The 118,490-nt window shown below is 39.7% G+C and overlaps 5 protein-coding genes and 1 pseudogene across 9 annotated transcripts; 4 read left to right on the top strand and 2 right to left on the bottom strand.

The window, feature by feature from the left end:
- LOC121398006 overlaps window positions 1-6,950 on the top strand; it is a 15,802-nt pseudogene extending 8,852 nt beyond the window's left edge.
- A 3,247-nt stretch (window positions 6,951-10,197) lies between these two features.
- LOC121398361 (protein FAM135A-like) lies at window positions 10,198-11,641 on the top strand. Its single transcript, XM_041577552.1, has 4 exons — window positions 10,198-10,308; window positions 10,568-10,721; window positions 11,207-11,256; window positions 11,407-11,641. The coding sequence occupies exons 1-4, from the start codon at window positions 10,255-10,257 to the stop codon at window positions 11,566-11,568; spliced, it is 420 nt and encodes a 139-aa protein (XP_041433486.1). The 5' UTR covers window positions 10,198-10,254; the 3' UTR covers window positions 11,569-11,641.
- A 3,044-nt stretch (window positions 11,642-14,685) lies between these two features.
- On the top strand, window positions 14,686-16,987 carry LOC121398007 (protein FAM135A-like). Its single transcript, XM_041576331.1, has 5 exons — window positions 14,686-14,826; window positions 15,400-15,497; window positions 15,579-15,730; window positions 16,019-16,129; window positions 16,440-16,987. The coding sequence occupies exons 1-5, from the start codon at window positions 14,686-14,688 to the stop codon at window positions 16,613-16,615; spliced, it is 678 nt and encodes a 225-aa protein (XP_041432265.1). The 3' UTR covers window positions 16,616-16,987.
- Window positions 16,988-25,780: 8,793 nt separating this feature from the next.
- LOC121398354 (formin-like protein 20) lies at window positions 25,781-34,365 on the bottom strand. Of its 2 annotated transcripts, none has more exons than XR_005964274.1 (2): window positions 31,062-34,365; window positions 25,781-29,124 (listed from the first exon to the last, which is right to left on the bottom strand). XR_005964274.1 is itself a non-coding variant. In XM_041577544.1 (2 exons), exon 2 carries the CDS (start codon window positions 27,013-27,015, stop codon window positions 26,305-26,307), a length of 711 nt encoding a protein of 236 aa, XP_041433478.1. In that variant the 5' UTR covers window positions 27,016-29,124; window positions 29,672-29,842; the 3' UTR covers window positions 25,781-26,304. The 2 variants fall into 2 exon arrangements, 1 of the variants encoding a protein (XP_041433478.1); XM_041577544.1 differs by lacking the exon at window positions 31,062-34,365 and adding an exon at window positions 29,672-29,842.
- A 1,085-nt stretch (window positions 34,366-35,450) lies between these two features.
- On the bottom strand, window positions 35,451-57,055 carry LOC108703970 (guanylate-binding protein 6). Its single transcript, XM_041576332.1, has 7 exons — window positions 56,394-57,055; window positions 40,842-40,984; window positions 39,881-40,085; window positions 37,527-37,725; window positions 37,060-37,190; window positions 36,873-36,982; window positions 35,451-36,089 (listed from the first exon to the last, which is right to left on the bottom strand). The coding sequence occupies exons 4-7, from the start codon at window positions 37,717-37,719 to the stop codon at window positions 35,831-35,833; spliced, it is 693 nt and encodes a 230-aa protein (XP_041432266.1). The 5' UTR covers window positions 37,720-37,725; window positions 39,881-40,085; window positions 40,842-40,984; window positions 56,394-57,055; the 3' UTR covers window positions 35,451-35,830.
- Window positions 55,430-109,177, top strand: LOC121398348. Of its 4 annotated transcripts, none has more exons than XM_041577530.1 (14): window positions 55,540-55,646; window positions 62,975-63,268; window positions 63,836-64,069; window positions 68,017-68,310; window positions 68,878-69,111; window positions 71,840-72,133; window positions 72,701-72,934; window positions 92,131-92,424; window positions 92,982-93,215; window positions 97,084-97,377; window positions 97,945-98,178; window positions 105,276-105,298; window positions 106,005-106,040; window positions 107,822-109,177. In XM_041577530.1, the coding sequence occupies exons 2-14, from the start codon at window positions 62,998-63,000 to the stop codon at window positions 108,104-108,106; spliced, it is 2,961 nt and encodes a 986-aa protein (XP_041433464.1). In that variant the 5' UTR covers window positions 55,540-55,646; window positions 62,975-62,997; the 3' UTR covers window positions 108,107-109,177. The 4 variants fall into 4 exon arrangements, with proteins under 4 accessions (XP_041433466.1, XP_041433464.1, XP_041433467.1 ...); XM_041577531.1 differs by having other exon boundaries at window positions 55,554-55,646; window positions 62,978-63,268; XM_041577532.1 differs by lacking the exons at window positions 63,836-64,069; window positions 68,017-68,310 and having other exon boundaries at window positions 55,430-55,646.
- The last annotated feature ends 9,313 nt before the right edge of the window (window positions 109,178-118,490 follow it).

Genomic DNA, 118,490 nt, shown 5'->3' on the forward strand with positions numbered 1-118,490 from the left:
ATAGATGAATTCACCTTCCCAGGAACTTGAGGATGCAAAAGGAGTGCTAACATCTTACATATTATTTCATGATATCCTGTGGAAATCTACTAGATGAATAACTCATTATAATAAACAAGCCTATGTTACAGTAGTCTTAGCCAACTGTTAGGTCAGTAGACATAGCACTGTGCAACCTGAACAGTATCAATTTCCCATGAGCATCAGGCCATATGGACAACTGCCTCACGCAGGACCTCTCTGAGGACTCATTTACTATATAGCTAAATATACCCAACTGAGATGTATGGTTCCATTTGCTTTTGTTTTTCTATAATCCCTAAATAATCTAATAGTTTCTAAATAATCGCAGTACGATGGACATTATTCTTCCTCCAGCAATAAGAAAATTAACTTCCATAAAGTAATTTGTCAGTAACTTACTGAAGAAGAACAAGATTTTATGATTTCATGGAATTTACCCTGTTTTGATATAGTTCCATGGTCATAGAAATGTCAATGCCAACAGTAGTCATAAGTCGTTGGTACTGGTACCATGCTTTCCCTGGTGCATCCAAAGGATTACTGCAATACAGTCTGAATTTGAGAGGAAGCATATGAGATTATGAATATTTCCATTTAGTTGTAAATTATTATTTATTTTGTGAGCAATTTAAGATGCAGCCACTGAGCAGCAAGCCCATGGTTGGCATTCATGGCTCTTCCCTGTGTTACCAATAAGCATCATTTTTCATGGAACTCTCCATGCAGTAATAATAAATATTTGACTAATTCCTTAGCAGGTAGTAGGTTCTCCCTGTGATATGGATAAAAATATTGGTGCTAAGCTCTGCAATTCTGACATTTCTCTCCTTCAGCTTCTGTCTCCCCCACAGCTTCTGATGACCCAACCTCTACCCCACAGGCTTGTGGTTCCCCATTGGTCTCAAGTAGGATTGTGGGAGGTACTAATGCCACAGATGGGGCATGGCCCTGGCAGGTCAGTCTGACCTATCACGGGTCACACATTTGTGGGGGGTCTGTGATCGGCACTCAGTGGATTCTGACAGCTGCCCACTGCTTAGAGCTGTAAGTGGACTACAAGAGGTCCTCTGCACTCAACCCATTATCAATATATTTAAGACAGAGACATTTTGTGCATACTGCTACTAAAAAATGCCTTACCCTTTAAACAACACAGGGATTGTTTGTCCATATATTGCAATATATTTAAGCTGGCCAACTACGTCAAAGTCATCCCATATCTGGCCAGTCCTACGCTTAATTTTCATCTGATTCATTAAGAATTCAATTGCTTAATTATACATTTTACAAAGGGACTAAGTTTTACCTGCAACTTACTAGCTGCTTTCAAAGTAAAACTCCCAAACTTGGCTGCCCTTTTATTAGACACCAGTGGGATCACCTGACTATAGCTGGGAGGGGTGGGAGCTACAACATGGGGCTGGTCACTGCTCCTGTATAAACTATAACAAACAAGGGAAAGTTGTGCTCACCACTATTTTTTAAAACCATTAGGCGGGGGTGCAATGAGGGTGTGACCACAAAATACTTATAGACAAATACAAGAGTCCTCTGCACTCAACCCATTATCAATATATTTAAGACAGAGACATTTTGTGCATACTGCTACTAAAAAATGCCTTACCCTTTAAACAACACAGGGATTGTGTATAATTAAGCAATTGAATTCTTAATGAATCAGATGAAAATTAAGCGTAGGACTGGCCAGATATGGGATGACTTTGACGTAGTTGGCCAGCTTAAATATATTGCAATATATGGACAAACAATCCCTGTGTTGTTTAAAGGGTAAGGCATTTTTTAGTAGCAGTAGCACAAAATGTCTCTGTCTTAAATATATTGATAATGGGTTGAGTGCAGAGGACTCTTGTATTTGACTATATGTATTTTGTGGTCACAGCCTCATTGCACCCCCGCCTAATGGTTTTAAAAAATAGTGGTGAGCACAACTTTCCCTTGTTTGTTAGAGCTGTAAGTGGGTCATTTCCTTAATGGTATTTTTTCAGCAATGTGGAACCATGCCTTTCTCATATAACTTGGGATCCTCCCATATGGTGGAGCACCATCCTCCACATCACCACAGACAAATATTAAAAAGCTCAGACTTATCCAGTTGGAATAAGATGCATATCAGATCATCCTCTTAGTACTGACTCCAGCTGAAATGGATCTGCCTTACAGACCTGAATCACATAGTCAGATGACCACTACCAGTTGGGATGTAGTGCTAAGTAGACCAGGTAGTCTGATTATTATAATGATCATTTCCTGACAAAAGGCTCCATGTCTTGCATGTAGGTGGGCCTGGTCATGAAATATGGGTATTGCAAGGATAATGGTTTTTATATGTGAAGGCAATTTATACAAGGAAGCCGGTGTAGCTTGAAGAGCTTATGGGACCTCATGATCTACACCTCTGTTGGATTATTTGGGGGCAGATTCACTAAAATGCGAAGTGGCTAACGCTAGCGACATTTTGCCAGCGATGTCATCGGCAGCTTCATTGCCAATTCACAAACAGGAGAAGTCAACAATTTGATAGCAAACCATTGCTAGCGACTTTTCACTCTGACGAATGGTCGTAACTCCGCAAATTCACTAAGATGCGAATTTTACAGAATGTTACCTTTTTTGTCAGAGTTTATTTTGCCACCTCAGACCAGGCGAACTGCTAAATGAATCTTCATCTTCCTCAATCTTATGTCAGTGACATCCTATCCTGTAAGCCGGTAATGCATTGTAAAAAAAGAACGCTGGCGACTTTTCTTTATAGAGGAATTGCCTTCAAAAGTCCAAACTATTACAGATTTATGTGTGAACTAATTTGAGGGGCATGCCACATTTGTTTTAGGGTGGGCTCATGTCTAGGGCATTAGAGGATCTTCTATGTCTTTATTCAGGTTCCATGGACATGTGTAATAAAAAGTGGCCACTTTAACTATTTGCACCATCTCTAATAAAGGCATGTATACAACTTTAATGTAAAAAGTCATGTGAAAAGTCACCAGCGTTTGGCAGCTGAGGCGCAACTTCGCATTTTAGTGAATTAGCGCAGTGGCAACGAATTTGCGCCTGGCGAAGTGTAATTCGCCCTTTAGTGAATTTGCCCCCACATTTGTTGCTGCTTCTTCTTGTACAAAGTAAGTTTTGTAGATGGTATTTCCCCTTGGATCCCAGCATTACAGGGGCTCCTTGTTCTATAATAAAGTTTTCTTGAACTTAATGCCTCATGGTGCTTGTTATTTTCCCCCCAGCTCCCTGTCTCCATCAGACTATACGGTTCGGCTGGGGGCATACCAGTTGTCTCTGACTAGTCCACATGAGATCACATCCAGAGTCGATAGTATTAATGTGAACTCAATGTATGACGGCTCAACAAACAGAGTAGATATTGCCTTACTGAAACTAACAAGCCACATCACATACACCAGGTCTGCCTACCTTCAACATCTGACAACTTCACTGAAGGCATGGAATGCTGGGTAACTGGATGGGGCAGAATTAGCTCTGAATGTGAGTATCTAGTTAAACGGATTCTGTCATGGTTCAAGGGGACCTTGCAAGGGGACATGATTACTCTTTACAAGTACATTAGAGGGCATTATAGACAGACAGAGGGGGGTCTTTTTGAAATAACATGGAGCATCGCACCAGAGGCCACCCCTTTAGGCTAGAGGAGATAGTAACGTAGAAGGTTCTTCACATGAGGACGGTGAGAGTGGGGAATGCACTGCCGGGTGATGTTGTAATGTCGATTCAGTTAATGACTATAAGAGGGACTTGGATGATTTCTTGGACAAACATAATATCCAAGCATATTGTGATACTAAAATCTACAGTTAGTATAGATATTGGTGTATATATATATATAATTTATGTGAGTGTATGGAGGGGTAAGTTTGATATACTGTCCCCTTACATAGTCTACATCTGCAAGCGCACATCTCTGGATTTTCAGACAACTTTCCTATGCAGTAGATACACAAATAAATACACAATAAATATGTGGTATATAAGGAAAGCTGTCAGATTGGCATCATGCAAGGCTGTATCATTTGAGGAACATCTTCTATTCTTCTAACTGGATGTCTACCCTGTAGCCTGATCATCTCCAGTGACAATTTGATTAAGTACACAGGGACTTCCCAGTTCTGCAGAGTAATGTTAGTAGGTTCTGTACAAGGCCTAAAAACAAGCTTGGTCAGAAATTTACCATCTAGAAACTGAAATAAATGTCCTTTTTGTCTTACAGGGAGACTCCGGAGGACCACTTGGCTGTAAATTACATGGAGTCTGGTATCAAATTGGCATTGTGAGTTGGGGGGAAGGATGTGCCATCCCCAACCGACCTGGTGTTTATACCCTGGGACCTGCTTACCAGTCATGGCTCAACACAACAGAAGAGAAAATTATTGTAGATATTGTGGGCACAGCAAATAGTGTACCCACAACAACCGCCACTCTACAGGAGGCCAATACCATCTCCTCATGTTCCTTAACATCCCACAGTCACACTCCCTTCCCAGAGACTATTATCCACTGTTACTATAGGCACCATCTCTCCCTACTATACCTGCTATCCCACAGTCACACTCCCTTCCCAGAAACTATTATCCCACTGTTACTATAGGCACCATCTCTCCCTACTATACCTGCTATCCCACAGTCACACTCCCTTCCCAGAGACTATTATCCCACTGTTACTATAGGCACTATCTCTACCTACTATACCTGCTATCCCACAGTCACGCTCCCTTCCCAGAGACTATTATCCACTGTTACTATAGGCACCATCTCTCCCTACTATACCTGCTATCCCACAGTCACGCTCCCTTCCCAGAGACTATTATCCACTGTTACTATAGGCACCATCTCTCCTTACTATACCTGCTATCCCACAGTCACACTCCCTTCCCAGAGACTATTATCCACTGTTACTATAGGCACCATCTCTCCCTACTATACCTGCTATCCCACAGTCACACTCCCTTCCCAGAGACTATTATCCCACTGTTACTATAGGCACCATCTCTCCCTACTATACCTGCTATCCCACAGTCATACTCCCTTCCCAGAGACTATTATCCCACTGTTACTATAGACACATCTCTCCCTACTATACCTGCTATCCCACAGTCACACTCCCTTCCCAGAGACTATTATCCACTGTTACTATAGACACCATCTCTCCCTACTATACCTGCTATCCCACAGTCACACTCCCTTCCCAGAGACTATTATCCCACTGTTACTATAGGCACCATCTCTCCCTACTATACCTGCTATCCCACAGTCACACTCCCTTCCCAGAGACTATTATCCCACTGTTACTATAGGCACTATCTCTCCCTACTATACCTGCTATCCCACAGTCACGCTCCCTTCCCAGAGACTATTATCCACTGTTACTATAGGCACCATCTCTCCCTACTATACCTGCTATCCCACAGTCACACTCCCTTCCCAGAGACTATTATCCACTGTTACTATAGGCACCATCTCTCCCTACTATACCTGCTATTCCACAGTCACACTCCCTTCCCAGAGACTATTATATTCCTAGACTGTGAATAATAAATCTGTTACTTCAATTTTTAATTGCTTATACATTTTTTAGGATCTTTCTGGTATACGAGAAAGATTTATGTTTATACTGTGATGTCTATTCCAGGTCTCTTGGATCATTGGGCAATTCTCACCAGTAACATCAAATTTTTTTTGAAAAAAATTGCTAAGTCTTTATTAAGAAATAATAATTAATTAAATATTTAGTTGGGATCAAGTACAAGCTACTGTTTTATTATTACACAGAAAAAAGAAATAATTTTTTAAAAAAAATTTTTTATTCAATTATAAATGGAGTCTATGGGAGACGGCCTTTCCATAATTCGTAGCTTTCTGTATAATGGGTTTTTGGATAACGGATCCCATACCTGTACCTTATGGCTGATGTTAAACACAGGGACACACGGCAGGGTTACTCTGAGCTATTACTGTACATTTTGTACATCACACACAGTATAAATAAATATTGACAATAATTAGTGACTGACTCATAAAGTACATGATGATTATAACTGTTCAGATTAAACGTTGGATTTCCACTAAATAAAATACATTTTTTTCACTTCCTCTGTCTCTTGGATTTCTGTATTCCCTTTCTATCCCATTGACTTTTATGGCTTATCTTCTGGGCTTCCCCCTCTTAATGTCTTTAATGGGCTGGTTTACCTTTAATTTAACTTTTAGTATGTTATAGAATGGCTAGCTCTAAGCAATTTTCCAATTGGTCTTCATTATTCAATTTGTTATAGTTTTTTCATTATTTGCCTTTATCTTCTGATGCTTTACAGATTTCAAATGGGGGTCTCTTGTTCTAATCAATGCATGGTTGCTAGGGTAATTTGGACCCTAGCAACCAGATTGCTGAAATTGCAAACAGGAGTGCTGCTGAATAAAAAGCTAAATAACTCAAAAACCACAAAATAATAAAACATGAAAATGTATAAAAGTATAAAAAGCAGGGAATGAATTAAAAGTGTAAGTTAAAAGGCCAGATAAAGTCCTGTATAAGGGCAGAATAAACACGGGGAATGAGGACTGATATGGTCGTGATTAAACTGATCCGTTCCTCAAGCCTCACTTATTTTCTGCTGATATCGTCCGTTTGTGTAACAGTCAGTAAATATAGATATTTAATAAGAGAAAGACATTTGAGCTCATTACGAGCGTCAGGCTCATTTATATGATGTGCAGTTAAACAGCTGTTTGCAGCTCTGGGAGGCTGGACATCGGGTCACATGACGCACCATTATGACATCACCAGTTGCGTTCAGTCAACACTTCAACTTGCCTTACAGCTGCACCACTATGACATCATCGTCACCATGGCAACGGCATCAGTAAACAAGTCAATGCCATTATGACATCACAAGGCATCCTGTGATAAGTCAGTAAACACATATTAAGCATCAGTTTTCCTGCATCTTCGCATCGTGACGCATCGCAGAAAAACTTCCCCCGCTTTTACTTCGACTTTTCTCAATTCTCTTTCTATTCTCAATTTTCTCAATTTCTTTCTTTATTTCTTTCTTTCTTTCCTTCTCAATTTCATCTTTGTTACTAGGTAAGTGAAAAAAAAACCCTGAAATCTTGAATTTTATTACATTTGAACATATTTCAGTAAAGAGACAGATAAAAAAGTGCATTTTGCAATGTTCATTCGTTTCCAGCTTTGTAGATTTGGGTTTGGCCGGTAGGATGGTTTATTCCTCACATGTAACACAAACCTACACACACCAGGGAACACGTACAACACCTTTTACAGCCACATTATCAGATGATTTGAACCATTAACATGATTTTCCTCTTTGTTCTTTTGCTTTTTAGTAGATTAACCTGAAACAACAATAACTATGGAAAAAGTACAAGCTACACTTGAATTTTCATTACAACTAAAGCAATTCCAGAATACGATTTTTCTTCAAAGTGGGTAAGTGTGTCTTGATGCTTTAAGGAGTCCAATTTGGTTGAATCCAAATCTTCCAAAAACTTCCTAGGACTGAGTTGAATGTTAGATTTGGCGCATACTTCAATATGGCAGCTTGTAAGGCAATTGCTCTCACATACTCACAATGTCCTATGATCAGTGTTGAGTAAATAGTAAAACTGCAAGTTACTGGGCCCTGCAGTAAAATTATTTTAGGTCCTTAAGACATTGAGCAACATATTCCAATTGTTTTTGGATTGGCATCTCCTTCAATCAAATCTGCTCAAGTTTTTTGCGCTTATTTATTATTACATTTTCCTGAAAAAATTTTTGCGGGAATAAATCCGATTTTTTTTCTGATTTTTCTTCCAATCTTCCCGAAAACTTAGATTTTTGTCCAAAAACTCTGAAAACTTCGGGTATTGCATAAAACCTAGTGCCCATCAAGAAATCATTGGGACTTCTCCCATTGACTTATATGCAACATCGACAGGTCTGAGATGCCGGATTTTCCGATTCAGACTTTTCCATCGTCTGGGTTTAATAAATTCCCCAAACAAATTGTGTTTTTTTTTTAAAAAAGTCAGATTTTGTGATTTATTGCATTTGGAGTTGAGTAAATAACCCCCTATATATGGACAGCAGCAAAGGGCGGCTTGTGTAGCAGTGAAAGGAGCACATAGAAACATTCAGGCAAATGAACTTCCCCTTTAGCAGAACGTGTTCATGAGGAGCAGAGAGAGTTTGATTTTAATGTCACATTGTTTTTGCTTTTAGATGTTACCAAATTAAGACATCCTTTGAGATTCTGACGAGCATCCCTCACACAATCGAAGCAAGGATTTTCCATACTGAAGGTACGTGTTTTCCTAAAACAATGACCATCTCCGAGTGTTATTTACAGAAATATTGCGCTTTAAGGGACAGATTTATCAAGGGTCAAATTTCAAGTTTATGATATTTCCAAAAACTTCCATAAACTCAAAATTGGGGAAAAAAACTGAAAATTTATTACAGGATCGGCCTGCAAACTCGATTAAAATCGTATTAGATCGAATCTGATCCCAGTTTTTTTCACACAAAATTAAAAAAAAGTTTTTTTCCAAAAGTCTACAAAACAACTCCAAATTAATTGTAGGAGGTCACCCATAGCCTAAAACACCAATCCGGCAGGTTTTAGGTGGTGAATAGTCAAATTCGAATTCTTAAAATTCTTTAAAAAAAATTATTTTTTTAAACTCGGGTGAATAGGATCGGCCTGCAATCTCAAATCGAATCGTATTCGATTGAATCTGATTCGAGTTTTTTTCACACAAAAAAATGTTTTTTTTTTTTTTAAAAGTCTACCAAACAACTCCAAATTAATTGTAGGAGGTCACCCATAGCCTAAAACACCAATTGGGCAGATTTTAGATGGTGAAATTTGAATTCTTAAAGGGGCAGTACATTATAAACTTTAAAATTCGAATTTCTATTTTTTTTATTTCGAATTTGGATTATTCCCTAGTCAAATTACACTAAAATAGACCCTTGATAAATCTTCCCCTATTTGTTATTATTGCTGACAATCTTCTTTATTCACTCTGTTGTGTTATAGTTTGGTAAATTGATTAAAACTCTTCTGTTTTAGATAACGTGACGTATCCGGCTTCAGTTGAGGGCAGTGATTTTTTCAGCAGTGCGTTTACATTAAATATACCCGCACGTTCTGTTAGAATTGACGACGTTGTGATCTACACCGTTAATATCCTCCTGGATGAGAGTCAAGTAAGTGATAAAAAGTCTTTTAGATCAGCTTTGTGTTTGTGTGTTCCGTATACCGTATCTTATGTTTCTTCTATTCTCTCTACAATGGCAGATTGAAGAGACTCTGAATACCCTGGAGAGCAAGATGAACTTTGGCCTTTACTATGCAGAAAGCCATAAAGAGTAAGTAGAGAAATGATCAGAATTGAAGAATAGATTAAAACTCTGACTCTATATTTGTGCTGTAATTCCTTTCTTTCCCATTTCTCTAATGTTTTTGCTTTACTGGAAAATGTTTAGATTCCCCCAACCCCCCATGTATTGGCCAGTTAGACTTACATATAGAAACTGATTTTCTACCTGAGCAGTTTAAGGGGTGGTTCCCCTTTGTGTTAACTTTTCATATGTTATAGAATTGCTAATTAGAAGCAACTTTCCTATTAGTCTTCATTATTTATTTTTAATAGTTTTTTTTAATTTAATTTAAATTTAAAACCAATTGTCTCAGAATATCACTATCTACATCAGTTCTGTTCAATAAATCAGAATATAATTAATTCTAATACAATAAAGCTAACAAGACTGATGGGTTAGTGAAATCTGATTTGTGTTTAACACATCGATCTTCTGGTTTTATCTGAACAGATTAAGCAAATGTAAGCGTTCTGCACCAATGTGGAGAGAGGACATGAAATTGCACTTTAACCTGCATCGAGGGATTCACGGCCAGACGAATATAGTGTTTGAGTCATGTTCAAAGCTGTCGGTCATTGTTCATGGCCTGTTGGTTGTATTACAACCCCCACTGAAGACGTAAGTACACGGATTGTTATTGTCAGATAGAGATGATGACATTATTTTACTATTCCATTAAGAAATAATATCAATTTCAAGATAATACAATCATCTGTATTTGTTGTTTTTATAGCTTTTCCAAGAAAAAGTCAGTATTCCAAAGAATTCTTCCCAGCCGGTGGACAAAGGCTAAAAAACCGATGTTGGAAAGTGTCATATTTGGCAAAAACTTCAAAAAGAAATTGGCAGCAGACGTAAGTAACAAACATGAATTTGTATTTGAACCTTCCAGAGGGTAAAAACAGTTATGTGAGTGGAATTATAATTACAGACAACCCCAGGCCCCACTAACTGCCTCCCTCCCTCCTCCTGAACCCCAACGAGTCTCACCATTTCACCGATGTCTTTAACTGGCAAAAGAGTAGTGCTGTGGGGTAGTAGGGCGCCATCTTGTAATGATTTGTGTCCTCTTTGCTTTCTTTCTTGCTTCATGACTCTGTTTCTCTATTTTAGGGTAAAAGCTTTGTGATAGAAGAGAAATACTTGCAGCATGCCTACCGTTTCCTTTCAACACTACGATCCTGCTTGCTGCTTTCCTATGATGGACTGTACAGTTATTTCATCTCCGTATCAGAAACGCTGCCTTCCTCATGCAAGCTGGAGCTTGGTATGTGATTGCTTCTACTTTGTGACACCTAGTTGTCCTGTTCTTTAGGTTTTGTTCAAATTAGTTCATTTAGACATTGACCTTTCTCTGACCACCCAACATCCAAAATGAATAATAGATATTGATGAGTCAATGAAAACATTCTTTCCTCTTGGAAGTTGAAAGATTATCGCATGATCAAACAAAGTGCACATTTAGGTATCCCAAAGTGACCGTTAGTTTACACACTGGCCTTGATATCATCATAGAGTCAATATTAGGGCAGTGGCAAATGGTAAAACACCCGCTACTCATATTAGGTCACTCACCATCATTAGGAAGCACCGCGAGTAACTGGGCACCTACAATTATTGCCTACATGTCTAACAAGGCTCCTCTTATTCATTTTATTGAGATGTTTCCTGTGGTGGGTAACAGGTGGTTATGTTGCTGCTACAAGTAGTAAATTTGTTTCCTTTCTTACATGGTCTTTGTTTCCTCCACAGAAAAACTGGATCTGAAAGTCCGGCTCAGTGAGTTATCTGACAAAGTGACGGTAAGTTGGCTCATTGCTTATTCTGTAATCTGATACTAACCTGTAACCCCAAACTAGTTTCCTTATACTATTGGGGTATTAAAAAGTGCTTTACATACTGTATTCTCTGTGTTTACACAAATTGTTGATTATTTAATATTTTAACTATAGGAAATAGAAGACCCCAATGATCTGGCAGAAGCAATAAATAGCAGCCTAATATTGCTATCATCTCAACTTCTCAATCTGTGGGGAAAATTTCTTCAATCCTCTTTGAAGATTGAACAAGAGAAGAAGCAAATAAAGGTAAGAAGCGCATTGAATAGGCTTTAAGGCAGGGGAAGCTTAGTGCTCAATCTTCAGTGCGACTCCATTTATTGTTTTACACTGCCGTTATCTCTCAAGGTTGTGCTTATGAACTGTGTCTATTTTATTGTTTTATAGGAAGAAAAGTTCAAGAAATTATTTGTCTCTACTGACCATCCCCGACAAGAAGCTATTTTATATGATGAGAAGATGTGAGTACAATCTTGTTTCTTAAAGATGGGTGAATTTTTTTGCCATGTTTCGCCGAAAATGTGACGCCCATAGACTTGTATGGCGGTGTGCGACAAATCTTTTTTTAATTAAAAACTTTAATGGGCGTCTGCAACATTAGAGAATTTTTGGCGAAACGAAATTGGTCAAATTCGCCCATCCCTAGTGTTCCTTCAAATAATTATGTTTAGATACAGTCAGTTGTTATCTGATTGGGGAAAATTACATTTACACACTTTTATGGTCCTTTAGAGTTTTACTTCTAAGAGATGCTTTTCTATGAAAATGTCATACTGTTGTCATGTTAATGTAATACATGGTACACATTTACTACAAGTCTAGTATCCTTAGCAACCAAACAGCAGATATTATTGGTCTGATAATCAGGTGTTTAAACTCATAGGATTGGTTACTCCATCGGACACTGGATTTTTTATTCCTTCCCTCAGTTTTTAGTTTACTGATCTCTGGATGTGATTTATTTCTAAATATACCCGTTTCTCATTGCAGCACCCAAAGCCACAAAGAGATTTATAAAAAAGTCAAAAAAGCTCCAAAAGACGATTGTCTCGAGTGCCGGGACACGGACATGGTATCAAAATCTGCCCCCGTTGTCTTTGAAGACCGGTACTTAGAGCCTGAAGCAATAGGTACGTATGGAAAGAATCCACAGGTGCTGCTGCCTCAGTGTGTGACAGTTGTTCATCCAGAACTCCTTCCGTTCATTATTATCTATTAAATACGTATTTCTAAAGTACCAACGTATCCCACCGCTCTGTACAATAGAACCACTGAGATGACGTACTGAATGAAAGATAAGATCACTTTTCTATATATATGAGTGTGGATGGGAAGGCATTTTCCTGCTAACGTTAAAAATTTTGTTTTATAGATTGTTCAGAAGACTTTGTAGATTGTTCAGAAGACTTTATAGATTGTTCAGAAGACTTTATAGACTGTTCAGAAGACTTTATAGACTGTTCAGAAGAGTTTATAGACCGCTCAGAAGACTTTATAGACTGTTCAGAAGACTTTACAGACTGCTCAGAAAAGGTGAAATCTTCCCCTGTTGCTAGTACTAAAGAGAAGCACAGAACAGTACCTGGATGTGCCATAACATCTCATTTGAGGAAAGGGTAAGTTCTGATCCCTACCAAATATAAATATAATGCACAAAATATAATATAAAAAAATGTAAATAGTAAAATATAAAAAGTGCCATAACAATCCTAAATAAGTGTGAATCCCAGGATCACTAGTTATCTTGCAATATAGTCACCTGAGTTCAGCTACATAACATAACGTGCCTTGTACTGGATTTTTTTGTTGCTGTTTATAAGAATGTAACATCCCCCAAGTTCTTTTCATCATAAAGCCAGGCTAGCAGAGGCCGAGCCATTGGGTATGGCATTCAAGCACCTCATTGGGGACATTTGTTTTCTACAAATGATTTATATGTGAATCCGAGAGACACAGACTTCTCACGATGTTCTAAAGCAAATAAAGAATTATATATGTCCTTAAGTCTATATTTAGATCAGTCAATACCCTATTGTTAAATCAGGTTTATGTGTTTTTACCTAGAATTTTGGATTTCCCCCAGTGGTGTCAGTTAGTTTTATAGATATTAGCCTAAAAAAATTATCTTTTGTTTTTTTTTAGGTTGTGTGCCATTAAAAAAGAACTGAGGAAATGGATAAGTCAATTCTTCAACAACAACCCTTCCAAGGAGTTTACTCTGAGCATGGAACTAGACAACGGATCAAATGAAGGAATATCTGTGCATATCAGGATGAGACCTACTAATTGTAATTCCCTTTTTACTATATCTTCTCGTGTGAGAAATATGAATATAACATATATTTTACCTTGATTTGAACATTAACCATGGTCTTATTTTTACCCTAGATACAAAAGATCCGCAAGCAATAATTACCTTTGTATATGGATGTCTCGGTGGAAGAACTGCTGTCATCGGAAATCTAGGAAACAAGGTACAGTATGTAGCTGGGACTTGGAACAAGATCAATAACTGAGGGAGAAATGATTATGGAATATATTATTCGCTTGCCCCTTGTTATTTCCTGCATAGCTGGTTCTGACTATTGAAACAATATTGTAGCAGCCAAATGCTTATAGGAAATCTAATCTGGGGGAGAGCTGGCTGCTGCTTTTTTATCATGTCAGAGTCCTGAAAGAAAGTTTAAATTGTTTTATTAAATTCAGCCCCTATAAGTTGCTAGAGGAAAGGGGCTTTAAAAATATAGTCATTACAATGGCCAAGGCATTAAGTCTCTGTTGTTCTTCTGATTCTTTGGTTTTCAAGGCAAATGCTGCATTTATTTCAAATTACTAATACTATTTGTTTGTTTTGCTTGTAGGATCAAACTCTGGCTCAATATGATTCTTTGACTAATCGTCTATTCATGAAAATTGCAAGACTTGTAGAATCTAACAGTCTGATCATATCCAGGATCAGGTAAAGGATGTGATATTGTACATACAGAAATGCTATCTCTCTCTATCCATCCATCCATCTATCCATCTATCTATCTATCATCTATGTATCTATCATCATGAATTTCAATGGAGAGTTTTACTTGACCCAACATTGTGTGTTTTTATTGTGTAGATTATTCCATGAAACCAGCGAAAAGAAACTCATTTGGGAGCAACTTAGACCTACAAAAATGCAGCTGAACAGTTTTACTGGTAAGTTAAACATTGATTTTCCCATTAGATTTTAAAGGAAAGAGGACACTTTAATTCAATTTACTTATTTTATTGTAGGTTCCAAAAACGACTCCAGTATTGAAGACGGAACACATCTAATAGTCTGTGTGCACGGCTTGGGTGGTAAGTAAAATTTTAAAGATTTGATTCTGACACGAACACTTGCGTGTGTTTTATCATATGATTTACCATTGCCCTGCTAAAATTAATGGCTTTATTTCTACTCCAGGTTCCGCACTTGATCTTCTATTAGTAAGACCTCAGATCGAGTCTGGAGTGACACATGGGAAAATCAACTTCCTAATGTCTTGTTGCAACCAGGTACGTATATCTGTGTGTCTAGTTCTGAGGGGTCATCTCCATTCTTATATGAAACTGTTCAAACATTCTATCCATCTCAGCTCAATGGGAACTAATAGGCAATGATGATAAAATGTAACTATCCTGAGAAATCCTTTTATTATTAGTATTTTATTGGTTTACTGATGATTAATATGAAATGATCAGTTGTAGTGGGGCCCATAAAGATCATTCTGATATATAACTGTAACAACTGGTCTGTAACAAATTGACGCTATTATAGATCGACCAATGACAATTCCTTTTGAACACAAACGTCTTCTGTGGGGTTTGATATCTCAAAATATATAGAAAAAATGTATTAAATTGCATGAAAAATGTTTGAGCAACAAAACGGGACATGTATAGGTCTTATAGAAGATTATTGTTGCTGATTGTTAGCAGACAGGCCCTTTAATATTGCTATTTTATACACCGTTAAATAACTGTGGCAATTATAATGTTTTCATTAGTGTCGGTCTCTGTGCATGTCTTGCCTTAATTCTGATGCAATATTTATTGTGTTCTTTTTCACTTCTTGTATTTTCTTTACAGGGCTTCACCTTTGATGATATTAATATATTAAGCAGATATCTCCTAAAAGAAATATTACAGCACATAACCAGGAAGAAGCTCATTATTTCCAGGATCAGGTACAGTAATTAGCAAAAAATCTCTATACTTATTAATATATATATGAATTTTATAGTAATGTTACTTTTCTCTCCCGGCAGCTTTATCGGCTTTTCTTTGGGCAATCTAATAATACGCTCAGCCCTGTCGAGACCTGAATTTGAAGGCTACCGTGGAAACCTGCACACTTACCTCTCCTTCGGTGGACCACATATGGGCCTTCTGTACCCCAACACGTTTCTCTTTAAAACTGGTAGGGATTTACTGGCCATTGCTTTATTATTGACAAGATAAGAAACAACAAGTAATATATGTATATGGATTTAACCATGCTTCATTTACATCAAGTACAATTAATATATCATTATGATAGGACAAAAGTCAAAACATTTGAATTATGTTTGGGAAAGATCACGGCTGTATTTTGGGACTGTCAAGATGCAGTGATAATATAACCCTGTATCTTTACCTACATTTCAATGAACTTTAACATGCTTTTATATAATACAATGAATAAATCTGTGCATCTCTTTTGTTATAGGCCTGTGGATAGAGAAGCGGTTGCATATAGGTGTCTCCGTATCTCAGATGGCATTATCAGATCACAAAGACCCAAGACAAAGTTTCCTCTACAAACTCAGTCAGAAAAAAGGTAAGACATATGGCCCGTCTTTCGTATGGCTTTCATCTGTTTATTAAATCATATAAAACCCTAAAATAAAACTGCTGTGATCTGAAAGTTTAATTAGAAACTTTTGGGAACTATTTTAACCATAACCAGCAAGGTAGTATTTAAAAGAGATTTCCATGTCTTACCATTGACCTGACATGGACCCAATACTCTTCAGTAACTTACATTAGTGATTTGAAATTTATCTTATTGAAAGTATTATGCCCGTGATTTCATGAAAGATACGTCTATATTGTTCTGGAATCTCATGGTGAATATTATTGTATTACAGGCTTGGAGCACTTCAAGAATGTGATTCTCGTGAGCTCGTTACAAGATTACGTTGTTCCCTATCACTCCGCTCGTATTGAAATGTGCAAAGATGCTGTGAAGGGAGATGAGTTAGGTAAGGTCTCACTTTTAAACATACGTCTACTGAACAGAGTACATGTACCACTGAAGCAGTAGCCAGTTCTCCTCCAGCCAAGACTACAGCTCCCACAATGCCTTGCACACTGATGTGATTCTTTACAGGTTTGTTTATCACAGATCATGCAACAGATTAAGGAAAGTAGGACTCTTGGCTGGAGGAGAGTTGACCCCTGCTAAATAGTTCCAGGTAGATATTTTATTAAAAATGTTTCCTGCACATTAAGAAGATGCACAAGTCTTTGCTGGATAAATCCAAGGTCATTGTTTTTTGGTGGGATGGAAAGACTACTGTGTATTTATATAACAATGTAGTGCCGTTTCCTTTTCAGGAACTTTTTACAGTGAGATGCTCCGTAACATCCTTGAGCCTGTTCTACACAACGAGAACTGTAACTTTGTGAGATACAACGTTAGTTTTGACCTGCCCAAATCATACAGTATCGGCCACTGCGCTTTCATTTCATCTTGGCAATTTTTGGACAACTTCTTTCAAAACGCTGGCCTGAAATATTTTGAATAGAAGAAATGTGATTCCAGACGTGTTTAACACTATTGAAGTGCCAGAGACATTGAGTTGCAGAACCTTTTGTACCTTGTTGCACAATGGACTAATGGTGAGAGTTATATCTGTGTAGATTGTTCCATGTAGGTTTATATTTAGAATCTGTTTTATTCAACTGTGTTATATCTGATTAATATACTGACATAGTCTTATTCTTACCTACAGATTTACTGTGCAATGCCGACATTATAGACCTGGCCTATAAGCAAGAAGAAGAGAAATCTTAAGAGACCCTAAGTACTGTCGCTACAGACAAACAAGAAAATGCACTTTGTATATTTAGCGCTATAGTAAATTGTGTGTACTGTACACCACTATTGAGCTCCACTCCCAATAAATGTGCTCCGGATAAGACCTATAATCTTAGGGATTAAGCCCTCGCAACGGTGTGAAGGCAGGGTGTAGTGTAACTGTAACTGGATTCAGGGTATAATAATTGGGCGCCAGTGGTTCTTATAACTTAGCCATGAACTTATTTATTAACATACACAATCCTCAGTGGAGTATACAATAGAGCATGACAGGATTTAGCATCACATTGAATAGGCAATACTCACAGCACCATTTGGTCAGTATTAGTCCCCACAGGCAAGAGGACAAGCTCAGCAGCAATAAAGGTACACCCAGCTTTCAGCCTTTTCCCTAAGTGGAACCTGAGGGGAATCTATCTACCCTGTTCCTATACACTTAGTCCCTATTCTGGTCTATTAGTAGCCGGGATCTTAATCCCTCTGACTCTCCTCGTCAGAGCCTTGAGCTGCTCAGCTTAATAACCTGTCTGTCTGTCACTCCTAGAGTGACCTATAATGGTGAGTAGCCTATTCTGACTAGACCTGACCTGTCTAGGTTCCACAGAGCTCTACCTGCCTGTTCAGGTCAGAGCCAGCACAAAATGGACACTGAAAGCATGGCTTCAGAGCTTTTATATCCCAGCACAATGCCATCTGCTGGTCACTGTGAGAAACAGCAAGGGGCATAGCTTAGAGCAGTACCCCTCCCAACTGTATTTTAGGACCCAGTTAGGTGTCTATAACACTGAGGGACTGCTTGACAATAATACTAGGGGTAACTATTTTACACATCCCTACATATATATATACATATATATACATCTGTGAAATGTATTTCTTCTTTGTTACCTATTTACCAATAAAATAAACTTAAATAAACCTATTTGTTGATTCTGTTATCCTTTAGTAGAAAAGTGTCAGACGTGATACCCAGAAATTAAACAAGACAATAATTAGGACAATTTGTTTATATTTATTTTACCCTGTTAGTTGTGGGGTGGGACGTAGACGACCAAACATTGTAAAATCAGAGTTGAGGGGTGTTGGACACAGGAAATCTAAAAACTTCAGGTCTGTGTTGTTTGTAATGGAAGAAATTACCGCAAAGATTGTCTGTAGGACATTGATGTTAATTAGTGGGGATACTGAGTGATGTCTGTCCTTAGGTGCCACAAGCAGCACGTGGGGGACACTCATTCCTAATATAGGACATCATTACTAAGAAAGGAATGTCACTTTTCCTCCATGACTCAACACTGGATCAGAGACTACCCTTATATAGCACCAGTGTTATGTAGAATTAAAAGGGTAGTTTACCTTAATAAAAGCTTATTGTTTTTGAATGGTATACTTCAATGGGTTATTATTTATGTATTCGTTTTTACACGGTTTTGTTTTGCTGGCTCATGTTGGGCAGTAACAATGCAGGGTCTGGACTAAATCAGAACACTTAGGAGAATATTTACTAAAACTCGAATTAATTTCATTTCAACCTAACCCCCATTCACATATTTGACTCACAACAAAATCGTTTGTCAATTCAAATCATGCAACTTTTTCACTTTAATGCTCTGAAATCTCTACTTTATCAATTTGTTACCGCGAAAACTCAACTTTATCGGACGAAAACCAGCACGAATCACAGCGTCAAGAAACATCTTCAGGGACATTTTCCTTTGACTTCTACATGACCTCATCAAGATGCAGTATTTTGGGGTTTTTTGCAGCTTTTGGGTAGAATAAATCACAAAAAAAATCAAGGTTGTTTTCCCCCTGTATGTAAAATTTCTAGTTTTACCCTTTAAAAACTCAACCAGAAGAATTTGAGGTTTAATAAATGGGCCCCTTGGTTACATTTGTATTCTGTTCAGCCCATATGAAGCATCCAGCCAAAGCTTTACTATAACCATCTGTTAAAATGTAATATATTAGTTGCAGGCATTGTCCTAAATCTAATGGCCCAGTCCCATGTACCATGTCCATTAGCATGGAAAAGCTAACAATTCTGATAGAGGAAAAACAAACCAACTTTATTTGCTATGAGGATCAAGAATAAAGTTTTGAAACAATATCAACAAGAAAAAAAACTTCAGTGTTTTGCTACACATTCATAATTTGTAAAAAATGTTACTGAAATTCGATGTTTTCTTAATTTTTATATTTATTACATCAACAATGTCTTCCGCATCCTCCCAGCTTCAACTTTCTAAATAGGCTGAACCATAAGAGAAAACTAGCGAAGAAGTAAATGATTCTTCAAACCAAGTGAGACAACGTAATCCCTTCATACTGACACATTGTACTGACAAGTTCTACATTATCTGGAAGGAGATCTGTAAGAAACATTCCACCATCTCCATTAATAATCTGGCTGCTAGAGGGAAACATCTCAGTGTTGGTGGATGAGATGAGCTCATAAGAGCAAACATGGCTGCTCCCACTTACATGCATAAGCACCGATAGATCTCATATAACTGGGGTGTCCATTTACTGAATATGATATACATTAATAGGGAGGCGCAGACATGTCCTTAATACAATTTCCTAAACTGTAAGTCTGAACATCCTTGGGATATCTAAAGTAATCACACAGGGGCTTTAGAATAGTCTTGGTCAGAGCTTGAAGTTAAACTAGGGTGAGGTGTGGGATAAAACACATTTGCTGCCATTGATATCCTTGGGCCGTAAGGACATGCAAGGAGAGGTTTGAACTGAAAATATCTGATAACCGCTGATCTAATGTGATCAGTTAAATCAGGTGCGAATGATACCAATTCGATTTCAGACGCCATTTTCCCCCTTTTTGCAGATCACAGTAGCTGCAGCGACACTATTTTTGCAAGTTTATTAATGGACTTATCGGAAATCAAACTTGTGAAGTTTTAGAGGTTTTTTTTCTATTTCAGTAAACTCATAATTTAAAAAACAAAATTGGATACTTAGTAAAAAATCTGAATATAAAAAAGTTTGAATACCTCGCGCTTAGAAGCTCAAACAATTAGAACTTGTGCGTTTACAAGCGCAAAAATCTCAAGTAGTAAATGTTTGTTTTACAAAAATACATTTGTTCTTTTCTGAAACAAGTTCTTCTGAAGAGATCGTTCTTGATCATCAGTAGCTAAAATCCTGGACTAAATGGCCTCAACAGTTATTTATTATTAACACGTGCCGTCCAGTTTACATGTTCCAAAATGCCATAAATCTTATACTAAGTGGCTGATCTACCAAAAATTCAAGTTCACAGTTTTTTGTGTGATTGAAGATTTTCACGTTTATAAAACGTGTATTACAGTTTTTTTCCAAATTTGAGCCTTTTCAGTCTGTAGCAGTCGAAAAATCTCATCAAGTTTCTCAACGAGTCATTATTAAATCTTAAGTGTATTTTTTTACCATCAAGCTTTTTTATCTAAAGTTTTTAGAATTCTAGGTTTTACAGACCAGTTTACAATGAACTCTATAATCAGGGTCGGACTGGGGGCACAAGACCCACCGGGGCTGCTGTCCCAGGCCCCCCTCCGACCTCCCTTGCTGAGACGCGTGGCGTATGTACTCATGCGCGCTGATGTGCAGTGTCCCGTGTGTGCACGTGTGTGTGCGCTGTTGCGCTGCATCTGTGCTCATGTGTGCACTCGCAGTGTCTTTGCCGCGACCCCCGACAAAGGGAGGTCTCGCACGAAGAAGGTTCTGGGTGTGGATCTGGGCTAGCGGGGCCCACATGAGCTGGAGGCCCACCGGGTTTTTTCCCGTCGTCCCGCCGGCCCAGTCCGACCCTGGCTATAATGCAGTATTTATAAATGAAGGAATGAATGCTAATTTTTTTTTAAAAAAACTGAGTTAACTGTTGTTGTTTTTCCAAAAAAAATGTTCTACAATTTGCTAAGAATGCACCTACTGCACTTGTTTATATTAATGAAGCAATAAAGCAGCATGGATATGTGCAAGGAAACTCTGGATTTTATTTTTTTTGCCATTGACCAGCTCATTTAAAGCACTGACCCTGTGCTCATTTATTATACCTGTGCCAGTGAAATCATGTACAAGGTATGGGATCTGTTATCTGGAAACCCATTATCCAGAAACGCCCAAATTATAAGAAGGACTTCTCCAGATAGACTCCAATTTCATCCATATAATCCAATTTTTTAAAAATGATTTCCTTTTTCTCTGTAATAATAAAACAGTACCTTGGACTTGATCCAAAATAAGATATAATGAATCCTTACTGGATGAGAAACCAGTCTATTGGGTTTATTTATTGTTTTCATGATTTTCTCGTAGACATAAGGAAAGAAGATACAAATTTCAGAAAGATTTGTTACCCCGGAAAACCCCAGGTCCTGAGCATTCGGGGTAACAGGTCCAATACCTGTTCATTTTGTCTCCCTCTGGCTTTCCACCCAATAACTTCCATAAAGGTTTCACTGACTGAATGCGGCTTCAGACTTGTGTAAAATATCATTGACTGCTACATTAAATCCATTATTCAAGGAGAAGCCACTGGAGAAGTTTAATAGTGGACTGATTGGTGCATATTTCCTGGCTAAATATGTTACAAGTAATTTATTCTTTCATTCACTCTGCCCAGTTGCAGAGCATTGGTTTCTAAGTCTAATTCTCCCCCAGTCTAGTGATAGAAAAACATCTCCAACACTAACAACTTTTTCCAAAGACACAAGAGCATCCTTGAAGGGACTAGTTGGGGGAGCCACAACCACATGGAAGTTTGGATTTCCTACAGAATAAGAACTAAAAGTGAAAAGTACGGAAAAGAAAAGTTATGGATGCCCTCCAGGGCTGATTAACGTATATTTAGAATATAACAAAAAACATGGAGAAGCCAAGCAGGTAGATGTGAGATTATTATAAATAAGTCATAAATAAGACCACAGTGTAGGATTGACCTTGACGCGGCATTTTTATACTATTAACTTTGTGATCATAAATTTGTAACAGAAACCCCTGTTTTGCACTGAATTAGTAAGAATTTAGACTGAATTAGTAGGAAAACAAGGGAAATGTGAATAAAGCAATCCCCATTTTTGTATGGCAGTGGATGAAACAGGGTTTAATTTGCAATGTTAGTTGTAAGCCATAGGGGTAAATTTACTAAAGGAAAATTCGCCAGGGTGATGTAATTTCGTGACTTTGCCGATTTACTAACAGACGCCGACGTAAATTCACTAGCAAAGGAGATAGACTCTAATGCTACTTCTCACTCTAACGCCAGGCGTATTTTTGCTCTGAGCCCTGGACGCAACTTTGCATTTTAGTGAATTAGCATTGCCCTGGCAAATTTTCGCCTGGCGAAGTGTGGCGATGTGAGTGAAGAAGCCGCTGGCAAATTTCCAGAGGTTAGTGAATTTTCCCCATAGTTGTTTAGCAAGAGATACTAGGCGGCAAATTTACTAAAAGGCGAAGTGACTAACACTGGCGAATGTCATTTCAGTAATATGCCGATTTATTAACGGGAACTGGCGTAAATTCGCTAGCGAAGGAGATAGTCTCTAGCACTACTTCACACTCTAACGCTAGGTGAAGTTTCATTAGCGTTGTCCTGGCGAATCTACGCCTGGCGAAGTGTTGTGCTGTGAGCGAAGCCATTGCTGGCATATTTTCGGAGGTTAGAGAATTTGCCCCTAGGGATTAGTTCTAAACAAAGTGCATGTTTTTTGTTACCAAGAATCCATATTCCAGCTTAATTGTAGCTACTCTGTGAGTTGCATCTGCTGCTATTGCATCTGATGCTCAAAAACGGATAGAATTGTGCTTGTGTTCTGACACAAATCAGGTGCAAGTTGCATTTAAAATTTTGAAAGTGGGTGTTGCTTCATTTACTGAGCGCCCATTGAGAATGGTGCTTGTGTCCTTTTTTACTGGGCACTAGTCTGGTGCACCTATTGATACAACCTGCGGTGGGAACCCTGAAGCAACATCCAGGTCATGGTTGGTGGTAGCGCTAAGGTTTCTCAGTGTCACTTGTCTACAGTTGCTCACCGTTCATTGAAAGAGGTAGATAAATGTGGTGGCAACCATGCAGGAACATTTTTGGATGCAAGTACCTTAGTGAATGGTGACATTTTGGGTTCTCCTTTGCATCTATTTTAGAGCACCCGCACTTGGATGAATTTTTACAAGTGACCCCTACTCAGGGGCGATACTGGCCCCTCCATCGCCTGAGGCAGCAGCAGTTGCTGCCACCCCCCCTCCCCGTGCACTGAGGGGGTCTACGAGGGCGGCACAGAGGGCCAGTACGTTGGCGCTGAGAGCCTAACTGCACTCTCTGCGCTAGAAGAGCCGAATTTCCAGTTTGAAAACTGGAAATTCGGCTCTTAAAATACCAGGGGCTGCAATTTTTACTTAGTGGGGCGCTGCTGCCTGAATACGACCATATCTCAGTTCAGAATCAACTAAAACACTGATTCAGTCTCTCATCATCTCCCGCCTTGATTACTGCAACTTACTCCTCACAGGTATTCCAACAAGTCACCTTTCACAACTCCAATCTGTACTAAACGCGGCCGCTAGACTCATTCATCTGTCTCGCCGCTCAACATCAGCTGCTCTCATATGTATGTCCATTCACTGGCTCCCAATCCCCTCTAGAATCAAATTCAAATTACTTACACTCACATTCAAGGCCTTTAATAATGAAACCCCTCCCTATATTTCATCTCTAATCTCCAAATACACTCCTTCACGAAACTAACGCTCTGTTTCTGATCTTCGCCTCACTTTTCCTCTGGTCACTTCTGCCCATTCACATCTACAAGACTTCTCTCCGGCTTCTGCTTTTCTCTGGAACTCTCTGCCACAAGCTGTCAGACTTTCTCCTTCCTTCCAAACTTTCAAGCGCTCCTTAAAGACCCATCTGTTTAAAGAGGCCTTTTGAATCATTGCTGTATCAAAAATGATAAAGTGTTTATACAATCCTAATGTCTCAATTGTACCCTTACCTTTTAGTTTGTAAACCCTATTGTACTCTATAATCCTTGTCTGTTATCCACCATTTATTCCCTGTTTGCTATAACTGCAGTAAAGCACTGCGTATCTTGACAGCGCTATATAAATAAATGATGATGATGATGATGATGCCTGAGGTGACTGCCTCCACTCTCCTCATTGGTGAAGCGCCCCTGCCCCTACTGTGTCTGCCATATTGTTTTTTCAGCACCCACTCCTACGTTTCCAAAGTGAAAGTGCCCACCCATAAAGTTGATATAGTTAGCTATTGTTTATTGGTGCTCCTCCATACAGACTTTACTTTTAGTAGTAAGTTAGGTTGAAAAAAGACACACGTCTATTAAGTTCAAACTACTTTTTTTTACCTGCCTAACTGCCAGTTGATCCAGAAGGCGAAAAACCCATCTGAAGCCTCTCCAATTTGCCTCAGAGAGGGAAAAAAATATTTCCTGACTCCAAAATGGCAATGGGACCAGTCCCTGGATCAACTTGTACTATGAGCTATCTCCCATAACCCTGTATTCCCTCACTTGCTAAACACCATCCAACCCCTTCTTATACCTATCTAATGTATCAGCCTGTACCACTGATTCAGGGAGACAATTCCACATCTTCACAGCTCTCACTGTAACAAACCCCTTCCCAATATTTAGCTGGAACCTCTTTTCTTCTAATCGGAATGGGTGACCTTGTGTCAGCTGGAAAGACCTACTGGTAAATAAATCATTAGAGAGATTATTATATGAACCCCTTATGTATTTATACATAGTTATCATATCTCCCCTCAAGCGCCTCTTCTCATTTTAAATTTGCTTCCCTGGTCACACAAGGGACATAAAGAAAATGTAAAGATGACAGAGAAACTTGCAACATAACTTTCATAAGCAGATGTATGTTATTTGCTGCACGAGTCCTGTTATCAGTGTTTTGCCCTTCTAAAGTGATATATTTGGGCCCAAAAATTTCGAGAAACTTCGGGTGAATTTGCAAATGAGTTTTAACAATTGCTAATCACCTTGACGATACTCTGGTTTATTGTTTTTGTTTGCGTAAGGATAGAAAGTTAAAAAAAAAACTCAATTACCTGTTACATCTCTAGAAAGCCCTTATGTTATAATAAAAAAAAAAACAGGAAAAACACTTTGCTACAATTTATGGCCAGTTTTTAATGTTAGAAGGGAATTTACGTTCTGGATGGAATTAATTGGGCTGATAGTTTTGTGTCATCTGCAAACACTGATACATTACTTACAATACCCTCCCCTAAGTCATTAATGAACAAGTTAAATAAAAGTGGACCCAATACTGAGCCCTGAGGGACCCCACTAAGAACCTTACTCCAAGTAGAGAATGTCCAATTAACAACCACCCTCTGTACCCGATCCACGTGCAAACGACTTCATTAAGCCCAACAGACCTTAGTTTAGAAAGCAGAACGCTTTGGTGTTTAGATTTACTACTCCTACTGTCCAGCAACTTACTCATCCCTTCTACCTTTATTTCAGATCCTGTTTATCCTGCCTGGTATCAAGTCAACTCTGGTTTCTGTTTCCCCAGAAAATGCTCTGACACAAAGAAATGGAAATCTGCTCTTCTTTACGCAGAAAAATAAACAGTAAAGCACATGGTTAGTTTAATGATTAAAAAGCTTGGGAAACACAGAATAGAATAGCTTGACACATTGAAATCACAGAAAACTGGCAGCGGGTAGTGACAAGTAATGTTGCAAGATTTTTATATAAATTGCATTTTAAAGACAAAGATGATATTTGAATCGAAACAAAGCACCTACTTATATCTATAGTGTAAGAGATTTGCTTGAAATGATCATTGTTGAGTGTTGAACCTGGTAAACAGTTAATTCCAGGGAACATTTGTGTTGTTGCAGCAAGTAAGGTTTTTATTTTGCAGGGTTAGGAAAAACCAAATAGATGGGCCCCTGGAGAAAATGGAATAGCGCAGAGTGGGCCCTCCATTCCATACTCCATTGAGGGTTTTCTAGTTGCCCAGCTAGAGATAGCTGAGTGGCAAATAAAAGGCGTGGGTCTACACCTCAGTGTCCTTGGATCCCTTCTTGTGTTGGAGGGAGGTGTGAGGCACCTGGAGACCTTCTTGTTCTGTAGGAGGATGTGAGCCCTTGTGGACACCTCCTTGTGTTGGAGGAGGAGTGTGAGGTCCCTTGAGACCTCCTTGTTCTGTAGGAGGTGTGAGGCCCTGCGGACACCTCCTTGTATTGGAGGGGTAGTGTGAGGTCCCTGGAGACCTCCTTGTTCTGTAGGAGGGTGTGAGCCCCTGCGGACACCTCCTTGTGTTGGAGGGAGAGTGTGAGGTTCCTGGAGACCTCCTTGTTCTGTAGGAGGGTGTGAGCCCCTGTGGACACCTCCTTGTGTTGGAGGGAGAGTGCGAGGTTCCTGGAGACCTCCTTGTCCTGTAGGAGGGTGTGAGTCCCTGTGGACACCTCCTTGTGTTGGAGGGAGAGTGTAAGGTTCCTGGAGACCTCCTTGTTCTGTAGGAGGGTGCGAGGCCCTGCGGACACCTCCTTGTGTTCGAGGGAGGTGTGGTGCTGCCAGAAGGTGAGCCAGGCCAGAAGCTGGTGAATTTGTATCCCTAGACGGGAAAGTCATAAGGGCATTCCTGGTATCCCGGTGGGCCAGTCCGACACTGTCCGTGTGTTAGAGGGGAAGTGTGAGGTCCCTGGAGACCTCCTTGTTCTGTAGGAGGGTGTGAGGCCCCTTGGACACCTCCTTGTGTTGGAGGGGGAGTGTGAGGTCCCTGGAGACCTCCTTGTTCTGTAGGAGAGTGTGAGGCCCTGCAGACACCTTCTTGTGTTGGAGGGAGGTGTGGTGCTGCCAGAAGGTGAGCCAGGCCAGAAGCTGGTAAATTTGTATCCCTAGACGGGAAAGTCATAAGGGCTTAGTGGAAAGCCTGAATGTTCCAGAGTGTGAAAGCTGCTCTGAATGGTGAGAACCCCAGAGAGGGGGGGGGAAGTTTAAATGCATGACACATGTTTGAAGATTGCCACGTTTACAATCTGAACAGGGAGGAGGATTGGTTCAGAAGAGGGGTCAAATAAGCCATATATGTGAAAACAGAAAAACCAAGTTTGAACAGAGGCAGGGAGAGCAACACCCATTGTTGGCCATGTACAATGCTGTTTTAGAACCTTTCACCGGACGGTTTAACCTCATAGCCTCATAGCTTCAATCATACTGATACAATCAACATCTTGCCTCTTTGAGCTCTCTGACCCCATGCTGGTTTTACAGATTATGCTGATTGGAAAAAGATTCCAGGGTATATAACCACAAATATTTTTGTACAGGTCATTCTGACTTGAGAAAGCCAGTCAGAGGAATAGTGATACATCTTCAAGGAAAACAGGAATGGGGGAGGGGATACAGCAAGTCCAGTTGATTTGACTTTTTACTATAGATATACCATGACTTGAATGAATGAGAACCTTCACCAACAAACCTTTTTGACCAACGTCTCTTCAAGAATGTCAGGGAGAAAGACCTTGCAACCTGACATGGCATCAGACTGTCTAGTGGTACTAGGGTCAAATCCAGAGAACGGAGGTCTTCCTGCCAGATGCACAGTAGGAGGGGGATAGCCAATCACAACTTTGAATTTTGCAATATAAATGATCTCTTATAAATTTCTCATTATTAGTGGCGAGTAAAAATTTTCACCATGCTTCGCACAGAAAAATTGCCATGCGTCAAAAAATATTGTTTGCAAATTTTCAGGGAAGAGAAACAGGTCAGATTCGCCCATCACTACTCATAAAAAAAACATCCCATGGTTCATTGGTTGAGAACCAATTTTAATGAAATCAGCTCACATTAATTTATCCAGTCTTTCCATGATTCATTATCTCAGACCCCAAAAATAACCTGTGAAATCCCATAGAAGGCCATGATTTTTTTTTTTAATTTAATTTCATTTGGTTTTCCCGTTGATTTGATCAATAATCATAATCAACTAACCCTCTTAGACAATTGACCTTGATGAGATAGGTTCAGAACAATTGATTCTTTTTTAACCAAAACAAGAAATCCCAAAATAGTTTCAAATCGATACTATCAAATGCATAGAGGAAATAATGGGAAAGGTCAAGCACAGCAATGCTTATTTGTTTACATCAAATGGGAGTCAACACATTGTTCTACTTGTCGAACGCTTGTAAAGATATGAATAATTTTAGATAAAATTTTGAATATAACAGAACCTCACATCTTAAATATACAGTCAACTTTTACATTTTGTTATATAATATATACAGATCATTCATTTTTTGTGTTAAAAACCTTTAAAAAAGTTTATGTAAAGGGTCAAATAAGAGAAAGTCTAAAACTCTCTGTCTTCTTTCTCTCTTTTTTACTCCCTCTCTTTCAATTGTCTCTGTATCTCCTGCTCTTTCTTTCTCATTTCTATCTCCTCCTGTTTCTTTCTCATGTTTCTGTCAGATATGAATCTGAACATCTTTAGCTTCTGTTGCTCCCTTCTCATAACCGGATCCCCGATTTGCTCCAGGTGAAACCCAACATATTTAATCACTTCGCAGAAGAACCGTAGGACATCCTTGTGTCTTCCTCTTGTCTTTATATGGTCTTCAGGGGTGAAATTTTCGAGTGAAAATACCCACTCCACACCCATGTTTTTAAATGTTCTCTCCACATCATTCACGTCCCGTTGAATCTTATGGGTGAAGACAACGACAGGCCGTATTTCTGTGTATAAATAATTCATAATAATTATTTAAAATTTAAGCATGGCTCCCAAACTGGTGGTTGGCCAACATGGGGACAATTGGAATTTGTTCTTTTAAAAGCTAAAAGCCCAGCTTGATGGTCATTTAGATTAAAATATGAGGAATAAACTAATTTTCTTATTTCTGTAACCTGGTTATGAGCTAAGGTTGGACCAACAAAGTGAGTGTGAGCTCAAAAGGTCTGACAACCACTTGATTAAGATTTAAAGGATGGACTTTATGGTCGTAACAATTTGTCCTTAGGTGGTGCACCACCAGGAATAAATTGTGCGTGTTCATCAATGGCTTACATTCAAGTTTTTTTTTTTTTATCACAAAGAGTTCTATTCCAATGAGCTGTATGTCAAGGTTCCTGCACTTTACACCTGCCCTTGACCACATGGTAAGGACAGGGCTTCAGCCTATGACCAGCCAGAAAGGGCTGCTACAGTAGATATTTATTCACTTTGCTGGACAACATAGAGCTGGAAGATTGTATAGTGGGCCTAAGACATGAAAAATATTACCTGTGACATCTCTAGCAAATTCAAGCAACTACTTAATCTCTGGCACCACTGATAATTCTAGACCGGTCTTGACACTAGAAAGTAAATGAATAAAAGGTAATTTGTTGACAGTAAGAGGGTTATTTATTTAAGTCTGAATGCCAAAAAGGGTTTTTTTTTCTACAAAACTGAAATTTTTAGTGGAAACGTTTTTTTTTCGAGGTTTATTACACCCTGAGGATGGAAAAATCTGAATACAAAAAACCAGCATCTCAGACTTGCCAAGGTTGTATCTAGGTCAATGGGAGAGGTCCCTATCCTATTTGGAAGTTTCTGTGGTCTGTGCTAGAATAAGCCTAAAAATCTGACTATTTCTGACTTTTCGGCCAAAAATCCCAAAAGCTCGAACAAAATTGTATGAATCTGGAAAAAAAACAAACGATTCGGTAAAAAAAAACTCGTTTTTTTCTCTCGATTTTATTGAGTTTGTCCCTGATCCAATTAAATTGTGCTTTTTTAATAATAAATAAGGTCACATCATGGATTCTTGTTTGGTCGGACTTTTTTATTTTAAAAATTTTAAAAATCGGGTTTTGATAAATTACCCCCTAAGAGTTGGAGGAAAAGTCAGCTTAGTGTATGTGGTTCTGTCCCATCAGTACCTGCCTATCGCCTTGTATCTTCTGCAAGTTGGTTAGAATTACACTTTCATTAAGCAGAATTCATTTGTTTATTATTTGGGTGGATTTCTACTTGACTGGGGACAAGTCAGCAATTATATTGCATTTAGCTGAACTGTTCCATCCAAATACTATTACTGTCTCATATCAACTTAGATAAAAGTACAACATTTGAAAAACAATAATAGTAGGAAAGATTGTGTCTCCCTGTGGGCCCCTATGTCTGCAAGTAAAGAGACATGGGGCATGGCTTGGATTGCTATTGCATAATTCTGGCTGTCACTCACAGTTATAAGCTCCTCCCTTGGAAAAATGTATTGCCACCCCCAATCTTCATTTCAATCGGACTCCAAGCTGTCGCTCTGATTACACATCTGAAAACATTCTGTCTTCGGAAATATATATTATAAGGGGAGGCACATTATACTAAGAGATGAGGATGACACAATATGTCCCCTTTAAGGATTACTCTAGTTACATCAATGGAAATTCCCAAATGGCCCAGTTGTGAATCTTGTTTTCACCTGTACACAAAGATTGGGAAAATGACATCTGAGGCTTTCACTGATTTCTCAGCCATGATAAATCTCTCTTTGAGCCCAAATCCTTTGCTCCACTGTATCCAGTGGCAATAGATTTGCTGGGGGATATAATGGTTGTGGTAGAAGAAAGAAGTAAATATTTCATGGTACATATTAACTGAGACATTTTAACAGTTTTCCCACACTTACCCAGCTGGGCATAAATCTCTCCAGTTTCATAAGCGTTCATCACGGTGCAGCCACGGTTGTGCACCAGTCATGGTGTTGGTCAGCAGATACGTTATTCTGCCTTTAGTGTCACCACCCTGTGATACTTTTGAATTTGTGTAGTTGTGGTGGTACTCCCCATCTTCCAAGACAAACTTGCAGGTGTTGATGAAGGAGGATTTGCCGTGTCCTAAAAATACAAAGAGCTGGAGGAAGACTCAGTTGTGGCCCTGATTGCCTTTTGGACAGTCATTGAGGCTGAAGCCCTTCATGTAATTTGTCATTTCACTGATTCCGTTCATGTTTTGTTGTCCCTGATTCCGTTCATGTTTTGTTGTCTGCTCCTGCTGCAGCTGGTGGGAACAGGTCTGGATTGAGAGTCAAAACAGGCCCTGGCATTTCAGGTACACAGAGGCCCAGTCACCCCACACAGAGGCCCAAACAGTCCCGACCAGCCCACTAAATACTGACTTTCTATGGCACCATTTACTAGCCCCTCTGGCATTTGCCGGAACCCACAGATTGCCAGTCCGGGCCTGGGTGGGAATATAATAAGGGAGGCAAAGACCCTTACATGTATTTATGCTTTAGTCCCATGGAAGGTGAAAGTAAGATCCACTGCTGAGCTCATCCCTATGGAATCTCATCAGGCTCAAAGCTTTCTCTAAATGATTTAACTCTTATAAAGCAGGGCTATTGGTGATCTTTTATTTGGGGAGGGTATGAGGCTCCCTTATCATTTTTAGTTTCAGTAACTTGTAGACCAAGTAGGGATTGAGTAGTATTAATTACTGCTGGACATCAGTAATTTTATTCTTATTACTTTTTATTCTTCCTGTTGCTTTTACTGTTGTCTTCCTTTTCTCGTTATTTCTAGCACACTATAGAGACTTCAGAAGCCTCATTTATGAATGCAATAGAGTAAGCCTACCATACTGGTGGGGACACCTTTATGTACTTTAACCTATACTCGGTGGCAGGGACGTGCCTAGGGGTGTTATGGATATAAGTGAAGGCATGCTTCTTGTTGGACTCTACTCAAGGGAGGGAGATAGAGTCTTTTGGGAGTGTGAAGCTAGGAGCATCAGGATGGAGAAGCCTGGATCCTAAGGTAGGGGAGGAAAGAGACCTTGAATGATGGCTCATAGTAAGTGACCTAAGTGAACTAATGTCATAGCTTCCTCTAGGTGTGTGAGATAGACAGAGTTAGTTGGTAGACTGGGGTAATTCTGAGGAGACTTCAGTTGGTAGGACCCAGGGTAGAATGTGAGATCCCTTGGGGCAGACGGAGAGATCCTGGTATTTTGGGGGCTGGACATCTGGGGTGTGAATAATATCCATGTGAAATGGCCAAGTTATGATAAGTCTATGATCTAGTATGTATATCCAGTGTACTGACAGTGTAGTAACTTTTTTCCTTAAACAAGGAGAACCACTGGCACACAAGAGTTGCAGCTCATCTTGAAAACCCTTTACCTCCATTATTCCCATGAGGTCCCAGCTGAGAGAGTCCCATGAAGCAGTGCTCTGCCTGCTGAGCATCAAGAATTCCTTTATGAGAAAAGGCTATGAATTGGGTAACACTGATATTTTCTCTTTTTGTGAAGTAAAATGTAGCTAATGAGACCAAGCTTCTCCTTTTTAGAAGGATCCAGCCGGTAACTGGGGTAACTGCAGTGGCTGGAAGAGTTTATTTTAGAAGCTTCCCTTTTAATTGCAGTTCACATTAAATGTGCAATTGAAATGTACAATAAATATTTAGTAAAAGTTATTGGCTTTTGTGTCCCTGACGATCAAAGGTAGGAAGAGAAAATATTGTGTGTTTTTATACTTTATCTTTATAGCGCTGACATTTTAAGATGACTATACACAGGCAGATTACAGTATCTGAACATGTATGGTGTCCTCCGACAGGCCCACCCAATTTATATCTGGCTGTAAACTGACCAGATGTCAATCAAGCTTGTTTGATTTTCCCGTTGGATTGAGGACTGTATCTTCTAGGAAATGTGGTCCTTGTTTTAATGGCTCCTATTCCCATTGTAATATGAGTGTTTTACCCTAGAGTCAGTGATTGGATTGGATCGCCCACCTTAAATGGACATATCAGGGGGAAAGATCCACTCATTTTTGGTGACCTCACTCATAGTATTTGGCCAGCTTTACTCATAGAAAGTTTAATTATTAGTCATTGTCTCAATTGCTCAAAATCTAATTTCCCAACAGCACAAGAGGCGATTTCATTAAGGGGTTGGGGACTGTGGCTGGTGCAGTTCAGGAGTCAGATCTGGGCCTCTACATTGCCCCTGTGACATATAAAGCACTTTTCTAAGTGTTCAGTTGACTAGATGTGTAGGTGCAAGACACTGAGAAAGCCCTTAGAGGCAAGTGTCGATTCCACGACTCCCATGGACCTGTAGTCCAGGTACTTTGCACACAATACAACAAAGAATGATGTATAAATAACACTATTTATCAGATGACTAATCTCCGCTAGTAGTACTTTACTTATTCCTACTCAACCTGAGAGATTAGGCCAGTTGCAACTCCTGGTAGAGTGCATGTCGCTCAGGTGGGCCCTCACTGTAATGGTGGTTGAATGAGAATCACACACTGATCCCACAATAACTTTGGCACCGGTGCTTCTTGCAACAAAATGATAACTCTTTATTTCCTCGATACAATTATACACCAATGTGGTGGTACTGCTCGGATGATGCAGTCACTTAACAAATACCTTAGACAGTGTCATCCACACGGGCATAGCAGTTGCAGAGGTAGTAAGTACTCACTTATAGGTGAACTTGTCCCTAGCTCTCATAGTGGTGCCTTACTTCTAATTCTGAGCTTGACTACGTGTGTCCCTATAGTGGTGACACCCAGGGTACTAACCATTTCTGGTCTCCCTTCTGGAACCTCAGGCTGCTCAAATAACTACTCAAATCCTCCCTCACACTCCTTTAGTGAGATATTACAGAACTCTCCTAACTCTTAATGTTCTCCTACTGAGGCCTACCTCCACCTCAGGCTCTTCTAGCACCAACCACCCCTCCAGTATATAGGGTCCAAAGAAAGAGACTGGGCACATGGTGGCTTTCCCTTTTAAAGGTTAGTGAATCCTGACACCCTCGGGCCAACTACTGAAATACCTGGAATGGTAAACAGTTCCACCTCCCAACTGGAATAATATGAGCAACTCCTAACCCATGTGGTCAATACCTAAAGCAGTGATCCCAAAACAGTAGCTCTTGAGCAACATGTTGCTCTCCAACCCCTTGGATGTTGCCCCAGCGGCCTCAAAGCAGGAGCTTATTTTTGAATTCCAGGCTTGGAGGCAAGTTTTCGTTGCATAAAAACCAGGCGCACTGCCAAACAGAATCTCAATGTAGGTTGACAATCCACATAGGGGCTACCAAATGGCCTAATTTGGCACCCCAAGAACAATTTTAATGCTTGTGTTGCTCAACTAACTCCTTTTACTTGAGAATGTTGCTCATGAGTTCACAAGGTTGGGGATCCCTGATCTAAAGTAGAGGTGCCTGTGAGAATCGCATGTGTGTGTAAAATGTAACTTGCAATGCAGTGACTGACACTTGCACTTATGTTCATAAATACCCCTTATAATGAATTTTTATAGTTACAAATGGGTATAGACTAATATAGACTAGGCAGGTCACTGGGCCCCTCCTTAATTCTTTCCAGAATATTTAAATAGGAAATGTTGCTGAACACGCTGCTTTTCTGCGCTGCATTCAGGGGGTTGGGAGTTTATTTGCCTGAGTCAGTGAGTGAAACTGAAAGCTCCAGCGCATGGGAATGTTTTTCCTCTAAACTGTCCATTTGCTGCTGTCACTTATTCTTAGCATTAACACTGGCTACTGTTCAGTCTCCTATCAGGCATTAACAGTTCATGTTCTGCACTTAAACTTCCATTTGCTTCTATAACAAATGTAAATCAGCAGGAAACACAATGTTTAAAGGATAAGTAAACCTTAAAATTAAGTGAATATAAAACGAATGAGAATGCAATTCTAAGCACTTTAGCAATGTACATTCATTATTGAAAACCAGTTGCAAATTGTCAATTGTCTGCTTTCTACATCATACTAAAAGTTAATTTAAAGGTGAACAACCTCTTTAAAGAGGACATATACCATCATTTTTAAAATTGTATCCCCTTATAGTAAATATACAAAAATAAAAGAAATTGCTATGTTTATGAAACATGTCAGATCAAGTTATTTAAAAGGATTTTTCACCTTAGTATGATGTAGAAAGCAATATTTGCAATTGGTTTTCATTTTTTTTATTTGAAGTTTTTGAGTGTTTTAGCTTTTTATTCAGCAGCTCTCCAGTTTGCAATTTCAGCCATCTGGTTACTAGGGTCCAAATTACCCTAGCAACCATGCATCGATTTGGATTAGAGTCTGGAATATGAATAGGAGAGGCCTGAATAGAAATATGATTAATTATTTATTAGGTATGCTTACCCACGTTTTGTAAGCTCATGGAGTATGTCAATGCTCACTCTGTGATATTATGGTCTGCTGACTCATGCCATTGTCATGTTCCTGCAACACAATCAACATTCCCTCTATTTTTGAGTTAGTGCCCCAAAATTATCGTTTGTGGGTGCAAAGCAAAGAGTGACTCTGAGCAAGTATTTGATATGAACTTCACTTTTTTATGTTGGACCTTTTCCACATTTGTGCTTAGAGAGAAAACTTTGGTTGAGACCGTAATGTTAATATTTAATTTCCCTCCACAATCCCCCATATATATCTATTTAATAAATACAGGTTACCATGGTTGTACTTACAGGAGATCTCCTTAAGGCTGTTTTCCAAGTACTCATCTGAAGTGGCTGCCTGGCCTTCAAGCTCTATCTTGAGAGTGAAATTTCTCACAGCCCAAACAAAAAGGGGTGTAAATGGAGAATCCCCCAAGTTCTCTTCTTCAAGGGAAGATCTTCTCATAATACTCTCACTTAGTTCAGATGTTGCACTGTGAATTCATGTAAGGAATAAAACTGCACAATGAAGTCTTCAGATAGGGCGCATTTTGGTTATTAAAATGTTTTACCCCTGGAACCTACATCTGGTTCTTAAAAACTGTATAAAATTCTCCTGTTTGACCTTAGTCTTATTTGTCTGATTTAGATACAGTGTACCAAGGCAGGGATGGAACCTAACAAATTCCACTATATTGGAATACATGGAACGTCTTCCCCTTTATACACTGGCTCCTGATCTTTAGTTTTCCTGTGTTATGGTAACACCCAAGTCATCCGTATAAAGAAAATACTGAAGACAAAGAGTCCTGCAGAAGGTAAAGTAACTGGAGGGTGACTACAGTGCAATGTGTGTATTGTTCATATGCGAGTAGTTAAATATGGGTGGGGGGATGGTGCTAGCTTACTTACCTTGCAAGATGAGTGGTATCTGTTAGTCTATTTTTCCCTAAAGTGGTCCTTAACTAAAAGATGGCAAAACAGGTGTATCAAGCTTTGTTTTTTGCCTCCAGTGCCCCTTACCAGTCCCCAGTAACACATAGCACCCTTAGGCACAATTCTTTGAGCCCAGAATACTGTGTAAAGAGTTGCAATTCATCTGTATGCAGCACTGCCCACACCTGCCATTGTTGCATTCAGTTTGGGTGGCACTTGGACAGGACGTGGGCATCACCTGGCACAACCCTACCTTGAGCGCCACTGAAAACAGACAAGGAAGGAGTGTCATGGGACTTCAGCTACAAGGGAGCTCTAAACTTAGACCAATGAATAGAAAAGGATACGGCAATGTTTTCACGGCATCTTCATCTATGGTTCCTTTGCTGTTATATACCAGGGCACTGCTCAACAGCAATGAGAGTGAGAGGATAGCTCTCTCGTTCCTTGTATCACCCTATAAAGCTACACAAAATAATGTCACTAGAGAGGTCTCCATAAACGCCTACAGTAATATTTTGAACTTAGACTTACCTCGAGGACATCCCCCAGTCCTTCTGTGTCCAATAAAACCAAGGTGCGTGCTGATTTGTCAGGATGAGGGACACACCACATCCAGATGCCCTTTGTTTTAGCCTCCACCGTGTGTCCTAAAGGGAAACCACCTAACAGGGAGAGACATTCCATATGGACTCATCAGCTTTGGCCATATGGTGAGGTACATTTTCCTAAAAACCTAGAATAATTTCACCACCGAACCTACATTTTTACACTGATTTTAGTACAAATGTACAAAGGTCAGTAATTTACATTTAACAATATGATAGGTTAAATCATGTGCTTTCTGAGCCTAGGTCTTCCATGTCCTTGATTTGAAGATCTAAATAGCATAGAGCTTCAGCTCCATCCAGCCCATTATTGATCCTCAACTGCAGCTCTCAAAAGATGGAGGACCACATGTTGCAGGCAACTTTTAATCTGAGGGCTTCTTAGATACTAACCTTTCTTTACTCTGGCCAATTTGTTCATAAGATAAGACTTCCCTGAGCGATATGGTCCTACAATGGACACCACCACCAATGGCTGTGAGATCTTCTCCAGAATTTGCTTGGCTTCTTGATTCAAACAGATCTTTTTGTCTGGTTCATTCTCAATTAGACAGATGGGTTGGTTCATCTTTGGGATCGGAGCCATGTTTACCTAGACCGATTATTCCAGAAAGACATTTTATGTGTGACGGACAATGTGAATACATGTGTCTTTGTCTAGTTGAGAATTGAACAGGCAGGTTTGAAATGCTTGCCCATTATTATGACCAGGAGATCACAGAAGGGGAGGAGTCAAAGGGATTAAGCTACGGGGGCAGATTTGCTAGGCATTTATACAGCTGCCAGGTTTGTGTAAGTTTCTGTCAAATTTGTGGGTTTGTACCTCAGAAACAGCTGGCGGGCTGGGAGTTAAAAGAACAAAATATTTCCATTGGTAAACGTAACATCTAGGTTATGAAAGTATTACATGTCACATGATCTCAATAAGTCTACGCCCCGCCCCAATTAATTAGTAATGTGATTGATTTTGATGTGACTTTTTGTAGAGTTTTCTGGCATAAAAGTGACTTTTTTATCAGTGATAGAGGCAAACAGGAGCTGAGAGGATTGGCTTTCCCCCATTTCTATTATTTTGCCTCAAAAATGTATTATTTGCACTGGTGTTTCTCTCCTAAACCCTATAATCCTAACATGGCCTAGAAGCCTCCATTCTTCACTAAATGAAGGGCCTTGTTACATACCCCTACAGGCACCCCTCTGACATGGCCACTTGCCCGACACCTTACAGGCTCCACATACATCATGGACCACAGCCCAGAAGCTCCTGGACCACCCTCTACCGCATCTATAAACCTGACCTTCCATTGTAGGACAACTCGCTACTTCCCCATCTGTATGATCTACGTCAGGGCTGTCCAACTGGCGGCTCGTGACCCACCCCCCTCATGTGGCCCTCCAAATCAAAGTCTGCCTGCTGTGTCTGTTTACCATATGTAAGACTTAAAAGGTATCACTAGATACCCCCTGCATTGTCTAAACCACAAATTCAGACTAATCCCCTGCATTGTTCACACCTGTGATCCCCCTGTATTGTTCACACTTGTGACACCAATATTGTACACTCCCCTAAAGCATTTACTGTTCCACCTGAGACCCAGACTGAAACTGCCCACATTGTTCACCTGTTCACACTTTATTCAAAATGCTAATGGGGCCCCAGCCCTGTGTCACTGTATGTAGTACATATTATTTTTGCTCCTGATTCCTGTCTCCTGCTCTGTTCTGTCTTCCCTATGCTCCTGTGTGTGTCATACTTTGGTATTTGTTCTGGGGGTTTGTTAGCATTTGAAAATTATTGTTAGTGGCCCCTAAGGTGTTTAATCATATGCTGGGGTACTGTATTATACACAGGGGAGGAGGAGGCATATGGATTTATGGGTATGTCTTATATGACTTAGCTTTTTTCACATATGAGTGACATCCCTGCAGGTCAGACACAAGGTAGTTCGGCCCCTAGGCAAGAGCTTCACTCAGTGCCCCCTGTCCTGCATTACCATTTCCCTCCTTACCATGATGGTAAATATTTTAAAAAAAGAGAGCAAGAAACACTTTTTCATTTAAATTACTGCCCCCTGTACGTGTACCAGCAAGCTCAGCAGCCATCCATCATACAGCCCTCCAGCAGCCATCATATTGCCCCCAATCTTTACCTGTGTCAGCAGCAGCCAAAAATAAATCTCATCACATCATATTGCCCCCAAGTATTTATGTACCTGTGCCAGCGCCCAGCCCAGCAGCAACAGCAAATATATGGGCCCCAAATCTGTACCTGGCTGTGCCAGCAGGAAGCCCCTAGTTCTGGCCCTGATCCCTGCAGTGAGCACCAACCATTTGGTTTTTTGGTGTGCTATTTATGTGGGCATAGTCTTGCGGTAACATGGGTGTGGTTAAAAGTGGGTGTGGTCTAAAAACAGGGAGTGGCTAACACTGGCTTCCGTTATTGGCCCTCTACCATGTAGATTGGAAAAAGTCCAGCGCTCGGTACCATAGAAGTTGGACAGCACTGATCTATGTGATTTCATATACTGGTCACACCTAGGTTTTCGGAAACTTTTAGATCTTCTACCTAGTGCACAATTGCCTACATATCAAGACCTACAGGAAAGGGTACCAGAGCAACAGGTGCAATTCTATAGGTACCTCCAGCTCTTTCAGGAGCAGTTTCAACCCCTCAGCCACTGCTACCCTAGAGAGCAAAACTCTTATGCAAGTTTAATAAAGATATCATGGAGACAATCAAAGCCTACCACTGCTGTTGTATCTGTCTATACCGACTGTGCTTGCATTCTTCTTCTTCTCCTCTAGTCTCCTTCTATCACTTTGTCCTTCCAGCGGTCTCTCCTTGCTGGCTCTCCAACTCCTACTCTTTATACTTCTCTCTAAAACCGGCCAACTTCTCTCTTCTGTACAATACTTGTTATTTCCTGATGTTGAACTGCATTGCACTGGCAGCTGGAGTCAAATGGAAAGTGAAAGGACAGGCGCTGAATTACGTTCAGAGAGGAAAATGCTCTTATGCTCTAAAGTTCAACTCTATTTCTTTGAAATAATTGTCTCATATCTCACTGCGTTGTAGTGCTCCATCATCTCTTATCACAGGAGAACAAACATCAAATAAAGTATTTACACAAAATAGTCGCTCCCTTTTAAGTTAACTTTTAGTATGTTATAGAGTGGCCAGTTCTAAGCAACTTATCAATTATTTATTTTTTTATAGTTTTTGAATTATTTGCCTTTTTCTTCTGACTCTTTCCAGCTTTCAAATGGGGGTCACTGACCCCATCTAAAATCAAAAGCTCTGTAAGGCTACAAATGTATTGTTATTGCTACTTTTTATTACTCCTCTTTCTATTCAGGCCTCTCCTATTCATATTCCAATCTCTTATTCAAATCAATGCATGGTTGCTAGCAATTGCTGGAACCGCAAATTCGAGAGCTTCCGAATAAAAAGCTAAATAAGTCAAAAAACACAAATAATAAAAAATGAAAACCAATTGCAAATTGTCTCAGATATCACTCTCCACATCATATTAAGTGCATTGCATCTTTTCTTCTGTATATACAGTATATATATATATTTATTTCTAATTAGTGCTGGGGGATCAACCTCATCTGCCAGATAAAGGAAGAGCCGGCAATGTCCTTACACATCTCAAAAGAGAAAGAGAGAAAGTCGACATAAACACTGGATCTTTATTAAATACTCACTTTACTGAAGATAAAATGTGGGATGACATCACAAAAGTGCAAAGATGTCAGACATGTGGTTCGTTGGCACTTCCAGTTCTCCAGCTGCTGCTGAGTAGTGATGGGCGAATTTCTCCTGTTTCACTGGAAAATTTGCGAACTTCCTGCAAAATTTGCGAAAAAATTTGTGAAAGTCAAAAAGTAAAGCCCGAAAAGTCGCTCGCGTAGATTTTGACACTGGCGTTAGTCAATGGGTCTACGAATAGTGTTGACACGCGGCAATTTTGACTTTCCGAACATGCATCCAAAATTTTGCACGGAGATTCGCCAATTTATTTGCCGGCAGCGAAACTCAGACCAGGTGAATTTATTCACCCATTACTATTGCTGAGGTACAAATCCATATGTATATATACAAATATGAAATTCGTTATCTGGAAACCTGTTTTCCAAAAAGCTCCGAATTACGGAAAAGCCTTCTCCCATAGACTCCATTTTATCCAAATATTGTAATCCAAAATTTTAAAAATGATTTCCCATTTCTGTGTAATAATAAAACAGTAGCTTGTACTTGATCCCAACTAAGATATAATTAATCCTTATTGGAGGCAAAACCAGCCTATTGGGTTTATTTAATGTTTATATGATTTTCTAGTAGATTTAAGGTATGAAGATCCACATTACAGAAAGATCCATTATCCAGAAAACCCCAGGTCCTGAGCATTCTGGATAACAGGTACCTGTATATACGTGTATAGGGGCAATTAACGTCAGATTACCAGGTCCAGAGCTGCCACCTTAGGGACCCCCAGGCTCAGTTGTGAGGTGTTCCACCGACACCCCAACACCCCCTCGCTCACACCTATTCTCAGTTTTGGGTGCAATCAAGAGGGGAGCTCAGAGGGGGCGCCTATAGTTTCAGGCGGGTCTGGTTCAGCGGGTCCCCAACTGGCCAGTCTGACCCTGGGTGCAATAACAGCAATCCTCAGTGTTTGTGGCCCAAAAATAGAGGCTGAAATCTACCTGTGTGCTGAGTGAGAGGAGAACACCATTAAGTTATACATATATACCGTATATACTCGAGTAAAAGCCGAGTTTTTCAGCACCCAAAATATGCTGAAAAAGTCTACCTCGGCTTATACTCGAGCTGATCGATGCGACGTGCCTCTTCCCTGAAGCGGATGGCTGCGCTTCTGACCTGCACCTGCCGCTAGAACTCCTTTCTGTCCGGGATGCCATCTTTACTGTTGGTGACAGCAAGGAGTTCGAACACATTTGAATGATGTCACAGTCGTGGTTACCATTCCAGTGTGTCTAGCAACCACTTCCAGCAGTAAAGCAAGACTAAGGTAGCTGCTCGGCTGCTTAGGAGCCAAGCCCCGGTCGCAGGAGCTGCTGCATTTCTCATCCTAGGCTTATACTCGAGTCAATACGTTTTCCCAGTTTTTGTAGGTAAAATTAGGTACCTCGGCTTGGCTTATATTCGAGTATATTGGTATATTGGGCAGTATTGATATTTTCTTCACTGGCTGGAAGAGCTAAAAGAGCAAAACTGAGAGATGATATAAAACTGGTTAATAGATATAGTGCCATGCTCACACACATTAGAGTCCTGCAGCGGGTTGGGTACCCGCAAAAAAATCGGTCACCTTGCGGAATGAGGGTAGGATTTTCAGGTGCGGTCGGGTTCTGGGTCTCATCTAAATTTCTTATCCTATGTAATATTGTCTATATTTTACTACTTTACAAAACTTGTTTCTGCCCGCCCACTTTTCATGACGTCACTTCCGGTTTGCAGCAACATCACTTCCTGTTTGCGGATAAGGCAGTTGCGGGTCCTGGTCAGGTAGCGGATGAAAGTGGGTAAATATGCCGGTTGTGGTTAGGGTCGCGGGCTGTGGGGTCTGGGTCTTAGAAATTAGTTCCGCGCAGGACTCTAACACACACACACAGGCACACCCCACTGATACCTATAAACAGTTTATATTCCACCTCTGAGAGAGAACTAGTGTTTTCAGGTTACTTACAGGAGTAACAGGAGAGTCGTGTAGAGAAGAAGTGTCTGTCCCACACTCACAGCACCTTGTACAGCCCCCCTGCACTCAACTCCCAAGTGCTCCGTGATTGCCTTAAAGGACCAGTAACATCAAATTCATTTTTATAGATCTGGGAAAAAAAACACCAACACAAATGAAACTTTAAAATCGATAAGTCCACTTGCGCTCCTGTCCTGAAAAAGCGACGCGGCGGTGATCCATCTTGCGGAGCTTGATTTCTCCTCCCTGGCTATCGCCTATAAGGAAGGCAGGGAGGAGAAATCGAGCACCGCACAATGGATCGGCCAATCGCTTTCTGAAGAGGAGATTCGCTAAGTTATTTCTTAATAAAAACTGTGATTTTACAGTTTAATTTGTGTTGGTGTTTTTTTTTTCGATCTATACAGACAAATTATGTTTTGTTTTTTTTAATTAGCTTTTCTAAATGAGACCTGCCCTGTACTATAGTGTCCTACTGAAAATGATCATTATTGTCATAGATTCACGGGAGGAGGGGTCATTCTTCAACTGTATAGAGCACTGGTAAGGCCCCATCTAGAATATGCCGTACAGTTTTGGTCTCCATCACTCAAACAGGACATTATTGTATTAGAGAGGGTACAGAGAAGGGCAACTAAGCTGGTAAAGGGAAAATCTTAGCTATGAGGAAAGACTGGCCAAATTGGGGATGTTCACGCTGGAGAAGAGGCGCTTAAGGGGAGATATGATAACTATGTATAAATATATAAGGGGATCATATAATAATCTCTCTAATGATTTATTTACCAGTAGGTCTTTCCAGCTGACACAAGGTCACCCATTCCGATTAGAAGAAAAGAGGTTCCAGCTAAATATTGGGAAGGGGTTTGTTACAGTGAGAGCTGTGAAGATGTGGAATTGTCTCCCTGAATCAGTGGTACAGGCTGATACATTAGATAGGTATAAGAAGGGGTTGGATGGTGTTTAGCAAGTGAGGGAATACAGGGATATGACACAGATTTGAGAATAAGGGTAGGACTACACGGCCGACTTGGATGCGTTTCCGTCGGATCCGACGCTGGGCGACAAAACACCCGCGTCAAGTCGGATGCGACAGGAAACAAGGTAATTAACAGAAAAGTCGACTGTTGGACGAACGCTGGGACACCATGTGACTTTTCTGTTAATTACCTTGTTTCCAGATGCATCCGACTTGACGCAGCGTTTTTTCGCCCAGCATCGGATCCGACGGAAACACATCCAAGTCGGCCGTGTAGTCCTACCCTAAGACGTCAGTGAGAGCTGATTGTGCCTCCCCCGATCACATTGCAGGAGTCAGTGGCAGCTGCAGCCTCATACACTCAAACTTTGTTTCTTATTTTCAGCCTGGTCACATGATGCTCTGTTAGACTTTGCCTTGGGGGGTGGAGGGGAGAAGACAATTGTTTGTGTCTGTGACAGAGACTGGGATCTGGTGCATTTGTGTGTGACTGACCCAGGGATCCCCCAAATCCCTGTCTGACTCCTCCCTATTTAGTGGCTGCACCAAACTTCTTCTGAATCCGACCCTCCCACACAGCTCGGAACTGGGCTGGTACTGCACAGAAGTATTTCCCATGTACATGAATTCTTGCTCTATAATTAGTGATCAGCTATACTAAACTGGTGTTGTTAGACTACAACTCCCAGCATCCTCCTCACTATCCAGTTCTGACTCTACTCCACAGAAATTACTTTTTTTAAGATTGGGTTATAATTATTATTTTTTTCCAAATTTGGGTTCTCCAGGCAGTAGGGGTGATGGGAGTTGTAGGCCGTAAGGCAACAGGTTGGCTTTCCCTGCTGTGGTTTTACTGGTTTTCCAGCCAAATTGGGCTACTAATTTAAAGCCCAGGCTGGTTTTGAAAGTGCCAACTAGCCAAGGTACAGTTTTGGGCTACTTTTTCGGCCTTTGTACTTTGGAAACCAGCCAAAGTTTTTTCTTGCCCTAATGTGCGGAGTCTGCATCTCCCAGTGCATGTTGGGTAATGTTGTTTTTGTTTAACAATTTACCAACTGCCGAGTTGAATGTAAGACTACAATACCCAGCATGCAATGGGACCGACTTGTGTAGTCTGGAGTTACCATCGCATTTTCCTTTCACTTTCCTTGATTTAAGACATTTTTGGGGCAAAAATCTTTTGGCCACCAAAATGTCTAGCAGTTGACCTGTTTTACCAGTGTTTATTAAAATTGTCCTTATGGGGCCCCTATACCTTCTGGGTAGGGCTGCCACCTTTTCTGGAAAAAAATACCGGCCTTCCTATATATTTATCTTTTTTCCCAATTAATAACATTGAGATCAGCCGTCATCAAATACCGGCCAGTCCGATAAAATACTGGCCAGATGGCAACCCTACTCCTGGGCCCCCTCTGTAATTACTCCCCTGGTGATGAGCGAATCTGTCCCATTTGGCTTCATGGAAATTATGTGAATCAGTGAAAATTTGAAAAGAGGGGTATTTTCACATATATTAATTAAGTTTTTAGACTTTTGGGCTATTTGTGGGCTACTTTTGAAGTGCCTCTTGGCTAGTTTTAAGCTGGTTTTGACTATGACTTTGGCTGGTTTTGAAAATGAGACCTGGCAACCCTGCTGGCAGCCGAGCAACTGTCAGTTTCACATGGAAAAGAGAGGGGGTGGGATCAGGGCTGTAGAGAGAACAAAATGAAAGCAAAATAAATAGCAGTGTTTTCAGGCTGTGGGTGGATTTCATTAGTGTCTGATTTTAAGGGGATGGGGGGCAGGAGCTTAGTACAATACAGATAACACTACACAATAGTTTAGCCCTGCTCTCACCCTCTGTAACAAAACAGACAGTTGGTCCGTGGCCCAAATACTTTAGCAAGGGCCCTTTATGTACAATTTGCATGAGATGAATAAATGCCACAGGCTGGTTGGCTATGGAGGTTACGTTACCTATGGGTGACAAAGACGGGGCGTTTGCCTCCCCCTGGAGTGTTCCCCTCAAGCAGGACAAGAGCAAGTGGCCATATTTGAGAATAAGACGTGAGTGAGAGCTGATTGTGCCTCCCCCGATCACATTGCAGGAGTCAGTGGCAGCTGCAGCCTCATACACTCAAACTTTGTTTCTTATTTTCAGCCTGGTCACATGATGCTCTGTTAGACTTTGCCTTGGGGGGTGGAGGGGAGAAGACAATTGTTTGTGTCTGTGACAGAGACTGGGATCTGGTGCATTTGTGTGTGACTGACCCAGGGATCCCCCAAATCCCTGTCTGACTCCTCCCTATTTAGTGGCTGCACCAAACTTCTTCTGAATCCCACCCTCCCACACAGCTCGGAACTGGGCTGGTACTGCACAGAAGTATTTCCCATGTACATGAATTCTTGCTCTATAATTAGTGATCAGCTATACTAAACTGGTGTTGTCAGACTACAACTCCCAGCATCCTCCTCACTATCCAGTTCTGACTCTATTCCCCAGAAATTACTTTTTTTAAGATTGGGTTATAATTATTATTTTTTTCCAAATTTGGATTCTCCAGGCAGTAGGGGTGATGGGAGTTGTAAAGGCTCCAATATTGCATTGTGGGACTTGTAGTTCCTTAACAGCTGGAGAGCCAAGGTTCCTGATCCCTGCTGTAAGGCAACAGGTTGGCTTTCCCTGCTGTGGTTTTACTGGAAACTCTCTGCCAGTTGTTTCTTTAGCCGGGTGTCCAGATGTTGCAGTACTACAAATCCCAGCATGCCTCAGTAAATACGCCAGTTGGGAGTTGTAGTCTGGCTGCCCAATCAAAGACAAGATTGTATTAACCACTCCCCTTCAGGCATGGGTTGTACGGTGGGCGTGGCTCATGTTTTTGGAAGGAGGCTGGAGTGAGTCAGAGGCTAGGCAGCAGCGTGCCCATGGCAAGTTTGGCTCAGATGTGTTTCTGTAACTAACAACATATTGGGGGGGAAAGTAGAAAAGCTCAGCTCTCCCAGATTCAGCCTCAAATCTAATTTACTAGTTTTCCAGCCAAATTGGGCTACTAAGTCCAGGCGGGTTTTGAAAGTACCAACTAGCCAAGGTACAGATTTGGGCTACTTTTTGGGCCTTTGTACTTTGGAAACCAGACAAAGTTTTTTCTTGCCCTAATGTGCCGAGCCTGAGTCTCCCAGTGCATGTTGGGTAATGTAGTTTTTGTTTAATATTTTGCCAACTGCCGAGTTGTATGTTAGATTACAATACCCAGCATGCAATGGGACTGACTTGTGTAGTTGGGAATTACCAAATTTTGTGCTCCCGTCACTCTTAAGCATTCTCGCATTTTCTTGTGACTTTCCTTAATTTCAGACATTTTTGCAGCAAAAAATCTGTTGGCCACCAAAATGTCTAAAGATTGAGCTGTTTTTACCAGTATTTAATGAAAATGTACTTGATTTAGGGCTTTATGGGGCCCCTATACCTCCTGGGCCCCCTCCGTAGTTTCTCCCCTGGTGACGGGCGAATCTGTCCCATTTGGCTTCATGGAAAAACATGCGAGTCAGTGAAAATTAAAATTTTCACATATATTCATTTAATTTTTAGACTTTTTTTTCACTGCACATATTGGGCTATTTGTGGGCTGGTTTTGAAGTGTCTCTTGGCTAGTTTTGGGCTGGTTTTGACGATGACTTTGGCTGGTTTTGAAAATGAGACCTGGCAACCCTGCTGGCAGCCGAGCAACTGTCAGTTTCACATGGAAAAGAGAGGGGGTGGGATCAGGGCTGTAGAGACAACAAAATGAAAGCAAAATAAATGACAGTGTTTTCAGGCTCTGGGTGGATTTAATTTGTGCCTGATTTTAAGGGGATGTGGGGCAGGAGCTTGGGATACTTAAAGTCCAGGCGGGTTTTGAAAGTGCCAACTATCCAAGGTACAGATTTGGGCTACTTTTTGGGCCTTTGTACTTTGTAAACCAGCCAAAGATTTTTCTTGCCCTAATGTGCCGAGTCTTTATCTCCCAATGCATGTTGGGTAATGCCGTTTTTGTTTAACATTTTGCCAACTGTCGAGTTGAATGTAAGACTACAATACCCAGCATGCAATGGGACTGACTTGTGTAGTCCAGAGTTACCATTGCATTTTCCTTTGACTTTTCTTGATTTAAGACATTTTTGGGGCAAAAATCTATTGGCCACCAAAATGTCTAGCAGTTGACCTGTTTTACCAGTGTTTATTAAAATTGTCCTTATGGGGTCCCTATACATACATAACATTGGGATCAGCCATCATTTTTACCGGCCAGTCCGATCAAATACCGGCCAGGTGGCAACCCTACTCCTGGGCCCCCTCTGTAATTACTCCCCTGGTGACGGGCGAATCTGTCCCATTTGGCTTCATGGAAAAATATGAGAATGAGTGAAAATTTGAAAAGAGGTGTATTTTCACATATATTCATTACATTTTTAGACTTTTTTTCACTGCACATATTGGGCTATTTGTGGGCTACTTTTGAAGTGCCTCTTGGCTAGTTTTGGGCTGGTTTTGACGATGACTTTGGCTGGTTTTGAAAATGAGACCTGGCAACCCTGCTGGCAGCCGAGCAACTGTCAGTTTCACATGGAAAAGAGAGGGGGTGGGATCAGGGCTGTAGAGAGAACAAAATGAAAGCAAAATAAATAGCAGTGTTTTCAGGCTGTGGGTGGATTTCATTAGTGTCTGATTTTAAGGGGATGGGGGGCAGGAGCTTAGTACAATACAGAAAACACTACACAATAGTTTAGCCCTGCTCTCACCCTCTGTAACAAAACAGACAGTTGGTCCGTGGCCCAAATACTTTAGCAAGGGCCCTTTATGTACAATTTGCATGAGATGAATAAATGCCACAGGCTGGTTGGCTATGGAGGTTACGTTACCTATGGGTGACAAAGACGGGGCGTTTGCCTCCCCCTGGAGTGTTCCCCTCAAGCAGGACAAGAGCAAGTGGCCATATTTGAGAATAAGACGTGAGTGAGAGCTGATTGTGCCTCCCCCGATCACATTGCAGGAGTCAGTGGCAGCTGCAGCCTCATACACTCAAACTTTGTTTCTTATTTTCAGCCTGGTCACATGATGCTCTGTTAGACTTTGCCTTGGGGGGTGGAGGGGAGAAGACAATTGTTTGTGTCTGTGACAGAGACTGGGATCTGGTGCATTTGTGTGTGTGTATATATGTATGTGTATGTATGTATATACTGTATGTATGTATGTATGTGTGTGTGTGTATGTATGTATGTATGTGTGTATATACTGTATGTATGTGTGTATGTATGTATGTATGTGTATATGTATGTGTGTGTGTATGTGTTTATGCATGTACAGTATATACGTATGAATTTGACTTTCAAAGTGCCCCATAGGAGAAAGGGAAAAAGGCGAATTCCTCTGCGCTGAACCAGTCAGCTTTGCACGGATGACCTGAAGCACCGAAGCTTTTTTTCACCGTCTGCAGCTTAAATATACGCTCACATTTTTTAGAAATATAAATTTAAGCTGCAGACCGTGAAGAAAGCCGAGGTGATTTGGGTTATCCGTGTGAAGCCGACTTCTGGAATTCAAGCTGCCGTCGCCTTTATCCCGTGGGACACTTTGCATGTCAAATTCAAGCTTAATATTTGAAGTAAGCCTAACCTATCATTATAGCTATTTTTTGGGGGAAGGAATAAGTATTAAAAAAAATTGGTGTTACTTGTCCTTTAAATGTTCTCGACAAATAACATTTTATGCATTTCCCCTGTATGTTCTAAGTGACTTGTGGAAATGTTTTTTAGTAATTTCTGTTGCACCACAACTATTTGAGACAGCTCATTTTGTTCTTAGTTGCATTTCAAAAAGGCGTTTGAGTGCAGAAACTTTACCGCTTTTCTAAATGTTTTGTAAAAAGAAACCACTTTCATTAAGATCTTTTTCAAAATGTGAGCACTTTGGTGAGCAGAAAACAGTTGTTTTTATTAGCCGACAGGTCACATTTTTCACTTTAAGAAGGCTCTTTCTTACCAAAATGTTGCCAAAGCCCCTTGATTTTTCTTAATATTGCACAGTTACATTTTATTTTAACCTATGCGGTTAAATATTGTATAGAATTTCTTTAGCCTGATGTTGGCCAGCCCAATATAACAGTGCACTGGTTTCAACAAAAGCAAAATGTGTGAATTATTTTAGTTGTGTAGGAGATTTTTTAATGTATACAAATATATTCATTTGGAAACCTTGTAGGTTTCATATTCAAAACTTGGCACATTGGTTGTGGTCATGAATAGTGATTTTAGAGTTTTTTACTTGGTTTGGTGCCATGATGCAATATTTCGTTTCTTTTTATTGCTTCATTGTGATCACGTGATGTGCTCTGGCATAACACTGACTAAAATTGTGACACTATTTTGAGAAAACATTGTCTTACGCTTCAATACAGTCGATGCATCACTAAGCAGCACAGTGTAAACTCTCTTATTCTGCTTCTCTTTGAAGCAGACAAGACATTAGTGCACGAGAATAACAGCTCACTAAATGGCAAAAAAACTCTAAAATCACTATTCATGACCACAACCAATGGGCCAAGTTTTGAATATGAAACCTACAAGGTTTCCAAATGAATATATTTGTTTGGCACAAACATTAGGGTTTTTAATGCATACATTAAAAAATCTCCTACACAACTAAAATAATTCACACATTTTGCTTTTGTTGAAACCAGTGCACTGTTATATTGGGCTGGCCAACATCAGGCTAAAGAAATTCTATACAATATTTAACCGCATAGGTTAAAATAAAATGTAACTGTGCAATATTAAGAAAAATCAAGGGGCTTTGGCAACATTTTGGTAAGAAAGAGCCTTCTTAAAGTGAAAAATGTGACCTGTCGGCTAATAAAAACAACTGTTTTCTGCTCACCAAAGTGCTCACATTTTGAAAAAGATCTTAATGAAAATGGTTTCTTTTTACAAAACATTTAGGGGCCGATTCACTAAGGGTCGAATTTCGAAGTTAAAAATACTTCGAAATTCGACCCTCGAATTGAAATCCTTCGACTTCGAATATCGAAGTCGAAGGATTTAGCGCTAATCCTGCGATCGATCGATCGATTAAATCCTTCGAATCGAACGATTCGAAGGATTTTAATCCAACGATCGAAGGAAAATCCTTCGATCAAAAAAAGGTTAGCAAGCCTATGGGGACCTTCCCCGTAGGCTAACATTGTCTTCGGTAGGTTTTATCTGCCGAAGTAGGGGGTCGAAGTTTTTTTTAAAGGGAAAGTACTTCGACTATCGAATGGTCGAATAGTCGAACGATTTTTCGTTCGAATCGAAGTCGAAGGTCGTAGTCGAAGGTCGAAGTAGCCCATTCGATGGTCGAAGTACCCAAAAAATACTTCAAAATTCGAAGTATTTTTCATTCGAATCCTTCACTCGAGCTGAGTGAATCGGTCCCTAAGAAAAGCGGTAAAGTTTCTGCACTCAAACGCCTTTTTGAAATGCAACTAAGAACAAAATGAGCTGTCTCAAATAGTTGTGGTGCAACAGAAATGACTAAAAAACATTTCCAGAAGTCACTTAGAACATACAGGGGAAATGCATAAAATGTTATTTGTCGAGAACATTTAAAGGACAAGTAACACCAATTTTTTTTAATACTTATTCCTTCCCCCAAAAAATAGCTATAATGATAGGTTAGGCTTACTTCAAATATTAAGCTTGAATTTGACATGCAAAGTGTCCCACGGGATAAAGGCGACGGCAGCTTGAATTCCAGAAGTCGGCTTCACACGGATAACCCAAATCACCTCGGCTTTCTTCACGGTCTGCAGCTTAAATTTATATTTCTAAAAAATGTGAGCGTATATTTAAGCTGCAGACGGTGAAAAAAAGCTTCGGTGCTTCAGGTCATCCGTGCAAAGCTGACTGGTTCAGCGCAGAGGAATTCGCCTTTTCCCCTTTCTCCTATGGGGCACTTTGAAAGTCAAATTCATACGTATACATACATACACACATACATACACACATACTACATACATACACACACACACACACACACACACACACACACACACACACACACTGTTACAGTGAGAGCTGTGAAGATGTGGAATTGTCCCCCTGAATCAGTGGTACAGGCTGATACATTAGATAGGTATAAGAAGGGGTTGGATGGTGTTTAGCAAGTGAGGGAATACAGGGATATGACACAGATTTGAGAATAAGGGTAGGACTACACGGCCGACTTGGATGCATTTCCGTCGGATCCAATGCTGGGCGACAAAACGCCCGCGTCAAGTCAGATGCATCTGGAAACAAGGTAATTAACAGAAAAGTCGCATGGTGTCGCAGCGTTCGTCCGACAGTCGACTTTTCTGTTAATTACCTTGTTTCCTGTCGCATCCGACTTGACGCATCGTTTTGTCACCCAGCGTTGGATCCGACAGAAACGCATCCAAGTCGGCCGTGTAGTCCTACCCTTATTCTCAAATCTGTGTCATATCCCTGTATTCCCTCACTTGCTAAACACCATCCAACCCCTTCTTATACCTATCTAATGTATCAGCCTGTACCACTGATTCAGGGAGACAATTCCACATCTTCACAGCTCTCACTGTAACAAACCCCTTCCCAATATTTAGCTGGAACCTCTAAATCATTAGAGAGATTATTATATGATCCCCTTATATATTTATACATAGTTATCATATCACCCCTTAAGCGCCTCTTCTCCAGCGTGAACATCCCCAATTTGGCCAGTCTTTCCTCATAGCTAAGATTTTCCCTTTACCAGCTTAGTTGCCCTTCTCTGTACCCTCTCTAATACAATAATGTCCTGTTTGAGTGAAGGAGACCAAAACTGTACGGCATATTCTAGATGGGGCCTTACCAGTGCATACTGCTACTAAAAAATGCCTTACCCTTTAAACAAAACAGGAATTTAGATCATGGGCCCACACTCCAAACTATATTTCCTCTTCTTCCTCAACCCTCTTAATTCTCCAAGTCTTTTTTCTTTATATACTATAGTTTATTATTCTATCTGTTTAGCCTCTTTGTTCCCATACAGTAATTGGTAACCATGAAATAGGCAAAAAAGCAGGAGGACCCACTGACACCTGGGCCCACCGAGTGGGTCAGTCCGACACTGTCCAAGCAACACTATATCTATGGGCTCTTATGACCCGCATTTCCACCTTCTGAGCTTGGCCCTTCCAAGATATATCATATGTTCTTTACAACCCAGATAGTTTACATGAGAACCATTTATGAACACTTCTACAAATGCCACTGTTTATTTACATGCAATGTCTCTATTTTTGGGATAAGGATAATTCTGCCTCGGAAAAGCTGAGCTGCTGCAGGGTAAGTGACTAGTTGCTGCCTACAGAGCTTGCAGAAACACTGACTAATATAAACACACATGTCCTGCTTCATATATAGAGTAGCACCACATTGGTCTTCTCCTTGGCCAACTCTGCATCAAGGACCACTGCCTGTTAACACAACATAACATCACATAACACATACTTTACATTTACAGGCTGATCTCTCCAGGGCAAGGAAAGAGACAATGAGCTTCAGCTGGTAGGAAGTATAGGATGATATGGGTGAAAGTCAAGGCATCTCCTCTCAATTTAAATATTTGAGGGATTTAGGGGCAGCGAAATGTTTTCTCTTGGAAAAAAATAAAAGAATCATTGGTAAAATATGAAAAGCCAAGGGTTGGGGGTCTGTGGAGACAGGTTGAGTTTTGAATGGATGGTGGGCAGTAAGCTGCAGTTATGGAAAGGTCATCATCTCATGTTCCTAGGTCTGCTTCCTCTGAAGTTACACCCCTGGTTGCAATTGAGAAGTTATATCTGGCTATAAATATATACTGGAAGGAAAGCAATATGGGTACTATATACCGGCAATGTACTAACCAGTGGAAGAGATTGCTCATATGGTTGCTATGGGTTACCAGACCTATAGAAAAGGTTGGTCCTGTTATTGTATTGACCCTTTTTCATCATCATCAAATAAATTACTATCATGTCTCTGCCAGCTATAATCTGCCACTTCTCATTAACTCTAGCCAATTATAATGCTAATAAAAAAAATCTACTTTCCGCCATCACATTTCCATAATGTTTATCTTCCATTATCATAGAAATGTTAATTAAACACTGGAAATATGTTTACACTGAAATTACAGGTTTTGCAACTTGTCATGTGATTTATTGGGGGCCAATGTGCTGCCAGTGGGTGGGAAAATTGACAGTTAGGAGAGAATGCCTTTCTTAGTTGATCTGTAGGGTTCCATCAACTGTTTACACCACTGGAAGAGTATTTAACATAAATTTCCGTCTACTATAAAAAAAAAATTTAAACATGAATTAAACCCAATAGGCTTGTTTGGCTTCCAATAGGATTTTGCGGTATGTAAGACCAGAAGAAATTAGACCAAGGATTATTCAGTGATAATTCCTTCTCCAATTCCAATATTACATGTTGCGACCACCTTGCTTAGTTCTGAAAAAAACTCCAAAAATGGCAAGGAGGATTCCTAATGCAGGGTACTATCAGGTGTTACTTTTCCATGGAAGTTCTAGGCCCTCGACCACCATCCTTTGCCCAAATATATGACATGATTCTTTTTATCGTTCCAAGAGAAGGCACTGCATTCCATTTGTTCTCATTGTATTTGTTTGGGGCAATGTGAACACCTTGTATAACAGAATAACTGACAGTCGGGTAACTGTTACCTACTGGGTGCAGCCTGCATGTTTGTTGTAAAAACTAGGTGAGGTCAACAAGTTTGTATACAAAGAGCATTAAAGAGTGAGTAACTTGTAAATAACAAACTTCTATCAGTTAGTTAACAGACAGGAGTCAGGACTGCTACAGGTGAGGGTGCAGTGTTTTTTAGGGATGCGCCGAATCCACTATTTGGGATTCGGCCAAATCCTTTGTGAAAGATTCTGCCGAATATTGAGTCCAAATTTGCATATGCAAATTAGGAGAGGGAAAGGAAAAAGTGGGAAAAAATATTTTACTTCCTTTTTGTGAAGAAAGATCTTGCGATTAGGATTCAATTTGGTTCTGCAAGGCACAAGGATTTGGCCGAATCTGAATCCTGCTGAAAAAGACAGAATCCTGGCCTAATCCCGAACTGAATCCTGGATTCGGTACATCCCTATTGTTTTTAAGCCCGTGGATAACCTTGGTAGCAGCATAGGGGCCTTCAGAGCCTCCACTCTTAAACTGTGAAGACAATGTTTGGGCGGTGGTTGTAAAGGGACCCAATTCGTTTGTGAAAGCAAATTAGTTGTATGAGTCCCACATAGCTGCCCAACCTGTCAACTTATATAATACATTTTATATTCCATTTATTGCTATCTGTTAGAGCTTGTATTATCCTGCTGCCATGGGGTATCTACTTACTAATGGGTGCCATTATCCTTAGATAGGGGGACTGCTGACACCCCTGCCATGTGGTAAAATCATTCATCCCAACTGCAGCAGAAAAAGAGCCAATAATAGTCTGAAATAACATATGCAGCTCACACATAAATAAGAAAAGGCAACTGCACATATACATTTCATGACAATAACAATGTCAAATGGTTTCATATCAGCAATATTCCAGTGGTGTGATCAGATGGAATCTCAGGGTTAATCTCCCTTCTGGAGTTAAATTTATTTCTTATATGAACTGGAAGGAAGGGCTGTTACATTACAAAGCCAACCTGCTTTTACTTTCATTTTGAGTCAGTTGATGTTGCAGATGTGAGAGTGGACCAGGATCTCCTCTAACCGAGGCACCAAATCTCTCCCCAAAACACAGATAAGGTAAGTTGGGGAGGAAATATTTATATTTAGGTGGGTAATATTGCTATGTTATACTTATAATATCCCCATGTTACACGGCTGTTGCTGAAAAATTGGCGCTATGAATCTCTGATCTTCCCCCCCCCCCCATCTAAGTGTTTCTTTAGCCTGAATGAAGCACATTTCATGGTGACAATGGGTCCAAGCATTATGGGAGGCAACTAATATTTATCCAACTGGTCATTATTGCTTAACATCAAACACTGCAGAGTGATTTACAGAGCAAGAGAGTTGCAGTTGTGTAAGCTTCATTTCTATAGCCTGCTCAGTGACTTTCTGTAAGGAGATTGGGCGGGGGGGGGGGCAAAAGCTTTTGGAAACACCCCATATTTCATTGCCCTATGTTTCTTAAAGGAGACATATAGGATAAATGAAAAAACCCTAATTTTGTAGGCAATTATAAGTAATATATGATGTTGCTTTTACATGGTGTTAAAATTAATATTATCTTTAAAAATAGCCCCTTTATTGGAGCTCCCTATAGATGTTCTCTGGTCCCTGTCTGTGTTTCAAAGACAGATATATATATACACACATATGCATAGATAGTCATTGGATTCAAATTCCAGCCTAAAATACAGTACCTCTAAACTCGAGTACAAATGCCAGCTACAAGGTAAAATAATTAGAAATCATAAGAAAAACAATGCCCAGTTTCACATCCCAATAAAAAGTGTCAGTTTACTGACTGCCAGCTCTCAAACTGACCTTTGTACCGGTGTTCTGCTCCACATTTATTTGCTGTCACACCTCCAGGTGCACAATTTGCCTGTGACTTGTTATTCTCCCTTCTTCTACCACTCATACAGCCCAAAGCCGGGGTGCAATTATTCTGTTCCCTGTTACCCAATCTCTTGTGTCTAAATCTTAATGGCAATAAACAACTGCAACGCAGGGCATTTCTGCTGACTGCCAACATAGGAATGGAGCCAAGAAGATTTTCGGTTAACCTCACACCGATGCTTGACAAAGGGGCGTGACCCCGAAACGTTGCACCTGCACTGCATTAAAAAATTGCAAGGGCTTGCCCTGCAGCCTAAAATCCTGCGTGCCACCGAAATTCTTTTCTACAACATAGGAATGGAGACAAGTGTACAGCTTGTATCTTGGCAAATACAGCCTTAAAGGAATAGTTAACTTTTAGTATCTTATGGAATGGTTCATTCTAAGAAACTTCAATTGGCCTTATAGTAGTAGTATAGTTTTTTTTTAATTATTTGCCTTTTTCTTCTGACTTTACAGCTATCAAATAGCGGTCACAGAGCCTTCCTATGTCTGCAAAAAATCCGAAAATCTGGCATCTCAGACCTACCGTTTTTGTACATTAGGCCCATAAAATATCTTTGGACAGAGATTCTAATTTTGGTTCTGTACACGACCACAATGAATTTTAAATGAAACAACTCAGATGCAGTTGAACTGCAGCCTTTCAGCTTTACTTCAGTGGGTTGAAAAAAAAGATTGCATAAACATGTGAGGAACTAAAGCCTTTTTTTAACACAATCACTTCATTTCAGGGGCTCAAAAGTAATTGGACAAATTAAAAAACTGAAAATAAAACGTTCATCTCTAATAGTTGGTTGAAAACCCTTTGCTGACAATGACAGGCTGAAGTGTTGAACTCATGGACATCACCAGATTCTGGGTTTGCTCCTGTTTAATGCTCTGCCAGGTCTTTACTGCAGCGGCTTTCACTTGATGTTTGTTTGTGGCCTTTCTGTCCCAAGTTTAGTCTTCAACAAGTGAAATGCAGCTCAATTGGCTTCACATCAGGTGACTGACTTGGCCATTAAACAATATTCCACTTCTTTGCTTTAATAAACTCCTGGGTTGCTTTGGCTCTATGTTTTGGGTCATTATGAAATACCGCCCAATCAATGTGACTGCATTTAGCTGGATTTGAGCAGACAGTGTCTTTGAAGAGCTCACAATTCATTCTTGTGCTTCTGTCCTGTGTCACATGATGGATAAACACTAGTGTCCCAGTGCCACTGGTGTTAGGGACGTAATTCGTCCTGAGATTATCTATCCCCGTCCTAATTAGTTTGTGCAAAGGTCTAGACCGGAAGAATGACACTGACACAGACTGTTCAGTATACAAAATGCTTCTTCTGCTTTATTCTAAGGCACAGAGAATTATATGGGTTAAGTGGGGTGTAGGCTGGCAGCTCCGGATATCAGATTTTTAGCAGCATAACCAATAGTCATAACAGAAATCATAATATGTCCTTATTCGGAATGCTTCTGCAGTCATCTTCAGGAAACAGGTGCAGAGTGGCTTGCCCACAACGCCACCACTGTGACGCCTTCTTAGCATGAGCCTGTTTCTTTGAAGAGGTTCCTCTTTGTTGCTTCCTAGCTTATAGCGATATATGATATATGTTTTGCAAATAGCTGGGCAAGGAAATAAGTGATAACACACAGCATAACAGTAAAATAGACTTTTTATCTAGAAGATAATAAAGTAGCACAGACACCTGTCCTCCACACTGGCAGCCATGCACACCCAAGCCATCACACTGCCTCCCAAATGTTTTATACACAACTGTGCTATGCTTTGGATCATGAGCTGTTCCACACCTTCTCGAGACTTTTTTTCTTGCCATCATTCTGCTAGAGGTTGATCTTGGTTTCATCTGTCCAAAGAATGTTTTTCCAGAACTGTGCTTTTTTTAGATTTTTTTGTAAAGTCCAATGTAGCCTTTCTATTCTTGATGCTTATGAGTGGCTTGTACCTTGCAGTGCAGCTTCTGTATTTACTTTCATGCAGTCTTCTCTTTATGGTAGACTTGGATATGGAGACTCTACCTCCTGGAGAGTGGTGTTCACTTGTTTGGCTGTTGTGAAGGGGCTTCTCTTCACTATGGAAATGATCCTGAGATCATCCACCCCTGTTGTCTTCCGTGGTCTTTTTGCGTTGCTGAGTTCACCAGTGATTTCTTTCTTTCTCAGGATGCACCAAACTGTAGATTTTGCCACTCCTAATATTGTAGCAATTTCTCGGATGGATTTTTTTCTGTTTTTGAAGCTTAAGGATGACTTGTTTCACCTGCATGGAGAGCTCCTTTGTCCTCATGTTGTCTGTTCCACATACAAGCACCCCCCCCCCTCAAATCAACTCCAGGGCTTTTATCTGCTTTTGCCCCACACCTGCCCATGAAATAACCTTTGAGTCAATTGTCCAATTACTTTTGAGCCCCTTGTCCAATTACTTTTGAGCCCCTGAAATGAAGTGATTGTGTAAAAAAAAAGGCTTTAGTTCCTCACATTTTTATGCAATCTTTTTGTTCAACCCACTGAATTAAAGCTGAAAGTCTGCAGTTCAACTGCATCTGAGTTGTTTCATTTAAAATTCATTGTGGTCATGTACAGAACCAAAATTAGAAAAAAAGTTGTCTCTGTCCAAAGATTTATGGGCCTAACTGTATATGGGTCAATGGGAGAGGTCCCTATCCTATTTGGAAGTATCTGTGGTCTGCGATGGAATTTGTCCAAAGAGCTGACTTTTTAGGCAAAAATCCAAAACATTTGGATTTTTGGGGGGGAAATCCTGAAATATCATATGATTCTGGAAAAAAGTTATTATGTTCTTACCCAATGCAGCCAAACTTACACTAGCCTGTACATAACCTATCCTATCTTATAAATGACTTACACTAGCCTATACATAATCTACCCTAGCTAATACATGAGTTACACTAGCCTTTACGTAATCTACCCTAGCTAACACATGAGTTACACTAGCCTATACGTAATCTACCCTAGCTAATACATGACTTACACTAGCCTATACGTAATCTACCCTAGCTAATACATGACTTACACTAGGCTATACATAATCTATCCTAGCTAATACATGAGTTTCACTAGCCTATACGTAATCTACCCTAGCTAATACATGAGTTACACTAGCCTTTACGTAATCTACCCTAGCTAACACATGAGTTACACTAGCCTATACGTAATCTACCCTAGCTAATACATGATTTACACTAGCCTATACGTAATCTACCCTAGCTAATACATGACTTACACTAGGCTATACATAATCTATCCTAGCTAATACATGAGTTTCACTAGCCTATACGTAATCTATCCTAGCTAATACATGAGTTTCACTAGCCTATACGTAATCTACCCTAGCTAATACATGAGTTACACTAGCCTATACGTAATCTACCCTAGCTAATACATGATTTACACTAGCCTATACGTAATCTACCCTAGCTAATACATGACTTACACCTGCCTATACGTAATCTACCCTAGCTAATGCATGAGTTTCACTAGCCTATACGTAATTTACCCTAGCTAATACATGAGTTACACTAGCCTTTACGTAATCTACCCTAGCTAACACATGAGTTACACTAGCCTATACGTAATCTACCCTAGCTAATACATGACTTACACTAGCCTATACGTAATCTACCCTAGCTAATACATGACTTACACTAGGCTATACATAATCTATCCTAGCTAATACATGAGTTTCACTAGCCTATACGTAATCTATCCTAGCTAATACATGAGTTTCACTAGCCTATACGTAATCTACCCTAGCTAATACATGATTTACACTAGCCTATACATAATCTATCCTAGCTAATACATGAGTTACACTAGCCTATACGTAATCTACCCTAGCTAATACATGAGTTACACTAGCCTATACGTAATCTACCCTAGCTAATACATGATTTACACTAGCCTATACGTAATCTACCCTAGCTAATACATGATTTACACTAGGCTATACGTAATCTACCCTAGCTAATACATGACTTACACCTGCCTATACGTAATCTACCCTAGCTAATACATGATTTACACTAGCCTATACATAATCTATCCTAGCTAATACATGAGTTACACTAGCCTATACGTAATCTACCCTAGCTAATACATGACTTATGTTAGTTTAGACATGCAATAGATAGTAAATGAATTACACCCATCCATAAATGACTTCCACTAGCCTATACATGACCTACCCTAGCCCATACCTCCCTTTCCTAAATGCCTGGAGCACAGTGTTACCTGCAATGTTTGTGTATAATTTCTGTAGCTCTTTTTATTTCACTGCTAACCCCATATGATCTGATCATTCTCCTGATGGCTGAGTATTTGGTCATCTCAATTCAACCCACCCCAATGATGACTGGATCAGGACCTGCCCATTAGTGCCCTGGGGCTGCCTTATTGTGCATTTTTACCATAGCAAGCAAAAGACAAGCATTACTTGTATATACCCAGTGGGGTTGCTATAAGTATTGTGGTCTGTAAAGAAATATAATTGTCCGTCCAAATACAACCTCCCAAAATGGCAGCCTCCTCTCATATGAATGTTGACACACGGTATGTTTTGGCTTCATCCATTACTGCCTTCTTAAAGGGGTTGTTCACCTTCAATGTACAAATCTTATGCTCTCATTGTGTTAGAAAAACCATTTTCCATAACAAAAAGTAAAAATGCCATTGTAAAAGCTCATTTTATACCTGTTAAGCAGTCACATCATTTGAATTGTCATTGGTTGATTTCACAATTGTAAAGGCAAAGGTTAAAGGGATACTGTGATTGGAAAACATGTTTGTTTTTTTCCAAAACGCATCAGTTAATAGTGCTACTCCACCAGAATTCTGCACTGAAATCCATTTCTCAAAAGAGCAAACAGATCTTTTTATATTCAATTTTGAAATCTGACATGGGGCTAGACATTTTGTCAATTTCCCAGCTGCCCCTGGTCATGTGACTTGTGCCTGCACTTTAGGAGAGAAATGCTTTCTGGCAGGCTGGTGTTTTTCCTTCTCAATGTAACTGAATGTGTCTCAGTGGGACATGGGTTTTTACTATTGAGTGTAGTTCTTAGATCTGCCAGGCAGCTGTTATCTTGTGTTAGGGAGCTGTTATCTGGTTACCTTCCCATTGTTCTTTTGTTTGGCTGCTGGGGTGGGGGAGGGAGGGGTGATATCACTTCAACTTGCAGTACAGCAGTAAAGAGTGATTGAAGTTTATGAGAGTACAAGTCACATGACTTGGGGCAGCTGGGAAATTGACAATATGTCTAGCCCCATGTCAGATTTCAAAATTGAATATAACAAAATCTGTTTGCTCTTTTGAGAAATGGATTTCAGTGCAGAATTCTGCTGTAGCAGCACTAGTACTGAGGAGGGAGGGCTGAGAGCCGAGAAGGGAGGGCTGAGAGCCGAGGAGGGAGGGCTGAGAGCTGAGGAGGGAGGGCTGAAAGCTGAGGAGGGGGGCTGAGAGCTGAGGAGTGAGGGATGAGAGCTGAGGAGGGAGGGCTGAGAGCTGAGGAGGGAGGGATGAGAGCTGAGGAGGGAGGGATGAAAGCTGAGGAGGGGGTCTAAGAGCTGAGGAGGAAGGACTGAGGAGGGAGGGCTGAGGAATGAGCCACGAGGGGTAGCACGGAGGTGTGACTGCAGTTTTTTCGTATAAGTGAGTAGATAAGAGATGAGTCTACATTATTTTTCTTTACGAGAGCGCATGCAGGAGCATGTGTTCTCCTGATAGGGTTGCCACCTTTTCTGGAAATAAATAACGGCCTTCCTATATATTTGCCTTTTTCCCCTATTAATAACATTGGGATCAACCATAATTTTTACTGGCCAGGCCGGTAAAATACCAGCCAGATGGCAACCCTATCTCCTGATGATGTCCTAAAATGCGTTCTGCACATCTCACCCCCCTTTTTGTGAAAAAGTTGTCTCTTCCACCAGCATGCTTCCTGGCATCCCAAATATGTATGTTGAGCCTCTGTCCCTGTGCAGTAAACATTTCCCCAGCACATGGCAGGCACCCCTCCCCCTTCTGTACGGAACACATTTTAGGACATCCTGCAGCGAAATACCTGTCCTGGGCCAAAAAAGCTTGGGGGCCGCTGTTCTAAACTGTTTAACAGACATGGACAGTGAGTGTTGGGAGTTAGCAGATAAGGTGGTCAGAAGTGAGAATGGGTAAAAGTGGCATGGCAATGGGTTACATTGTAAATTGTATAGGGTAAAGGAGGTAATGGCTGGTTGGTATAAGAAAGTCTTTGCACCAAAACAATGAAACTAAGTACTGCAGTCACAATCTTGTTTATATATGTGGGAGTGGGGTTTATATGATGCATAAAACTCCCCCAAACAGTTATACAGCTGTATAAGCATGCAACGCATCGGATTTGGTTAAAAATGTTATATTCATGCATTCTACAGTATTAAGGAATTTTCGGAATATTTCCAATTGATGTTGTGACTGACACCTTGCAATGTTTGGTCTGATTCAGTAGCCCTTCCCTCCGGCAGAATAATGGTGGCAAAGAAGCATGTTGTCGGCATCTTTTCACGAGAAGCTCAGGATGCGTTTGGTTGGCTGATCAATTTCCTCCTGACCATACCTGGGGTGAAGGATGTCCGAACTGTACATATCTCCAACACCAACTATATAGACGTTATGGATGAGGCCTATAAGTGCACATTTGCCATCTTGTACCATTCCAAGAACAGGGGAAGGATAAATGTAACCGATGTGACAGACGCTCTCTATGACAGAGAACTGGCCGATTTGTCCAGATGTCTAGGTATTTGACATAATCTTCTTGATCATTGTGACTTTTGACAAAGATTAGAATAAAGATCCACCTTTTTAAATATCTTCATATTCCTGGGAAAACTCAGTAAAGTTCATGTCGATGGAGTTTCTCATTCATCCAGGTCATGATATAAAGTATCTAGTTGGGTTAAGTCTAAGGCAACTGGAGTTTTCTTGAAAACTCAAAAAGTTCAGTTGCCTTAGACATGACCCATTCAAGTCTTGTTGTAGTTGTCTTATACATCACTGGACTTGTACTGTTTACAGGACCACATCTTCCATCAGTGGAATTGGCCCAACAGCCTTTATCTAGTGCTAGTGTTCCATCAGAAACTTGCATGTTCTTTAAAGGTCCTATAAAAATGGGAAACTAAGGACCTTCTCGATATTTTAGTACACAAGGTGTAACCAATTTTCCAAAAATCAAGGGCAACATTATTACTCACTTTGCTACGTTAGAACACATTGTGCCTTCTGTTCCTTACTGGATAATAAATTGTGCTTGTTGTCAATTAAAAATGATACTATTTATAATAATTTGTGCTCTGATATGTAGGAAGAGATCGGTTCATTGTAGTGATAGATGATCTGAAGAACACTAGTTTGGAGGCCAAGAACAATATCCTGCTGAAGCAGCCGAGCATTGAGAGACTGGCCATAGATCTCTTCCTCTTCAGTCAGCAGGACAAGAGTTATCAAGGAGAAGCGTCGGACAATTTCACCGGAAACAAATGGTTTCAAATGACAAGCTTAATAAGTGGGAAAATTAACCGTCGTTCTGAAACCTCAGGTAGTAGATTTTACCACCTCTGCTTGGATACATAAGAAATGTGACTGCATCACACTATGACATCATCTTGTATTGTGTAGCCCCAGTCTAGCGACAGTATGTACTACAATAAATAGCTTGGATATTAGTAGGGGGTCTGCACAGTCCTCTTCCATGATTTAATTTTAGTGCCCCTAATGGGTATAAATAAGAAGACCTGTGTAAAGCACACAGTTGGTGTGAAAGAACAAATATTATAACCTAATCTGCAACCATCTGCGCATCCCATGGGACAGGACATAAGTATTAGCAAAATTACAAGAAGCAGAAGGATGATGTATGGTATAAAGTGATGTAGGCCTTCTCTCTGGGCCTCTTTTGTGACCATTAACTATAGTCTTGGCTTCCTCAACAAGGCTAACTTGCTACTAATCAAGTACTCAGTAAGGAGATATTCCACAGACACATGGCTTTTTATATCTAAGACTTGTTTAAAGGGGTTTGAAGGAATCAGTTTCAACTCTTTGCAACTAGACATTTATAAACTGTACAAGCTGCATGGCTCGTTCATTTTTTAAGGTAGACGTTTAAGGTAGACGTTTGCAAAATATCCACCCTGCATGGCAAGTTAGAATTCATTTCCATCATTGTAGCCGGGCATTTATAAAATATACAAGCTTACATCTTTGAAACTGGACAATCATAAAATATGCATGCTGCATGGTTAGTTGTTAATGATTTCTATCTTTGGAGCTGGACATTTATAAACTATACATGCTGCATGGTTAATCAGTAATGATTTCAATCTTCGAAGCTGGACATTTATTAAATATACATGCTGCATGGTTAGTCGGTAATGATTTCAATCTTCGAAGCTGGAAATTTATAAACTATACATGCTGCATGGTTAGTTGGTAATGATTTGGAGCTGGACATTTATAATTTATACATGCTGCATGGTTAGTCAGTTATGATTCCTATCTTTGGAGATGGACATTTATAAACTATACATGCTGCATGGTTAGTTGGTAATGATTTTAATCTTTGGAGCTGGACATGTATAAACTATACATGCTACATGTTAGTTGGTAATGATTTTAATCTTTGGAGCTGGAACATTTATAAACTGTACATGCTGCATGGTGATACCTCCCAACTGGCCCGTTTTTAGAGAGACAGATTTACACTAGGCTATACGTAATCTACCCTAGCTAATACATGATTTACACTAGCCTATACGTAATCTACCCTAGCTAATACATGATTTACACTAAAATATACGTAATCTACCCTAGCTAATACATGAGTTACACTAGGCTATACATAATCTACCCTAGCTAATACATGATTTACACTAGCCTATACGTAATCTACCCTAGCTAATACATGATTTACACTAGCCTATACATAATCTACCCTAGCTAATACATGATTTACACTAGCCTATATGTAATCTACCCTAGCTAATAGATGACTTACACCTGCCTATACGTAATCTACCCTAGCTAATACATGATTTACACTAGGCTATACATAATCTATCCTAGCTAATACATGAGTTACACTAGCCTATACGTAATCTACCCTAGCTAATACATGATTTACACTAGCCTATACATAATCTACCCTAGCTAATACATGATTTACACTAGCCTATACATAATCTACCCTAGCTAATACATGATTTACACTAGCCTATACGTAATCTACCCTAGCTAATACATGATTTACACCTGCCTATACGTAATTACCCTAGCTAATACATGATTTACACTAGGCTATACATAATCTACCCTAGCTAATACATGATTTACACCTGCCTATACGTAATCTACCCTAGCTAATACATGACTTACACTAGCCTATACGTAATCTACCCTAGCTAATACATGAGTTACACTAGCCTATACGTAATCTACCCTAGCTAATACATGATTTACACTAGCCTATACGTAATCTACCCTAGCTAATACATGATTTACACTAGGCTATACATAATCTATCCTAGCTAATACATGAGTTACACTAGCCTATACGTAATCTACCCTAGCTAATACATGATTTACACTAGCCTATACATAATCTACCCTAGCTAATACATGATTTACACCTGCCTATACGTAATTACCCTTGCTAATACATGATTTACACTAGGCTATACATAATCTACCCTAGCTAATACATGATTTACACCTGCCTATACGTAATCTACCCTAGCTAATACATGACTTACACTAGCCTATACGTAATCTACCCTAGCTAATACATGAGTTACACTAGCCTATACGTAATCTACCCTAGCTAATACATGATTTACACTAGCCTATACGTAATCTACCCTAGCTAATACATGATTTACACTAGGCTATACATAATCTACCCTAGCTAATACATGATTTACACTAGCCTATACGTAATCTACCCTAGCTAATACATGATTTACACTAGGCTATACATAATCTACCCTAGCTAATACAAGATTTACACTAGCCTATACGTAATCTACCCTAGCTAATATATGACTTACACTAGCCTATACGTAATCTACCCTAGCTAATACATGAGTTACACTAGCCTATATGTAATCTACCCTAGCTAATACATGATTTACACTAGCCTATACATAATCTACCCTAGCTAATACATGACTTACACTAGCCTATACATAATCTACCCTAGCTAATACATGAGTTACACTAGCCTATACGTAATCTACCCTAGCTAATACATGACTTACACTAGCCTATACGTAATCTACCCTAGCTAATACATGATTTACACTAGCCTATACGTAATCTACCCTAGCTAATACATGATTTACACTAGCCTATACATAATCTACCCTAGCTAATACATGACTTACACCTGCCTATACGTAATCTACCCTAGCTAATACATGATTTACAGTAGCCTATATGTAATCTACCCTAGCTAATACATGACTTACACTAGGCTATACATAATCTACCCTAGCTAATACATGAGTTACACTAGCCTATATGTAATCTACCCTAGCTAATACATGATTTACACTAGGCTATACATAATCTACCCTAGCTAATACATGATTTACACTAAAATATACGTAATCTACCCTAGCTAATACATGAGTTACACTAGGCTATACATAATCTACCCTAGCTAATACATGATTTACACTAGCCTATACGTAATCTACCCTAGCTAATACATGAGTTACACTAGCCTATACATAATCTATCCTAGCTAATACATGAGTTACACTAGCCTATATGTAATCTACCCTAGCTAATACATGATTTACACTAGGCTATATATAATCTACCCTAGCTAATACATGATTTACACTAGCCTATACATAATCTATCCTAGCTAATACATGAGTTACACTAGCCTATATGTAATCTACCCTAGCTAATACATGATTTACACTAGGCTATATATAATCTACCCTAGCTAATACATGATTTACACTAGCCTATACGTAATCTACCCCAGCACATGGCAGGCTCCCCTCCCCCTTCTGTACGGAACACATTTTAGGACATCCTGCAGCAAAAGACCTGTCCTGGGCCAAAAAAGCTTGGGGGCCGCTGTTCTAAACTGTTTAACAGACATGAAGAGTGAGTGTTGGGAGTTAGCAGATAAGGTGGTCAGAAGTGAGAATGGGTAAAAGTGGCATGGCAATGGGTTACATTGTAAATTGTATAGGGTAAAGGAGGTAATGGCTGGTTGGTATAAGAAAGTCTTTGCACCAAAACAATGAAACTAAGTACTGCAGTCACAATCTTGTTTATATATGTGGGAGTGGGGTTTATATGATGCATAAAACTCCCCCAAACAGTTATAGAGCTGTATAAGCATGCAACGCAACTGATTTGGTTAAAAATGTTATATTCATGCATTCTACAGTTCAAGTATTAAGGAATTTTCTGAACATTTCCAATTGATGTTGTGACTGACACCTTGCAATGTTTGGTCTGATTCAGTAGCCCTTCCCTCCGGCAGAATAATGGTGGCAAAGAAGCATGTGGTCGGCATCTTTTCACGAGACGCTCAGGATGCGTTTGGTTGGCTGATCAATTTCCTCCTGACCATACCTGGGGTGAAGGATGTCCGAACTGTACATATCTCCAACACCAACTATATAGACGTTATGGATGAGGCCTATAAGTGCACATTTGCCATCTTGCACCATTCCAAGAACAGGGGAAGGATAAATGTAACCAATGGGACAGACACTCTCTATGACAGAGAACTGGCCGATTTGTCCAGATGTCTAGGTATTTGACATACTCTTCTTGATCATTGTGACTTTTGACAAAGATTAGAATAAAGATCCACCTTTTTAAATATCTTCATATTCCTGGGAAAACTCAGTAAAGTTCATGTCGATGGAGTTTCTCATTCATCCAGGTCATGATATAAAGTATCTAGTTGGGTTAAGTCTAAGGCAACTGGAGTTTTCTTGAAAACTCAAAAAGTTCAGTTGCCTTAGACATGACCCATTCAAGTCTTGTTGTAGTTGTCTTATACATCACTGGACTTGTACTGTTTACAGGACCACATCTTCCATCAGTGGAATTGGCCCAACAGCCTTTATCTAGTGCTAGTGTTCCATCAGAAACTTGCATGTTCTTTAAAGGTCCTATAAAAATGGGAATCTAAGGACCTTCTCGATATTTTAGTACACAAGGTGTAACCAATTTTCCAAAAATCAAGGGCAACATTATTACTCACTTTGCTACGTTAGAACACATTGTGCCTTCTGTTCCATACTGTACAATAAATTGTGCTTGTTGTCAATTAAAAATGATACTATTAATAATAATTTGTGCTCTGATATGTAGGAAGAGATGGGATCATTGTAGTGATAGATGATCTGGAGAACACTAGTTTGGAGGCCAAGAACAATATCCTGCTGAAGCAGCCGAGCATTGAGAGACTGGCCATAGATCTCTTCCTCTTCAGTGAGCAGGACAAGAGTTATCAAGGAGAAGCGTCGGACAATTTCACCGGAAACAAATGGTTTCAAATGACAAACTTAATAAGTGGGAAAATTAACCGTCGTTCTGAAACCTCAGGTAGTAGATTTTACCACCTCTGCTTGGATACATAAGAAATGTGACTGCATCACACTATGACATCATCTTGTATTGTGTAGCCCCAGTCTAGCGACAGTATGTACTACAATAAATAGCTTGGATATTAGTAGGGGGTCTGCACAGTCCTCTTCCATGATTTAATTTTAGTGCCCCTAATGGGTATAAATAAGAAGACCTGTGTAAAGCACACAGTTGGTGTGAAAGAACAAATATTATAACCTAATCTGCAACCATCTGCGCATCCCATGGGACAGGACATAAGTATTGGCAAAATTACAAGAAGCAGAAGGATGATGTATGGTATAAAGTGATGTAGGCCTTCTCTCTGGGCCTCTTTTGTGACCATTAACTATAGTCTTGGCTTCCTCAACAAGGCTAACTTGCTACTAATCAAGTACTCAGTAAGGAGATATTCCACAGACACATGGCTTTTTATATCTAAGACTTGTTTAAAGGGGTTTGAAGGAATCAGTTTCAACTCTTTGCAACTAGACATTTATAAACTGTACAAGCTGCATGGCTCGTTCATAACCATGTCCATTTTTTAAGGTAGACGTTTGCAAAATATCCACCCTGCATGGCAAGTTAGAATTCATTTCCATCATTGTAGCCGGGCATTTATAAAATATACAAGCTTACATCTTTGAAACTGGACAATCATAAAATATGCATGCTGCATGGTTAGTTGTAAATGATTTCTATTTTTGGAGCTGGACATTTATAAACTATACATGCAGCATGGTTAGTCAGTAATGATTTCAATCTTCGAAGCTGGACATTTATTAAATATACATGCTGCATGGTTAGTCGGTAATGATTTCAATCTTCAAAGCTGGACATTTATGAACTATACATGCTGCATGGTTAGCCGGTAATGATTTCTATCTTTAGGAGCTGGACATTTATAACCTATACATGCTGCTTTGTTAGTCTGGACATTTATTAAATATACATGCTGCATGGTTAGTCGGTAATGATTTCAATCTTCGAAGCTGGAAATTTATAAACTATACATGCTGCATGGTTAGTTGGTAATGATTTCTATCTTTTGGAGCTGGACATTTATAATTTATACATGCTGCATGGTTAGTCAGTTATGATTCCTATCTTTGGAGATGGACATTTATAAACTATACATGCTGCATGGTTAGTTGGTAATGATTTTAATCTTTGGATCTGGACATGTATAAACTATACATGCTACATGTTAGTTGGAAATGTTTTTAATCTTTGGAGCTGGAACATTTATAAACTGTACATGCTGCATGGTGAATCCTCCCAACTGGCCCGTTTTTAGAGAGACAGATTTACACTAGGCTATACGTAATCTACCCTAGTTTATACATGATTTACACTAGCCTATACGTAATCTACCCTAGCTAATACATGATTTACACTAGGCTATACATAATCTACCCTAGCTAATACATGATTTACACTAGCCTATACGTAATCTACCCTAGCTAATACATGATTTACACTAGGCTATACATAATCTACCCTAGCTAATACAAGACTTACACTAGCCTATACGTAATCTACCCTAGCTAATACATGAGTTACACTAGCCTATACGTAATCTACCCTAGCTAATACATGATTTACACTAGCCTATACGTAATCTACCCTAGCTAATACATGATTTACACTAGGCTATACATATTACCCTAGCTAATACAAGATTTACACTAGCCTATACGTAATCTACCCTAGCTAATATATGACTTACACTAGCCTATACGTAATCTACCCTAGCTAATACATGATTTACACTAGCCTATACATAATCTACCCTAGCTAATACATGAGTTACACTAGCCTATACGTAATCTACCCTAGCTAATACATGACTTACACTAGCCTATACGTAATCTACCCCAGCTAATACATGACTTACACCTGCCTATACGTAATCTACCCTAGCTAATACATGATTTACAGTAGCCTATATGTAATCTACCCTAGCTAATACATGACTTACACTAGGCTATACATAATCTACCCTAGCTAATACATGATTTACACTAGCCTATACGTAATCTACCCTAGCTAATACATGATTTACACTAGGCTATACATAATCTACCCTAGCTAATACATGATTTACACTAGCCTATACGTAATCTACCCTAGCTAATACATGATTTACACTAGGCTATACATAATCTACCCTAGCTAATACATGATTTACACTAGCCTATACGTAATCTACCCCAGCACATGGCAGGCACCCCTCCCCCTTCTGTACGGAACACATTTTAGGACATCCTGCAGCGAAATACCTGTCCTGGGCCAAAAAAGCTTGGGAGCCGCTGTTCTAAACTGTTTAACAGACATGGGCAGTGAGTGTTGGGAGTTAGCAGATAAGGTGGTCAGAAGTGAGAATGGGTAAAAGTGGCATGGCAATGGGTTACATTGTAAATTGTATAGGGTAAAGGAGGTAATGGCTGGTTGGTATAAGAAAGTCTTTGCACCAAAACAATGAAACTAAGACTGCAGTCACAATCTTGTTTATATATGTGGGAGTGGGGTTTATATGATGCATAAAACTCCCCCAAACAGTTATACAGCTGTATAAGCATGCAACGCAACTGATTTGGTTAAAAATGTTATATTCATGCATTCTACAGTTCAAGTATTAAGGAATTTTCGGAATATTTCCAATTGATGTTGTGACTGACACCTTGCAATGTTTGGTCTGATTCAGTAGCCCTTCCCTCCGGCAGAATAATGGTGGCAAAGAAGCATGTGGTCGGCATCTTTTCACGAGAAGCTCAGGATGCGTTTGGTTGGCTGATCAATTTCCTCCTGACCATACCTGGGGTGAAGGATGTCCGAACTGTACATATCTCCAACACCAACTATATAGACGTTATGGATGAGGCCTATAAGTGCACATTTGCCATCTTGCACCATTCCAAGAACAGGGGAAGGATAAATGTAACCAACGTGACAGACGCTCTCTATTACAGAGAACTGGCCGATTTGTCCAGATGTCTAGGTATTTGACATAATCTTCTTGATCATTGTGACTTTTGACAAAGATTAGAATAAAGATCCACCTTTTTAAATATCTTCATATTCCTGGGAAAATTCAGTAAAGTTCATGTCGAGGGAGTTTCTCATTCATCCAGGTCATGATATAAGGTATCTAGTTGGGTTAAGTCTAAGGCAACTGGAGTTTTCTTGAAAACACAATAAGTTCAGTTGCCTTAGACATGACCCATTCAAGTCTTGTTGTAGTTGTCTTATACATCACTGGACTTGTACTGTTTACAGGACCACATCTTCCATCAGTGGAATTGGCCCAACAGCCTTTATCTAGTGCTAGTGTTCCATCAGAAACTTGCATGTTCTTTAAAGGTCCTATAAAAATGGGACACTAAGGACCTTCTCGATATTTTAGTACACAAGGTGTAACCAATTTTCCAAAAATCAAGGGCAACATTATTACTCACTTTGCTACGTTAGAACACATTGTGCCTTCTGTTCCATACTGTACAATAAATTGTGCTTGTTGTCAATTAAAAATGATACTATTAATAATAATTTGTGCTCTGATATGTAGGAAGAGATCGGATCATTGTAGTGATAGATGATCTGAAGAACACTAGTTTGGAGGCCAAGAACAATATCCTGCTGAAGCAGCCGAGCATTGAGAGACTGGCCATAGATCTCTTCCTCTTCAGTCAGCAGGACAAGAGTTATCAAGGAGACGCGTCGGACAATTTCACCGGAAACAAATGGTTTCAAATGACAAACTTAATAAGTGGGAAAATTAACCGTCGTTCTGAAACCTCAGGTAGTAGATTTTACCACCTCTGCTTGGATACATAAGAAATGTGACTGCATCACACTATGACATCATCTTGTATTGTGTAGCCCCAGTCTAGCGACAGTATGTACTACAATAAATAGCTTGGATATTAGTAGGGGGTCTGCACAGTCCTCTTCCATGATTTAATTTTAGTGCCCCTAATGGGTATAAATAAGAAGACCTGTGTAAAGCACACAGTTGGTGTGAAAGAACAAATATTATAACCTAATCTGCAACCATCTGCGCATCCCATGGGACAGGACATAAGTATTGGCAAAATTACAAGAAGCAGAAGGATGATGTATGGTATAAAGTGATGTAGGCCATCTCTCTGGGCCTCTTTTGTGACCATTAACTACAGTCTTGGCTTCCTCAACAAGGCTAACTTGCTACTAATCAAGTACTCAGTAAGGAGATATTCCACAGACACATGGCTTTTTATATCTAAGACTTGTTTAAAGGGGTTTGAAGGAATCAGTTTCAACTCTTTGCAACTAGACATTTATAAACTGTACAAGCTGCATGGCTCGTTCATAACCATGTCCATTTTTTAAGGTAGACGTTTGTAAAATATCCACCCTGCATGGCAAGTTAGAATTCATTTCCATCGTTGTAGCCGGGCATTTATAAAATATACATGCTTCCATCTTTGAAACTGGACAATCATAAAATATGCATGCTGCATGGTTAGTTGTTAATGATTTCTATCTCTGGAGCTGGACATTTATAAACTATACATGCTGCATGGTTAGTCACTAATGATTTCAATCTTCGAAGCTGGACATTTATTAAATATACATGCTGCATGGTTAGCCGGTAATGATTTCTATCTTTTGGAGCTGTGCATTTATAACCTATACATGCTGCTTTGTTAGTTGGTAATGATTTTAATCTTTGGAGATGAACATTTATAAACTGTACATGCTGCATGGTGATACCTCCCACACGGCCCGTTTTTAGAGAGACAGTCTGGCTGCACTGAACGACCAGAAAAAGAAACAATGTTTCTAACTTAATTGGATTTTGGAAGAGAGCCCAGAACAGCCACCAGGTGCACTTGGAAACTTTTGTAACAATTTTAGATAAGGAGGTCCCTTGGGAAAAGTTAGACTCACAGCTTAAAGGGCATACTTTCATTAGCAAAACTGTAATAACGGGAAAAAAAACCACAGAAATATATTCAAACTTTCATAACCTGCCAAATTTTGTAAAATGAACATGGTAATTAGGGGGTGTGGACACAAAAATGTGTGTGGTCAAAAAAAATTGACGCGCTACGCATGGCAACTTTTTTGTCTGTCTTTTTATTTACAAAATGTTGGGAGGTTGTAAATTTTTTCTATCTTTGGAGCTGGACATTTATAAACTATACATGCTGCATGGTTAGATGGTAATGATTTTAATATTCGAAGCTGAACATTTATAAACTGTACATGCTGCATGGTGATACCTCCCACACGGCCCGTTTTTAGAGAGACAGTCTGGCTGCACTGAACAACCAGAAAAAGAAACAATGTTTCTAACTTAATTGGCTTTTGGAAGAGAGCCCAGAACAGCCACCAGGTGCACTTGGAAACTTTTGTAACAATTTCAGATAAGGAGGTCCCTTGGGAAAAGTTAGACTCACAGCTTAAAGGGCAATTCACCTTCATTAGCAAAACTGTAATAACGGGGAAAAAAAAACACAGAAATGTATTCAAACTTTCATAACCTGCCAAATTTTTTAAAATGAACATGGTAATTAGGGGGTGTGGCCACAAAAATGTGTGTGGTGAAAAAAAAAATTGACGCACTACGCGTGGAAATTTTTTTGTCTGTCTTTTTATTTACAAAATGTTGGGAGGTTGTACCTTTTTTCTATCTTTGGAGCTGGACATTTATTAATTATACATGCTGCATGGTTAGTTTGTAATGATTTTAATATTTGGAGCTGGACATTTATAAACAACACATGCAGCATGGTTAGATGGTAATGATTTCAATCTTCGAAGCTGGACATTTATTAAATATACATGCTGCATGGTTAGCCGGTAATGATTTCTATCTTTTGGAGCTGTGCATTTATAACCTATACATGCTGCTTTGTTAGTCGGTAATGATTTCTATCTTCAAAGCTGGACATTTATAAACTATACATGCTGCATGGTTAGTTGGTAATGATTTTAATCTTTGGAGCTGGACATGTATAAACTATACATGCTGCATGGTTAGTTGGTAATGATTTTAATCTTTGGAGCTGGACATTTATAAACTATACATGCTGCATGGTTAGTTGGTAATGATTTCAATCTTCGAAGCTGGAAATTTATAAACTATACATGCTGCATGGTTAGTTGTTAATGATTTCTATCTTTTGGAGCTGGACATTTATAATTTATACATGCTGCATGGTTCGTCAGTTATGATTCCTATCTTTGGAGATGGACATTTATAAACTATACATGCTACATGTTAGTTGGTAATGATTTTAATCTTTGGAGCTGGACATATATAAACTATACATGCTACATGTTAGTCGGTAATGATTTTAATCTTTGGAGATGGACATTTATAAACTGTACATGCTACATGTTAGTCGGTAGTGATTTTAATCTTTGGAGCTGGACATTTATAAACTATACATGCTACATGTTAGTCGGTAGTGATTTTAATCTTTGGAGATGGACATTTATAAACTATACATGCTACATGTTAGTCGGTAATGATTTTAATCTTTGGAGCTGGACATTTATAAACTATACATGCTGCATGGTTAGATGGAAATGATTTTAATATTCGAAGCTGGACATTTATAAACTATACATGCTGCATGGTGATACCTCCCAACTGGCCGGTTTTTAGAGAGACAGTCTGGCTGCACTGAACAACCAGAAAAAGAAACAATGTTTCTAACTTAATTGGCTTTTGGAAGAGAGCCCAGAACAGCCACCAGGTGCACTTGGAAACTTTTGTAACAATTTTAGATAAGGAGGTCCCTTGGGAAAAGTTAGACTCACAGCTTAAAGGGCAATTCACCTTCATTAGCAAAACTGTAATAACGGGAAAAAAAAAACACAGAAATATATTCAAACTTTCATAACCTGCCAAATTTTGTAAAATGAACATGGTTATTAGGGGATGTGGACACAAAAATGTGTGTGGTCAAAAAAAATTGACGCGCTACGCGTGGCAACTTTTTTGTCTTTTTATTTACAAAATGTTGGGAGGTTGTACATTTTTTCTATCTTTGGAGCTGGACATTTATAAACTATTCATGCTGCATGGTTAGATGGAAATGATTTCAATATTCAAAGCTGAACATTTATAAACTATACATGCTACATGGTTAGATGGTAATGATTTCAATCTTCGAAGCTAGACATTTATAAACTATTCATGCTGCATGGTTAGATGGAAATGATTTCAATATTCGAAGCTGAACATTTATAAACTATACATGCTACATGGTTAGATGGTAATGATTTCAATCTTTGGAGCTGGACATTTATAAACTATACATGCTGCATGTTAGTCGCTAATGATTTCAATCTTCGAAGCTGGACATTTATAAACTATACATGCTGCATGGTTAGATGGAAATGATTTCAATATTCGAAGCTGGACATATATAAACTGTACATGCTGCATGGTGATACCTCCCAACTGGCCGGTTTTTAGAGAGACAGTCTGGCTGCGCTGAACAGCCAGAAAAAGAAACAATGTTTCTAACTTAATTGGCTTTTGGAAGAGAGCCCAGAACAGCCACCAGGTGCACTTGGAAACTTTTGTAACAATTTCAGATAGAAAAAGTTAGACTCACAGCTTAAAGGGCAATTCACCTTCATTAGCAAAACTGTAATAACTGGAAAAAAAAACACAGAAAAACTTTCATAACCTGCCAAATCTTGTAAAATGAACATGGTAATTAGGGGGTGTGGACACAAAAATGTGTGTGGTCAAAAATAATTGACGCGCTACGCGCGGCAACTTTTTTGTCCATCTTTTTATTTACAAAATGTTGGGAGGTTGTACCTTTTTTCTATCTTTGGAGCTGGACATTTATAAACTATACATGCTGCATGGTTAGATGGTAATGATTTCAATCTTCGAAGCTGGACATTTATAAAATATACATGCTTCATGGTTAGGCAGATAACATTTCCATTTTTGAAGCAGGTCATGCACGCTGCGTGGCTAGTTAGTAATGCTATCCACAATTGAAACAGGGTATTATAAAAGATATACGTAATATACAAATAGATATAACAATATATGTAAATGTATTTAAAGCAGTGATCAGTAATGAGTTCATTATGAGAGCTGATTATTCATTATGGGGTTTTATAGGGGTTTAGAGGCGTTTGGTTTTAAATAGATGAGTTGGAAACACCATATTGGCTGGGGAAGTTTCTTCGCTTTGATCTGAATTGTAATCAAGCACGGAACGTGATTATTTATTAAATTGGATGATACATTACATTTGCTGCTTTGTTTTGTACATAAGGAGCCTGATTAGCAAAGTCTTTTTTTTTCTCTGTAACCGTTTTTGTTTTCTTTTTCTTGCAGTTAACATAGACAACGATGATCAGGTAAGGATTGTTTTTCATTGGTGGGATTTGCTCTCCTTTTAGAAGCTCCTTATATTTTATTCTCCTTTCTTGTATTGATCTTCCTTTCGCCTTTCCTATTACTTTGTCTTATTCTTCCTTATCCTGCCTCTTCTGATCTGATCTTCTCTTGATCTACCAGTCTCTTCAAGACTCTCTTTTCATTTCTCTACTACTGTTCTCCCTGTACTTTTCCATTTCCCCCCTCTCTTTTCCAATACATTTCATGTCACATTTATTTTATATTTCTTCTGACATGAATCCATCAGGGGTCCCCCAACAGCAATAATAAGTTGACTATGTCATGGGGTGATGTCAAACACATAAAGAAAACTTGGTGTGACATCACATAACATTCAGAGAGTGCCCGGGTGCATTCTAGGACCTGTTTATGAAAGGGCTGATACAGTAATGGTTCCAAAATGTGGAGCACAAAACATAGAGCTTTGTATCTGTATTAAGCACTTTGGCCTCTTTATTGAATGAAATCTCATATGTTAGTTTTATGACACATAGGGATATTTTTGTCGGCTTTATTAAGACCGACAATTCATAGGGTTCTCAGAGTAGAGAGATCCTATCCAGAGATATAATGATACCATGGTGCACCAAGCCTACACATAATGATGCCCTTCTGATACTGTCGGACTGGCCCACCAGGATACCAGGAAAACTCCCGGTGGGTCCAGGTGTCAGTGGGCCCTCATGCTGCTAAACATTTGGCCTATTTCATGGTCATTCCCTATTTCTATGAGAACAAAGAGGCTAAATACAGATGGAATAATGGATTATAGTATGTAAAGAAAAGAGACTAGGAGAATAGAGGTTGAGTGAGGAGAGGAAGAAAAATAGTACTGAGAGTGGGCCACTGGTCTAAGATTAATTGGTGGGCCCCTGGTTAAAGGTTTTTGGGTGGGCCCCTGGTGTCCCAGTCCGACACTGCCTTCTGAAGCTTAGTTGACCCAGAGTCCCCACTTGGCCAAGGGAAAACAATGCAATTTACAGAGGAGAAGACATTTTCAGGTTATAATCTTATCTTGGCATTTCAGTATAAAGGAATTCTTTTAATTTCACTTTTTTATTTTTTTCCTAAAGGCCGACATGAGAAATTGCTGCCAGGGAATCAATATGGTAAGAAGGCATGTGCTTAGAGCAAGACTTGTCCGTCAGATCAGTGACTTGTCCAAGTCAGACCATCTACCAATAGATATGTCCGTTTAGCTTGTGTATAGAGTGTATGAACGGGATCTTGGGTAATTTGTCCTTCATCATGACCTTCTGATGTGGTGTGGTTCCTCCCATGCGCCCTACCCCAACACATAGACAACCACTGTAATATTGGCAAGACCAACATAAATTGTAGGAGCCGGAAGAGCGGGCAATTGGGCATATAATAAATATCTGTGGTTGCAGTGAGGGGATCAATAACATCAACACAAGAGCCTGGCAGACCCAAGATAATCCAATCTAAGCAATGGGCTTGTGAAACCATTAGAATACTATAACATCTCACCAGCAGGGTGTTGGGTAATGTAGAGGAACATAACATTATTTCCCATCTGAACTCTGTTGAGTGAGGCTTTACACATGTTCCTTGTGGTGTGTGTTGTCCCTTACTCACCCTCACTCAGCTGGCTGGAATGCCACGGCACAGGGGCACTTGGGGGATTAATGATGCCACGTAGGTCCAGTTTATCCAATTTCGGACAAATTCCTTCAAGAAGATGTAAACATTCCATAAAACTATCCCGCTGTTGCCACCAAGCTCTGTCCAGTAGGGGGCATGCATTTTATTACAGACACACCAAGGAAGAAGGTAACGTTATGGCTGAGAAGAGAGAGCTAAATTAGTCCGCCTACCGGATAGTCCAAATCCTCCGCTCTGGCAACAGCAAACACACAATCCGAAAAAGGTGTGTGACCAAAAGGACTTCCCGAAAAACATAATTTTCTTTACACTTCCCTGCCCACCATTTGTATTTTAAACAATGTACAAATAAAGCTGTATACGTTTTAAATAATTGGTTCCAACGTGGATTTTTTTTCCGGGAAGTCCTTTTGGTCACGCACCTTTTTTTGGACCAATAAAAAACCTGCTGTGTCACTCATCTTGCTGTTGTGTAACATATGGAGGAGGTATTTTCATGTCTTGTAAATAAATATATCTCATCTGTCTTTCAGAAATGCGCTGTGCTTTGCTTCATTGGAATTGGAATTGGCATCATTGTTATCATTGTGGCTGTTGAGTTGAGTAGATGAGACTTTGGAGAGGAGAATGTTAATACTCTCACCTATAAGAATCCACCATTAACCCAGAGACATTCCCTTTCAACTTATGGAACAGAATCCTCCATCCTGAATATGATTTATATATATATATATCTAAACTCACCCACTTCATCCTGTAGACCAAACACTGAACGTTGGAAACACAATTCTCTCTTCTTATCAAACCAACCGCTTATTAGAAATCCCTGTTTCCTGTATTGTTTGGCAAGAACGTTTGTGTATTGACGCATTGGGCAATAAAGTGTTTGTTTGGGTAAACGGAGCGTTGTCTGCTTCTTCTGTTTCAACATATTCTACCACAATCATTTAACTTTTCTCTTGTTATTTTTGTTAAAGGATAACTAAACCCTTAAACTGTATATCGCTAAAACTGCCATCTTTTACTGTATATACTGAACTTATTGCACCTGCCTAAAGTTTCAGTAGGTCCCTAAGCTCAGTAAGTGACAGCAGCACAGAGCATGTGCAGTGAATCAGCAGAAAAGAAGATGGGGAGCTACTGGGGCATCTTTGGAGACACAGATCTTTACTGCTAAAGGGCTGTGGTTGCCTTGGGCTGGTACAGAAGCACAAAACATAATGTACAACATTTCTAGCTACTTCTTTAGTTAGACTTTAGTTCTCCTTTACGGAGATTCATCATTGCAGTGGGCCAATTAGCACTTAATATCAACCTTGTTTACCCAACACTAAATGCACAAGAGACAATGGAGGCCTGTATTTTACACCTGCGCCTGTACCTCCATTAACATTAGAATTATCTACTTATCTGAAATGAAGCACATCAAAAGCATTTAAGCAAAAAGATACAATCTCCCTACTATACCTGCTATTCCACAGCCACAATCCATTCCCAGACTATATTCCCACTGTTACTATAGATACTATTTCTCCCTACTATACCTGCTATCCCACAGTCACACTCCCTTCCCAGAGACTATTATCCACTGTTACTATAGACACCATCTCTCCCTACTATACCTGCTATCCCACAGTCACACTCCCTTCCCAGAGACTATTATCCCACTGTTACTATAGGCACCATCTTTCCTACTATACCTGCTATCCCACAGTCACACTCCCTTCCCAGAGACTATTATCCACTGTTACTATAGGCACCATCTCTCCCTACTATACCTGCTATCCCACAGTCACACTCCCTTCCCAGAGACTATTATCCACTGTTACTATAGGCACCATCTCTCCCTACTATACCTGCTATCCGACAGTCACACTCCCTTCCCAGAGACTATTATCCACTGTTACTACAGGCACTATCTCTCCCTACTATACCTGCTATCCCACAGTCACACTCCCTTCCCAGAGACTATTATCCACTGTTACTATAGACACCATCTCTCCCTACTATACCTGCTATCCCACAGCCACAGTCCCTTCCCAGAGACTATTATCCACTGTTACTATAGGCACCATCTCTCCCTACTATACCTGCTATCCCACAGTCACACTCCCTTCCCAGAGACTATTATCCCACTGTTACTATAGGCACCATCTTTCCTACTATACCTGCTATCCCACAGTCACACTCCCTTCCCAGAGACTATTATCCACTGTTACTATAGGCACCATCTCTCCCTACTATACCTGCTATCCCACAGTCACACTCCCTTCCCAGAGACTATTATCCACTGTTACTATAGACACCATCTCTCCCTACTATACCTGCTATCCCACAGCCACAGTCCCTTCCCAGAGACTATTATCCACTGTTACTATAGGCACCATCTCTCCCTACTATACCTGCTATCCCACAGTCACACTCCCTTCCCAGAGACTATTATCCCACTGTTACTATAGGCACCATCTTTCCTACTATACCTGCTATCCCACAGTCACACTCCCTTCCCAGAGACTATTATCCACTGTTACTATAGGCACCATCTCTCCCTACTATACCTGCTATCCCACAGTCACACTCCCTTCCCAGAGACTATTATCCCACTGTTACTATAGGCACCATCTTTCCTACTATACCTGCTATCCCACAGTCACACTCCCTTCCCAGAGACTATTATCCACTGTTACTATAGACACCATCTCTCCCTACTATACCTGCTATCCCACAGCCACAGTCCCTTCCCAGAGACTATTATCCACTGTTACTATAGGCACCATCTCTCCCTACTATACCTGCTATCCCACAGTCACACTCCCTTCCCAGAGACTATTATCTACTGTTACTATAGGCACCATCTCTTGCTAATATACCTGCTATCCCACAGTCACACTCCCTTCCCAGAGACTATTATCCACTGTTACTATAGGCACCATCTCTCCCTACTATACCTGCTATCCCACAGTCACACTCCCTTCCCAGAGACTATTATCCACTGTTACTATAGACACCATCTCTCCCTACTATACCTGCTATCCCACAGTCACACTCCCTTCCCAGAGACTATTATCCACTGTTACTATAGGCACCATCTCTCCCTACTATACCTGCTATCCCACAGTCACACTCCCTTCCCAGAGACTATTATCCACTGTTACTATAGGCACCATCTCTCCCTACTATACCTGCTATCCCACAGTCACACTCCCTTCCCAGAGACTATTATCCACTGTTACTACAGGCACTATCTCTCCCTACTATACCTGCTATCCCACAGTCACACTCCCTTCCCAGAGACTATTATCCACTGTTACTATAGACACCATCTCTCCCTACTATACCTGCTATCCCACAGCCACAGTCCCTTCCCAGAGACTATTATCCACTGTTACTATAGGCACCATCTCTCCCTACTATACCTGCTATCCCACAGTCACACTCCCTTCCCAGAGACTATTATCCCACTGTTACTATAGGCACCATCTTTCCTACTATACCTGCTATCCCACAGTCACACTCCCTTCCCAGAGACTATTATCCACTGTTACTATAGGCACCATCTCTCCCTACTATACCTGCTATCCCACAGTCACACTCCCTTCCCAGAGACTATTATCCCACTGTTACTATAGGCACCATCTTTCCTACTATACCTGCTATCCCACAGTCACACTCCCTTCCCAGAGACTATTATCCACTGTTACTATAGACACCATCTCTCCCTACTATACCTGCTATCCCACAGTCACACTCCCTTCCCAGAGACTATTATCCACTGTTACTGTAGGCACCATCTCTCCCTACTATACCTGCTATCCCACAGTCACACTCCCTTCCCAGAGACTATTATCCACTGTTACTATAGGCACCATCTCTCCCTACTATACCTGCTATCCCACAGTCACACTCCCTTCCCAGAGACTATTATCCACTGTTACTATAGACACCATCTCTCCCTACTATACCTGCTATCCCACAGTCACACTCCCTTCCCAGAGACTATTATCCCACTGTTACTATAGGCACCATCTCTCCCTACTATACCTGCTATCCCACAGTCACACTCCCTTCCCAGAGACTATTATCCACTGTTACTATAGGCACCATCTCTCAGATCTAGAAACTAAACGGGAACAAGTACCTTTGCTATGTAACCAGTAAGTGGTGTGAGACAGTACGTGTAAGTAAGGAGGATGTTGATGTGAGAGGTGGGAGTTGGGCTGATACTCTGATACATCATGTTACTTTCATTTTGAATAAACTCACAGAATATCCAGTACAGAAGCTGCGTTTGTCTCAGTAAGGAACCAAATTTTCTCCAGAGACCCAGTTACAGTAAGTGGGGAGGGATATGGATAGATGGGCACCACTTGCCTTCACAACATGACAAACATGACAAATACAAATCAAATACAAACCCTATGTACCATCTGTATGAGTTGTTAGGCAACAGGTACTTGTGAGAATATATCAGGTTGTACATAAATAGGAGAAATGATGAGCCCAGTGACAGGAGACAAAGTATCTGGGTGAAAAGAAGAGGCACTTTTGTTGTGGTCGGTAAATATGGGCGGACGTAAGTATATAAGATATTTTACTGCCTTTATACAAAAACAAGGGTTCTTATATGTATTTAGATTTTAGAGAGTAAAGGTCATTATAATTAATAGTACAATGTGTTTGTTGGGTTAATGAGATCATTAAGAAAATTACACAGATTATAAAAAAGTTACAGGCACTTGTCTTATTGAATGTCTCCTCCGTAAGAGCAATGTCGGACTGGGACACCAGGGGCCCACCATAAAACCTTAGACCAGGGGCCGACTGATATTCTTCATCTTCTCAATCAACCTCTATTCTCCTAGTCTCCTTTCTTTATACTATAATCAATTATTCCATCTCTTTAGCCTCTTTGTCCTCATAGAAATAGGGAATGGCCATAAAATAGGCCAAATGTTTAGCAGCATGAGGGGCCACTGACACCTGGGCCCACTGGGAGTTTTCCTGGTATCCCGGTGGGCCAGTCCGACACTGCGTAAGAGTCAATGGTCCACTGGTCCTTGTGTCCCTTCACATCAGACACAGTTACAAGTTAAACAGCAACAATGAGTGATGTTGAAATGCTGATTATGACTTATGATGTGTGATACAGACAGTCTGAATTGTAGGTGTTACACTGGGCCAGTACAGTTGCCTGTAGCCATCAGTTAGTTCTTTACTTTCACTTTCAAAGTCCTTGTAAACTGATCAAAACTAATTGCTGGTTGGTTGTTTCTGGCTTAGTAATTAAATGAGTACAGCCCTTCTAATCTAATTCAAATTCTTACCCCTCCCTTCCCTTATCTTAACTTTTATAGCATTATGGGGCATGTTTACTAACATATTGGAGATAAATATCTGGAGAAATTTCTGGAGATGTTGCCCATGGCAACCAATCAGCAATTAGATTTAAACAGCCACAGCCAAGTTAGAAAACAAAAGCAAAGATCTGATTGGTTGCTATGGGCAACATCTCCAGAAATCTCTCCAGATATTTATCTCCAATGTTAGTAAACATGCCCCTATGGCCCAACCCTTTCCTCTATTCCCTTATCGCCTCCTCCCAACATCTCTGTGCACTTTCCACCTCCTCTGTAACTTCTTTTATCTCTGTCTTCTCTTCCTTCTTCCAACATGTCTATCCAATCTTCTCTTCCTCCCTGCCATTCATGGTCTGCACTCTCTCACCCTCCTCCCAATGTATCCATCTACTCTTGCCTTCAGTGTCGGGCCCCTACCCTTCATGGGCCCTGTGGACCCCCGCTCTCCCTCCTGGTCTGCTCCACTGCCTGGACCTTTCCCTCTCCACTGATCACAGATGAAAAATTCAGAAGGAGGTGAATGGTACGGGGGCACATGGCAGGGGAGGAGGATGGATGCCGAGAGGGGGGCCCTTGAAGTCACATCTACTGTGGGTCCCAGTCTGACTTCCACCCCACACCTCATACTCTGGGACCCATTTACTTAGGGTCGAATATCGAGGGTTAATTAACCCTCGATATCGAGGGTTAATTAACCCTCGATAAGACCAGACAAGAGTCAGGAGGAATTAAACCCAGGGCTTCCTGCACTGTTACTGATAATAATAATAAGCTTTGTTTTGTAGGGAAAGAGAAGGTCATTGTGGTGATCGATGACCTGACAGACCCAGACCCGGAACTGAAGAACAAGATCCTACAGCAACAGCCGAGCATTGGGGCACTGGCCGCACAGCTCTTCCTTTTCCACTCCGAGGAGAAAAATTACCAGGCTCTGACGTCCGATGAGTTCATGGAGAACAAAATGAAAGAGCAGAAGGACATTATCATGAAAAAGAGAAAGAAGAAAAGCCCAAATCATAGCTCAGGTACAAGATAATAATGCATGCGGGTTTAAATAATAATTTTACTGATAGGGTGAAGTGATGAGAGAATTTTGAAGCCAAGTTTTGCTGCTAAAATGACGCCCAATGGGAGAAAAAAAATGTCTCAAATCAAAAAAAAATGTCGCCCATAGACTTCAATGCATTTCTGAGAATTTTTGTGAATTTTTGGCAAAGTAAAACGGAGTCCATATCCTTGTTCATATTGCCACCAACTTGGCTAGTCTTGAGGCGGCATCATATTGGCCTCCTTATGAACCCAAAACAAAATACCATTCCTTAGGGCCACGGTCCTCAAACTACGGCCCGTGGGCTGCATACAACCCTCCAAGCTCATTTCGCGCGAAATTCGCGAAACGGCAAAAAATTCGCAGAATGGCGCCGGCGTCTCATTTTTGACACCGGCGCCTGTTTTTTCTATGCCGGTTTTTTTCGCGGGCGTTTTGAGAATTTATTCGCTGGCGGCGAATTGGGCGAATTCGCGGCTGGCGAATAAATTCGCCCATCACTAATAATGGGGGATTTAATCACCCAGATATTGACTGGAGCAACAGTACTGCTAGATCAGTTAATGGGAACAAGTTTATAAACTTATTGCTGTCACACCTCCAGGTGCACAATTTGCCTTTGACTTGTTATTCTCCCTTCTTCTACCACTCATACAGCCCAAAGCCGGGGTGCAATTATTCTGTCCCCTGTTACCCAATCTCTTGTGTCTAAATCTTAATGGCAATAAACAACTGCAACGCAGGCCATTTCTGCTGACTGCCAACAATGGAGACAAGTGTACAGCTTGTATCTTGGCAAAAACAGCCTTAAAGGAATAGTTAACTTATAGTATCTTATGGAATGGCTCATTCTAAGAAACTTCAATTGGCCTTATAGTAGTAGTATAGTTTTTTTAATTATTTGCCTTCTTCTTCTGACTTTACAGCTATCAAATAGCGGTCACAGAGCCTTCCTATGTCTGCAAAAAATCCGAAAATCTGGCATCTCAGACCTACCGTGTTTGTAAGTTAGGCCCATAAATCTTTGGACAGAGATTCTAATTTTGGTTCTGTACACGACCACAATGAATTTTAAATGAAACAACTCAGATGCAGTTGAACTGCAGACTTTCAGCTTTACTTCAGTGGGTTGAACAAAAATATTGCATAAAAATGTGAGGAACTAAAGCCTTTTTTTAACACAATCACTTCATTTCAGGGGCTCAAAAGTAATTGGACAAATTAAAAAAACTGAAAATAAAATGTTCATTTCTAATAGTTGGTTGAAAACCCTTTGCTGGCAATGACTGAAGTGTTGAACTCATGGACATCACCAGATTCTGGGTTTGCTCCTGTTTAATGCTCTGCCAGGCCTTTGCTGCAGCCGCTTTCACTTGCTGTTTGTTTGTGGCCTTTCTGTCCCAAGTTTAGTCTTCAACAAGTGAAATGCAGCTCAATTGGGTTCAGATCAGGTGACTGACTTGGCCATTCAACAATATTCCACTTCTTTGCTTTAATAAACTCCTGGGTTGCTTTGGCTCTATGTTTTGGGTCATTATGAAATACCGCCCAATCAATGTGAGTGCATTTAGCTGGATTTGAGCAGACAGTGTCTCTGAAGAGCTCACAATTCATTCTTGTGCTTCTGTCCTGTGTCACATGATGGATAAACACTAGTGTCCCAGTGCCACTGGTGTTAGGGACGTAATTCGTCCTGAGATTATCTATCCCCGTCCTAATTAGTTTGTGCAAAGGTCTAGACCGGAAGAATGACACTGACACAGACTGTTCAGTATACAAAATGCTTCTTCTGCTTTATTCTAAGGCACAGAGAATTATATGGGTTAAGTGGGGTGTAGGCTGGCAGCTCCGGATATCAGATTTTTAGCAGCATAACCAATAGTCATAACAGAAATCATAATATGTCCTTATTCGGAATGCTTCTGCAGTCATCTTCAGGAAACAGGTGCAGAGTGGCTTGCCCACAAACCACTGTGATGCCTTCTTAGCATGAGCCTGTTTCTTTGAAGAGGTTCCTATTTGTTGCTTCCTAGCTTATAGCGATATATGATATATGTTTTGCAAATAGCTGGGCAAGGAAATAAGTGATAACACACAGCATAACAGTAAAATAGACTTTTTATCTAGAAGATAATAAAGTAGCACAGACACCTGTCCTCCACACTGGCAGCCATGCACACCCAAGCCATCACACTGCCTCCCAAATGTTTTATACATCATGTGCTATGCTTTGGATCATGAGCTCTTCCACGCCTTCTCCAGACTTTTTTCTTACCATCATTCTGCTAGAGGTTGAGAGGTTGATCTTGGTTTCATCTGTCCGAAGAATGTTTTTCCAAAACTGTGCTGGCTTTTTTAGAATTTTTTTTTTTTTTTTGTAAAGTCCAATGTAGCCTTTCTATTTTTGATGCTTATGAGAGGCTTGTTCCTTGCAGTGCCCCCTCTGTATTTACTTTCATGCAGTCTTCTCTTTATGGTAGACTTGGATATGGATACTCTACCTCCTGGAGAGTGTTGTTCACTTGTTTGGCTGTTGTGAAGGGGTTTCTCTTCACTATGGAAATCATCCTGAGATCATCCACCACTGTTGTCTTCCATGGATGTCCAGGTCTTTTTGTGTTGCTGAGTTCACCAGTGATTTCTTTCTTTCTCAGGATGTACCAAACTGTAGATTTTGCCACTCCTAATATTGTAGCAATTTCTCAGATGGGTTTTTTCTGTTTTTGCAGCTTAAGGATGGCTTGTTTCACCTGCATGGAGAGCTCCTTTGTCCTCATGTTGTCTGTTCCACATACAAACACCCCCCCCCCTCAAATCAACTCCATGGCTTTTATCTGCTTCATTGATAATGACATAACCAAGGAATTGCCCCCACCTGCCCATGAAATAACCTTTGAGTCAATTGTCCAATTACTTTTGAGCCCCTGAAATGAAGTGATTGTGTTAAAAAAAAGGCTTTAGTTCCTCACATTTTTATGCAATCTTTTTGTTCAACCCACTGAATTAAAGCTGAAAGTCTGCAGTTCAACTGCATCTGAGTTGTTTCATTTAAAATTCATTGTGGTCATGTACAGAACCAAAATTAGAAAAAAAGTTGTCTCTGTCCAAAGATTTATGGGCCTAACTGTATATGGGTCAATGGGAGAGGTCCCTATCCTATTTGAAAGTATCTGTGGTCTGTGATGGAATTTGTCCAAAAAGCTGACTTTTTAGGCAAAAATCCAAAACATTTGGATTTTTGGGGGGGAAATCCTGAAATATCATATGATTCTGGAAAAAAGTTATTATGTTCTTACCCAATGCAGCCAAACTTACACTAGCCTGTACATAACCTATCCTATTTTATAAATGACTTACACTAGCCTATACATAATCTACCCTAGCTAATACATGAGTTACACTAGCCTTTACGTAATCTACCCTAGCTAACACATGAGTTACACTAGCCTATACGTAATCTACCCTAGCTAATACATGACTTACACTAGCCTATACGTAATCTATCCTAGCTAATACATGACTTACACTAGGCCTATACGTAATCTACCCTAGCTAATACATGAGTTACACTAGCCTATACGTAATCTACCCTAGCTAATACATGACTTACACTAGGGCTATACATAATCTATCCTAAGCTAATACATGAGTTCACTAGGCTATACGTAATCTACCCTAGCTAATACATGAGTTTCACTAGGCCTATACGTAATCTACCCTAGCTAATACATGAGTTACACTACCCTATACGTAATCTACCCTAGCTAATACATGACTTACACTAGCCTATACCGTAATCTATCCTAGCTAATCATGAGTTTCACTAGCCTAAGTAATCTACCCTGTAATGGTTACCTAGCCTAACGTAATCTACCCTGCTATACATGAGTTACACTAGCCTATACGTAATCTACCCTAGCTAATACATTATTTACACTAGCCTATACGTAATCTACCCTAGCTAATACATGACTTACACCTGCCTATACGTAATCTACCCTAGCTAATGCATGAGTTTCACTAGCCTATACGTAATCTACCCTAGCTAATACATGACTTACACTAGCCTATACGTAATTTACCCTAGCTAATACATGATTTACACTAGCCTATACATAATCTATCCTAGCTAATACATGAGTTACACTAGCCTATACGTAATCTACCCTAGCTAATACATGACTTATGTTAGTTTAGACATGCAATAGATAGTAAATGAATTACACCCATCCATAAATGACTTCCACTAGCCTATACATGACCTACCCTAGCCCATACCTCCCTTTCCTAAATGCCTGGAGCACAGTGTTACCTGCAATGTTTGTGTATAATTTCTGTAGCTCTTTTTATTTCACTGCTAACCCCATATGATCTGATCATTCTCCTGATGGCTGAGTATTTGGTCATCTCAATTCAACCCACCCCAATGATGACTGGATCAGGACCTGCCCATTAGTGCCCTGGGGCTGCCTTATTGTGCATTTTTACCATAGCAAGCAAAAGACAAGCATTACTTGTATATACCCAGTGGGGTTGCTATAAGTATAGTGGTCTGTAAAGAAATATAATTGTCCGTCCAAATACAACCTCCCAAAATGGCAGCCTCCTCTCATATGAATGTTGACACACGGTATGTTTTGGCTTCATCCATTACTGCCTTCTTAAAGGGGTTGTTCACCTTCAATGTACAAATCTTATGCTCTCATTGTGTTAGAAAAACCATTTTCCATAACAAAAAGTAAAAATGCCATTGTAAAAGCTCATTTTATACCTGTTAAGCAGTCACATCATTTGAATTGTCATTGGTTGATTTCACAATTGTAAAGGCAAAGGTTAAAGGGATACTGTGATTGGAAAACATGTTTGTTTTTTTTCAAAACGCATCAGTTAATAGTGCTACTCCACCAGAATTCTGCACTGAAATCCATTTCTCAAAAGAGCAAACAGATCTTTTTATATTCAATTTTGAAATCTGACATGGGGCTAGACATTTTGTCAATTTCCCAGCTGCCCCTGGTCATGTGACTTGTGCCTGCACTTTAGGAGAGAAATGCTTTCTGGCAGGCTGCTGTTTTTCCTTCTCAATGTAACTGAATGTGTCTCAGTGAGACATGGGATTTTACTATTGAGTGTTGTTCTTAGATCTACCAGGCAGCTGTTATCTTGTGTTAGGGAGCTGTTATCTGGTTACCTTCCCATTGTTCTTTTGTTTGGCTGTTGGGGTTGGAAAAGGGAGGGGGTGATATCACTCCAACTTGCAGTACAGCAGTAAAGAGTGATTGAAGTTTATGAGAGTACAAGTCACATGACTTGGGGCAGCTGGGAAATTGACAATATGTCTAGCCCCATGTCAGATTTCAAAATTGAATATAACAAAATCTGTTTGCTCTTTTGAGAAATGGATTTCAGTGCAGAATTCTGCTGTAGCAGCACTAGTACTGAGGAGGGAGGGCTGAGAGCCGAGGAGGGAGGGCTGAGAGCCGAGGAGGGAGGGCTGAGAGCTGAGGAGGGAGGGCTGAAAGCTGAGGAGGGGGGCTGAGAGCTGAGGAGTGAGGGATGAGAGCTGAGGAGGGAGGGATGAGAGCTGAGGAGGGAGGGATGAAAGCTGAGGAGGGGGTCTAAGAGCTGAGGAGGAAGGACTGAGGAGGGAGGGCTGAGGAATGAGCCACGAGGGGTAGCACGGAGGTGTGACTGCAGTTTTTTCGTATAAGTGAGTAGATAAGAGATGAGTCTACATTATTTTTCTTTACGAGAGCGCATGCAGGAGCATGTGTTCTCCTGATAGGGTTGCCACCTTTTCTGGAAATAAATACCGGCCTTCCTATATATTTGCCTTTTTCCCCTATTAATAACATTGGGATCAACCATAATTTTTACTGGCCAGGCCGGTAAAATACCAGCCAGGTGGCAACCCTATCTCCTGATGATGTCCTAAAATGCGTTCTGCACATCTCACCCCCCTTTTTGTGAAAAAGTTGTCTCTTCCACCAGCATGCTTCCTGGCATCCCAAATATGTATGTTGAGCCTCTGTCCCTGTGCAGTAAACATTTCCCCAGCACATGGCAGGCACCCCTCCCCCTCCTGTACGGAACACATTTTAGGACATCCTGCAGCGAAATACCTGTCCTGGGCCAAAAAAGCTTGGGGGCCGCTGTTCTAAACTGTTTAACAGACATGGACAGTGAGTGTTGGGAGTTAGCAGATAAGGTGGTCAGAAGTGAGAATGGGTAAAAGTGGCATGGCAATGGGTTACATTGTAAATTGTATAGGGTAAAGGAGGTAATGGCTGGTTGGTATAAGAAAGTCTTTGCACCAAAACAATGAAACTAAGTACTGCAGTCACAATCTTGTTTAAATATGTGGGAGTGGGGTTTATATGATGCATAAAACTCCCCCAAACAGTTATACAGCTGTTTAAGCATGCAACGCATCGGATTTGGTTAAAAATGTTATATTCATGCATTCTACAGTATTAAGGAATTTTCGGAATATTTCCAATTGATGTTGTGACTGACACCTTGCAATGTTTGGTCTGATTCAGTAGCCCTTCCCTCCGGCAGAATAATGGTGGCAAAGAAGCATGTGGTCGGCATCTTTTCACGAGAAGCTCAGGATGCGTTTGGTTGGCTGGTCAATTTCCTCCTGACCATACCTGGGGTGAAGGATGTCCGAACTGTACATATCTCCAACACCAACTATATAGACGTTATGGATGAGGCCTATAAGTGCACATTTGCCATCTTGTACCATTCCAAGAACAGGGGAAGGATAAATGTAACTGACGTGACAGACGCTCTCTATGACAGAGAACTGGCCGATTTGTCCAGGTGTCTAGGTATTTGACATAATCTTCTTGATCATTGTGACTTGTGACAAAGATTAGAATAAAGATCCACCTTTTTAAATATCTTCATATTCCTGTGAAAATTCATGTCGATGGAGTTTCTCATTCATCCAGGTCATGATATAAGGTATCTAGTTGGGTTAAGTCTATGGCAACTGGAGTTTTCTTGAAAACTCAAAAAGTTCAGTTGCCTTAGACATGACCCATTCAAGTCTTGTTGTAGTTGTCTTATACATCACTGGACTTGTACTGTTTACAGGACCACATCTTCCACCAGTGGAATTGGCCCAACAGCCTTTATCTAGTGCTAGTGTTCCATCAGAAACTTGCATGTTCTTTAAAGGTCCTATAAAAATGGGAAACTAAGGACCTTCTCAATATTTTAGTACACAAGGTGTAATCAATTTTCCAAAAATCAAGGGCAACATTATTACTCACTTTGCTACGTTAGAACACATTGTGCCTTCTGTTCCTTACTGGATAATAAATTGTTCTTGTTGTCAATTAAAAATTATACTATTAATAATAATTTGTGCTCTGATATGTAGGAAGAGATGGGATCATTGTAGTTATAGATGATCTGGAGAACACTAGTTTGGAGGCCAAGAACAATATCCTGCTGAAGCAGCCGAGCATTGAGAGACTGGCCATAGATCTCTTCCTCTTCAGTGAGCAGGACAAGAGTTATCAAGGAGAAGCGTCGGACAATCTCACCGGAAACAAATGGTTTCAAATGACAAGCTTAATAAGTGGGAAAATTAACCGTCGTTCTGAAACCTCAGGTAGTAGATTTTACCACCTCTGCTTGGATACATAAGAAATGTGACTGCATCACACTATGACATCATCTTGTATTGTGTAGCCCCAGTCTAGCGACAGTATGTACTACAATAAATAGCTTGGATATTAGTAGGGGGTCTGCACAGTCCAATAGTCTTGGCTTCCTCAACAAGGCTAACTTGCTACTAATCAAGTACTCATTAAGGAGATATTCCACAGACACATGGCTTTTTATATCTAAGACTTGTTTAAAGGGGTTTGAAGGAATCAGTTTCAACTCTTTGCAACTAGACATTTATAAACTGTACACGCTGCATGGCTCGTTCATAACCATGTCCATTTTTTAAGGTAGACGTTTGCAAAATATCCACCCTGCATGGCAAGTTAGAATTCATTTCCATCATTGTAGCCGGGCATTTATAAAATATACAAGCTTACATCTTTGAAACTGGACAATCATAAAATATGCATGCTGCATGGTTAGTTGTTAATGATTTCTATCTTTGGAGCTGGACATTTTTAAACTATACATGCTGCATGGTTAGTTGTTAATGATTTCTATTTTTGGAGCTGGACATTTATAAACTATACATGCAGCATGGTTAGTCAGTAATGATTTCAATCTTCGAAGCTGGACATTTATTAAATATACATGCTGCATGGTTAGTCGGTAATGATTTCAATCTTCGAAGCTGGAAATTTATAAACTATACATGCTGCATGGTTAGTTGGTAATGATTTGGAGCTGGACATTTATAATTTATACATGCTGCATGGTTAGTCAGTTATGATTCCTATCTTTGGAGATGGACATTTATAAACTATACATGCTGCATGGTTAGTTGGTAATGATTTTAATCTTTGGAGCTGGACATGTATAAACTATACATGCTACATGTTAGTTGGTAATGATTTTAATCTTTGGAGCTGGAACATTTATAAACTGTACATGCTGCATGGTGATACCACCCAACTGGCCCGTTTTTAGAGAGACAGATTTACACTAGGCTATACGTAATCTACCCTAGCTAATACATGATTTACACTAGCCTATACGTAATCTACCCTAGCTAATACATGATTTACACTAAAATATACGTAATCTACCCTAGCTAATACATGAGTTACACTAGGCTATACATAATCTACCCTAGCTAATACATGATTTACACTAGCCTATACGTAATCTACCCTAGCTAATACATGATTTACACTAGCCTATACATAATCTACCCTAGCTAATACATGATTTACACTAGCCTATATGTAATCTACCCTAGCTAATACATGACTTACACCTGCCTATACGTAATCTACCCTAGCTAATACATGATTTACACTAGGCTATACATAATCTATCCTAGCTAATACATGAGTTACACTAGCCTATACGTAATCTACCCTAGCTAATACATGATTTACACTAGGCTATACATAATCTATCCTAGCTAATACATGAGTTACACTAGCCTATACGTAATCTACCCTAGCTAATACATGATTTACACTAGCCTATACGTAATCTACCCTAGCTAATACATGATTTACACTAGCCTATACATAATCTACCCTAGCTAATACATGATTTACACTAGGCTATACATAATCTATCCTAGCTAATACATGAGTTACACTAGCCTATACGTAATCTACCCTAGCTAATACATGATTTACACTAGCCTATACGTAATCTACCCTAGCTAATACATGATTTACACTAGCCTATACATAATCTACCCTAGCTAATACATGATTTACACTAGCCTATACGTAATCTACCCTATCTAATACATGACTTACACCTGCCTATACGTAATCTACCCTATCTAATACATGACTTACACCTGCCTATACGTAATCTACCCTAGCTAATACATGATTTACACTAGCCTATACATAATCTACCCTAGCTAATACATGATTTACACTAGCCTATACATAATCTACCCTAGCTAATACATGATTTACACCTGCCTATACGTAATTACCCTAGCTAATACATGATTTACACTAGGCTATACATAATCTACCCTAGCTAATACATGATTTACACCTGCCTATACGTAATCTACCCTAGCTAATACATGATTTACACTAGCCTATACATAATCTACCCTAGCTAATACATGATTTACACTAGGCTATACATAATCTACCCTAGCTAATACATGATTTACACCTGCCTATACATAATCTACCCTAGCTAATACATGATTTACACTAGCCTATACGTAATCTACCCTAGCTAATACATGAGTTACACTAGCCTATACGTAATCTACCCTAGCTAATACATGATTTACACTAGGCTATACATAATCTACCCTAGCTAATACAAGACTTACACTAGCCTATACGTAATCTACCCTAGCTAATACATGAGTTACACTAGGCTATACATAATCTACCCTAGCTAATACAAGATTTACACTAGCCTATACGTAATCTACCCTAGCTAATACATGAGTTACACTAGCCTATACGTAATCTACCCTAGCTAATACATGATTTACACTAGCCTATACATAATCTACCCTAGCTAATACATGATTTACACTAGCCTATACGTAATCTACCCTAGCTAATACATGATTTACACTAGGCTATACATAATCTACCCTAGCTAATACAAGATTTACACTAGCCTATACGTAATCTACCCTAGCTAATATATGACTTACACTAGCCTATACGTAATCTACCCTAGCTAATACATGAGTTACACTAGCCTATATGTAATCTACCCTAGCTAATACATGATTTACACTAGCCTATACATAATCTACCCTAGCTAATACATGAGTTACACTAGCCTATACGTAATCTACCCTAGCTAATACATGATTTACACTAGCCTATACGTAATCTACCCTAGCTAATACATGACTTACACCTGCCTATACGTAATCTACCCTAGCTAATACATGATTTACAGTAGCCTATATGTAATCTACCCTAGCTAATACATGACTTACACTAGGCTATACATAATCTATCCTAGCTAATACATGAGTTACACTAGCCTATATGTAATCTACCCTAGCTAATACATGATTTACACTAGCCTATACGTAATCTACCCTAGCTAATACATGAGTTACACTAGCCTATACATAATCTATCCTAGCTAATACATGAGTTACACTAGCCTATATGTAATCTACCCTAGCTAATACATGATTTACACTAGGCTATACATAATCTACCCTAGCTAATACATGATTTACACTAGCCTATACGTAATCTACCCTAGCTAATATATGACTTACACTAGCCTATACGTAATCTACCCTAGCTAATACATGATTTACACTAGGCTATACATAATCTACCCTAGCTAATACATGATTTACACTAGCCTATACGTAATCTACCCCAGCACATGGCAGGCACCCCTCCCCCTCCTGTACGGAACACATTTTAGGACATCCTGCAGCGAAATACCTGTCCTGGGCCAAAAAAGCTTGGGGGCCGCTGTTCTAAACTGTTTAACAGACATGAAGAGTGAGTGTTGGGAGTTAGCAGATAAGGTGGTCAGAAGTGAGAATGGGTAAAAGTGGCATGGCAATGGGTTACATTGTAAATTGTATAGGGTAAAGGAGGTAATGGCTGGTTGGTATAAGAAAGTCTTTGCACCAAAACAATGAAACTAAGTACTGCAGTCACAATCTTGTTTATATATGTGGGAGTGGGGTTTATATGATGCATAAAACTCCCCCAAACAGTTATACAGCTGTATAAGCATGCAGTGCAACTGATTTGGTTAAAAATGTTATATTCATGCATTCTTCAGTTCAAGTATTAAGGAATTTTCGGAATATTTCCAATTGATGTTGTGACTGACACCTTGCAATGTTTGGTCTGATTCAGTAGCCCTTCCCTCCGGCAGAATAATGGTGGCAAAGAAGCATGTGGTCGGCATCTTTTCACGAGAAGCTCAGGATGCGTTTGGTTGGCTGATCAATTTCCTCCTGACCATACCTGGGGTGAAGGATGTCCGAACTGTACATATCTCCAACACCAACTATATAGACGTTATGGATGAGGCCTATAAGTGCACATTTGCCATCTTGCACCATTCCAAGAACAGGGGAAGGATAAATGTAACCAACGTGACAGACGCTCTCTATTACAGAGAACTGGCCGATTTGTCCAGATGTCTAGGTATTTGACATAATCTTCTTGATCATTGTGACTTTTGACAAAGATTAGAATAAAGATCCACCTTTTTAAATATCTTCATATTCCTGGGAAAATTCAGTAAAGTTCATGTCAATGGAGTTTCTCATTCATCCAGGTCATGATATAAGGTATCTAGTTGGGTTAAGTCTAAGGCAACTGGAGTTTTCTTGAAAACACAATAAGTTCAGTTGCCTTAGACATGACCCATTCAAGTCTTGTTGTAGTTGTCTTATACATCACTGGACTTGTACTGTTTACAGGACCACATCTTCCATCAGTGGAATTGGCCCAACAGCCTTTATCTAGTGCTAGTGTTCCATCAGAAACTTGCATGTTCTTTAAAGGTCCTATAAAAATGGGAATCTAAGGACCTTCTCGATATTTTAGTACACAAGGTGTAACCAATTTTCCAAAAATCAAGGGCAACATTATTACTCACTTTGCTACGTTAGAACACATTGTGCCTTCTGTTCCATACTGTACAATAAATTGTGCTTGTTGTCAATTAAAAATGATACTATTAATAATAATTTGTGCTCTGATATGTAGGAAGAGATCGGATCATTGTAGTGATAGATGATCTGGAGAACACTAGTTTGGAGGCCAAGAACAATATCCTGCTGAAGCAGCCAAGCATTGAGAGACTGGCCATAGATCTCTTCCTCTTCAGTGAGCAGGACAAGAGTTATCAAGGAGACGCGTCGGACAATTTCACCGGAAACAAATGGTTTCAAATGACAAGCTTAATAAGTGGGAAAATTAACCGTCGTTCTGAAATCTCAGGTAGTAGATTTTACCACCTCTGCTTGGATACATAAGAAATGTGACTGCATCACACTATGACATCATCTTGTATTGTGTAGCCCCAGTCTAGCGACAGTATGTACTACAATAAATAGCTTGGATATTAGTAGGGGGTCTGCACAGTCCTCTTCCATGATTTAATTTTAGTGCCCCTAATGGGTATAAATAAGAAGACCTGTGTAAAGCACACAGTTGGTGTGAAAGAACAAATATTATAACCTAATCTGCAACCATCTGCGCATCCCATGGGACAGGACATAAGTATTGGCAAAATTACAAGAAGCAGAAGGATGATGTATGGTATAAAGTGATGTAGGCTGTTAGAAACTATTGTCTTATTAATAATTTGTATAAGTTCTATGGTCGATAAACACAACTCACCAAGGTGATATTTAAATATATTTAATGTGTAGAAAATGTGTTACAGAAAATACATACAAATTAACAGATACCTAGCCAGTCAAATGCTCTATTGACAGCCTACCAAAATAATATGTATGTATCAATATGTTGTATAAAAGTTTTGTGTATGTCTGTATTATGTGAGAGTCAGTGTGTGTCTGTGTGTGTGTCTGTGTCCAGTGTGAGAGCGAACTTCTCTTTGTTCAGGAATTTATTCAAAATCTGTGAGATACACCTCCCCCAGCCTACCCATAAGACATTCCATACGTTTCCTGTAACCTAATCCATTTGATTTAGGGAATAAATAGAGTATGGGAACCAATGTGTGAAGGATGTGTGAATGACAAGTCATGAGTGCACAAATGAAACATATTCAAACTTAATCAATACTGGAATATAACCATTTTTCCAATACCCAATATTTAACAAATCCCCCTTTGCACATTTGACTTGCCAAGAACATATTATCCCATAGTCCTTCAAACTACATCCCAAAAGACATCCAGAAATGTTTTCATATTTTCAAATGTCTGATGCAAATAACATAACATAATTGATTTAATATCATGTAATGAGATGGTAAGTAGTGATAGTTCACCAGAATTAAAAATATCCTATCTATATTCTAAAGTTGGTTCCATTCTCTAGTTATTCAGACATGTCCTCCTGATGTGGATTTAAAAATCTTTCATTACAGCCTTTACGCATATCACTGTGTTTAGTTGTAGTCGACATTGAATTCTTTATCACACCTTTCACGATCTTGCAATAAAATGTGTCCACAAACATCAAAAATTGAAAATTAAGAGCTAAGTACTCTGTTCTGGAAGTCACAAAGTTACAGTCATTTCATTTCTTTTGTAACACAATATATGGCAAACATTCCTCCTGTGATTGATGCCAGATGTGTCTATGCAGTGGCTTCCTACGACCCTTTGGTCCAGTTGGGTCTGGCAGATGTAAGCCTTGACTTCCATAGTTGATCAATCACGAATCATCTGTATAGAATCAGGGAATTGCACCAGTATATGTATTATCAATGCCATTTTTAAGGGCCCTGGTCACTTTGCAGTTACCCTGATACAGAACAATCGTACTTTAGTCCATACAGTGTGAAACGAAGGTGTGACTTGAATAAGCAATAAACACCACAGTCGTTGGCAGGCTCTTGGAAAACTGCAGACTTTCAGTAATGGAACCAAAGGCAAATTTAAAAAGATTGAGACACTTTGTAAAAAGTTCTTATAGTTCAGAATGAAAATAATTTTCATGAAATTATTGTTATCCTTCAGTTAAGTCATCCTGAATCACAGTCCGTATTACAAACAACTTTACTTCCGGAACCTGCACTTCTCCTTGAACGATGGTTCTCCTCTTCCATTGTCGATTGTCTCTTCCATAGTCTCACAGAATTTCGTCCATTTCGATCTATAGCTAGTGCAAAAGCTGCACTTATTTATTTAATCTAAACTACTATCACTGCCTTACCATGCCATTCTCATGAATATGATATTACACTGTATATTAAATATATCTCACATTCAAATAATGTCCTCCACAGTGAAATCACTTAAACCTTTTGTGAATACCAAAAAAACAAAATATTAACAAACATAAACTATGTATTCACATTCCCAATGGATAAAAAAAAACATTCATATGAGTCCATATAAAAAGTAGTTGTCCATTTTAACCTTTCCTTAAAAATGTTGTAAACAATATCTATTTCCTTGTTTCGGTATAATTACATGTGAAGGGAAACTTTATTAATATGTGTAATTAATTAATTCCTAGATTTAATTTTACTTTGCACAGCAGATATATTAGACATGGAATCAAACAGTTCTCCTATTTTTGCAAATAGTTGTGAGAATATAGATTATCCTTAAATATCATGTTTGTAAGAAGCAAACAAAGTTAATTGTTTTCTCTGATGAAAGCACTTTTCTGTTATCTTGAGGTCTTCTTGTTTTCCATAATGTTTATAAGAATGGAGTCCAAACTAATTCAGAACAGTATCATAAAAAAAAAAAACATATGTCCCACCGTTCTCATGAGCTTTAATTATCAAAGGTCAACTATGTGACCTCATGTCATTTGATCCCAAAACCCATCTGTTCAAGACATTCTTAAAACCAAAGTTATCCAACTAATAAATCAGATATCGGTTATTAAAGCAAATAACTGTACAAAGTCAAAATAAGTGTATTCCATTTTGTAGACCACCTTAAACATCAGTCACAGTTAAATGTACCCTCAAGAACACTTAAATGATATCCATGTATGATATAGGAGTTGTATGTTCAAATAAAATGCTATTCCCAGCATTTGCCCCATGCTTTAATAAATCCTGTCTGCATTAAAGTTGACCGTTGTTCAAATAACACAACTTAAAAATATACCTCAAGGATGACATTTCTATAAAACTATCTTTCTAGATACATTTCGTACTTAAATGATCTAATCCCTTGCTGAACTACTCATCTCTGCAGGAAACCACTTCAAGGTTTTGACTACTATGATATTATTACTACAGTAGTATGGTACTATAGGTTAGATTTCTGACAATTTCAGAACAAAGGCTCATGGACATTACTTTTTCCCTGTTATGAATAAAAAAACAATTCTGAGCTTGAATTCATATATCACAACAATAACCAACCAAACCTAAACTTATATATTTACAGTTCATAATCTTTATAGTTATTATTAATAATATAATGGATCCATATTCATCATTTCCATGGTTATTAAACATATACATCTTACAATATATCTTTGACAGTTTCAAATATTTTATCACATGACTGGCCAGGTCATATAATAATCCAAACTATCAAAGGTTTATAAGATGTATATAGAGTACTCTTTAAATTTTTTCCCTTAGCCTAATCATATCAATACGTACGTTATCATGTATGTTTAAAAAAAATTGCCAATTCATTGACCTGCGCAGGATTTCCGTATGTGCACCTAAAAAAATAAAAGTTATGCATAGTGTAGTCAACTAAGACCAAATTAGTTGATATTAGAGTTTATTACATTACTACCATGCAAACATGCTCATGTTAGTCTTTACATTTTCCAATGTAAAAATAATTTTCACACCAATCTACATATCATGCATGCTTTCCCCCATTATGTACTACAAGAAAGCTTCTCCTTTATATCCTCTTTATCCATGATGCTTTAATGTGGAAAAGGAATCCAGATTCTACAATAATCATAACAAGTTAGAGCACATTTCATTTAACAAACAAAAAGTTACTGGTCTCAAAATTCTTTAGTCCTTCATGAAATGTATCTTTCCAACATTTACATATCCTGTTACAAATAACTCAGGGTCTAAGCTTTAGCCTTTACTTTCTTGTGAATCCCACTATCAAATGCTTTTGTTCCAATGCTTCCTGCCTCACACTTAAATTTGTTATATTTTTATGTGAAAACATGTGAAACATACAAATCCCATTATATACTAAGATGTATTTAATCTTTTAGCTCTGTACTTATTCAGCAAAGGTAAGTGAAATAATTGCATCATTTGCAAATATACCAAAAAATCACTGTAATTAGTGTCCCTAAATTTATTAGCAATTTACATGGAAATATAATGCAGTATTTAGGAAATAAGATTTGTCTATCTGCCCCCCTTTTATACTGTAGACATATGTTCATTACATAAACACCATGTTCTGGTTGAACAGTTATGTAAATCACTCAGTGGTGTAACCTGAGTATTACTAGTATGCTCTTTAGAGCCAAATCTTACAATTTAGAATATTCAATGTATAAATTTATAATTTGGGAAAAACCAAGTCAACATCTAAACATTTGTGAATCTGATTTGATTATAAAACATCAACATCAGTCCCACTTGAAGTTCTATGGATATTACTATTTAAAATATTTAGATCAGTGGAAGCAAAATATCCTCTTTGTTCTGGTTAAAAAAAACCATAACTTGACACCCAAGGATGGGGGTGGGTAGATTGGAATCCAGACAGGAAAACAGTGCTGGTGCCACAATGCACCAAATTGATTTGAAACTTACAAAAAATCATTCTCAACTTGCTCACTGGATTTCCTTTAAATCTTCCCAGTCTTTCTTATAACCAATACAACATTTGGTTATAAATTATAAAAAGTTACCTTCTAATGTTTAGGCTATATACAAAATATAGCTCTACAGAACCCATACTGCATATAGATACAGTTTAAGCTAGACAATAAATCATGATACAATATTGATATTTATAATTCCACTGACAAAATAGCTATTTAATAATCTTAAACTGGCATTTGTCTAAAGAGCGAGTTGGGAGTAGAAGATATTCTACAGTATAAAACAGTTAATACATATTAAACTTCACTTTTCCTGCTATACAGTAAAACACATTACGATCATTACTGCATATTTCCATGTAAATATTACTTTCTTAAAAATTGTATCCAATCATATTTATTTACTCACACTTTCTCCAACCTTTAAAGAATAAGTACTAACATTTCTCTAGCCCTATTCAGTAATTATTCCTTGTTTTCATTAACAAAGAGTAACTCCTTTTGTCTTCAGCCCTAGGTCTTTTGTAAGGACAGACTGGTCTGTCTATGGGACATTGGGAGTGGCCATTCTGTGCATCTAGTTGCTTTGCCTGAACTTCCTCATTTATCAGCCCGGAATTTTTATCAGTATGATATATTTTCCGTTTTAAACGTTTCATTCTATAGCCCCTTTTTTCATAATGCCCAAAACGATGACAGAAATTACAAGTAGAATATTTATAATTCTGTGTTTTGGCTTTACGTAACTGGCATATTTCCCTGATCACATGTTTGTTTGAGGGGTCTGAGCTCTGCAGTACAAGATGTCTCCTATACTTATCAATGTAAGTGGCTGCCTCTGTAAGAGTGTTAAACATTGAAGCACGGACAACAGCTCCTGTATCTAGGTATTGAAAGTTCTTTACAAAAACTCTCACCATTTCTTCAGGAACTTGATCTTCACCAATACCCATAACCAGCCTGTACGCTTGCTCAAATATACCCATAAACACAAAGGGGTCATCGTCTATGGAGGTCTTCAGATCATTAAGCAGTGCAGTGTTAAAAAACTCTTCTCCATTAATTATATAATTAAGTAGCAAAAGCCTCTCCCTTCTAGAGCCATATATTAGATTCCCGTCTATATCAATCCCTGGCTCAGTCACTGGTATTGATAACCTATTGGAAATCTGTATTGGCACCCAAAGTTTAAACACTTTGTTTTTTTGTTCCTCACTTAAATCATATTTCTCTATATGAGATTCAAATAGATCAGAAATCATGAGGACATTTAACTTGGGGTTGAAATGTGGAATCTCTTTCACAATTTTAAATAACTGTTTATTAATTTTTAATTGCAGTTTTGCCCTGTCATAGTCTTATTCTGAATTATTGAGATCCGGAACCAACATGGATCTCTGTTCCTTTGTAATAACCGAAACCTGGTTATTCCTTTGCAAAACTGACTCTATTTCTGACAGTCTAAGTTCATGCTTAGAAATTTCCTTAGCCAGACAATCATTGCTAACTCTGTCACATTCTACTTCTCTCTTATCTGGAGTAATAATCTTTCCTGCATCATTTTCCTTCCTCTCTGAGCACATTAAAGTATTAAACGTTTTCACTAATAGCATTACATTCTGGATTTTATGTTTCAATCTGGAAAATGAAATATCTTTTCTGTCTACCAACACATTAGCATTCATACATTGAGTATACAGATCTGACCATATCTCTGCATCAGACATAACACTATGAGGGATATCAAACTTGAATTTGCTCTTATTAGCCAAATTATCAAGAAAATCCATACTCACCGGAAAGCAGAATCTTTCTCACTCCGTCCGCAATTATGTCAATGCCTGTAATACTTACACAAAATACTTCTAGGTTCTTTTACTCATATAGACATCTGGAAGCTTTAGTTCAGCTACACCCTCCTGTCCCCCTTTTGAAGCTGACAGAATGTGTATATGTGTAGTGTCCAGGTCTATAATCTGACTAGGCTCGCCATCTGTTAGAAACTATTGTCTTATTAATAATTTGTATAAGTTCTATGGTCGATAAACACAACTCACCAAGGTGATATTTAAATATATTTAATGTGTAGAAAATGTGTTACAGAAAATACATACAAATTAACAGATACCTAGCCAGTCAAATGCTCTATTGACAGCTTACCAAAATAATATGTATGTATCAATATGTTGTATAAAGGTTTTGTGTATGTCTGTATTATGTGAGAGTCAGTGTGTGTCTGTGTGTGTGTCTGTGTCCAGTGTGAGAGCGAACTTCTCTTTGTTCAGGAATTTATTCAAAATCTGTGAGATACACCTCCCCCAGCCTACCCATAAGACATTCCATACGTTTCCTGTAACCTAATCCATTTGATTTAGGGAATAAATAGAGTATGGGAACCAATGTGTGAAGGATGTGTGAATGACAAGTCATGAGTGCACAAATGAAACATATTCAAACTTAATCAATACTGGAATATAACCATTTTTCCAATACCCAATATTTAACACTATGTTACTATGTAGATTATATTTCTTCTGTTATTTATGTTTCTTCTGCTATTTACACTGTTATTTAACCATGAAATAATCTGAACTGTTTCTTATTTTGGCCAGTTCCCATTGGAAACCCCATGTTGGTAAGTTTGCTTCTCATTTCCTACTTTGCTTCCCGTTATCCATTAGACTGACATGGGTTTATAGGTTCTGTTATATGGACTGGGCTGTGACATGAATCCTAGCGAATCTGGAAAATACGAGAAGAGAAATAAAAATTCAGATGGACAAGGGGCTTAACTACAGGGGAAGCAGACCCTGCGGCTGCTGGGGGGCCCGGGAGGTATAGGGGGCACAATGATACCCTAATTAATGAGCAATTTCAACATATATTGGTAAAACAGGACAAGCTCTGGATATGTTTAAGGGCCCTAAAATGAATTTGCTGTGGGCCCAATTACATCTAGTTACGCCGTTGGATGGACGGGGATCACTGGTGTTACTGGGGAATAAGGGGGCAGGCTGCATAATAGCAGTTGGGTCAAAAGTGGGGGGTGGAAAAACATGATTCGACGGTACATCCCAGAGTATTTTTGGGATTTTTTATATTTAAGTGATATAACCTTAATAGATCCTGCCCCAGAGACCCCCTTAAATGTATCTCTTGGACACAAGCTCATAGATAGAAATAGAGAGAGGGCATGACTGGGGGCAATAGGTGAATCCATTATACACCCACCCTGGGATGCCACAGTGGGGATGCCAATTTTACAGGTGGAAAAGGCTGTGTATTTACCCTTTAAATCGACTTTAAATATAACTTTCAGTTTGTTTTTCTTTTCCTTAAAGGAAAGATCCAGTCGCAGCATCACTGGCTTCTTAAAGGTAATTGGTGTATCAGGTGCCTTCTCTTTATTAACCCTTGATTCTCTTCCTCCACATTATTTCTACTCTGGTCCAGTGTCACATAACGAAGAATAAAATCACATAATTATCTCTATATGTAAGTGTAACACCCCCTGGTGCAACGGTTGTACCTTCTTACCAACATCCAATGCAGATCCTGAGGCCCCTTTGCTAAGTTAAAGGTACTGGGAAGTTCTTTTCCTGGCAGCACCTCCACCTAATGGGATCCGGGAATACACCTGCGGGTGGTCCCTGCAGTTTCACCTCCCTCCCTTGTTCCATTGGCCTCCAGCACCTCATGGCACAATCTGTCATCCAAGAGTTCCATGGTTGTGGCCCTCAAACATTTCATGACAAGCGTTACAGAAAAAAGGAAAGCAAGATGTCTACTCTGCTTTCCTTCTTTTCTTGAAATTCTCACTCCTTCCACCTTTCATCATTTAACTTTTCTTCTATTTCATTGCTTATTCTACCCCCATATTCACTCCCCATTAATTCTACCCTTTTAGTTCTATCTAACTCTCATCCTTTTCAACCTACGCTTGGTCCATGGTGTTGTCAGCTCATTGTAATATAAGAAAAACGGCTAATTGCATCACTAACTTGTTCTACAATAAGAGTAGTGTGGGTCCTGTATACTAATCAGATTATATAATGAGAGCTTCTGGTACGACCACCATAGGGTTGCCACCTGTCCGGATTTCACCAGGACAGTTCGGTTTTTGGAAGGGCTGCCCAGAAAATTAGGAAAACAGGACAGGCCAATCTCTGATCGCCATGTCATCAATCACACCCCTGACATCACACACCCCATCTCCCCACATCACCCACCCATGACATCATCGGCCCTCCCCCAACATCATCGGCCTGCCCCCTTCCCATTTTTGCTCACAAAAAAAGGTGGCAACCCTAGAAAACCATAATATACAGTGAAATGCAGTGTATACTAGAAAAACTAATACATTATACACTGAGCACAGTAACTACACAACTCATGAAGAAAGATTCTGATGTGCTTGGTCGCTGGTGTGGAGCCCAATGAGCAAAGGCCCGATTGAACCCAAACCATCCAATCCGCCTAAGGCCAACCCTGCTATGGGGGCATTGTGGGATGGCCTAATGGTTGGGTTAACAATAACAGGTGATATTAGGGAAAATGCTCTGTCTGCATGCCCCAATCCTGTTATTCATGGAGTCCCAGGTTCAATACATGCATCAGGTACTTTGGGGATTTCTCTATGTCCGCTCCCTATGCGAACAGAGAAAGCTGCAGAACTTATCATTGGTATTTGAAGCTGTGGGAAACATATAATAGAGATTTCATTCCCTTTCGGTGTTGGAAAACCCAAATAGTTCAATTTCCAGTGGGAAACAGAATCAGTTATGCCCTATGGAAACACTACCCCTAAATACACAGATGCATGTCAGTCTCTGCTCTATACAATATCTCTTACATGCACATGAGCAAACCTGAATGTCATGGAAACACACGCCAACGTGACTTCCTGGGCATTAGCTGTGTTAGTTGTCATATAAGGATCCTTCATAGAAACTGTTGCATATTCATGTTCTAGCTCCATGATGTCTTGTACCTCAGTGGAAGGGCCAAGTTGTTGAGAAGAAGACACATCATAGAAGATATAAGTTCTCTCAGTAGATACTTCATGCCATAAACAAACACTCATACAATACAAATGCCATAAAAGTGATGTTTTGGTACATGCCCACCATCTCTTACACATTTCCTCCCTGTCTTCCAGAACCATAGAATACTGATATTGGGGCTTATGGTTATACTTGTGATTGTGGTCATAGTTACCAGTTGTAATAGATACACAGAGCACCAGATGACTACTGCAGGATACCCTACTACAAGCAACATGTCCCCCACCTGGCATCCACCAACCATCTCATCAAGCCCGCCTAATAACACCCTTCATCCAACCACCTTATCTTCTGTAGATACCACATCCAAGCTTGGCAATGGCACCCAGCAGTCTCCAACTTCAACCTTCCATACCAGAAATATCAGCCTCAGTCCATGAAGAGTTTTCATTACAGGAAACATGACAACATGGCCTGGAACTAATTCATTAATTTACAAAAAAAAGTTTCAAATTAAGTGATTTGTCAATTTTGATGCTGAATGCATGGCAGTTTGCGAGTAAATGTAGCTTTTGCCCTGGCCTGTTGCTTGAGTTGAAGATCTCTTGCTTCCCCTACTGTAAGCCAGCCACCAAATGATTCTAATGTTGGCCAATGTGTCAGTCAGGGTCGGTCTGGGGGGCCCATCGGGGGTGCTGCCTCAGGGCCCCCCTCTGGCCCGCATCCCCGCCAACGTGCCGCCCCCCATCACGATGCACAATGGCGGGCACAGCAGAAAAAAAGTGCAGGGTGCGGAACCAGTCCAACCCTGGTGTCAGTCATAGACTTAGACTTGCTCCCCAACCCATATTAAGTTTCTTCTTGACTTTTGTAGTTCAGACCATTTCCAGAGGCCTTTGTCTGTACCTCAAGGGTGGACTTTTGCTCTTCCCTTTATGAGGAATCTTCTGTCTGTTCTAGATGAACTAGAATACTGGGGGGAGATTATATTTATACACGTCTGAAGGTCCTCAGACCTCATTCAACAAATCACACAATAGGTTGTTTCTAATTTCCTGGGGTGTAACCTAGGAAAGAGGACTCATCTCTCTTCTTTAGAGAGGCACCATAGGGTCACTTGGATGAGATATTCCATTAGCTGGCAGCATTATGGGGAGCCACATACCAACCTCATACAAAATGGGTCTCCAACTGAAGGGAATTCAGCCATATTGGATAGCCTTATAATGAAGAAAAGAGTGTATTAATTTGATCAAAAATGCATGGATGTGTGATGGTCCTCTCGTCACCATTACCAGAAATATAGGACCTGTGTGGCCTTCACTCATTGCAGAAGTTTGTGTGAAAAGAAAGGACAATCTGCTTCGGTTTGGTCTGGTCTTTCAGAAGTTGGCACGTTGCATTGGTGGTGAATGACTTGTACTCACCTGTATAGCAAAAAAAATATATAAATATAAAAAAAAATGGCACTGTACAGAATAGCTCATACATAGTAAAGTTGGAGTACTTCACTTCTTGTGTGTGCAGAATGTTTCTTTTTTTTATTTATATGGCACGGACCTGTTGCACAGCACTTCATAATTGTCCCTGCACCAGCAGAGCTCCCACTCTAAGGTAACTATCAAATGCATTAATTTAAATAGCATTATGTGTGTGGGAGGAAACTGACATGCCCAGGAGATAATGAGATCCATATAAACAAACCCTTCTCTAGCTGAAGCTTCAGGCTTTGTTATTCTTTTAAATAATGTCTGAGCTGCTAATTGCTATTTTATAAATGGTATAGGGGTGCTTGACAGTAAGGCAGGTGTCCTGATTGTCACAACACTTCATTGGGAAGCCCCTATATCTGTCTGAGAAACTCCACCAGAAGCCAATGTCATCTGCATGGGAAAGAGTTGGGCAATTAGCCTAAGGGGCAGGACAGTAGCCAGACAAGTCACACAGTGCAGATATGGATAGTCATGAAGTGATTGCTTATTCATGGGGTACCTCCCAACTCCTATCACTCCAAGCTGAAATGTTAAAGGGATACTGTCATAGAAAAACATGTTTTTTCCAAACCACATCAGTTAATAATAGTGCTGCTCCAGCAGAATTCTGCACTGAAATCCATTTCTCAATAGAGCAAACAGAATTTTTTATATTCAATTATGAAATCTGACATTTCCCAGCTGCCCCCAGTCATGTGACTTGTGCCTGCACTTTAGGATGGAATTACTTTCTGGCAAGCTGTTATTTCTCCTACTTAATGTAACTGAATCAGTCTCAGTGGGACTTTTACTTTTAAGGCTTTTACTATTAAGTTCTGTTCTTAGATCTACCAGGCAGCTGTTATCTTTTGTTAGGGAGCTGTTATCTGGTTACCTTCCCATTGTTCTGTTGTTAGGCTGCTGAGGGAGGGGGTTATATCACTCCAACTTAGTAGTACAGCAGTAAAGAGTGATTGGAGTTTAGCAGAGCACAAGTCACACGACTAGAGGCAGCTGGGAAATTGACAATATGTCTAGCCCCATGTCAGATTTCAAAATTGAATATAACAAAATCTGTTTGCTTTTTTGAAAAATGGATTTCAGTGCAGAATTCTGCTGGAGCAGCACTATTTACTGATTCATTTTGAAAAAAACATGTTTTTCCATGACAGTATCCCTTTAATGTAACTGGATTTGCTGAGTTTAGACAAGAGTGATGTAGAAAATCCAAAGCCTCCATTCAATAGAGAAACAGTTATGGGACCTGCTATCCAGAATTTTCGGTACATGGGGTTTTCTGGAAAATGGATCTTTCTGTAATTTGGATCTCCATACTTTGTCTACCAAAGAAATCATATAAACTTTAAATAAACCCAATAGGCTGGTTTTGCTTCCAATAAGGATTAATTATATCTTAGTTGGGATCAAGTACAAGCAACTGTTTTATTATTACAGAGGAAAAGGAAATCTTTAGAAATTTGAATTATTCGCTTACAATGGAGTCTATGGGAGACAGCCGTTCCGTAATCTGGAGCTTTCTGGGTAACGGGTTTCCGGATAACGGATCCCATTCACATCACCCATGGTTGTATGTTATACAGCAACAATATAAATAAGGGATATCCAGCCTACAAACTTTAACCTTTACAACTTCTAGAATCCTATTTTATACACCTTGAATCCCGGGCAGAAAAGACCAATAGTAGGAGAACAAAAATGGCCCATTGTGTCTGTTCCTTTATATTTTGTCTTGTGGACTTGGGCTATTGAGAATTAGACCTTCTCTGCCCTACTCAACTCTCTCTACAGCTGATTGACCTTGCTCTATGTTGTAAGCCCTTCCTAGCAAAGTCCTTGAACTGTACTTGTTGCCCAGAATGCTACTTAAGAAGGAAGACCCTCAACCACATCTGAGATCTTTTCTTTAGCACTAAATTCCTTCCTTTAACTCTCACTCCAGAACTGACCTGCATATATATATAAATAAGCCCAGATATTCATCATTCAGGAGACACATTTCCATTCATTTCTTCATCTTCTACCACTGCAGCTTTCTAGCTGGATCGGAGCTATGTTTCAAGTCTTGGAGGACATCAAGTGTTTGTGTAGGAAGGAAAAACACTTACCTGTATATTAAGAAGAGTGGCATCATCACTGGATGTTAGGGGAGATATACAGAGAAGACATACCTATATGAGTTAGAGATACAGATGCATGACATCTTACCCATGGGATCTGTGAATCTATAAGACACAGCAGGATATCCTGCTCATTATAATAAAGCCAACAGATAACTCACACAGATGACAATTTGCTGATTCGAGTCATTTGAAACACTTAAAGGGTTTGTTCACCACCAAGTTAGCTTTTAGTAGGATGTAAGAGTGATGAATTGGTTTTCATTTGTAATTATTTGTTTTTTTTTTTAGGTTTTTTTTTTTTTGCTTTTTATTCAGCAGCTCTCCAGTGTTCACCGATCTGGTTGCTAGGTAGGGTTGCCACGTTTTGGCCCGGTTGAATCCAGGAAGGGGCGGGACCTAGGCACAATTGGGGGTGGAGCTGTGATGCTGTAGGGGACGGGTCATGACATCGGAGTGGGGTTATGACGTGGCGACCGATTGGCCGATCAATGCGTCGGTCGTAGGGAATCCTGCCTGGTTTTCCTAATTTGGGAATCCGGGCAGGCAGTTTTGACTCTAAAAACCGGACAGGTGGAAACCCTATTGCTTGGGTCCAAACTACCCTTATTATATGTGAGCAATAGTAACAGGCTGCTATAGAAAACAAGAGTTTATAACAGTCCATACAACATACAAAAGATGGGAAACTTTGCATATGATACATATGATGGGTAACCCAATAAAAACACATTTTGCATCAGTCCTTTCCTCATTGGAGCTCACAATCTAAGGTCCCTCACCAAGAGCCAATGAACTCACTAAAGTGTTTTTGGCTGTGGGAGAAAATACAAAAAAGCCCAAACCTCATTCAGATTGTGTTCCAAATGATCCCGGCTCTGTAAGACACCAAAACTGTCAATTGTGTGCCCATTATTACCCTCTCAGTGGTACACGATGAACAATAAATTAAAAAGAAATGTGCAAAGTCTACTTACATTTTATGAATATTCATGCAGAATTGTGTTTATTTGAGCGGGAGTAGCCATGATTGTTCTGATGAACTCATCCAAATATCCACAAATGATTAAACTAAGCACCCCCACTCTGATACTTGGTCCTCACCAAGAAAAGTCCTGCCAACCTTTCATTATTATGCTTTCATTTTATTATAATGCTAAAAAGCACCAACATATTCTGCAGTGCGGAACAATAAAAGGATGAACATTCAGATTACACATAATGACTGGCAGATACAGGAGATAAAGAAGGCCCTGCCCAGCAGAGCTTACAGTCTAAAGAAGAAAGGGGTATGAGCACAAGGTGCAGGCTGTAAGCAGTTATTTAAATCCAGTACAATTTCAATTCTGCCTGATTCAGGGACTGAATAAACAAATAGTGTCTCTTCCCTGTAAGTTTTAATTTACTGAGCCAAATCTGGAGTTGATAAGGTGATATCCGCACTTGTATTTCTGTAGAATGATGCATTTCAGTCTGAAGCATTGCAGCCAACTGGTGGCGTGTTCACTGGTTGCACATGAAGGTGTTACAGCATTCGGCTGTGCCCTTGCCTAGAGTCTTGACCTTGAGTATTAAGCTGTCACACAGAGTATCAGTTGCACAGCCCTTATAGACAACTGTAGAGAAGAAATAATGATCAGCACAGCATATATTTCTAAAATTTGGTGGCACTTGTAATCTCTGGTTTTTCACTGCACTTCCATAAGGAATGCAAATCTGGCATCTCACCTAGAAAGAGTCTCCAAAATTAGTCACACACAGTTGGCAGCCAGATGGAGGAATATTAATCTCCCGAGGAACGAGGCCTTCATCTTGAAAAGGGGCCCTTTGGTTCTCTATCTACAAGCTATGGGAAGGAGCTGGATTGATTGCAATAGGCTATGTACTGTACTTAGCACAAAAGAGATACGACTGAGATGGATATTGTCTTACCAGCCAAACCCATAACAATCGCAGAAGAAGAAGAACTGAGATGGATAGTGATGGGTGAATTCCTGTGTTTCGCCGCCGGCTAATAAATTCTCAAAACTACCACGAAAATTTGCTGGCATCCAATAACGGACGCCGGCATCCAAAACGAGACGCCGGCGTCCAAAACTAACCACTGGCGGTGTTTCGCAAATTTTTCGCCGTTTTCGTCGAATCGAAATGAGACAAATTTGCCCATCACTAGAGATGGATGTTGTCCTACCAGCCAAACCCATAACAGGTGCAAAAGATACAACAGAGATGGATGTTGTCCTACCAGCCAAACCCATAACAGGTGCAAAAGATACAACAGAGATGGATGTTGTCCTACCAGCCAAACCCATAACAGGTGCAAAAGATACAACAGAGATGGATGTTGTCCTACCAGCCAAACCCATAACAGGTGCAAAAGATACAACAGAGATGAAAGTTGTCCTACCAGCCAAACCCATAACAGGCACAGAAGATACAACAGAGATGGATATTGTCCTACCAGCCAAACCCATAACAGGTACAGAAGATACAACAGAGATGGATGTTGTCCTACCAGCTAAACCCATGACAGGTGCAAAAGATACAACAGAGATGGATGTTGTCCTACCAGCCAAACCCATAACAGGTACAGAAGATACAACAGAGATGGATGTTGTCCTACCAGCTAAACCCATGACAGGTGCAAAAGATACAACAGAGATGGATGTTGTCCTACCAGCCAAACCCATAACAGGTACAGAAGATACAACAGAGATGGATGTTGTCCTACCAGCTAAACCCATGACAGGTACAGAAGATACAGTAGAGATGGACATTGTCCTACCAGTCAAACCCATGACAGGTACAGAAGATACAACAAAATGGATTTATGTAACTTACCTTTCCTGAACTTATATGTGTAGCACTGGGTTTTACCTTCGGAACAGGTTGCAGGCTTGCTCCATAATCCATTATAATCAAGATAACAATGCAGGGCACTGTCTGAATGAGAAAGGATGTGAAGATGAAGTGAATGCTGAAGCACCTGGTATATAAGGCACCACTTATCAAGTGCAGCATGTGCTATATGTCTCATTTTGGCAGCACTGTATTTATAAGGGGCAACTGGGCAGTGTCGGGTCAGTGGGCCAGGCGCCACTAGGCAGCGTGTGAGCAAAAAGACGAGCATGCGTGAACGCATGCACGAGAAAACACGCATGCACTCGAAGGGCAAGCACGAGAATAGAACGTGTTCACTTTGCTCCTTGTGCCGGATTAAAAACTCAATGCAAGGTGTGGAGACAGTACATATACTGGTGCTCTCTAGCATCTACCACACACGTTAAATGCCTGATTACATTCCAATTACCCATACAATTTAGATGGATATAAAAAGGATCTATATATATATATATATATATATATATATATAGTAATAAGGATCTATAAATTACATATATGATGAAAAATGCCAGCCTGAATATAATATAATATATAAAGGAATATAGCACCCCAAAACAAGTCGAGAGTTTATTCTCAGTGGCAGTTTTCCTGGTCTTCTATACAATCTAACAAACAATGTCTCATCCTTTTCATGGAGAACAGTTGGATATGACCAGACATCGTAATGTTTTATCTATAACTTCAACTACGAATGTTGGGTTCAAGAACTGTCACCTAATGACTGGGTGACGAAATAAAAATCAAACTCAGTTCTAGGGGCCAAACCTTGAATAATGTAATGAACTTACTGCAGGTCACAGTGAGGAGGAGGAGGAAGATGAAGGTGATGCTGAGACGCATTGTGTGCTACTGGGTCCCACAGGGTTACAGTCAGGCACCGGCAACTGTTACACAAACACAATAATGAATTACCTTGAGTTTAGGGGATGAGCCAAGAGGCAGGAGGGAAAAGCTGGAACATTTAATTAAATTGAGAAAATAGAGGAAACAAAGAAAACTGGAGGAAATCAACTGTACATTTGTGAGAGAGCTCCCCCCTTGCCCACCTATTCTCCAAGCCAAGTGTTGGAGATGAGACTTAACTATAGAGTGTGTGATAGATATTCCTTGTAGTGACTGATGTCTGGTACAGCCCTGCATGTAGTACAGTATCTCTGGAGGAGAGGAATGACTTACCTGTTTGATATGTGGGAGAAATAACAAAGGATCTTGTCTGTCTGTGGGATTTTTGTACCACTTATATTTATCCTGCTATAAACATCCTATTATAAGCAGGATAGAATCACATTGCAGTCGGCACAACATCAGCTGCTTCCATTCGCACAAGGGCTGTTAGTAAAGTGCAGAAATAAAGTACATATTACACCCACTACTGGGCCTCTAAGGGCTCTTATATACACATACACCAACGGAAGTACCTGCTGCTCTGCACATAATATACAACATAACTGCCTAATTATCAACCAGAACAGGGGTAGTCTAGTGACCTACAGATACAGTTTTAGGTGAGTAGCCCAATCTTTTGCCTTCCTGGAGTCAGTGTGTTTTGTTTTGTTATGATTAGAGTGGCAGTCAGTCAGCCTGTGCCACTCGGTTTGTTTTGAACTGCAATTTGACTATTTATATACAGAATACAACTGTATAATGTAAATAGCATTATTCTGTAAATACGTTTTTATTGCAAATGTGTATATATATGAATATTTATTTGGTATGCTATTTTATTAGCCTTTTTGCATGAAAAATTTCCTCTGTACTAAGCACAATTCAGCAGGAACACCCCTAAATTTGCTCAAACTCTGTACAGAGAGATCCCATAAAACTATGGCAGCATAGGTATTCCCTGTACTAAGCACAATTCAGCAGGAACAGTCCCTAAGTTTGCTCATAGTCTGTACAGAGAGATCCCATAAAACTATGGCAGCATAGGTATTCCCTGTACTAAGCACAATTCAGCGGGAACAGCCAATAAGTTTGCTCATAGTCTGTACCGAGAGATCCCATAAAACTATGGCAGCATAAGTATTCCCTGTACTAAGCACAATTCAGCAGGAACAGTCCCTAAGTTTGCTCATAGTCTGTACAGAGAGATCCCATAAAACTATGGCAGCATAGGTATTCCCTGTACTAAGCACAATTCAGCGGGAACAGCCAATAAGTTTGCTCATAGTCTGTACCGAGAGATCCCATAAAACTATGGCAGCATAAGTATTCCCTGTACTAAGCACAATTCAGCAGGAACAGCCCCCTAAGTTTGCTCATAGTCTGTACAGAGAGATCCCATAAAGGTATGGCGGCATAGGTATTCCTCTGTACTAAGCACAATTCAGCAGGAACAGCCAATAAGTTTGCTCATAGTCTGTACAGAGAGATCCCATAAAACTATGGCAGCATAGGTATTCCCTGTACTAAACACTAAATACCAGATCACATTAGGGGCCTGAACAGACCTGCCAAGAGATGCAGCCCGATGCCGTCCTCATCCCTTGGGGATTTTCCAACAAAACCATTTGATGTCCGTATACCACTCAGTGGTGTCATATTTTTATGGTCCTATACCCAGGCCATCAAAGCCATTCAATTGGGGTGCCATATTTAATATGATCCTATAACCATGTCAACAAAACCATTTGATATCCATATATATCAGTTGGTGGTGCCATTTTTTTTATTGTCTTATAACCAGACCAACAAAGTCATTTGATATTCATATATCAGTTCTGGGTTCCATATTTTTCTAGTCCTATAACCAGGTCAATATACTGCAGGCCAATAAGTCATTAGACAATATCAGTCCTGTTGGACCATGTATGTGCAGCAGAACCTCTAGGAATACCAAAGGAAGAACAGTGTTGCCTGTAAGCCTTGTACTCAAAGGAATTATATTAATAAAGGACATTTTCACACACACGGTCTTCTAAAAGTGGGGCCAGTGCCATATGCAGCAAGGTAATAATAAATATTTGTACAGGTATGAGACCTGTTATCCAGAATGGTCGGGACCTGGGTTTTTCCAGATAATGGATCTTTCTATAATTTGGATCTTCATACCGAGAGTCTACTAGAAAATCATGTAAATATTAAACCCAATAGGCTGGTTTTGCCTCCACCCAATAAGGATTAATTATCTCTTAGTTGGGATCAAGTACACACTACTGTTTTATTATTACAGAGAAAAAGGAAGTACTTGCTAAATATTTGAATTCTTAAAATTATTAATTGAATCTATGGAAGACGGCCTTTTCTTACAATGGGTTTCCGGATAACGGATCCCATACCTGGACCTGGACATACAACTGGCTGAAGGATAGATTGCATAGAGTACACATAGATTGAACACTTAGATTTGGGCTAAATCTGTACAGTTTTGGACCGCCCACATGCTACATACTTCCCAAGAGGTCCACATAGACAACCTTAGCGATTGCTGCCATATATCTAAGATAGTGGAAATGACACATAAACATCACAGTCATCATAAACAAAATATTCCATCTACATTTTGTTGAAAATATTCCACAATTCAGACCTTGTGAAAAACACTATTCTAATTATAACCTTAAGAGACTCTTTTGTGCGCCTTATTTTTTTTCTGTACAATTTAGGGAAAGTATCAATAGTTGTACATAAGCAACAGCTGCGTTTTATGAAAGGTTTACGTCCTCTTTAAAGGAGAAGAAAAGCTACCAAGACAGTTTATTGCCAATAGATTAGCCACAACAGTGCAAGTTAGAACACCATTTTTATTCTTTAGAATGCTTTACCATACCTGAATAAACAGCTCTAGAAGCTCTTTGTTTTTTTAGAATAGCAGCTGCCATATTAGCTTTGTGTAACATCACTGAGTCTCTCCCTGCTCACTCATGGCTCTGGGCTCAGAGCAGACTCAGAGGAGGGAGAGAGAGAGAGAGAGAGAGAGAGAGAGAGGAGCAAACTGAGCATGCTCAAGCCCTAGCCCTGGAGGTTTAAGCTGAAAACAGGAAGTCTGATACAGAAGCCCATGAGTACACAATAGAAGGAAAAAAAATGTGGTTTCTTTTGACAGAGGACTCAGAGCAGCATTACTTTAGTGTATTTATATAGACCTTTCTGATAAAGCTTACTTAGTTTTAACCATTCCTTCTCCTTTCAGGCCATATCCGCAGTTATCTTGTTGGAAAGCACCGTGGGCATGTATCATGATATTATCCTCTTTTAACTTTTCTTAGATTTTGTTACAGAAAATGAACAGGTTCTACACAGCCAATCAGCTTTAGCCATGTCTGCACTCCTGCCTTGCGCACTCATGTGGGCAGTAGTTATAAATGATG

The sequence above is a fragment of the Xenopus laevis genome, chromosome 9_10L (genome assembly GCF_017654675.1).
Source record: "Xenopus laevis strain J_2021 chromosome 9_10L, Xenopus_laevis_v10.1, whole genome shotgun sequence".
NCBI lineage: Eukaryota > Metazoa > Chordata > Amphibia > Anura > Pipidae > Xenopus > Xenopus laevis.

Bases quoted from the DNA above. Each gene is read 5' to 3' on its own strand.
- LOC121398354 (XM_041577544.1), bottom strand. From the start codon at position 27,015: ATGACTTTCCCGTCTAGGGATACAAATTCACCAGCTTCTGGCCTGGCT.
- LOC121398348 (XM_041577530.1), top strand. From the start codon at position 62,998: ATGGTGGCAAAGAAGCATGTTGTCGGCATCTTTTCACGAGAAGCTCAG. The intron at 72,134-72,700 runs GTATTTGACATA...TCTGATATGTAG, and splicing joins CGATTTGTCCAGATGTCTAG to GAAGAGATCGGATCATTGTA. The intron at 92,425-92,981 runs GTATTTGACATA...TCTGATATGTAG, and splicing joins CGATTTGTCCAGGTGTCTAG to GAAGAGATGGGATCATTGTA.
- LOC121398361 (XM_041577552.1), top strand. From the start codon at position 10,255: ATGTTGGAAAGTGTCATATTTGGCAAAAACTTCAAAAAGAAATTGGCA. The intron at 10,309-10,567 runs GTAAGTAACAAA...TCTCTATTTTAG, and splicing joins AAAAGAAATTGGCAGCAGAC to GGTAAAAGCTTTGTGATAGA. The intron at 11,257-11,406 runs GTAAGTTGGCTC...TTTTAACTATAG, and splicing joins AGTTATCTGACAAAGTGACG to GAAATAGAAGACCCCAATGA.
- LOC108703970 (XM_041576332.1), bottom strand. From the start codon at position 37,719: ATGGCTCCGATCCCAAAGATGAACCAACCCATCTGTCTAATTGAGAAT. The intron at 37,191-37,526 runs GTTAGTATCTAA...TCTCCCTGTTAG, and splicing joins ATTGGCCAGAGTAAAGAAAG to GTGGTTTCCCTTTAGGACAC. The intron at 36,090-36,872 runs GTATCCTTTTCT...CCTTACATGAAT, and splicing joins GATGCCGTGAAAACATTGCC to TCACAGTGCAACATCTGAAC.
- LOC121398007 (XM_041576331.1), top strand. From the start codon at position 14,686: ATGATTTACCATTGCCCTGCTAAAATTAATGGCTTTATTTCTACTCCA. The intron at 15,498-15,578 runs GTACAGTAATTA...CTCTCCCGGCAG, and splicing joins CTCATTATTTCCAGGATCAG to CTTTATCGGCTTTTCTTTGG. The intron at 16,130-16,439 runs GTAAGACATATG...ATTGTATTACAG, and splicing joins CAAACTCAGTCAGAAAAAAG to GCTTGGAGCACTTCAAGAAT.